The 144,179-nt window shown below is 40.1% G+C and overlaps 5 protein-coding genes and 2 long non-coding RNA genes across 27 annotated transcripts; 6 read left to right on the plus strand and 1 right to left on the minus strand.

Moving 5' to 3' along the window:
* Positions 1-553: 553 nt before the first annotated feature.
* Positions 554-25,863, plus strand: LOC105027891 (nectin-3-like). 6 transcript variants are annotated; one of them, XM_010900245.5, is made up of 8 exons: positions 554-709; positions 14,532-14,867; positions 15,155-15,457; positions 17,915-18,011; positions 21,401-21,555; positions 25,263-25,365; positions 25,477-25,501; positions 25,635-25,863. In XM_010900245.5, the coding sequence occupies exons 1-8, from the start codon at positions 598-600 to the stop codon at positions 25,707-25,709; spliced, it is 1,206 nt and encodes a 401-aa protein (XP_010898547.2). In that variant the 5' UTR covers positions 554-597; the 3' UTR covers positions 25,710-25,863. The 6 variants fall into 6 exon arrangements, with proteins under 6 accessions (XP_010898547.2, XP_010898550.2, XP_034153536.1 ...); XM_010900246.5 differs by lacking the exon at positions 554-709 and adding an exon at positions 11,942-12,361; XM_010900248.5 differs by lacking the exon at positions 25,263-25,365.
* Positions 25,864-26,247: 384 nt separating this feature from the next.
* LOC106024696 lies at positions 26,248-33,453 on the minus strand. The gene is made up of 3 exons (XR_001198480.3): positions 33,151-33,453; positions 32,273-32,350; positions 26,248-28,810 (listed from the first exon to the last, which is right to left on the minus strand). It is a non-coding gene; the product is annotated as an uncharacterized LOC106024696 (long non-coding RNA).
* LOC105027894 (nectin-3-like) lies at positions 30,472-47,538 on the plus strand. Of its 6 annotated transcripts, none has more exons than XM_013137852.4 (8): positions 30,472-30,762; positions 35,113-35,448; positions 35,943-36,245; positions 37,900-37,993; positions 41,914-42,068; positions 47,023-47,122; positions 47,218-47,256; positions 47,376-47,538. In XM_013137852.4, coding segments are annotated over exons 1-8 (1,101 nt in total). In that variant the 5' UTR covers positions 30,472-30,689; the 3' UTR covers positions 47,377-47,538. The 6 variants fall into 6 exon arrangements, 5 of the variants coding, with proteins under 5 accessions (XP_012993306.2, XP_012993304.2, XP_012993308.2 ...); XM_013137850.4 differs by having other exon boundaries at positions 47,218-47,242; XR_004574601.1 differs by lacking the exons at positions 47,218-47,256; positions 47,376-47,538 and adding an exon at positions 42,115-42,206 and having other exon boundaries at positions 41,914-42,024; positions 47,023-47,116.
* A 7,307-nt stretch (positions 47,539-54,845) lies between these two features.
* LOC105027893 (nectin-4-like) lies at positions 54,846-75,695 on the plus strand (the record flags this gene model as incomplete). Its single annotated transcript, XM_034286954.1, has 8 exons — positions 54,846-55,604; positions 63,632-63,967; positions 64,472-64,774; positions 66,055-66,175; positions 68,848-69,002; positions 74,146-74,266; positions 74,374-74,398; positions 75,669-75,695. Coding segments are annotated over exons 1-8 (1,161 nt in total), but the record flags the coding sequence as incomplete, so codon positions are not given.
* Positions 75,696-79,505: 3,810 nt separating this feature from the next.
* LOC109616736 lies at positions 79,506-81,297 on the plus strand. The gene is made up of 3 exons (XR_002197976.3): positions 79,506-79,842; positions 79,939-80,064; positions 80,770-81,297. It is a non-coding gene; the product is annotated as an uncharacterized LOC109616736 (long non-coding RNA).
* A 7,708-nt stretch (positions 81,298-89,005) lies between these two features.
* Positions 89,006-114,239, plus strand: LOC105027889 (nectin-3-like). 10 transcript variants are annotated; one of them, XM_010900240.4, is made up of 8 exons: positions 89,006-89,226; positions 97,418-97,753; positions 98,531-98,833; positions 99,875-99,971; positions 104,433-104,587; positions 106,266-106,368; positions 106,480-106,504; positions 106,634-110,452. In XM_010900240.4, the coding sequence occupies exons 1-8, from the start codon at positions 89,154-89,156 to the stop codon at positions 106,706-106,708; spliced, it is 1,167 nt and encodes a 388-aa protein (XP_010898542.1). In that variant the 5' UTR covers positions 89,006-89,153; the 3' UTR covers positions 106,709-110,452. The 10 variants fall into 10 exon arrangements, 7 of the variants coding, with proteins under 7 accessions (XP_010898542.1, XP_010898543.1, XP_034142844.1 ...); XM_010900241.5 differs by having other exon boundaries at positions 106,351-106,368; positions 106,634-106,783; XR_002197974.2 differs by lacking the exons at positions 106,266-106,368; positions 106,480-106,504 and adding an exon at positions 102,458-102,597 and having other exon boundaries at positions 106,634-106,717.
* A 5,165-nt stretch (positions 114,240-119,404) lies between these two features.
* Positions 119,405-135,051, plus strand: LOC105027888 (nectin-3). 2 transcript variants are annotated; one of them, XR_004574603.1, is made up of 9 exons: positions 119,405-119,744; positions 121,695-122,030; positions 122,880-123,182; positions 125,602-125,698; positions 128,408-128,562; positions 131,552-131,654; positions 131,764-131,788; positions 131,894-132,049; positions 134,577-135,051. XR_004574603.1 is itself a non-coding variant. In XM_034286960.1 (8 exons), the coding sequence occupies exons 1-8, from the start codon at positions 119,672-119,674 to the stop codon at positions 131,960-131,962; spliced, it is 1,161 nt and encodes a 386-aa protein (XP_034142851.1). In that variant the 5' UTR covers positions 119,405-119,671; the 3' UTR covers positions 131,963-132,401. The 2 variants fall into 2 exon arrangements, 1 of the variants encoding a protein (XP_034142851.1); XM_034286960.1 differs by lacking the exon at positions 134,577-135,051 and having other exon boundaries at positions 131,894-132,401.
* Positions 135,052-144,179: the final 9,128 nt, after the last annotated feature.

Below are 144,179 nucleotides of genomic sequence, written 5' to 3' on the forward strand. Positions count from 1 at the left end.
CCATAATGATTCTTCAGTTGTGGTTACTATCACCTCACTCCCTCTCCTGCATGTTTTTGGTTCTTCTAATTTCTGTAAGTTATCTTTATTATGCACCAGTGGGTTTTTATCAGTTTCTTCATTAAATTGAGTAAACTTCATGAACGCTTAAGCAACGAGATTTATATTTGTATGTACATCTATGTAGGATAGATTCGCTTTCTTTGACGTCGATATCTTTCTTTGACGTCGATACGATATATATATATATATATAGCCTACTAATAGTAGAAACAAATGTCACTAATTTATTTTACGCTCCCCCTTAGTGCTTATCTCTCCTCATATTCTGCTCGCAGGTGATCAGAGATGAGCCTGCCCTCCATATACGAGACATTTGATTATGCTATATGCTCGTTGATGTTAAAATACATGTTTTAGGTTTCAAACCGATGCAGGCTCATTCATTGACCCGCTATAACTACGCTATAACAGTATTGGGCTAGTTTTTGGCTTGTTTTTGAAGGTTACTTGCTTGACTCGCTATAACACTGAATGCAAGGAAGTGAAAATTGGGGTATAATGAGATGTCGGGTGCGTAAGTGATGTGGGTTGGCTATGCTGCTGAAACTATATGGTTTACATAGACAAGACCGAATGCACCGAATTGTGGTTTCATCATGGCCCTTTTTGGTTCTACTCGCCGTTAATACGGGATTGCGCACAAACAGTAAGTTTTGCATGTGTGTTGTTGGATTTTGTTTGTTTGGAGGGGACTGGGCACTACAACATGCACCGCAAAGGTGTTCTGCGCCATCAGATTACCGAGGGTGGATGTGGAGAGGGGCATTTTATGAGGATTATGACGTGTTGTTTATTTCAATCTAGTGACATGAAGCATTTTTATTAAGAACAACAGAAATGCTCGTTTTAGGACCCAAGAAACAAATTGCTTTGGTAGCCCATATGGAAAATATATTTTTGCAATGCAAACTGTATGTAGAATATTTGATGAATATATGTCGAATCAATTTAACTTAATTCAAAATATATTTCAGGTATCAACATGTCACCTTTTACTCTTAAATGTTTTTTAAAGCCCATGTTAAAATGCATTTTTCAGATCCTGTGAAAGTAAAAACATAAAATTGAATTACTGATGTACTGATTATATCACATTTAGGTGTTTAAACACATTTTATAGATATACATTTCCAAAATACAATCTCATTGTCAACTATATTCTAATATAGTGGAGTAGTGGTTAGTGCGCCTGACTGAGGTTCGAAACATAGCCTTCCCAATGTTACATTATATTTAAAAATGTAATAAATACTTTTTTTAAATAAATATATTTAAGCTGCCAATTTCAAACATTTTGACATATATTTCCCAAATGTATTTAAACATATTTAAAATACATTTATTTTCCTTATGGGAGATCTCACTGTGAACCTCGACGGCTGGTCGTGTCTCAAAAAATTGTAAGAAACATCGTTTCCCTCGACCCCTCTCCTTTGATGAACATATAAAATATACCTCAAGAGTTGCTTATTTTCTTCTTCAAAACATTGCAAAAATCTGAAACCTTCTCTGAAAAACTGATACATAAAAAATTATCCATGCTTTTGTTACTTACCATTAATATTTCGGTTTTTTTACATCCTTTTATCCACAACAATAAGCAGTAGAAATACAGTATTTTACATTCCAAAAACCAATTACGTTTACCATTATTTTCTGGATATTTGAATTACTTGTACAAATTACATTATAAATACATATCATTACAGCTAAAATAAAGTTCCAAGGGAAGGGAACCCTGGGCACAACTCTAGTGTACATGAAGACTTGTTTGTACTTTGTTTAAACTTGTTGACTGAATTTAGAATTTGAATGTGTGAGTTGTTGGACGGAGAATTGAGAAAGTATATTATAGATGAGCAACTTTGTGATAATGTAGATGTAGTGATAGGATGTCACCACTGAACTAATACTTTTTCAAAGCACTTGTCAGCCATAGCCACTCCTGGTGTAATTATCCCACTGAAAAATAATCCCTTTTTTTTGTAGTATACTAATGTTTATTTGAATTATAGTATACACTGCTGAGCCACAACATGACCACCTGCCTAATATGCTGTTGGTAGTTCTGACCCACCAAGGCATGGACTATACAAAACCTCTGAAGGTGTCCTATGGTATCTGGCACCAATATATTAGAAGCAAATCCTTCCAGTCCTGTAAGTTGCCAGGTGGAGCCACTGTGGATTGGACTTTTTGGTCCAACACATCCCACAGATGCTCTATCGGATTGAGATCTGGGGACTTAGGAGGCCAGGGCAACACCTTGTACATTTAATCATGTTCCTCAGTTCATTCACAAATAATGTATGCAGTGTAGCATTGGTGCATTATCCTGCTGAAAGAGGCCACTGCCATCAGGGAACACCATTGCCATGAAGTGGTGTACCTGGTCTAGAATGATGTTTAGGTAAATGGCATGTGTTAATTTAAAGTTGACATGAATGCCCAGAACCAGGGTTTCCCAACAGAACGTTGCCCTCAACATCGCACCCCCTCTACTAGCTTGTCTTCTTCCCACAGTACATCCTGGTGCCATCACTTCCCCAGGTAAATGGCGCACACATACATGGCCCGTGCAGGTGATGAAAAGAAAACAGGACTCATCGGACCAGGCGACCTTCCACTGCTTCAAGGTCCAGTTCTGACACTTGCATGCCCATTGTAGGCGCTTTCAACGGTGGACATGGGTCAGCATGGGCATTCTGTCTACGCAGCAGGGTACTAGGACCTTTGTGTTGACACATTCCTCCAATATCAATCATTGGAATTTTCTTTGACTTGTGCCACAGAAGACCTGTTGATTTGGATCAGACGGGATTGCCTTCATTGCCCTTGTGACCGATCCCCCTTTCGCTAGTTTGTGGTTTGTCCCTCCTTGGACAACTGTCTGAACTCACCACTGCTGACTGGAAGCACCCCACGAGCATACAAGTTGACTAAGAGAACTGACTGTTTGCTTACCATTTAATGTCCTCAAACCTTGACATGTGCCCTTATTCATTATTCACTCTGCCTCTGAGTGGTCAATGTTTTGGCTCAAAAAATAAATGAGAGAATCTAGGTGAAGGAAGTGGTTGATTGAAGCAGTTTGGATTAAATAAAACGATGTACCTCGTCTGCATGAGAACCATAATCCACAGCTCTTCTGCTTTGTCATCTAACCATTCAAAGCAAATGTGTTGTTTTTTTTTTTTTTACATATATGTAGTTTGTGGAGCAATGGTCAAAAACCAAATATTTTGATACCAGTGTAGCTCTGCAAAAGTACTCTGCTTTCAACAATGGAATAGATTGCAAACTAGCTACAAAGTGCAGCTTTAACATGTCATTAAGCTAAGTTTCATTATGTGGTAGCAGTTCATACAACTTTGGATATGATTATATTAAAATATAGGAAAACAGAATATTTATTCTTATTCTGTTACCCTTCATTAGCAGGGGATATCTTAGGATCAAAAGAAATATGCTGTGAGCAAAGCCCATTTAAAACTCTAGCCCTACATAGCTTTTTTTCATGTCCTTTGGACAGTTACACACATTAAAAGATTAACCAGAATGACTCAGGCTCAAATAATCATTAAAGACATTAAATATTGCTGTCCAACAATGATTCCTGACCAAATTTAATAAGCCAGAGCAATTATAAAAACAATCGATTGATGTTGCCTTAAGAATTTACCAAAATGCCCCCACTAAGTATTTACATGGGGTGTGAATACATGCTTGTTTATTAATTTGGAAAATGTTCTGTAACTTTCACTGTAGGGGAACATTTAATTGAATGCCTTTTATTTTAAAATTCAAACCTGAATGGCTATGATTGTGAATAATGAGATTGTAACCTGACTTTCTCTGAAGCTGTTATGGCTGTCAGAAATTTGAAGGGAAGCATGGAATATGGGCCTACAGTTGGTGACACGGATGCTCTTTAACTTGGAAACTTTGAAGTGGATGGAAAGTTTGCTATAGAATAATTCTTGCATGGGTGCAAAGTATTTACATGTGACATTTTCTGTCAGCTTCTAATTCTGGGCGTAACACGAGAACAGTGTTTTAAATCATTAGTGAATAATAATCTGCTTGTGTTTTAATGATGTGAGAACCATTATTGAAGTTTTATTTTGTCTTGCCTGACCTTTTACCATATTTTTACCGGATTTTAAGTGCATAATTTTACAGAAAAATAAACATGAATTAATCTTTATCCTTTATAAATCAGTGGCTAACACGCTCATTTTAGCGGTGATTTGCCATATACTAAGGTGTTTCATTCATGTTTTAACAGGACAATTCACTGTTTTTGCTAAATTTCCTAAATAAAAGATATACAGTTTCCCGGTGTTGTCCTACAATTTTTTTTTGTTATTTGACAGTTTAAGTACATTAATTTAAAGTAAATAAACATTGATGAAACATTTTCCTTCGTAAATTCATTGCAAATATCTGCCCCCTGATAGGACTGTTCCCAGACATGAGAGAAAACCAGCTTGTTGTAGCACAACTGTTCCAAAATGTTGTTCATCAGCAGTGCTTGTTCTATTTGATATTTAGATTGTTGGCTTACAATCACGCTAATAAACTCTCTCATGAAGAAAGTTGAGTCTGATTTAGTTTCAAAACAGCTAAACAAAATCCCCAATCTCCAAATGAAATCAATTTTGAGATCTATTTTATGTGTAGTAATTGTACCAACCACTAGAAGACACTAATCTAATTTTTAGATCTTTGAGAAAAATAATATATTAAACAAATTAAATATAAAAATTAAAATATAAAATATATTTTTTCCACAGTCTGCCCCTTCAAAATCCCATTTACTGTTAATAGCAAATGTATGATTGAAGTTTCCTGTCATTATTTATGCAGAGAGGCACATCTTATTCCTTACACTTCCATGTGTTGTGTTTTCAGTTCCCATCGATTTTACACTTCTTACATCTCCAAGTTGTAACTGTGATTTTCAGTCAATGGATCATCACTGGCTGCATTGGACACTGGGGATTTCCAGGCCTTCTCTGAGTGGCCCTAGGGGTGCTGGGTTGAGAAGGAGCTCTGGTTGTGCTGGGTTGATCAGCTGCTGATGGGTGCTCTGGCTCATTCTGTAGACAAAAAAACAACAGATTCAGACATTCGTTTTACCTTAAAATAGCACCAGGGGGCCTTTTTTTCTTGGGTGGGGGGGGGGGGTGATTTTCACACTTCCACGGAACTGAGTGGAGGTTGGGGTTGTATGTATACATTGCCTGGCTAGCCAGCCTAGTTTCAATGTACGGTGGTGTAGGTGTACAGCCCCTTTACATTGGAACTAGGCTAGCTAGCCAGGTAATAATGTTTGCTACTGGAATAAAGCTCCAACTCAGTTCTCTACACTTTGTGTAGTTGTGAAATAATCTTCCCTTCTCAGGTATTCTAGGCTAAATCATGATACCCTTATTATCCATTTCCCACTACCTATTTCCTTTAAAGAAATACAACACACCCAATGTAGGCAACTGTATATTATCAACTTCACAAAGATAACCAAATAGAACAACATGTGTACTTGACATAACATCACCAGTATATGAACAAAATATAATCAGTATAATATTAAATCATCAATATAATATCAGTATATTGATATATTATCAGTATGTCGATATGCTATCATCGGTAAATCGATATATCATCAGCATATCCATGTGACTGGGGCCTCATTTGTCACTTATCTATGTTACGCACGCCAACAGCAGAACCTAGGGGAATGCCAAGACATAACAGACACCCCAACAATAATGATTAGATAAAGACAAGCAACGGAATAACAACCACAATCTGCGGAACTGCAGTGCAATCAATATGTTTCATCCACAAGAAAGGTGGTGCACTGAATAAAATACAAACAGGAAAACTTGGGCGACACCACCTACCACTGTAACGTAAAATAATCCCCTTAACCTAGTCTAACTTCAAACAAAAGAACCCTTCCCTAACTTTTATAGATAAGTGGCCCAAACCTAATTACACTACCTGACCTCTCTAAAACCTGACTAATACAGGGAAGTCTGGTGTGACTATACAAAGGTGCATACTACATGCAGGTATGTATACTCATGGGCATCTCACCTCACCCTATTTCCCCTGCTGCACCCAACTCTGTGGACGCATGAAGACAAAAGACACACACCCACAGAAATGAAAAGACAGCTCTTAAATGTCAGTCTTAAATATCCAACAAAAAATAAACAAAACCAAAGGCAGGAAAACCCACATCCAATCCCCCTCCTGCACATGTAGGCAATTAACTGACAGACACATGGGCAGGGCATCTATCAGGGCACGTAACATCTGTAAATAGACTAAGCAGGAAGGGGGAAAAACACCAAAGGCCCCAGAACAGCACACTTATCTGGGTCCAAATCAGAAACCGGTTCAGTTTGTGGTAAACCAAGATAGTTTCAACACAGCCTTTTCTGTTTTCAACTTCACCATTTCTTCCTAATTTCTGATTAAATAAATTCTGGCCTCAAAGCTGCTTCCTGGGTAGAAACAATTGTGTAACAAGAACGGTTAACAGTTAAACAGTGGTCCAAACATCATCCAACCAATATTTCTTTCCCTCACAATGGTTCAACTGAATACAATCCATCATCACTTGGTCAAAGGGGCCATCAGGGGGAGGATGGTTGGACTGGGTTACAGCTTGTCCTCGCCCTACATTAAACTAGGCAATTTGAACAGAAATGTAGAGCATAATTTGTAAAGCCAAGTGTATACAAGTACTTATTGACCATATTTACAATTCTCCCTTTTGAAGTGCGATCTTTCCAAGGAAAACAACATCTGGATGTAGTATGGGCCTCACATTCACATATAGCCATCTATCTAGGTAACAAGACAGCTTCTAACTAGTTGCAAAAAGTTTTGAATAAGCTGGCCATATTGGATCTGTGTAAGTATTGAACCCATGCACTTTCCACAATGTACCAAAGTCATGTACAACAACAAAGACATATCTGCTGTCGGTTTAAATAGTAACATACAGTAAGAGTACCGCCTGAAAAAACTACCAAAGTAAGAGTAAAAGAGTACTTGATCAAAAAAGTATGTGAGTACTAGTTACATATTTTGTTCAATACATTATAACGCCATAGTTACAAGGAAAAATTATTTAAGAAAGTACAAACGCAAACTGAATTTTTAATGTTTGAATAGGCAATAGGCATTCTATGCCTATATAGAAAAACAATAAATTGCAAAAGTAAATAATACTGTATTCTAAATTATATTATTATTATTTGTGTTGCAAATAAGATTCTTGCAAATTAAGGTAATCATACACGTTACTGGTAAAAAATATATATATATTCATCTTGTGTAGTGTTAAGAATTTTCTTTTGCATGTTAATTATTGGGTTTTAATCCTGTCTCTCTAAGCAAGACAGGAGAAAAGTCTGAGTGAGTGTGAGACAAAAGGCGGTCTTGACCTATTCTTCCCAGAGATAAGGTGTGCAAATTACAACAGAATGTATGGAGTTTTTAATCTTGAAAGTTATTGTATTCAATCATATTTTCCTAACCTGGCTGCAGCATACAATTTAATAAAACATAAAAATACATGGTTATTAAATCAGCATTATTTAAACTTCATTTACCTAAACAATAGTAATGCTCAGTACATCTTGTCAATCAAATATTTGTTGTTAGTAAGTCAGGTCTTGGTGGAATTACTGACTGCATTGCAACTAAGCCGCCTGGTTAGCAGCAATTGCTTTCAACTAAAATCTAGCTAGCTAGATTGTCTGCTAACCATAGACATAATAAAGAGTAGATGCCGCAAAGACCGCTACTGCCTATTGGCGCTGACGAGCCGTCGGGCCGCCATCTTGGACCGGTCAGCCGCTCCACTCAGTGTAATCTGTTTTGGCAGGTGAAATGAGCTGTCAGTGCATTTCATTAATCATACCTCAGTGAATACCTTACTGTGTAGCTGGTTCGGCGTATTTTTATATTCATAGTGGGCTTAACAGTAATAGAATATTCTGATATATGATATAAAGTGACCAGACGTCTGAGAACAAAACTGGGAACATAATCCCCAAAAAGGAAGAAAAACAGGGACATTTCCAGTTTGACTATCATTCTGATTGAAACACCTAATGTGTAAACAGTGGGAGTAAAGTCAGATATATATATATATTTTCTCTCACTTTCATTTCACCACCCCCCTCCCAACATACACACACGGGTCCCAGTACTCTGTCTAAAATAGCAGGATGAAATGAAAAGTGACAGTTTTTATTTCAACTGCACATTTACTTTTTTGAAACTCCCTTGAAAAGTCTGCAAATTTTATGTAGCAATTTTCAAAACACAGTTACAAAGTGCTTAACAGAACCCAGAGGGAAAGAGATCAGGGTTAAGACAATCCCAAACACAAAGACATAATGTAAAGATAAACTTCACTACACACAATCTTGCAACCACAGTGTAAGGCAAAGGAGACCAACATTTTTATTCCTGGAGACACACACCATGAGGCTATTCATGAAACACAAACAGAGGTATTTACAGACCCACCAACACTTACAGCAGTATTCACATATAATGTGACAGGCCACTGTTTCCAGGAAGTTTTAAGCCATTGCTTTCAGTTTCTGTGTAAATCTTGTCAGAATGATGACAGATATGATATAAAGATACTATGTGTGGTGAGTAAGGTTAAAGTACAGATAAAGCTTAGAATTCGTTTTGGGGTGCCGGAATTTAGGATTAAAGTCTTGAATTGTCGTGGAACCACACACACGCACACGTTCTAAAACCCCAGAAAGAGGACAGTTTTGCAGAGCTTCTTCCTCGTGCTCCCTTTCTGCAGTTCAAGAGAGGTGAGTTTGGCAATGGGGTGCAGCCTTATTTTGAGAAACACAGACACAACCAATGACAACAAGTCAGAATGATGGTTGTCAATGCCAAACTGAGTCTCCTCAATGTGTTCCCCAAGCAGAAAACATCCTCCGTTCCAATCTCCTCCCGGACGATGTGTGTGATTGTTGACACCTTAGGAGCTTGCATTGGTGAAGCTTAGCGGATCACCCTCTCTGCAGCTCTCAGCACCTTATTAAAATAATAATTTTAAAAAATACATTATATTTATATAGCGCTTTACACAAACATTTCAAAAGGAGGTCAAGATTATTTTCTTCCTTCAAGTTTCTTAGAAGCTTTCTTCAAACAAAACTTTTACTTTGATGCATATCTGTTGATAATGAACCAAAGTTGCTGAAATTGTGAATAAGCTTGTTTGCAAACCATTCTACTATCAGATGTTCTGTTGCCTTTATTTTAAGTGGGGTGGGTATGAGACACGAGAGGTATCTCACTTTTGTTAGGGTGAATTACATGTGAATAATACACAGTGTTGGGCAAGCTACTTGGAAATTGTAGTGAGCTAAGCTATTATTACTCTGCCAGGAATAAAGCTTCACTACACAAAAGCTACCACCCAGTCAAATGTAGCAAGCTATGTAACAAACACAACAGTAGGCTAGTTCACTACATAGGAAGCTACTTTAGGTGGTGCTAATTTTACATGAATAGAAATGTGTAGCTTGTGTGGCCAAGCTACTTGGTAAATAAAGGAGTTACTACTACTGAAAAGTTACTTGATTCTGGAAATAGTGAAGCTACCACCAAAATACTAAGTTACTAGCTAAGCTAGTACTGTCCAACAATGATAATACCGTTTTTATATAGACTGTATCATAGATAGACTGTATCATAATAATATTTGTTTTATTCATAGTAATATTTGTTTTATTTCTACAATAGCATTCTTGTGTCAGTTGTAATGGAATATGACTTATTAAGTCTCAGTTCATAGCTGGGTGAACACCGGCTGGTGCAGTATACATAGCCTAGCTAGCTGGCTACGATTTCAGTACAGTAATATCAAAGATCCTTGCTACTTCTCAACTCTGGTAATATTCTACTCACAAAATACAGTCAATAGTACGGTAATGTTAAATCTTACTTGTAAAAAGTAATCCCCCGAGCCTTGCTTTCGATGGTTCGCTGATTTGAGCTGGAATATGCTGCACAGTGCTCTGGCATCGTTGCTTCTGCTGCTACGCAACTAGGAGTATGACCGGTCCAAGATGGCGGACGTATTTCTCGCGCCCAGCAGCCAATGCGGGGTCTACTCTTTATTATGTCTATGCTGCTAACTAAGTGCATAATAAAGTTCAAGTCAAGCCCAATGAACCACTGACACAAATATACATTGTGGTGTTATTATATATTGTAGGTTAGCTAGAATATTACATTATAATTGGGATATATTAAATGTTGTTATACTGTACTCGTTCAATGACAGAAAAGTTGAATCTAAAAAAAAAAAGATAGCGATAATAAAAGGATTAAGTAGCGCGAGCCGGTTTGGTAACCGTACCTCTATGTGCTTGCGGAGCTATGATGATGAGTATTTATACACATAGATGGCTGTATCTTTGCGAATAAAAATACAAAATTTCATGATGACTGTGTTTGCCTATTTTAAATTTAAATCGAAACATGTCGTGAGACTGTGGACAGAGATTAGAATTTCCGTCGTCAACGTCCTCCAATTGACAACTTTCCATGTCGGTGTCTATCCTTTAATTAGCTACGTCTGTGCTCGCACTCCGATGTAGATTTAAAGGAGCGGGAGGGAACCCTCAAACTCATTTCAAATGACTGAAGACAAAATTGTTACGAAATGAATGAAACGGGGTAAAGAGTACGATTTATTTAAAAATAATAATACTTGAATAAGAGTAGAGTACTGCCCCCAGAAAGTAACTAGAACAGTACTTGTTCCTCTGAAACTGTACTCATTTGCATTACTTGTTAGGCGTTACTACTGTTAAGAATTTTACGTGTATCAGAATTTCTGAAGAAGGACAAGGCTCCGGTCCAAATGGAAATTTAGCACAAAGATTTATTAATATGAATTGATAAGTCAAAATACATGAAATACACTGCAGCGGTCAAATATTTGCTCAACCCTCGAGCTTCCACAAAATATTCGCCCCGAATCAAGATCGAACATCGGTTTTGATTCTCCCGCCACAGGGGCGGTTACTTTTCACTCTCCTGAGTAAAACCCATCCTTATTGGCTCTTCATTGGCATGGTGACATGTTGGACGAATCTCTTTGTTTTCGCTGTCCAATGAAGAAGGGCATGCTGTAAACTCTTCCCATTTGGGGGTTATTCTCGGTAATAGATCAACAGGTTATTTGCATACAGGTGTGAAATCTTAACCAGGTTACAGTAATTTACATTCTATTGTCCTAACCTAGACTAGAACATCAGGGGGTTGGAGACAGAAGGTCTCTTTGTGCTGTATAGGGGGCAGTTTCATTTGTATGTTAATTGTGGGGTTTTAATCCTGTCTCTCTATCTGAGCCAGGTGTAAAGTCTGAGTGAGTGTGGCTGAGTGTAATGTATGGAGTTCTAAACTTTTTATGGTTATTGTATTCAATCATATTTCCCTAACCTGGCTGCAGCATACAATTTAATAAAACAAAAACATAAGAATACATGGTTATTAAATCAGCATTATTTAAACTTCATTCATCTCAACACTACCAATGGAATTGTATTCGAAAGAAAGTTAAGTTTTTCTTAAAGCAAAAGTTTCGCATTACAGGAAGGTTTAGTACTTGTGTGAGCGTCTCCTCCAGCGAATGCAAGGATGGGAGCAAATTATTCCTGATTAAACGCAATGTCGGTTGGCTATGCCACCTAAACTAATGTAACACCCCTATCAGCAAACACACCCTTGGCACATGGCAAACGCTCTCTCTGAGCTGTAGCTAACCCCACCCCTCTTATTGGGAAATACATGGAAACAGCACTTGACCAGAAAGCAGGGTTGTCACACTATGGAGGAAACACAGGTACACGGATCCCTGTCACACACAGGGGAGGAGCCAATAGAGGTTGATGCCTGCCTTATATAAACTATGGCCGAGGGAACCCTAGAAACACCCCTGCTCTCCAAACACCCAGAGCTGCCACCTCACCGCAGGACCTCACACCCAGATAAACAGCCCCAACCAACTGCAAGACCCAGTCCTCATAATGGGAAATGCATGAACATAAATGCCTGCAACCAGCACTTAAAGGAATGCGATTTACCAGAAAGCAGGGTTGCCACACTATGGGGGAAACACAATAACCTTTTTTTCACAGACAAGACGGAATGAACCGAGTTGTGGTTTCATCATGGCCCTTTTTTGTTCTACTCATCGTTAATACGGGAATGCGCACAAACAGTAGGTTTTTGATGTGTTCTGTGTGTTTGTTGTGTGATTTTCTTTTGTTTGTGTGAAGGAGAATGCAAGAACAAACCAATATCAAACCAATATCAAAATGTTTGTCATTTGCAATAACAAGTTATGGCAATGAAATGCTTGGTTTTCCTACTCCCGACAGTGCAGTTAAAGTTAAAAAGCTGGCACTTCCCCCACACTGCCTGAATAGCCTTTATTGTCCGTGCTGCACAATGAAATGTAATGCAGTGGTGTTCTTCCGCCATCAATTTCTTCCATGAGGGTAGTATTTCTTCCGTCTCAGTGTTCCGTCCAGCATCTATTGTGCTGCATTTCCACTGGTGCTTTCCCCTGGTACCAGGGCTACCCCAGTGGTTTATGATAATGTTGGCTCTAGACTTTCCTGTTTCAACTATAGATTTGCAGATTTGGGGAGTAACAGATCCATTACAAGCAATCCATTACATGTAACAAAAAAACAGTAACTGTAATCCGTTACATTACCAACGCAAATATTGTAATCGGATTAGATATAAATATATTAAATATTTATTAATAATAATAATTATTTTTGGATTTCTTGAATTGAAAAATTGGTGCACAAAATAATTATGACAGTTTGCATGCTTGACAGGTGTGTGTGTGTGTGTGATCATCATGTGCGCAAAAGTAGACACGCATAGCCAGAATAGTGACTGATTTAGTGAGGAACAGAAGGGTTAAAATTAAGAGACCACTGCAAATTGAATGCTTCTGTTCCTCACTCAGAACTTTTATTTTTTGCATTTTTGGAAAGGAAAGAAAAAGGTGCAGTGGTCTCTTTAATTTTTCCGGAAGCTGTATATGCTTTTAAAGAGGCAGTGTGTGACTACAGTGAAGTCCTCAGCATTCAAGGCTATGTTCTTTATGCAGGACAATGGTCCATCACATGCATCCAAGAACTCCATTGCTTGGCTAGCAAGCAGTGGCCTCAAAGATGCCCAAATAATGACCCGGCCCCCTTCCTTACCTGACTTAAATCCTTTTGAGAACTTGTGGACCCTTCTAAAACGTGAGATTTACAGTCAGGGAAGACGATACACCTCTTTGAACAGCATTTGGGAGGACTTATTTGTTGCACTTTAAAATTTTTTTATAAACAAGTGAGATGGGAGAAATAATTTTTGTAATTTCAAATACATTTTGTAATAAACAAAATCTTGACAAATACGATTTGCCTAATAATTGTGCACGCAGTGTATATGCAAATATTTTATGGCATCCAGTTTAGATATTGTCAGGTCCAGATGAAACAAAGACCAACGTGTCAAAATTTTGATTGTGAGGTAACCACCAACCAAAAAGCAAAAGCAAGCAACTGCCTCAGTTGATTTGTTGAATTTAAATGGGCTCAAGATTTTAGATTTCCACTATACTCCAACAACTTTGGTGGAGCTCTGATAATCCGATTCTGTTGACATTTTACAAATCGATGACCAACTCTGCAAGCAAATATCCTTTCATCAAACCAGGAACTATTGTTTGAATTATGAGATCCATGAAACTTCCCTAATATCCCTGTAAGTGAGCTATAATCTCATGTTTTGTCATCCATTTCATAAATGTATTGTCTTTCTAGTTTCGTGCAACTAGACAGCCAAATACATCTCTGAAATGGAACTTTGATCAGAACAGTTGTCTGGATAATGCCTCAACTCCATTAAGTGGAAAAAAGGTCAAACATGCTGAAGAAAACAATAAATGCCGTTAAAGATGCTGTAAGTGACTTATAATAATATTTATTATTATTATTATTAAGTAAAAAAATAAATCAACCTCCCATTTTGGGCTAAATGTTTAATATTTTGTTTATCTATGGTCTACAAGTATAGTCACTGTCCTACTGCACTCAGACAGAAATTCAAAATGTTAAAACATTAGTTTGAGGCTCATATCAGCACATACAGGACAGTACATTTCCCAGGTCCTGTTTTGGTTGGACAGCACCACTTTTATAATCAATGGTCAAAAACCCTTGAATACAGTTTTAAAAATCTGCGAATTTCACGTCAAACATATTGAATATGGACATTAATCTACCCCTCCTATTAGCTCCATTGCAATGTGACTAATTGCCAATCCCCTTCATTACAACCATTATACTGCCATTTTAGAATATTTTTTTTCTCTCCAGCTCTGAAGGTGATTGGAGGAAAGAGGACTGTGATCCTGGGCGAAGATGCTGACCTTTTCTGCAGATTGTCTGAGGCTGAGGAGTTTGATCAGATAACATGGCAGAAAGAGACCAGGGAAAATTCCAACAAACATAATTTCTTTGTCATTAAACCCGATGGGACTACTAGCAATGTGAATGGGTTGATAGGTAGAGTTCTGTTTATTGGGAACACATCAGATTATCTTGGATCGATTCGAATAAGAAATGTCACGCTTTTGGATGAAGGCACCTACACATGCATCTTCAGTATTTCCAGTGGACCAATCCAAACAGAGATGTCTCTGACTGTGATCGGTAAGGAATTTAATCAAGTCTACATCTGAATAGATGTTGTAGTTTAATACTCAAGTTAATCAAGAGCAGAGACTTTTTGCAGATATTTTTTAAATGGTCTTAACCAACACTAAATTTTAGTAGCAAATTGTGTCAATTTTTTTGCTTATTATTTATCAAATGACCTGGGAGCATATAGAGTACAGTGCCTTCCAAAATTATTGAGAGAGTAATACATTTATCCTGGTTCAGATCCACATAGTGGCATAATGTCGTCTGTTGTCTACTTGTTTTATTTCTTGTCCCAGTTCCTCCAGTGATGTCAGTGACAGGTCACGTCTCTCCTGTTGGGGACAATGAAGTCGTCTTGGTAACCTGCATTGCTGCAGCTGCCAAGCCAAAGGCAGAAGTCTTTTGGGACACTGGTGCTTTAAACAAATCATTGAGGTGGGTGACAAACTCCACCCAGCACGCCAACGGCACCAGTACAGTACTCAGCCAGCTTATTGGGCTCCCAACCAGAACAGCCAATCAGAAACAGGTTCAGTGTGTGGTCAACCAGTCTGCCCTGGAAGAAGAAAGAACCCTCTCCTACACCATAGACATCCACTGTAAGTATAGACTCCTGCCTTCCCAGGCTGTGGGACTAGTAGCCACTCTAACCATTCTGTCTCTATCAGACCCGGTTCTGTTCTACCCAACGCTACTCCGCTGCTTCCCACTGCTACCAAGTCAACAATTCAGTTGATAAAGGAAATGATCAATAACTGTCTGCATTCTTTGTGCGCTGCATCATGTGTTGATAAGTTACACCTCGGGGTCCAGAATTACATAATGGTCTGATCGCTACCTGAACTGCGTCATTCCGAGGCCCAGTCCTGATAAAGGATTAGCTCAGGCATTCTGAGGCTGGTGGAGCAGTTAGCCAAGCAAGCAAGTGTGTGTATATATATATATATATATATATATATATATATATATATATGTATATAGCACAATTCATACATACTGTAAAAGCAATTCAGTGTGCTTTACGAAGAAAAAGAGAAATATAAAAATGAAATAGAATAAAAACAATAATAAAACATTATAATAAAACATTGAATAAGAAAATTCTATAAAAAACAATATTAAAACATCACTAGTAGATTCCATGAGGAAGCTATGAAAGCAGTATGGCTAAACCGTGTGGTTAAGTTTAAGCGCTCAATCATAGGCGTGTGAAAACTGAAGTGTTATTAACCTGGATTTAGAAATGGATATGTTTGGGGCATGTCTAAGATCTTCTGGTCATTTATTCAAGTTCTGTGCAGCATTACCAATAAACGCAGCTTCGCCATGTTTAGGTTGGACTCTGGGCTCCACTAACTGACCCTGAGTTCATGGATCTAAGAGCCCTCCTCGATTTCTACTCTTCAAACATATCAGAAATATATTTGGGGCCTAAACCATTTAGTGAATAATAGAAAAATAGCACCGCTTTACATATGAACCTGAGTTGATGTGCTCTGATCTCTTGGTCCTGGCTAAAATTCTAGCAGCAGCATTCTGAATGAGCTGCAGTTGTTTTACGGTATTTGCGGAGTCCAGTTAAGAGGCCATTACAGTACTCAACCCTACTAGAGATAAAAGCATGGATGAGCTTCTCTTGGTCACCAAGCTCTTGATTCTATGTGTATTCTTAAGATGATAGAATGCTGTTTTGGTGACCGCTTTGATGTGACTGTTAAATGTGAGGTCTATCAGAGCACAAAGTTTACACACTTGGTCCCTGGTTTTCAGGGCTTGAGAATCCAGCTCTTTACTAATACTTGTTTTCTTAATTTTTTTGCCAAACACAATCTCTGTTTTATCCTGGTTTATTTGTAGCCAATTTTGGTTCATCCAGGTATTTATGTGCTCCATACAGGGACACAGTGAGTCTATTGAGCTGTTGTCATTTGGTTCGAGAACCATATATATTTGAGTATCATCTAACTAGCTATTGTAGTTAATGTTGTTCTGTGGAATTTGGCCCAGAAGTAGGATATAGAGATTGAACAGAAGTGTTTCGAGAACTGATCCCTGGGGAACTCTGCATGCCATAGCCACCCTATCAGATTCATGATTGCCGATGGTGACAAAGTAACCAACACTGTCTGGGTTTTTTGGGTTAGTTAGTTAGTACTCGATACTTATGTGAGGTAAATCAAGGTAGGAGTCCGGGCAATGTGTTTAATTTGGTTTAGGATTACAGTCTAGACCTCCTGGTGAAGTGAACCAGAATGACACCGGCTGTGGTTTAGAGGACACGTGTCTTTACTGTGCTTTAGCGGACATGTGTCTCTACTGTGGTTTAGAGAACATGTGTCTCTACTGTGGTTTAGAGGACACGTGTCTCTACTGTGGTTTAGAGGACACGTGTCTTTACTGTGGTTTAGAGGACACGTGTCTCTACTGTGCTTTAGAGGACACGTGTCTCTACTGTGGTTTAGAGGACACGTGTCTCTACTGTGGTTTAGAGGACACGTGTCTTTACTGTGCTTTAGAGGACACGTGTCTTTACTGTGGTTTAGAGGACACGTGTCTCTACTGTGGTTCAGAGGACACGTGTCTTTACTGTGGTTTAGAGGACACGTGTCTCTACTGTGCTTTAGAGGACACGTGTCTCTACTGTGGTTTAGAGGACACGTGTCTCTACTGTGGTTTAGAGGACACGTGTCTTTACTGTGGTTTAGAGGACACATGTCTCTACTGTGCTTTAGAGGACACGTTGTCTTTACTGTGCTTTAGAGGACACGTTGTCTTTACTGTGGTTTAGAGGACACGTTGTCTTTACTGTGGTTTAGAGGACACGTGTATTTACAATGATGGTAACGTGTCCGTTGAAGCTTGATGTGATGAAGCAGGGCCTCACCAACTGGATATAAAAAAATCACTCAGAAAAACAAGGTAAAACATAAAATGACAGCACTGCCTGCTCTTATTTGATTGCACTTTAATTATTATGCATGTCATCTGTCTTGGTATGGGTGTGTGAGTGTAAAACTATTTATATTCAGTAATTTTCTCTCTGTCCTCTCTCTTAGATCCACCTCAGATTGTAAACATTAAAGCGTCCCCCCAAGCCAAATACTTCCTGTGTGTTGTAGATGGAAATCCAAGGCCTAACTACATCTGGAGCAGGTACACGCTTCAATGTAAACCAGTTCAAACCAGATTAAGTATAACATTTTACTGACAAGATGCCCTGTAAAATCCATGTAATTCTTTGGCCGATGTTTGTATTCAGTTTTTAATTTCATACCTATATGTAAACAAACTAGGCAGTAGTGATGGGCGGTTAGTTCTGTCTTTTACAGCCACACAAGCCTGTAAATCCAAATGGGCCCTCCTCAACCACCAGACTATATGATAAAACCCGACACTAAACATGCAAATATACACTAACCTAAAGGATTATTAGGAACACCATACTAATACAGTGTTTGACTGCCTTTCATCTTCAGAACTGCCTTAATTCCACGTGGCATTGATTCAACAAGGTGCTGAAAGCATTCTTTATAGCATCTTGCAGTTGATGGAGATTTGTGGGATGCACATCCAGGGCACGAAGCTCCCGTTCCACCAGATCCCAAAGATCCTCTATTGGGTTGAGATCTGGTGACTGTGGGGGCCATTTCAGTACAGTGAACTCATTGTCATGTATAAGAAACCAATTTGAAATGATTCGAGCTTTGTGACATGGTGCATTATCCTGCTGGAAGTAGCCATCAGAGGATGGGTACATGGTGGTCATAAAGGGATGGACATGGTCAGAAACAATGCTCAGGTAAGCCGTGGCATTTAAACGATGCCCAATTGGCACTAAGGGGCCTAAAGTGTGCCAAGAAAACATCCCCCACACCATTACACCACCTCCACCAGCCTGCACAGTGGTAACAAGGCATGATGGATCCATGTTCTCATTCTGTTTACGCCAAATTCTGACTCTACCATCTGAATGTCTCAACAGAAATTGAGACTCATCAGACCAGGCAACATTTTTCCAGTCTTCAACTGTCCAATTTTGGTGAGCTTGTGCAAATTGTAGCCTCTTTTTCCTATTTGTAGTGGAGATGAGTGGTACCCGGTGGGGTCTTCTGCTGTTGTAGCCCATCCGCCTCAAGGTTGTGCGTGTTGTGGCTTCACAAATTCTTTGGTGCATACCTCAGTTGTAACGAGTGGTTATTTCAGTCAAAGTTGCTCTTCTATCAGCTTGAATCAGTCGGCCCATTCTCCTCTGACCTCTAGCATCAACAAGGCATTTTCGCCCACAAGACTGCCGCATACTGGATGTTTTTCCCTTTTCACACCATTCTTTGTAAACCCTAGAAATGGTTGTGCGTGAAAATCCCAGTAACTGAGCAGATTGTGAAATACTCAGACTGGTCCATCTGGCACCAACAACCATGCCACGCTCAAATTTGCTTAAATCACCTTTCTTTCCCATTCTGACATACAGTTTGGAGTTCAGGAGATTGTCTTGACCAGGACCACACCCTTAAATGCATTGAAGCAACTGCCATGTGATTGGTTGATTAGATAATTGCATTAATGAGAAATTGAACAGGTGTTCCTAAAAATCCTTTAGGTGAGTGTACAAAGAATAACATTTCCAATGCATTGAGTACCCCCTGATGAACAGAGAGTCCACAATTAAGAAATGGGGAAAATATGGCACAGATACTGGAATCCATATTGGACTGGGAGAGAGAGAAACTGGAATCCATTGTGGATTGGGAGAGAGGCAAATTTGGACTGGGGGACTTTTGCTAAGGCCCGAAACTGAAACTCCTACACTAAAACCAGGAGGGGAATGGAGGGTAAGATGGGGCTAACAGAGTGGTCTCTAAAATCTGGGACTTTTTTCAATTCAGAACACAATGGAATTTCTAGTGTAGTGTCTACTGTACTTAACCAAGGTACTGGAATATTCCACTCCCACATAGATCTAAACCCTGTCCCTGTGTACAAAACTACTGTTCACCTGGCTGTAGAGCTCACACACAAACACACCACACACACAAACACACCACACACACAAACACACTGTTCACTATACTATACAATACAAACTATTATTTCTATCTTCTTTCCTAAGATTCAACCCAAATCTAAAAAAGCCATTTATTAGAGTTCGGGTAAAGTTAAGCTCAGACATAAAGTTTATTGAGTTTAAAGTTTGGTTAAGATCATGTGTAGGGTTAATGTTGGGATTAGTGAAAATAAATGTTTTTGAAGGGCAATCAACCTTGGTGTGTCCGTTTAAGTAAACCTGTGTGTGTTTGTGTGTGTGTGTGTGTGCATGTGTCTAGCTTAACTATAATCATGAAGAAAAAACATCCCCGAACTATAGGTAAATCAGAAAAAGGCACTTAATTTTTTTCTCTCCATGGCTGTTCCAATCAAACCCAATCATCTGACAGCATCAACAACTGCAAATGATGGAGTTTTCTATGAAAGAAGGGTGTCAGATCCCTTCAATAGTTCCAGAAACACGCAACAACTAAGCCAAGGTGCTTTGAAGCTGAGGCAGCGCCGACCTGAATGTCAGTCAGACACAATGGAACACCATGACAGTATGAAGGACAGAGTCATGGCTTGGTTTCCACTCTCCCTACGTAACACAAACCAACACTGCAGAGAGAGAGGGGAGAGAGAGAGAGAGAGAGAGAGAGAGAGAGAGAGAGCGGTATGGAGAATAAATGAGAGCGTGAATGACCTGTGAATGCTAGAACAGACTGGCCACAAAAACTGAATATCCGGGTGAGGCATGTGACAATTCTAACAGAGTTACAGTCTTCTGTGGCTGAGCTAAGAGACACTGTGCATTCGGCAACTATAGCCTGGATGCTTCACTAAAGTCACCTTCATGGTAAAATGTCAAAAAAAACGATCTCAGCTAGAGTTTGTCAGAAGGCATGTGGGAGACTCTGAGACCAAGTGGAAGACAAAACAGAGCTTCAATGCTGAGTACTATGATTGACACAAGCCTAACACCACACATCGCCCTGACAACACCATCACTACCATGAAGCATCATTGTGTCAGCATTATTGCCATATTCTTGGCATATTCTTCTCTGTGACGTAGAAGAATATGCCAAGATGGTAATGAGACTTATCCAAAAATACTCATGGCTGTTTTTCCTGCTAAAGGTGTCTCTACCAATATTGATTAAAGGAGGTTCATTTTTATTTCATGTTGTTACACAATACATGTGGAAAAGTCCACGGAGATCAATATGTTTGAGTCATTGTATCTGCTTAGCAGGTTTCACTTATAGAGACATTTTGAAAATCATCAGATGTGAGGAGCGAACCGTATCATTAGGTATTATAGCCAACCCCCCACAAACCCTAACACCTAAATTTAAACCAAACACTTATCTTATTTCCTCAGACTATAAAAATAATTCGCTGTTAGTGAGATTGGCTGTGGTTTACAAAACCTGTCTAGTGAACTCACAGTTTTAGAAGAACAAGTCAACATGCATACATGAATGAAGTCCCTTTCATCCTCTTTCTCCCCAGAGATGTCCAGCCATGGCCTGGGTCTTCTGTCAGAGCAGATGGAGACACACTGCATCTCCTCAGTCTCAGCTCTGATCTGAATGGTCTCTATGTCTGTGAGGCCTCAAACCTGTATGGAAGTACAACTGGCTCCCTCTATATACATATAACCTCAGGTGAGAACCATCCTTACATGCCGATATAATTCAACTTGCTGCTTATACTTCAATTTCTACATGCTCACTTCTCTAACTGTGTGGCTTCATGATATCCTGACTAACTGCATCAGACCTAAGACCTCAACCACAGTTGAACAGGGAGGAAACATTTCTAACACCCTTTTCACAAATTGTAACTATGAAGTTGTGACAGTTAGCTAGCTTCTTACTTTTGTTTGACTCTTAGACGAAGGGGTTACATGCTTTATATGAATGTGACAGCCCAGTAGCATCTAGCTGCACGCCTGCAGACCCACCACCTCTCACTAAACACCACCTCTCACTAAACACTGTCCTCAACTAGCATCTTCCAAAATGCTGGCCCTTTTTTCCAATCATCCTCTGTCCAGTGTCAGTGTTCTTTTACCCATCTTTATCTTTTCTTTTTATTGGCCAGTTTGAGATATGGCTTTTTCTTTGAAACTCTGCTGAGAAGGCCAGGTCTGGCTATTTTCCTTTATAACAGGAAAAGTATTTTCATTAAAGTCAATGGTTTATTATCAAATTGTATGGTATAGGCCTGTTGCTACTGCTTTTCATCAGAACACATATCAAAGAAAACAGAAGCAGAGTGGCGCGTTTGTAATACTGAAAAACACAGTATTTTTAGCCCCTCACCAAAACCGTTTTGGGTGTCCTCACGTATGGCATCTTGGATATAACAGATTCTAACTTACTATTAGTAAATCCTTTATGTAGGACCGGCCTTGGCGTAACACACAGGGATTCGTCAATATTTTTGACAACCCTCCAAGGGGAGTAATGTGCCCCAGATTAAGGGGTTTGTGTCACACGTCTTATCCCATACAACAGGGTATAACTCTTCAGTCATTCATAAAATGTGGATCCACAGGATCCACAGGAACAACCATCATATGGTGTCATACAGTTGTGACCACAATCAGTCTATTTATTACAGTGGGTTTTTATTGCAGTTAGGCAGGTTTCTAATCAATGAACAGAATGTAATTCATTCTGAAGGTTGTTAGTGTTCATACTGCAATTAATATATAGATTTTTCGAAGAAAATAGGTATCCATCCTCAACAATTGGCACAAACAACAACATAAGCAACCATTTACTTACATTTCCATTTTGTATTAGTGATTACTGGGTCTAGTGCCGCAAAGAAAAATCCTGGATGTCTTCATGTGACCTGGGACTTGGGAGGAGACTAATCATCAAGCAGGTCAATGACACCAGAACAGCCTTAATGCATTTATGGAACTACTGGTGGGATGGAACACCTCTCTTCAAAGAGATGTCCCCTCATAGTGGTGTTTCGTTGATGGTGATTGGGTCCAAAATCGTTGGTCCAAAATCTCCCCTAGGTGTTCACTTTTGTGTTCATTCTCCTCTGTTTGAATATTGAAGCTCTGACACCAGCGATATTGTAGGATAAATTGTTTTATTATGATGAATAGCATAAATAAGAGCCACGGAAGCAGAATATTAAAGATTTACATCCTGCGTATACATTATTTTAATGCTTGAGTGTTCATCTGTATGTGTCTTGCTCTATGCATATTGAGTTGTAACTTCCATGTTCATGTCCAATTACCTTGGATGAGATTAACTCTTCTCATTGGTGGTATTTCCATGACTGGAATAACTGGTCTTGTAGTCAGGGCCGGCTCCAGGCATAAGAAACATAAGTGGTTGCGTAGGGCCCCCGACCGCTAGGGGGCCTCTGACTGCTAGGGAGCCCCCGACGATAGGTGGCTTAGGGCCCCCAAAACACTAGAGCCGGCACTGCTTATAGTAGTATATTGGGTAGTTATTATTTGTCAAACATTATTTAGAATTTAAACTTTTTCTAAAATCTCACGCCAGAAAAAGGCACCTGTGTTTGGGGTAACTCACTATCCACTGCGGTAAAAATGTACCTAGCCAGCCACATCTTGTCTATGTGTAATTTGTTGACAACAAAGCCTACATCTCAAAGCTTGCAAGCATGGGATGTATATTCTCAACATTGAGTTGTTGGGGCACAGTCTTTCCAGACAGGTAACATTTATTGTTATGTTACAGCCTTGTCGGCTTATTGGTCAAGCTTACCAGCTAGCTATTGTTTAACTTTATTTGGGTAGCTAATGGGTGTAGTAGTTCTGGCCTATAGGTAGACATGCATTATTATACACTGCTCAAAAAGGTTAAGGGAACACAGAATCATCACATTGTAATACCAAGTCCATTAAACTTCAGGGATACCAATCAGTCCAGTTAGGAAGCATAAGCGATGGTTTATCAATGTCTCATATTTTAGTGCAAATAAGTGCCAACAAGTGCACTGGAGAGGCAACTGCAAGACAACACCCAAAAGGGGGGTTTTGCAGGTGATGGCCACAGGTAATCTCTTCTTATCCTTCCTGACGGATTCTTCTGTAGTTTTGCATTTCGCTAGTGTCCTTGTCACCACTGGTAGCACGAGGCGGTACCTGCAGCCCATTCAGGTTGCACAGGCATTCCAGCTCCTCCAGGATGGCACAACCATACGTGCTGTCGCAAGAATATATACTGTGTCTCTCAGTACAATCTCAAGAGCATGGAGGAGATACCAGGAAACGGGCTGTTACATGAGGAGTGCTGGACAGGGCTGTAGAAGGGCATGAATCCAGCAGCAGGACCAGTATCTGCTACGTTGTGTGAGGAGGAACAGGAGGAGCACTGCCCGAGCATTACAAAATGACCTCCATCAGCCTCACTAGCGTTCACCAGAAAACCCCAGATTTGGCCGGTCAGCCATTGGTGCCTGTGATGGTAATTTCATCGATCAGAACTCTTAAAGGAGGAAGTACAAAGACAAAATTCTCTTGGCATAATTACGTTTATTTGCAAATAGAGAGACGCGTCAAACGCTTACAAAATAATCATCCGAGGAGTCTCTAACTTAATACATGACAATCATCAGTACTTATAGTGGAAAAAGGGGTGTGGAAAGATGCTGGCCATCTGTCTTGTGTCACATAGGTTTTATCCTTCCTGCCATAATGTTTACTGTTGTGTTTACCTAAACAGGCCAACTGACCTTACTTCCCCCCCAAGGACCAAATCCCCCCCCCCCCAAGGAACAAAGGACTGAAACCCTTCTTGGTCTAGGCAGAAGAACAGATAGTCAAAGTACCTAGTGATGCTGATCTTTATACAGACGTGTGTCACAATCAAAGAAAATGGTTACATACCAGGCAGTAGAAAGCAGACATTTCTCAAATGTACAGTGGGGAGAACAAGTATTTGATACACTGCTGATTTTGCAGGTTTTCCTACTTACAAAGCATGTGGAGGTCTGTCATTTTTATCATAGGTACACTTCAACTGTGAGAGACGTAATCGAAAATCCAGAAAATCCCATGCAATTGCAATTACAGAGATCATACGTTTCATGTAGTTCTTGACCAGGTTTGCACACACTACAGCAGGGATTTTGGCCCACTCCTCCATACAGACCTTCTCCAGATCCTTCAGTCGGTTGGGGATTTTGGGTTCCATTAACCGTTGTTGTGTCATATTGTTCTCAACAAATTACACAATGTACAGTAAAGATTTTGATCTTTAATATATTTAGTTTGAGATGTGTTATATAAGTGTTCCCTTCATTTTTTTAGGGCAGTGTAGTTCAAGGAAAACACTAATAATTGCTAACTGTATTCCTTCTCTCCTCACAGAGATCTCTCCTGCCTGTTGGGTTCTACTTTTTGTCATCTTATGTCTGATTGTTGCTGCTGCCATTTTCTTATGGTCCTGGTACAAATATGGGAAATTGCCTTGGTAATGTAATTTAGGGAAATATTGTGCACTCAATATGATAATGTTGTATTGATTTAGCTGTAATTATATGATTTAGCTGAAACGTACATTATTATTTGTGTATCTTTCTAGTTCAGTGGCCAGTTCACCAGAACAGGTAAGTTACAATTAGTGAGTAGTGTCATTGTCCACCATTGTATTGTGAGTTCCTACTTGTCTCCTGATGAAGCAAGTTTCTCATTGGCCACTGTTTACTATGTAATTTGTTAATACTGTCTGTTGACCTCCAGACAAGTCAAGACATGATTGAGGTGCCCATACGACAAACCGAGAAAACCACAGGAGACGAAGAGGCAGAATCATGATGTTGGAAACAAACCTTCTAATTGTATCATACTTTTTTTGGAATCATACAACTCATTAAACGGATTGTTTGGCCCAGATTCATGTTTCAATAAAAGTCCACTTACCTTGATTTGTTCCTGAAGGCACATTGACAAATAAAACTTCCATTATTCAGCTCTGTCCCAGTCTATAATTAGTATTTTTAGCATTGTCCACATTAATGAATGTAAACGGTGTGTCCCGAACTACAAAACCTGCATTCCAAGTGGAAGACTAATTCAAAACACTTTAAACAATGACTAGTGGTGTTCATTTCCTCAAAGAACCTGTCAGTGTTCAGAATAACGTTTTAATCTAACCCTAACCCTAAATCAAATGTTCAACTGAACTGATACTACCGCTGTTTACCGGTCAGTTTTGTTCACAACTGCATCAATCCGCGTTTTCTTTTGGGAAGAGGAAGTGTATGCATCACTTAGTGAACAGAGTTAGCATTCACTAGGTAGAAAGAACATTTCCTAATTAGTCATGGATATTCACTTTGGACAGTGAAACTAGGGACTCGGACAGCAGCTGAGGAGAGGGTCGCTGGTGAACCCGTTAGTCACTAACACTTGCCCAGAATGATTGGTGGTGTAGTTGTGGATCATGCGATCTAATGCTTACCAAAACGGAATGCTTGTTCCAACGAGTGGGAACTTTTGATTCCAATGTAAAATAAAACTAATACTTGTCAGTTTTTTCCCCCCATGAACACTGTAAATGGTCTAATATGAATTTGATTTGGCCCCTCATTTATAAAAAAATAATAATAATAATTTAATCCTGGAACAGGGCCCGCTTGTAAAACACATTCTCTAGTGGTATGTTTTAGTGTTTGCAAGTAGAGATACCCAAGAGGACTCTGATTGGCAGAGCATTGCTTTTTCTGACCAATGAACTCAGTGCATGCTGAGCATGTCATGTTTTCACATTTTAACCAATCTGAGTAGATTCTGGAACATGCAGCTTTCCTCAAGCAACTACAGTGGCGCTCAAAAGTATTCACCCCTCATGGACCAATACTTATTTTAAGATGAAACTGAAAAACAAAACAATGTCAATGTGAAAAATTAAATCTAAGAATTGTTCAATATTAATTACCAATATAATTGTTTTCACCACTGACACTGGATACAGACACCCTGAACCAATAGATGCCCTGCATGGTTTTAGACACGCCCTTCTCATTATCATTTAAGACAGTGGTTCCCAACCAGGGTTACTAGACTTAGCCTTTCCATAGGGGGTACTTGAAAACACTCATGACACCATAGGCTTACTAGTAAGATTAACATGAGGGGGTACTTCAGGGGTCCTCCAAGCAGAGAAATATTCTGTCGGTGGTACAATAACTGAAAAAGGTTGGGAGACATGGATTTAAGCTATGACGACATTGGGAAATAGTAAAATCTGGGTAATTGCTGCCAAATTTTCCTTTGCCAAATATTAACTATAGGATGGGAATACTTATGAAATCAATGATTTTAGTCAATTTTGATAACATGTTGTTACAATAAAATAAAAAAGGCCTTGAGGGGTGAATACTTTTGAGAACCACTGTACCACCTGCATTTGAAATATGAATGTGAACACAATGTAGGCTAATGCTTGAACACAATGCACCAATGTCATTGGATAAAGTAACCTACTAGCCATGTATTGTAGTAGTGTGAGAGATCAGGGGGGTCAAGCAGTCCTACTGCGCCCTCTCGTGGAGGTTAGGGCTCATTACAAGCAGTGCCAGAGCGCTCGGCTGATACCAGTCAGCTAATCACTGTGTTTAGGTCCAGACTGAGTGTGTTGAAGGCAGAGAGGTACAGAGATGGAACTCACCCTGGAGTGGAATACCTACCTGTTGGATTTACCTGTGCAAGAAGGACCGAGCAGCCAGGTGTAGCTTGTGACCCCTCTGCTGTGTAGGACATTGGCAGTCTGGACACATGAATCAGAAAGAGTTTTATTGCCAAGTACGTTTCACAAGCAACAAGGAATTTGTTCTGGCTGTTGGTCCAACATTTAATACAAAAAGGAATAAGGGAAGTAAAAACAAATAAGAACAGCGGAATGAGCATAAAAAAAGTTGACCTGTGTATTAATGAATTACTAAAATGTAAGGGGCAAGTTTTTGTCCAGTTGAGGGTTATTTATGTATGTATGTGGGAAGGGGTAATAGATTGTCCCGTTTAGCGTTGTGTGTGTATGTGGGAGAGGGTTCTACATTTATCCGTTGTGGGTTGTAAGTTGGGAAGTGGGCTATAGTCAATTTGGTTCCAAGGGCATATTCATGAAGCCTACTGCTGAGGAAAGAAACTGTTCTTGTGGCGGGAGGTTTTGGACCTGATTGACCTCAGCCTTCTTCCAGACAGGAGATCACTAAATATTCAATTTCCAGGGTGAGTGTGATCAGCCCAATCTTTGTCACTCGCCTGTCCGGCAATGCAGGCCAACTGCCTCTAATTGGGGACACCTGAACAAAACCACAGAGATGCCTAGAGGCATCTATTCTGCCATGTCCTGACTATGCCCCCAGACCAGCACAGAGAAGGGTAGGGTGCCTCATAGTACCTCATAGTTATTTTTATTTACCCAAAATGATTTAGCAAAATCTAATTTGCAGTGACAATTCCAAATTAAAAATCAGTTACCCATAAAAACAATAAAAAAGTAACTACTTGTAGTAATTGTAACAACCACAAGAGGACACTGTAATTACATTATTAGATCTTTGAGAAAAATTATATCTAAAAAAAATTAAATATAAAAATGTAAATATTAAATATATTTCTTCCACAGTCTGCCCCTTCAATGTCCCATTTACTGTTAATAGCAAATGTATAATTGAAGTTTCCTGTCATTATTTATGCAGAGAGGCACATCTTGTTCCTTACACTTCCATGTGTTGTATTTTCTGTTTCCATCTTACATCTTACATCTCCAAGTTCTACCTATGATTTGGATCATCACTGGCTGCATTGGACACTGGGGATTTCCAGGCCTTCTCTGAGTGGCCCTAGGGGTGCTGGGTTGAGAAGGAGCTCTGGATGATCAGCTGCTGATGGGTGCTCTGGCTCATTCTGATCTAAAAAACACAGATTCAGACATTCGTTTTACCTTAAAATAGCACAAGGGGACCTTGTTTTCTTGGGTGGAGGGGTTGTATGTATACATTGCCTGGCTAGCTAGCCTGGTTTCAATGTACGGTGGTGTAGGTGTACAGCCCCTTTACTACATTGGAACTAGGCAAGCTAGCCAGGTAATAATGCTTGCTAACGGAATAAAGCTGCAACTCAGTTCTCTACACTTTGTGTAGTTGTGAAATAATCTTGCCTTCTCAGGTATTCTAGGCTAAATCATGATATCCTTATTATCCATTTCCCACTACCTATTTCCTCTAAAGAAATACAACACACCCAACGTATATCCATATATCTAGGGCCCTCATTTGTCACTTATCTAAGACACACCTCCAGAGAAATAAAAAGACAGCTCTTAAGTATCAGACAAAAAGTAAACAAAAACCACAGGCAGGAAAACCAACATTCAATCCCCCTCCCGCACCCTTAGACAATTAACTGACAGACACACGGGCAGACCTATCAGGGCATGTAACAACTAGTTATGCCCACTTATCGGGGTCCCAATCAGAAACCGCTTCAGTTTGTGGTCAACCATGATAGTTTCAACACTGCCTTTTCTGTCTTCAACTTTTCAACTTTTTCCTAATTTCTTTGCCATTTTTTTCTGGCCTCAAAAGTTGCTTCCTGGGCAGAAACAATTGTGTAAAAAGAATAGTTAACAGTTAAACAGTGGTCCAACAAATATTTATTTCTCTCGCAGGGGTTCATCGGAATAAAATGCATCATCACATGGTTAATGGGCCATCATCACATGGTTAATGGGTCATCAGGGGGAGGATGGCTGGACTGGGTTACTGCTTGCTTGCCTTACATTAAACCTCAAACAAACTAGGCAATTTGAACAGAAATCTTAAGCATAATTCGTAAAGCCCTGTGTAAGCCAGTATCTATTGACCTTATTTGCAATTCCCTCTTTTGCAGTGCGATCTTTCCCATGCAAGAACACAACATTGAAATTAAACAGACATTTTGGTAAACTGGGGCCTATCAAGTTAGGGCCTATCTAAACCATATTTACAAAGGACGCCTCTGCCTTTTTCCAAGGGGGTTTTCTCTTTAGGTGAAAACCGAGATTGAACTTCAACAATGTCAGAGAGGGAGACCAGAAGGATCAAATGGCTCATCTGCAGAGCGGAATGAGGTGGGGCCTGAGCAGCAAATAACATCTGCCTGTAGTTTGGGCCCCACATATAGCCACCTCCTTAGGTAACAAGACCGCTTCTAACTAGTTGTAACAAGTTTTGAATAAGCTGGCCGTGTTGGATCTGTGTACCAGAACAAATATTGAACCCATGCACTTTCCACAATGTACCAAAGTCATGTACAACACCAAAGACCTATCTGCTGTTGGTTTACATGGTAACATACACAGCTCGAATAAACTTATTTTTAGTATCTGGAAGCCCCCAATGTAACAGCCCGGGCCTGTTTCAAAGGAGGTATCACCCTAGGACCCACCTCGTTTTCAAATGGAATTATATGCGGAAGCAGGCTCACCAGGTATCTCACAGGTACACGGATCCCTGTCACACACAGGGGTGGAGTCAATAGAGGTTGATGCCTGCCTTATATAAACTATGGCCGAGGGAACCCTAGACACACCCCTGCTCTCCAAACAGCCCCCCAGAGCTGCCACCTCACCGCAGGACCTCCCACCCAGATAAACAGCCCCAACCAACTGGAAGACTCCAGTCCTCATAATTGGAAATGCATGAACATATATGCCTGCAACCAGCACTTAAAGGAATGCGATTTACCAGAAAGCAGGGTTGCCACACTATGGGGGAAACACAATAACCTTTTTAACACAGACCAGACGGAATGAACCGAATTGTGGTTTCATCATGGCCCTTTTTTGTTCTGCTCGTCATTAATATGGGACTGCGCGCAAACAGTAGGTTTTGCATGTGTTCTGTGTGTTAGTTATGTGCTTCTCTTTTTGTATGTGTGAATGGGGATGCACTATGAAATGTAATGCAGGGGTGTTCTTACGCCATCAATTTCTTCCATGAGGGTAGTATTTCTTCTGGTTCAGTGGTCCCTCCAACACCTATTATGCCGCATTTCCACTGGTGCTTTACCCTGGTACCTGGGCTACACTGGTGATTCATGCTATTGTTGGCTCTAGACTTTCCTGTTTCCACTAGGTATACATTTGCAGAGTTGGGGAGTAACAGATTACAAGAAATCCTGGAGTAACTGATTTGTTACTAGAAATCTGAAATGTAACAAAACATGTAACAAAAAACTGTAACTATAATCCATTACGTTACCAACTAAAATATTGTAATCGGATTACAGATACTTTTGAAATAAATAATGATTACTTTTGGATTACTTAAATTGAAAAAGAATAGTTGTACGAAATAATTATGACACATTGCATGCTTGATTTTTTTTATGTAATGTTTTAAAAATATAGTTATTTGAACGAAAATAACAATGGAGCGCCTCAGTTGTTTTGTATGAACATCATGTGGCGCATAACCAGTTTAGTTACTGATTTAGTGAGGAACTGAGGGGTTAAAATTAGGAGACCACTGCAAATTGAATGACTATATTGAAAAGGAAAGAAAAAGGTACATTGGTCTCTTAATTTTTTCTGGAGCTGTATATGCTTTTAAAGATGCAGTGTGTGACTACAGTGAAGTCCTCAGCATTCAAGGCCATGTTCTTTATGCAGGACAATGCTCCATCACATGCATCCAAGTACTCCACTGCTTGGCTAGCAAGCAAGAGCCTCAAATATGCCAGAATAATGAGCTGGCCCCTTTCCTTACCTGACTTAAATCCTTTTGAGCAAAGGTGTAGGAGTGACTCTGATATTGGGGGGGACACATTTAACTACAGTGTGAATGTTAATATATTCACACTGAATGTTATATATATATTCACCAAAATGTCTATTTAATATATTAGTTCTACATGTTTTTCCACTTCTAGAATCCACTTCTAGTTCGATTCTCTTTGTCCATGACTACGTTAAATATAGACATGCTCTGGTTAAAAAAGGCGTTGAATAGGACCAGTGCGACCGACACAGTTTCGCTCAGAGGGAGTCTGGTTGAAAATACTGGGGATGATAATTGTTTCAACAACAATGGCTTGCAATACTCATTATGTCTGGATGAGTGTAGCAAGTAGATAGTTACCCAAAATAATGTTGTCTTTCTGAACCGATGCCTTGCTGGTCTTGAAAGGACTCAAGCGTTCAGTATGATAATTCCAGTTTGACTTTAAGAAAGTAGTGATTTCTGAACATACCATAGTCCTAACTAGCACTGGTAAATTATACTGTCACTTCAGATAGATGATAATGTTACCAGAGTGCATCTTTTAAAATAAATAATACTACAATGTTGGTAACAAAATTAATAATACATTAATACTTCTCACTATCTTACCTGTTGGTTTGAGGCCTCTCTCTCTCCCATGCTCTGGCTACCTTTCTGACCAGTGTTATTGGTATGACAGCCTCCCTTCTGCATAAAGTAAACACATACAGTACAATCCTAAATTCAGCTGCTGTCCTTTTATCAGAGATCCTATTCAATGACTGATTAACATGATAACTGATCAACAGTCTGTCTTGGCGTGGCACTTATCAATGATTTACCTGTTGGTTTGAGCCAAGGCCTGTCCCTGTCGTGCCAAATATTTGATTGAACTCACAATTTTCCCCAGACAGTGCCTGTTGTCTGCTTGTTGATTTGCCAAAGCACTGGACAACAGTGCATTTACAGGATGATTTTCTTGTGCAGTCACAGAGACAGCGTGGCGGTGTGTATGACTACTTTCATGTGCTTTACATTTTTCATTAGCTTTTTTCCAATTTTTGAATCCAGAAGTGATAAAGGCGGGCTCTGATTTTACAGCAAATGGGGTGAGTTTTTCCTGGTAATTTCTCGTGCAATAAAAACACAAAACCCCCTTCTTCACTGCATTATAATGTAGCCAGGGAAAGTCCTTGTACCAGCACTCATGGAAGGAGAGAGTTCTGTTAGACAGAACTTGAGTGTCAACTTGAGTGTCAATACAAGTTACATAGGTTAAGTTAATAGAAAAATCCTGTTCTTTTACAATCATCTTCAATACAATTATTTGTGTCAAATCGATTTTATCCATTACGTTACTGGAAAGTCCGCCTTATTTTCACCAGCCAACGTTGGCTAGTAATGTTAATAGTAACAACGTTAACCTAGCAAGAGTGTATAGGCTACTAGTTGAATCACAACATCAGCTTAAAATCAACAACTTAGACACAAAATTATTACCAACTCACATTCCCTTTCTTTTCTTCCCCATGAGAAAGAAATCTCTAAAAATGAGCTGCTGCTGTCTTTTCATCTTAACCTCTGACCACACGCTGCTCAACAGCTACAGACTCCCGCTTCCCAAGCACTCTGAGCCGAGCCGTTGAGGGGCGGGCCGGAGGCAAGACGCTGTGTTGCGCTTTCAAAATAAAAGCAAGCGAGTTACAGATGTCAAAATAAAATATTGTTCTCCTCCGCGGTATAATGTCTGGGTGGGACAATTTGTTACTGTCTCCAATATTGGAGGGGACACGTCCACCCCGTCCCCCCGGTTCCTACGCACTTGCTTTTGAGAACTTGTGGACCCTTCTAAAACGTGAGATTTACAGTCAGGGAAGACAATATGTGAGGTCCTCGCATCGTTCCTGCTCCAGCTCCTTCTCGCGCCATCTACAAGCCACCACTGCGCACTCAAAACGAAGTGTACCTGAACGCAGCTCACAATCCAGAGCTCAATCACCGGAATATTAAACACCTGTGCTCCATTGTCTCTCCCTATATTAGCCCGATCGCCACCACCACTCAGGTGTGAGGTATTGTTGGTGGTGGACCTGCGAAGCCTGCGTAGCGCTCTTTAGCTAGTCGTTGAGTCCCAGCCCCTTGTCCTGTCCCCGTCTGTCTGTGTATAGAAGCCTGCCTCTTGACCTACCTACCTACCTACCTACCTACCTACCTGCCTGTCTGCCTGCCCCGTGGACTATCCTGATCACCGGTTACCGTGCCTGCCTGCCTCTCTCGTTTTGTTCGTTCCTCACCCCTTTGCCAATAAACCGACAGTTGTGTTTCGCAATTGGAAGCTCAAACCCCGGGTCCCGGTGTTCATTATCACCTCTTTGAACAGCATTTGCGAGGCTGTGGTTGCTGCTTCCGCGAAAGTTGATCGTGAACAGATCAAGAAACTGACAGATTGCATGGATGGAAGGCTCTTGGCAGTTATTGAAACCAAGGGTGGCTATATCGGTCACTGAATATTTTTGAACGGCAATTTTTTTTATTTAATTTTAATTTTGTGCTACGTTTTTGTTTCACTCACTCTAAAAGTTGAGTATTGGGATAAAGTATTTTTGTAATTTAGTTGCCTAATTATTCGGCACACTAATTGTTGCCTAATAATTGTGCAGGGTATTTTAGCCACGGTTTTGCAAAAAATATTGCAAAACAACCTTAAAGAACATTTCAAACACCTTTCTCCACTACATTCCAACAACTTTGGTGGAGCTCTGAAAATCCAATTCTGCTGACATTTTACAAATCAATGACCAACTCTGCATGCAAATATCCTGTCATCAAACCAGGAACTATTGTTCGAATTATGAGATCCATACAACTTTCATAAGTAAGTGAGCTATAATCATATGTTTTGTCATCCATTTCTCAAATGTATTGTCTTTCTAGTTTTGTCCAACTAGACAGCCAAATACATCTCTGAAATGGAACTTTGATCAGAACAATTGTCTGGATAATGCCTCAACTCCATTAAGTGGAAAAAAGGTCAAACATGCTAAAGAAAACAATGTATCCGTTTAGATGCTGTGAGTGACGTTTTAAGAAAAGTACAAAAAAAAAATTTAATCTCCCATTTTGGGCTGAATGTTTAATATTTTGTTAATCTATGGTCTACAAGTATAATCACTGTCCTACTGCACTCAGACAAGAAATTAAAAATGTTAAAACATTAGTTTGAGGCTCATATCAGCACATACAGGACAGTACATTTCCCAGGTCCTGTTTTGGTTGGACAGCACCACTTTTATAATCAATGGTCAAAAACCCTTGAATACAGATTTAAAAATCTGTGGATTTCAGGTCAAACATATTGAATATGGACATTAATCTACCCCTCCTATTAGCTCCATTGCAATGTGACTAATTACCAATGCTGTTTATTACAACCATTATGCTCCCATTTTAGAATTGTTTTTTCTCTCCAGCTCTGAAGGTGATTGGAGGAAAGAGGGCTGTGATCCTGGGTGAAGATGCTGACCTTTTCTGCAGATTGTCTGAGGCTGAGGAATTTGATCAGATAACATGGCAGAAAGAGACCAGGGAAAATTCCAACAAACATAATTTCTTTGTCATTAAACCCGATGGGATTACTAGCAACGTGAATGGATTGAAAGGAAGAGTTCTGTTCATTGGGAACACATCAGATTATCTTGGATCGATTCGAATAAGAAATGTCACGCTGTTGGATGAAGGCACCTACACATGCATCTTCAGTGTTTCCAGTGGACCAATCCAAACAGAGATGTCTCTGACTGTGATCGGTAAGGAATTTAATCAAGTCTACATCTGAAGATGTGCAGTAGTTCAGTACTCAAATTAATCAAGAGCAGAGACTCGATCAACTCATTCATTTTGCAGTGTTTTTTTTAAATATGGTCTTAACCAACACTAAATTTGAAACAAGATTAGCAAATTGTGTACATTGCCTATTATTTATCAAATGACCTGGGAGGATATACATTACAGTGCCTTCCAAAATTATTGAGAGAGTAATACATTTTTCCTCGTTCAGCTCTGAACTCTTGGGTCCAGTTTCGCAAATACAGATTAAGCCTACTAGGACAAAAAAAGCTCAATGGAGTTTTCTATTAAACCTTTTTTAGTCCTAGACTTGGTATAATGTCTTCGAATCTGTCTCTAAAGTGTGATTTTTAAATAACATGGTTATTATTGGTGTTTTTTTGTTAGATTACATATTGATCCACATAGTGGCATAATGTCTTCTGTTGTCTCCTTGTTTTATTTCTTGTCCCAGTTCCTCCAGTGATGTCAGTGACAGGTCACGTCTCTCCTGTTGGGGACAATGAAGTCGTCTTGGTAACCTGCATTGCTGCAGCTGCCAAGCCAAAGGCAGAAGTCATTTGGAACACTGGTGCTTTAAACAAATCATTGAGGTGGGTGACAAACTCCACCCAGCACGCCAACGGCACCAGTACAGTACTCAGCCAGCTTATTGGGCTCCCAACCAGAACAGCCAATCAGAAACAGGTTCACTGTGTGGTCAACCATTGTGCCCTGGAAGAAGAAAGAACCCTCTCCTACACCATAGACATCCACTGTAAGTATAGACTCCTGCATTCCCAGGCTGTGGGATCAATAACTGTCTGCATTCTTTGTGCGCTGCATCATGTGTTGATAAGTTACGCCTCGGGGTCCTGAATGACAGAGTGGTCTGGTCGCTGCCTGAACTGCGTCATTCCAAGTCCCAATCCTGATAAAAGATTAGCGGAGGCGTTCAGTGGTTGGTGGTGCAGTTAGCCAAGCAAACAAGTTTCATACATAGTGTAGAAGCAATTCAATGTGCTTTACAAAGAAAAAAAGAAATATAAAAATGAAATAGAATAAATACAAATTATAGAATGAAAGCAATAAACAACAATAAAAAAGAATAATTATAAAACATTGAATAAGAAAATAGAATAAAAAACAAAATAGAAACATAACTAGTAGATTCCGTAATAGATTCCATGAGGACACTATGAAAGCAGTAAGGCTAAACCGTGTGGTTAAGCACTCATTCATAGGCGTGTAAAAAGAGAAGTTTTATTAACCTGGATTTAAAAATGTATACTTTTGGGGCATGTCCAAGATCTTCCAGTAGTTTATTCAAGTTGTGTGCAGCATAACCGCTAAACGCGGCATCTCCATGTTTAGTTTGGACTCCACTAGCTGACCTGAGTTCATGGATCTAAGAGCCCTCCTTGATTTATACTCTTCAAACATATCAGAAATATATTTGGGGCCTAAACCATATAGACAACAAGCACCACTTTAAAATCTCTTCTGTAACTAACTGCAAAGGTTTAAGAACCGGAGTGATGTGCTCTGTTCTCTTGGTCCTGGTTAACATTCTAGCAGCAGCATTCTGAATGAGCTGCAGCTGTTTTACAGTCTTTTTGGGGAGTCCAGTTAAGAGGCCATTACAGTAGTCAAGCCTACTAGAGATAAACCATGGATGAGCTTCTCTTGGTCTTTTTGGGACACAAAGCCCTAGATTCTGGCTATATTTTTAAGATGATAGAATGCTGTTTTGGTGACCGCTTTGATATGACTGTTGAATGTGACATCTGAACACCAAGATTACGCACTTCGTCCCGAGAATCCAGCTCTATGTTAACACTAATTCTCTTATTTTTGCTGCCAAGCAAAATCTCTGTTTTTATCCTGGTTTAATTGTAGAAAATGTTGGTTCATCCAGGTATTTTGTGCTCTTTACAGGGACACAGTCTATTGAGCTGTTGTCATAATGTTTGAAAGCCATATATATTTGAGTATCATCTACATAGCTATTGTAGTTAATGTTGTTGTTCAGTGGAATTTGTCCCAGAGGTAGCATATAGAGATTGAACAGAAGCGGTCTAAGAACTAATCCCTGGGGAAATCCGCATGCAATAGCCACCCTATCAGATTCATGATTGCCAATGGTCACAAAGTAACCAACACTGTCTGGGTTTTATGGGTTAGTAAGTTAGTACTCGATACACATGTGAGCTCAATCAACGTAGGAGACCGGGCAATGTGTTTGCTTTGGTTTAGAATTACAGTCTAGACCTCCTGGTGAAGTTAAATCTTTATTGTGGTTTAGAGGACACGTTCTCATGAAATGACAGCACTTTAATTATTATGCATGTTATCTGTCTTGGTATGGGTGTGTGAGTGTAAACCGTTTTACATTATGCAACTTCAGTAATTTTCTCTCTGTCCTCTGTTAGATCCACCTCAGATAGTAAATATTACGTCCTCCCAAGCCAAATACTTCCTGTGTATTGTAGATGGCAACCCAAGGCCAAACTACATCTGGAGCAGGTACGCCCTTCTATGTAAACCAGTTCAAACCATTCTTTTTACAGTTTTAATATCACACCTACATGTAAACACACTAGGCAGTAGTGATGGGCAGTTAGTTCTTTCTTTTACAGCCACACAAGCCTGTAAATCCAAATGGGCCCTCCTCAACCACCCGACTATATGATAAAGTGAACTTCTGAAGCCTAAACCTGACACTAAATCCGCAAATATACAAAATGCTGCTGTAAAATCCAGATTGCAAAGTGTGGTTTAGATAAAGCGCTTCACACTAACACAGAGGCACAGGCTGGGAGCTGAAATGTGGCGTACTTTGAGAGTCAGACTATGGCCTAGTTCTCTAATTCTCATAGATTATTTCAATCAGTGTCCTTCTAGATTCACTGTACTTTTAGAGTAGGGATAATGTGGTGACAATTATTATTAATATTGTAGGACAATATTAGAATTATACAGGTGCTGGTCATATAATTAGAATATAATCTATAAATTTATTTATTTCAGTAATTCCATTCAAAAAGTGTAACAGACTGATATATTTCAAGTGTTTATTTCTTTTAATTTTGATGATTATAACTGACAACTTATGAAAACCCCAACTTCAGTATCTCAGAAAATTAAAATATTACTTAAGACCAATACAAAAAAAGGATTTTTAGAAATGTTGGCCAACTGAAAAGTATGAACATGAAAAGTATGAGCATGTACAGCACTCAATACTTAGTTGGGGCTCCTTTTGCCTGAATTACTGCAGCAATGCGGCATGGCATGGAGTCGATCAGTCTGTGGCACTGCTCAGGTGTTATGAGAGCCCAGGTTGCTCTGATAGTGGCCTTCAGCTCTTCTGCATTGTTGGGTCTGGCGTATCGCATCTTTCTCTTCACAATACCCCATATATTTTCTATAGGGTTAAGGTCAGGCGAGTTTGCTGGTGTCACAAAAGGTGGTGTAGTGATGTGTTGCGAGAGCAAGGAACCAGGTGCAGGCAGGTGGGACCTCGGACCGAGTGTTAGGCACCTCGCCCTCTTCTTCTTCCGGCCTCGCCTGCGTCCTGTCCTTCCTGCCTCCTGCATGTCCTGCAGGAGACCCTTCACCAGCTCCCCTTGTTCTTTGGTGAGGGGCTTGGCCACTCCGTACTGGTCCATGCCCCACAGCGGCTCCCCAAACCCGTCTTGGGGCAACCCCCAGCCTTGCTCCTCAAGGGGATCCTCCTCCACTCTCGTAGACGGCTTCGTCGTCATCCGAGGAGAGGGAGTCAGACCCCCAATCGCCCCTCCAGGTATACACCCTCTCTGGAGGGACTGCCTGCTGGTTCCAGTTGTGGTGGCTCATCCTGTCACAAAAGGTGGTGTAGTGATGTGTTGCGAGACCAAGGAGCCAGGTGCAGGCAGGTGTAGTCGGTGTTGAGTCTTTAATAGACAAGAAATAAACATACACCGAGCACAAAACACACAAAAGCAAAGGGCTGCAGCAAAAACTACAATATACAATGGAACACGTATTTACGAACAACGGCAACACACACGACAAGAACAATGAGCCACAGTGTGGGGAGCAGAGGGGAAACATACACATACAAATTAGCTAGATTGGGACCTGGTGTGGAAGATTGGAAACATGTGACAGTCCGGGATGTGTTCGTGAGATATGGAAACTGAGAAACTATGGCACGGTGGCGCTGCTGCTCACCGCACCATGACAGCTGGCCAATTAATAACAGGGATACCATGGTCATTAAACCAGGTACTGGTAGCTTTGGCACTGTGTGCAGGTGCCAAGTCCTGTTGGAAATAAATCTGCATCTCCATAAAGTTGGTCAGCAGCAGGAAGCATGGAGTGCTCTAAAACTTCCTGGTAGACGGCTGCGTTGACCTGGGACCTCAGAAAACACAGTGGACCAACACCAGCAGATGACATGGCACCCCAAACCATCACTGACTGTGGAAACTTTACACTTGACTTCAAGCAACGTGGATTCTGTGCCTCTCCTCTCTTCCTCCAGAGTCTGGGACCTTGATTTCCAAAGGAAATGCAAAATTTACTCTAATCAGAGAACATAACTTTTGACCACTCCGCAGCAGTCCAGTCCTTTTTGTCTTAAGCCCAGGCGAAACGCTTCTGACGCTGTGTCTTGTTCAAGAGTGGCTTGACACAAGGAATGCGACAGCTGAAACCCATGTCTTGCATACGTCTGTGCGTGGTGGTTCTTGAAGCACTGACTCCAGCTGCAGTCCACTCTTTGTGAATCTCCCTGTCACGGCTTCGGGGGGTGGAACAAGGAGGAGGCGTACACAGCTCTTTCATCATGCATTTCACAGGTGAAATGCATGATGAGATGGACAGTGGTGTCAGAAGGCCGGTGACGTCGAACGCTGGAGCCCGTCCGCTGCAGGGGGAGGTGAAGCAGAGGGCGCAGTTGTCACACTCCCCCACATTTTTGAATGGGTTTTGTTTCACAATCCTCTCCAGGGTGCGGTTATCCCTATTGCTTGTACACTTTTTTCTACCACATCTTTTCCTTCCCTTCGCTATTAATGTGCTTGGACACAGAGCTCTGTTAACAGCCAGCCTCTTTAGCTATGACCTTTTGTGTCTTGCCCTCCTTGTGCAAGGTGTCAATGGTCGTCTTTGGGACAGCTGTCTAGTCAGCAGTCTTCCCCAAGATTGTTTAGCCTTCAGAACTAGACTGAGACCATTAAAGGCCTTTGCAGGTGTTTTGAGTTAATTAGCTGATTAGAGTGTGGCACCAGGTGTCTTCAGTATTGAATCTTTTCACAATATTCACATTTTCTGAGATACTGAATTTGGGGTTTTCATTAGTTGTCAGTTATAATCATCAGAATTAAAAGAAATGAACACTTGAAATATATCAGTCTGTGTGTAATGAATATATATATTATACAAGTTTCCCTTTTTGAATGGAATTACTGAAATAAATCAACTTTTTGATGATATTCTAATTATATGACCAGCACCTGTATTTTCATTTAAAAGCCAGTTCAGAATAAGGTTCTTCAAAACCACTAATCAGGGGTAGGATATAAAACATTTCCAATGCAATGAGTATCCCCTGAACAGGGAGTCCACTATTAAGAAATGGGGAGAATATGGCACAGCTATGAATACGCTAGAACAGGCCAGCCACAAAAACGGAATATCCGGGTGAGGAGGAAACTGGTCTGGCAACCCACCAAGAGGCATGTGACAATTCTAAAGGAGTTTGTCTTATGTGGCTGAGCTTCATGGTAAAACAACTCACATCAAAACTCAGCTAGAGTTTGCAAGAAGGCATCTGGGAGACTCTGAGACCAAGTGGAAGACTCTATGGTCTGATGAGATCAAAACAGAGCTTCAATGCTGAGCACTATGATTGACACAAGCCTAACACCACACATCGCCCTGACAACACCATCACTACCATGAAGCATCATTGTGGCAGCATCATGCTATGAGGATGCTTCTCTGTGACATAGAAGAATATCCCAAGATGGTAGAGACTTATCCAAAAAGACTCATGGCTGTTTTTCCTGCTAAAGGTGTATCTACCAAATATTGATTAAAGGAGATTCATTTTTATTTGATGTTGTTACACAATACATGTGGAAATGTCCAAGGAGGTGAATATGTTTATGAGTCACTGTATCGCTTTTACTCATAGAGAATTTTTTAAATCATCAAATGGGAGAAGCAAACCGTATCAGTAGGCATGAAATAAGATAAGTGTTTGGTTTAATTTTAGGGTTAGGGTGTCTAACCCTAAATTTCAACCAAAGACCTATCATATTTCCTCAGACTATTAATATCATTCTCTGTTATTGAGGACTTGCTGTGGTTTACAAAACTTGTCTTGTCAACTGTTTTCACAGGTTTAGAAAAACAAGTAAACATGCATAAGTCCTTTTTATCCTCTTTCTCCCCAGAGATGTCCAGCCATGGCCTGTGTCTTCAGTCAGAATAGACGGAGACTCACTGCATCTCCTCAGTCTCAGTTCTGACCTGAATGGTCTCTATGTCTGTGAGGCCTCAAACCTGTACGGAAGTACAACTGGTTTCCTCTATGTTCATACAACTTCTGGTGAGACCTCCAGTACGCTCATATAATTCAACTTGCTGTTTTTCAGTTCAATTTCTACACGTCTCTAACAGTGTGGCTTCATGATATGCTGAGTACCTGCATCAGACTTCAGACCACATTTCATAGTTTGACTGGAAGGTAAAACCACTAAGAGCCTTTTCACAAATTGAGAAATTACTTAGAACATAGAGGACATATTTTGGATTGGTACCATTCTATCAATTTCACCAGAGTGGTGGGGTACCTATTTTCCTGAGTGGATGGGGGGAGGGAGTTGCACGCTGACATCAACAACACGTGAGGCTGGATAAAACAGTAACAAAAATCGCCCAGGAGAGTGTGTGTAAGTCAAAAATATAATGTCCAATCATGGGGCACTGTAATATAGTGTACTTGGATAAGTATTTTTTTGTTGTTATTCTGTCTCTCACTGTTCAAATAAACCTACCATTAAAATTATAGATTGATAATTTCTTTGTCAGCGGGCAAACAGAAAAAATCCGCAGGGGATCAAATATTTTTTTCCCATCACTGTGTAAATGTGATTCACGAATGACAGAAAAAAGTATGTTGTTTTGCCATGGAAGAAAAACATACGTTCTTATGCCATGAAATGAAATAGCTTTGGCAGACTCGCTAACAATTGCTCAATTCTTATGACTATTCCAGTAAGTTAGTAAATACCGGTAAAGCTTATTACTGGCTAATATGCTGTTAAAACGTCCAGTGGCAAACGCAATACATAAACGCCATAGCAGTTAGGCAGGTTTCTAATCAATGAACAGAATATAATTCATACAGAAGCTTGTTAGTGTTCATACTGCAATTAATTCATGGATACCTGTTTTCTTAGAAAAATCTATCCTCAACAACTGGCACAAACAACAACATAAGCAACCATTTACTTGTATAAATAATGTTTTGGTTTACATGTCAATTTTTTATTAGTGATTACTGTAGGACTTGTGCCTGGATGTCTTCAAAAGACCTGGGGCTTGGGAGAAGACTAATATTCAAGCAGGTCAATGACACCAGAACAGCCTTAACGCATCTCTGGAACTCTACTGGAGGGATGGAACACCAATCTTCAAAGAGATGTTCCCTCATAGTGGTGTTTCGATGATGGTGATGGGGTCCAAAATCTCTCCTAGGGGTTCAATTGTGTTTTCAGTCTCCTTTGTGTGAATGTGAAGGCTCTGACACCAGGGGCATGGTGTGCACAGAAGTTTTACTTATTCAAACATGTTCTGAGGGCAGAAAGAAATTGATTGGTTCAGGCGTACACCCAAACGAAATGGAGAGGACGCGGTGCTCAACATTTCAGGCTGGATCAAAAAAGCAAGTGAATGTTATCCCAACCTCTTTCACAGACGTCAGCAGAATTGTACGCTTCCTGATGTACAGTGAATATAAAAAGTAAAACACCCCTGTTAAAATGCCATGTTTTTGTGATGAAACAAAGATAAATCATGACTGGAGATGTGGCTGTGTTCAGAATTAACCAATCACATTCAAACTCATGTTTAATAGAAGTCATTATACACCTGCTATCATTTAAAGTTACTTTGATTAATCACAAATAAAGTTCAGCTGTTTTAGTAGGTTTTTCCTGACATTTTCTTAGTTGCATCTCAGAGCAAAAGCCATGGTGCACAAAGAGCTTCCAAAGCATCAGAGGGATCTCATTGTTGAAAGATATCAGTCAGGAGAAGGGTACAAAATAATTTCCAAAGATATACCATGGAACACAGTGAAGACAGTCATCATCAAGTGGAGAAAATATGGCAGAGAGACATTACCAAGAACTGGACATCCCTCCAAAATTGATGAAAAGATGAGAAGAAAACTGGTCAGGGAGGCTTCAAAGAGGCCTACAGCAACATTAAAGGAACTGCAGGAATTGCAGAAAAGAGTACTGGCTGTGTGCTTCATCTGACAACAATCTCCCGTTTTCTTCATATGAATGGGCTATGGGGTAGGGTGGCAAGACGGAAGCCTTTTCTTACAAAGAAAACCTCCAAGCCTGGCTGAAGTTTGCAAAAACAAACATCAAGTCCCCCAAAAGCACTTGGGAAAATGTGTTATGGTCTAATGAAACAATGGTTGAACTTAATTCCAAAAGGTATGTTTGGCGCAAAAACAACACTGCACATCACCCAAAGAACACCATACCCACAGTGAAGCATGGTGGTGGCAGCATCATGCTTTGGGGCTGTTTTTCTTCAGCTGGAACCAGGGCCTTAGTCAGGATGGAGGGAATTATGAACAGTTCCAAATACCAGGCAATTTTGGCACAAAACCTTCAGGTGTCTGTTAGAAAGCTGAAGATGAAGTTCACCTTTCAGCACGACAATGACCCAAAGCACACATCCAAATCCACAAAAGCATGGCTTTACCAAAAAAAGATTAACGTTTTGGAATGGCCCAGGCAGAGCCCAGACCTGTATCCAATTGAACATCTGATTGGGGCTGTGCACAGGAGATGTCCTCACAATCTGACAGATTTGGAGCACTTTTGCAAAGAAGAGGGGGCAAATATTGCCACATCAAGATGTGCCATGCTAATAGACTCTTCCCCAAAAAGACTGAGTGCTGTAAAAAAATCAAAAGGTGCTTCAACAAAGTATTAATTTAAGGGTGTGCACACTTATGCAACCAGGGTATTGTGAGATTTATTTGATTTGTTTCTCAAAGATTTCAGTTTGTTTTTCAATTGAATTGGTCACATTATTGGTCACATTAAAGGTGGAAAAGGTTCTGAACAGGATTTATCTTTGTGTCATTCTTTTACATCACTAGAACCTGGCATTTTAACAGGGGTGTGTAGACTTTTTATATCCACTGTAATTAGAAGTGTTCATGAGCACCGCCTCCTCTTCATTTCGATTGGGTGTTTGCCTGTCCCAATCACATTTCTTTCTAAACTTAGAACATGTTTGAGTAAGTAAAACTGGTATGTGCCATATGAGCCCGATAAGTAGTTTTGTTATGATGAATAGCATAAATAAAATGTGCGGAAAGCAGAAAATTAAAGATGTTCATCCTGCGTTTACATTATTTTAATGCTTGAGTTTTCAGTCTCCTCTGAGTGAAGCACATCCATATACATCCATATGTCTCTTGCTCTGTGCACATTGAGTTGTAACTTCCATGTGCATGTCTAATTAACTTTAATGAAATTAACTTCTCTTTGGCGGTATTTGCATGACAGGAATAACTGGTCTTATAGTAGTATTCTTGGGTAATTATTATTTGTCCAACAATAGATAGAATTAAAACGTTTTCTAACATCTCACTCCAGAAGAAGGCATTGGGTTTGGTGTATTTTGTAACTCATTTTCCACTGAGGTAAAAAGATACTACTATACTATACCTACTGTAGCCAGCCACATGCTTTCTTGAGCTTTGAAATGTGGGCTTTGTGGTCAACAAAATACATGTTGGTTGCTAACTTTTGGGGGGACAACCCTTATAACCTAATTAGCTATGCAAGCATGAGGTATACACTCACCTAAAGGATTAATAGGAACACCTGTTCAATTTCTCATTAATGCAATTATCTAATCAACCAATCACATGGCAGTTGCTTCAATACATTTAGGGGTGTGGTCCTGGTCAAGACAATCTCCTGAACTCCAAACTGAATGTCAGAATGGGAAAGAAAGGTGATTTAAGCAAATTTGAGCGTGGCATGGTTGTTGGTGCCAGACGGGCCAGTCTGAGTATTTCACAATCTGCTCAGTTACTGGGATTTTCACGCACAACCATTTCTAGGGTTTACAAAGAATGGTGTGAAAAGGGAAAAACATCCAGTATGCGGCAGTCTTGTGGGCGAAAATGCCTTGTTGATGCTAGAGGTCAGAGGAGAATGGGCCGACTGATTCAAGCTGATAGAAGAGCAACTTTGACTGAAATAACCACTCGTTACAACCGAGGTATGCAGCAAAGCATTTGTGAAGCCACAACACGCACAATCTTGAGGCGGATGGGCTACAACAGCAGAAGACCCCACCGGGTACCCCTCATCTCCACTACAAATAGAAAAAAGAGGCTACAATTTGCACAAGCTCACCAAAATTGGACAGTTGAAGACTGGAAAAATGTTGCCTGGTCTGATGAGTCTCGATTTCTGTTGAGACATTCAGATGGTAGAGTCAATATATGGGGTAAACAGAATGAGAACATGGATCCATCATGCCTTGTTACCACTGTGCAGGCTGGTGGTGGTGGTGTAATGGTGTGGGGGATGTTTTCTTGGCACACTTTAGGCCCCTTAGTGCCAATTGGGCATCGTTTAAATGTCACGGCCTACCTGAGCATTGTTTCTGAACATGTCCATCCCCTACGACCACCATGTACCCATCCTCTGATGGCTACTTCCAGCAGGATAATGCACCATGTCACAAAGCTCGAATCATTTCATATTGGTTTCTTGAACATGACAATGAGTTCACTGTACTGAAATGGCCCCCACAGTCACCAGATCTCAACCCAATAGAGCATCTTTGGGATGTGGTGGAACGGGAGCTTCGTGCCCTGGATGTGCATCCCACAAATCTCCATCAACTGCAAGATGCTATCCTATCAATATGGGCCAACATTTCTAAAGAATGCTTTCAGCACCTTGTTGAATCAATGCCACATAGAATTAAGGCAGTTCCGAAGGCGAAAGGGGGTTAAACACAGTATTAGTATGGTGTTCCTAATAATCCTTTAGGTGAGTGTGTATTCCCAACATTGAGTTGTCAGGGCACAGTCTTTCCACACAGGTAACATTTAACATCATGTTAGAGTCTGGTTGGCCTACTGGTCACCATTACCAGATAGCTATTGGTTAACTGTAATTGCCTTGCTAATGGGTGTGGTAGTTATGGCCTTTAATTTGGTATGCGTTATTATTATTTATTAAGGAAAACACTAATAATTGCTAACTGTATTCCCTCTCTCCATACAGAGATCTCTCCTGCTTGCTGGGTTCTACTTTGTCTGATTGTTGTTGCTTCTGCTGCTGCCATTTTCTTATGTTCCTGGTACAAAAATGGGAAATTGCCTTGGTAATGTAATTAATTGAAATATAATGCACTCAATATGATCATATTGTATATATATACATATTTGAATTTATATAATTATTTATGTATCTTTCTAGTTCAAAGGTCAAAGCACCAGAACAGGTACGTTACAATTAGTGAGTAGTGTCATTGTCCACCATTGTATTGTGAGTTCCTGCTTGTCTACTGATGAAGCAAGTTTCTCATTGGCCACTTTTTACTATGTAATACTTTAATACTGTCTGTTGACTTCCAGACAGATCAAGACGATGGTGACGTGCCCATACGACAACGTGTGACAGAAGACGAAGAGGAAACATGATGTTGGAGACAGACCTTATGCGATTTGTTTGTTGTGTTGTTTTGCTTCTAATGTGCGTAATCTTGGTGTTCTGATAGACTCAGACCTTCCGTTCAACAGTCACATCAAGGCGATCACCAAAACAGCATTCTATTTTTTTCTTTTTCTTTTTTCCGGAGCTGTATAAGCGGGTAGACATTTGTCTTTTGTCAACTATAGTCTAGAGTAAATGAACATCTATGCTTTGTTTCTACATTCGATTTTGTGGAATAACTTCAAAACAGTCATTGTTTATCTCTGAATAAAGTCATAAGAAAGCAGAAAGTGAGAAAGTGGCCTTGTTGCAGCATATGACATAACATAATGAAACAGTCTTCTTTCCAACAAAGAAATGTTTATCTTAGCCCCGACCTAGACAAAAGACAGGAAGGCAGGTAACTAAGTCCCAACCCATCCTCTCACATCAAAGTGTAATATAATTACTGTGGAAACATACCATGCAATTTAATACAGACTGCAATTTAATACAGAATACATACCATGCAATTTAATACAGACTTGTGGCTGTGATGGAAAGTCCCAAAAAGCCCCCTTTTAAAACTGGAGATCATTGTAAAATGGCATTGCTCACCCAAACAGCTTTATAAGGCAGTCAGCCAAATTCACCTCTGCTTAGTCCTATTTTTTTTAAGTACTAATTATAGTAATATTTTATTAACGGAAGTTTTAATACTGTAAATGATGATAACAATGTCTGTAATGAAATGTGATATTTTTACCAAGCGCATGACCGCTGGTCTCAGGATGTCCTGCCCTCATCAAGAACTGCTTCTCACAACAGGCTGACCTGCCAAAAGAACTACATTCTGGCTATAGTGGACAGTTGTTTGTCTTTTGTTGACATGCTCAGACAATAATGTGCTTCAATTAACCCTCGAAGGGTAGGTTCTAATAAGAGCCTCCACTGGCCTCAATTGTGCAACGATGCAGCCTCCATGAGCGAAATAGAATCCCATAATGCACCATGTTATGTTTAAGACTGTGCAGTTTCACACAAAGGAGTGAATGTAAATTTATAATTACATGACACGTGCATTTGTTTGATTTTCAGATTTGATGTACAAACAGAACAAAATACCCCAAAAAAATCTAATTCCCTACTGTTGGTTTATTTATTCTAACGATGGATTTGTACGTTTAAATGTAATGCGTGTTTTATTAATAATAAGTGGACGATGAATTGCATCATTGAAGTCCCAAGTGTGTCCCACAGTTGATCCATTTACTAAACCCCCACAGCCACTCTATTGAAGTCATCCTCAACCCCCAAGGCCACACTATCAAAGTCATCCTCAACCCCCACAACCAATCTATTGAGGTCATCCTCAACCCCCACAACCACTCTATCGTAGTCATCCTCAACCCCCACAACCACACTATCGAAATCATCCTCAACCCCCACAGCCACTCCATCGACATCATCCTCAACCCCCAAGGCCACACTATCAAAGTCATCCTCAACCCCCACAACCAATCTATCGTAGTCATCCTCAACCCCCACAACCACACTATCGAAATCATCCTCAACCCCCACAGCCACTCCATCGACATCATCCTCAACCCCCACAACCACACTATCGAAATCATCCTCAACCCAGGGCACTCTGAGCAACTGCATAGGGCATATGGCCTGGAGTTTACAGACTGGCAACAGCTAGGATATAGGATTTTATTGGGATATCCCTTAGTTGATGCAGACACATCAGCTACTCTAACTGGGGTCCACACATAACAAACAATTATTAACCTAAGAAAACTTACAGGATTGTACACATTTACAGAATCATATTTCTATGAACTCTTACAGAATTGTCACATTTCTTTCATTTCAATACACAAATACATAGGTCAGTTAAACAGAATACTAGGAATCAAGACAACTTTTCATGTCGCTTTAATAGTTTTTTGAAAATGTTCTGTGTTTTTTAAATATGTACTGGGGATGAGGGCTCACCTGCCCCCTGGAGTTTACAGACTGGCAAAAAAATTAATTTTCCCCCCACAAAGATATCAATTGAATTGTCCACATTATAGGTCACATTAAAAGTGGAAAACATTCTGACATGATTTATCTTTGTCTCATCCTTTTATATCGCAAAAACCTGGCAGGGGTATGTAGACTTTTTATATCCACTGTATCTTTATTTTTTACCATGTCAGTCATGGAGCATTGGTGTGATGCTGATCCTGGTTGTGTGTCAAGTGATGAAGAAACTTTGACATACAGAAAAATAAACATATATCTCTGTGTATAGTGTATATAAAACTCTGTGTATATAAAACTTTACAGTTGCGGTAAGTCCATGAAGCATAGACGCCCTTGAGCCAATGGCAGTACCTTGTGTTGACATTGCTAACGGTTCCCATAATCCAACAGTCTATTTCCCCCCCTTTTGCTAGTAACTGCCAAGTTGTTTGTTTCAAGTTGATAATCACACAGAGGACCTAGGATCTGAACAGTTACTGTTGAAATATAATGAGATGTCACATTTGAGTGGTATTAAACAACACCAAGCATTTCTTCTCACGTGCACACACAAATATTGTACATATTAAAACATTTGTTGGGACTCCTACTTATGATGTCTAGCAAAATGACCCCACAAGGTGTGGTGGAAATTCACAGCGAGAGAACTATTACAGGCATGCAAGACAGACACAAAATATTGTGTATATATATATATATATAACACACAATATAGTTTAATACACCTGCAAGCAGAGAAATGTATTTCAGTTCCAAAACAATACAACTCTGAGGCTCAGCCCAGCAACTTCCCATTATATGGATAAGAGCTGGGTGTAATCGATTATTTGCATAATAACAGGTCTGTTGGTTCTCTTATCCCTTATCTCAATTTGCACTTCAATTTGCACTACCCCCTCAGCACTTCTCCACTCTGCCAGGTGTTCATTGTGGCAACAGTTTATTAACAGTTTATTATTTCAAGTTTATTTATGTGGCACCACGGTAACAACCGTCACATTGAGAGAGAATGAGTACAGCGACTAGCGAAATAATGTCATGACAGATTGTTCTGTTTATGCATTTCAAGTTTCAAGCTTATATTCTCTTCCAATGGTACAGATGACGGAATTTTGCATTTGCAGAATGTCCATACAAGTAATAGTAGCCACTATGAGGTAGTCTAAAGATACAAGGTTGCACTCCGATAGCTCTAAGAGGCACAGACAATCATAGAATGTCGGTTGACCAGACAACGCGGTCAAAGACTGAGATATATCAATCTGGACAGTAACTATATGGGGACTTGTTAACTATGCTCTTCACAATAAGGAATAGAGCTCAGTTCACCTGTAGGATGTAAGTAATATTAACCCCCTGCTGTTCAAGAGCTTCCTCCTAGAGAACAGTTTCTTATGGCGGTTTTATGGCACAGGCAGAGGCCTGTTTCTCTTACTACTAAAAGGAGCCAAGGCCCTGCTCAGCCGACTTTCCATTCATCACTGCCCCTGAACACAAGACACTGGCCTTATAAGTTGGAGACAGAGAGAGAGACAACTCTTTCAGTATATGTAATTGATCAAGCATGCAGAGTACAAAACCCTTCTAATAAGATAATGAATAAATAAGGATAATAATAAATAAATGTTCTACATCATCATAATCCCAGCAAACAACCTTGAATATCCCTTTATTCAAGACAATACACAGAAACAGATGAACCTAGTAAATTTCTACAACAAAGTTGAATTGATGTTTTACTATGCTGGCTGCGATTTCTGGTTCCAACCAACATATCGATGTGGAAATTATCACCAAATTAAGAGGAAAACACCCAAAGTGAACATTTCTTAATTCAGCACATATATGGGATGCAAACATCCCAATCAATGCTATAGGTCACTTGCACACTAGAAGTCCTACCCTTGGTTTAATGGGATCCTGGGGAGCCGACCCTCGTTTCCAGGGGGCCACCATCTTTCCCAGGACACTAAATGTCCTTTGTCAATTATTCTCTGAACAAAGATACAGCTGCATAATTTCCTTCTTAAAACCACAGATATAAAGCCATTACCCAGCTGAACCCAACATCTCTTTCACAGATTGTGACCCAGTTACATAAACAGAGGCCTGTTAATTATTTGCTAAAATGTTCTCCTCCACAATAGGAAAACCTTTACACACACACACACACACACACACACAAACCCGGAGCAAAGGCTGATAAAAGCCTTATCGATGTGCGATGGCAACAAAGGCTATCCTGTCTGGTCTGAAGCGACAGAAAGTCTATTGTGGTCACAGAAAATGTTAATGATGGTCACAGGAGGAATGAGTCACAACAGGCAATGCATCACACCCTGCTGTATATGGGCCTGTGTAGCCACAGACTGGTCAGAGTGCCCATGATGTCCCCTGTGACCATCATCGAAAGCACTTCCATTGGGCACAGGAGCGAACTGGACCTTGGAGCAGTGGAAGGTCATCTGGTCCGTGACTCCTGTTTTCTTGATGAAGAGTTCAAGGTGTTGCCCCTGGCCTCCAAATTCCCCAGATTTCAATCCAACTGAACATCTGCGGGATGAGCTGGACCAAAAAGTTTGAACAATGGCTGCTCCACCTCTTGAAGGATCTGCTGCAAATGTCTTGGTGCCAGATACCACAGGACACCTTCAGGGGTCTTGTAGAGTCCATGCCTCAACAACTTATTGGCCACCATATTGGCCACCATATTAGGCTGGTGGTCACAATGTTTTGGCTCATCAGTAAATATAGAAATGATCTACCAGGTAGAATAGGGAAGGTTAATAACACTATTCAGTGGCTTTATTGAATCTATTCAATATGATGTACTACAGGAGTACTTGGATAAAAATATATATAACTGGGTGTTCCAAAATAATCATTGGATTAGCCAACTTTTCTTTTCCCTGAACTCATATTGTATACTGTTTGTGATGCTAATTCCCCTGACATGTCCGCTCCTTCTGGTTACCCAGCTTGCTTAATAATGTGACTTAGGGGCCCCCAAGTGGCTTTGTGGTGTCACTGCGTTACAATGTTACAGCTTCTTCATTAAAGTCAGAAGTTCAGATCCTGTTTGCGCCACAATTATCTCAGGAGACCATCCTGAGATAATTGTGTGTTGGACAGGCCCTCATACTACTCTAGTTTTCTTCACATCTGATCTACTAATTCCTTCATCCTCACTCAATCAATCAATCAAATGTATTTATAAAGCCCCTTTTACAACAGCAGTCGTCACAAAGTGCTTTTACAGAAACACCCGGCCTTAAACCCCAAGGAGCAAACAACAGTAGTGTTGAATTTCACCAGGACATTGGTTTCATCATACATTTCCCCCTTTTTCAATCACATTATCAGTTGTATACCCCCCCCCCCCCGCCCCCCATATATTTTACCATGTTGTAACTTTTACTTGTATTCCATGTTGTGTTTAAGGACCCATTCTGTTTGTTTTGCTTGAATTTCTGGCCAACTCTATGTTGGAGCTGTATTTGTTTGTTTGAAGTCTTGGCTTGTATGGGCTTTTTTTGTTTTAAAATCTTGTTTTAAGATTTTTGTATTGTACTACTAGCATAAATGACCAAACGTCTGCAGGGAATCTTTTAAGTTATTGTTTTAAATATTTCTCTCTTTTCTTTTTAATTGTTTCTAATGCCTGAGATATTCCCCACAAAAATGTTCTTGCCAGTCTGTCTCCTCATACTTGCTTTAGACATTCACAGTGCAGATCCTAATGCTATCCCAGCCTTGTTTGGTAAATGAAAGAGAGGAGGCGACAATTTGCGTTATAATTTAAGATTCAGAAACATTTGAGACAGGAATCTACATAGTGACCCTTTTTTTCCCAGAGTGCCTCTTTAGACTAGCCAACAAGGTGTGACATTTTCATCATCTGATCAGCATGACACGCTGTGGGATGGGATGTGCTTCTTTATGGTCTAGGATTTGCTTGTCTAACAACACCAGTAACTGCCATGAGACGTCAGCTTAAGTTGGTTGCATTTACACACAGACAAATCTGGTTATTTTTCTGAAATGTTGCTTTTTCAATGCCAGTCGACACAAAGATAATCAATCATGCCTTGCAAGTAAGGAGGTGTTAGAAGAGAATGACAATATAAGCACATTGCCATATTGTGATTGGGAACTCATGCTCCTCTGTCTCTAGCGAAGGGAAGTGGTGGTCAAAGTCATGATATCCATTTAGCACAATTACTTGATGTACAAATTTTACAAACGATACATTTGTGTCATAAAAACAACATCCCCAAAATGCAATCAAGAACAAGCAAGTTCGAATTTTGGGGTAGAATCTATTTCCTCTGTATTGATCTGTTCATATTATACCACAACTTCCAGAATTTGTAGCAAACATGTAGACTGCCTCCCTTAAAAAAGGCCAATCTGAATACAATAATAATTTATAGAAGATAGATTTTTAAAACACCAACTTTGATCATGCCCATGTGGTGTTCTGTGCCTTGCTGTAATAATTACAAGCCAATGCAGAAAAGTGTTGAAAGACATCCAATGGCTCTATCAAGGACAGCCCAAAATATATTTAAAATGTACTTGTAGTATGATCGGTATTACATGGAGGCGTGGCGAAATTAGAAAGAAATTACTGTTTTTAAGGTCTTGCCATTCCACACAGTGTCGTGAAACTGTAGGATTTTGGTGTGCAAAAAAACAACTTTGATTCAATCCACCCAAGGTGAAGTATCCCTAATAAGACAGGACAAATAAAGGTAGATGAACGTACATGAATGTAGGACTTAAATACTCTTCTCTGATAGAGGTAAACTTGTAGTTTGGAGCTTTCACTCAGTCTTGCGTTGATTCTTGAAATACCTCATTTAATATTGGAAAGAAATAGCAACTTACTCACTGCCTAATCTAAGCCTATGAGACATTGGAACAGTGTTTGCAGATTTTCTTTATCGTATTTTGTATTGCTTTGTTTGATGTGAAACCTGCCAGGGAGAAGAATAAATAGGACTCTTTCACACTTCCTCATCATCAGAAAATGTAATGTACACAATCACATCTATAATGTTTCAACACCTAAATATGATATAATCAATACGTTGGTAATTACATTTCATCTTTAAACTTTCACATATTGTGTGTCGCCCTGTGGAAAGTCATTAGTGGCTTTCTATTCTGACCAGATTTGTTAGGAATGTTTAAGTTGGCAACAGTTAATAAGAGACGTGACATTTTGGAAGGTGTGCCTTTGCCACTGAATCGTATGTGACAGGAAGCAGGCGCAGGACACTAGAAGTCCCAACAATAGATAATTTAACTCGTAGCAAGGGGTACACATGAAGACTCCTCACCAAGAGGGAAGCACTAGATAGAACAAAAATTAAACAATTATAGAAGACTGTTAACTGAGATTGTAAGCCGCAGCCAGGCAAAACGCGTTTCCACCAAAAAATACCCGGCTTGGTCAATATTGGCTTGGTCAATATTCGTTTGAAATCGGAAATCAAATATTGGAAGTCAAATATCAAAACGAACCGTTTTCTGTTGATCTGTTATCCTATTTTAAGACATAATCCATAATCCAATGACCGAAAGTTCCACGGACCCACAACATTCTCTCTGCTTCATATTGAAAATGTGTAAATGTAGGTGGGGAAAGACGGGGTAGTGCAGAATAGGGTCCGCGGAAAACGAAGTACTCTGTTGGTTCTCTGTCACTCTGTTTTCTGTGGGATAAGTAATGAACGAATCGGTTACAAATTACCATACACAGATCATCGTACACGGACCAACGACACTTGGGGAAATCTGTCAATGTTTCCCTTACCGAAAACGGATAACGAGCAAGTAAATCAAAACAAATATTAGTTTGCCTGTTTAGTTAATAACGATTGGCCACTCCATAGACACACGGTCAAGCGTTTGTTGTGTCTGCTTGTTTCGTTTTTGACGCTACAATGATTTGTACTCATGTACACGGATCCCAGCGAATGCAGGCGGATGTCAAGCCTATGTCCGAGGAAACTGGAGGAAACGCCTAACATACCTTTTTAAACATAAACAAGACGGAATGAACGGAATTGTTGGTTCATCATGCCCCCGTTTTGTTCTACTCGTCGTTTATTCGGGATTTCTCACTAACGGTAGGTTTTGAATGTGTTGTGCGTTTGTGTGGAGGGGGTACAACCCTGTTCTGGAGATCTACAGTCCGGTAGGTTCTCGCCAGAAGACTACTCAATTTGAGAACCGGACGCAAATGCCTAACGACGCTACTGGTTATCCCCAACTCTAATTTAGCACCCCTGATTCTAATAATTACCTGGAAGAAAAGTTTAATCAGGTTGGTTACAAATGGGGTCGAAGAGAACTTGCAGGACAGTAGGTCTCCTGGGACCCCATGTGCCTAAACTAATGGTGTGCGTAAACCATTGATGAATGCCAACTTTTGCATAAAAACTGGATTATACATGTTGAATTTGTAGCAAATATGTAGACTGCCTCCCTTAAAAAAGGCCAATCTGAATACAATAATAATTTATAGAAGATACATTTTTGAAACACCAACTTTGATCAAGAATATATGTTTTTCTTATAAAGATGTTTTTTTTTTTACCTAGCATTCAGACTTTTGTAGATACAACGTTGCAACTTATATCACCTAAAGTAGCCGTTTCTCTATTTAAATTTGATGCTCTGCATTCATACTAACTTAAGACCTACATACCTTAAATAATTAGAAATGTAATGGCCGGTTGTTGTGGGGATGGTTGTAACAGTTTTCAACCATCCCCTTATGATGTTTTTTGTACTTTTATTTCTAGCGTTCCTAGGCAGTGAAAATGTAAGACAGACGGGGGTGTCCCTGCAGACATTCTGAAAAAGCCTGCAGTTGAAGTCAGGCAGGAAAAATCTGTGAGAACAGTCTGCAAGACCCATTCCATCGATCACATCACATTGTACAGATATTGTAAAGACACACAGAAGCTAAGAGATGAGGGTTCAATTGAGAAGCCCCATGAAGGCTACCATAGTAGTCAGAAAGTCTTCAGTGAGGCACAGGAAGAGCTCTTGACAGAGAATTTGACTGAAGCAGCTGATCTGTTCTATGGGTAAACCCTTGAAGAGGCATAATTGGGTTAACCCAATGAGATGGGCATAATTTTAAAAAAAATGGTGCGCTCATGTTTAAGGAAAATATTCCACTTTACAATTATTATCCACCATTATGAAGAATTCTATTACAGCTTTACAGCAACAATTGTTATGGTTTGTCTTACTTATTGCCCCAACATCCTTCATGGAGATAACGTTTACTGATCACTTGATTTTCGGTCAGGAAGTTTGCATACCAGTTGGCAGTGGACAATAACTTGTATAAATTGTATAGTGTGGATCTCATTTTTGAAAATTACTTGTCACTGTTACATCCCCCCCAGCTAGTGTTACAACTCACCCCAGTTGTGGAGTAGGTTGTAACAACGGAACTCTTCGTATTTGACACTAACTCACATAATCTGTGATTGTGTAGTAGATGTCCAAGTGAGTTATATTTGTAGAAGACAGATGAGTAGTATGTATCAAAGTTTGAGAGACCTAGCACAAACATCCACTGAGTTACTGACACTCAAACAAAAGGTGTTCATTTGATCCCTGGGTTCCCCTACGGACAAGTCATCAGTTACAACTCCGATGGGCCTCTTAAACAAATCAATGAGGTGGGTGACAAACTCCACCCAGCACGCCAACGGCACCAGTACAGTACTCAGCCTGCTTACTGCTTATCATTTCTGAGACCCATTTTCCTTCGTTCGACAGGTTCTCATGTGCGTGGTTTCAGTCAGAGGGCTCGGCCCCCCCCAAAAATAAGAAAAGTAGCTACAATGCATTTGGAAGGTATTCCGACCCATTCACCACTCCACTATTTTTCATATTAGATTTAATTGGAATTGTTTTCATATTTGTTTTGCCGTGTCAAGTTGTGCCAACTTATTTCAAATTAAATGCAGCTCATGTACATATGTATTCAGACCCTTCACCATGACATTCCATATTCAGTTCAGATGCATCCTGTGTCATAAGACCATCCTTGAGATGAGGTCACTAGAACTCAAATTGAGTTGATTAGAAAGGCAAAAATATGTATCTTAAAGGTCCCACACTTCACAGTGCATATGAAACAAACTTAGTAAGCAGGCAAGAGGGGTTTTGGTCAGGGAAGTGACCAGGAATCCAATGGTCACTATAGATAGACATCTTTAGTGATATCCTGTTAGTGATAGTTCTGTTGTGTCACTCCTGGGTATCTCCCTACTCTAATTTACTAATGCATTTAGAACAGTTCACACCCCCTCGCTAATATTCAACAGCCTCTACAACTTCAAGAAGTTGATCAAAAAAAATGATCAAATGTCAACAGCACGTATATGGAGGGCAGGCACCATCCACTCATCTCTGATCACCTGCCAGCAGAATAAGAGAGATGGAAAACGAGAGGACAGGATCACTAAGGGGGAGAGTAAAATACATTAGTACCGTGTGCGTGTGCGTGTGCGTGTGTAATGTGTATATGAATGAATGAGCAGGCCATGTTACGCTTGTTTTTTTTTTTTATAAACTGTAATAAAAGCTTCTGCTCTGCAGTATCTGCACGGAGCTTTACTGTCATCATGGACCACTTGATGTACAGTCTTGGTTGTACTGTTTGCCGTACTTGGACCACTTTGTTGGCGGCTTCGTTGGTGGAAATGTATCTAGTGATGTGCCTTCTAATGCCATCAATGATGACTCATCATCACTGCTGTACTAAGTGTCTACACTATTCAACACATCTACCAATTCTAACTTCATTTTATGGGGATTATGACATGTTGAATATTTCAGTCTATAGTGACATTCATTTTTATTATTTTTTATATGGGGATTCACGTGTTGAGTGTTTCATCCATAACATTCGCTATTGCATTTATTTCTTATGCACCACTAGAGTTTATTGGTAGTGTGGCTCTAAATGTAGTTGGGATACTGGGTTGAGTGAGGGTTTTCTTTCCACTTGATAATTTATTTGTGATGCACTCTTAACCATTATCAAAAACTGTTCATGAATCACCTACCAGACTCTGAATGAAAGCCACTAGCTATAAACTAATAAGGCAATATGAATTCCATGTACAGTATAGAGTATTGCGTTGGGTGTTACAGAGTGGGTAGAAAATATAGTTTTGCTGGATGTAACGTGCAGTGCACCATGCTTTACTGCGGCAAAGTTGGTTTTAGATTGGACATTCGGCTCTTCAAATCTCAATAGCTCTTTAACGAAGTATTCATGTTATCCAATATTGGATGCACAGTGGAGAACCAACCGCTGTGCATTAGACCCAAAACCGAAAATATCTGGGCTGGTGGTAGCTGTGGGAGCGTTCAAACGGTATACAAATGCAGCCATCTTCACAATAACTATGAAAAGTATATCATCTTGATCAGGGGATGGTCGGGAACATTGCACACCCTTTGTTTATTTCAATATGTCACCTCTTCATTTCAATAGCCCCAACAGTAGCAATGCCATGACTGTACAAATGGTATATTCTTGATCAGGGGAGGGTGAGTAACAATGCACTTTATTTTGTCATTATAAAGGGTGTGCATTACCATCCCTGCAGCACTGAAAAGCTTTTCCCGCTAAATCAATACCTTGTACATTACTGTTGGGGGATGGAAAATATAGTGTGCTTGGATTTATATATACAGTCAAAGCACTATGCCTTAGGATCTGTTCAGGATAGACAAAAACTTTGCTAGCTTCTGTAACTGTTACAGGTAGGCTAAAATACAACATTTCTGGTGGATATTAGGATCTGTTTAGGATAAACAAAAACTTCGCTGGCTACACGATTCTCGTCTTTTCACTCCACGATCCGTGGAGATATTGTGGATGGTAAATGCGGACAGACAGGTTATAAAAGTTTGAACTCGTTTAATAAATGTTTTATTCTAATTAGATAAGATTAACATTAAAAACACGTATTTCAAGTGCACAACAGTTCCAACAAAACAAGACATGAAATAAATCACAAGGAGGTCAAGAACAGGAACATAAGCAACAGGAAACAAGCAGATAGGGACAGTCAAAAGTATTATTATTATTTTTTTTTTTTTCAATAGCTCAAGTCATACTGCCAGGTCACTTCTTCCCGATGGAGAAGGGAAGTGTGTGCTGAAGGTGTCTCTGACATGTTTGTGCCCATACACTGTAGAGGCTCCATCTGTACAGCTGTTGTTGGTTCACTGTTGTCCTCTGTATCACGTGAGGGTGAGGCCATTGCTTGCAGGACATCAGGGCGGAAAAGGTTGTGGAGGATGGGTGCAGCCTTTAGTCTCAGCTGTGTCAGGGCTCACTCCTAGTACACACTGGTATATCCGCTCACTGTGTAGCCAGGAATTCCAAAGGCATTGTCCAGAATCCGTTGTGCCCTGGAAGGGTGGCGGTTGAATATCCGCTTCTGGGGTGTGAACTCACTTCCAGGGTAGGGATGCATGAGGTACCTGCGGAGAGGAAATGCTGCTTCCCCAACACAGGCGAATGGTAGGGGTCCAAGTTGGGGTGCTTGGGGGAGTATTACATCGTCTGGCAATTGCATTTGCTCTTCTTTTAATGCCTCCCCAAATGCAGAGTTTGCCAGGGTTCCACCATCACTGTTCCGTCCATAAGCCCCTGAATTTGTAATCGGCATCGACAACTGCAAGGAGCACAATGGAGAAGCTTCCTTTATAGTTGAGATACTGAGACCCAGAAGATGGTGGGGCTTGGATGACCCCATGCTTTCCATCCATTGCTCCTATACAGTGAGGGAAGTTCCATTGTTTCTTAAATCCCTCTGCAGTCTCCTTCCAGTCTGCCTTGATGGGGGGTGGCGTGTAGACATTCACCAACGTGTCCCAGATAGCCTTTGAAACCTCGGCTACAATGGAGGCCACTTACAAAACATGTTGCTATCCCAACACGGTAGCAGTACGCTACTGTAGTGAATGAATCACCCGGGGCAAGAAACCTGAAATGATAAAACAATAACTAACCTTTTTTTAGAATGTTTTTCTGTTAACATACAGAGGCAGATGCGAAGAAGTGGAAGAACTTAAGAGACTGGTTCCGCAAAGTGTGTGGGGAAACTAAAATAAATAGAAGTGGTTCTGCAGCCAGCGGTCAGGCAAAGTGGAAGTACTTCCACATAGTCTTTCCCATGCCATACATACAAGACAAGCCAACTAGTAGCTACATAGAGATGAGGATGAGCTGGAGGAGCAAGAAGAGGAAGATACAGACAGCAACATGAGTCAGGTGCAATCACCCTGTTTGAGGAAAGCTTGCTATAATCATTAGATCAAGCCAATGGAGAGGGATGAGGATGAGCTAAATGCCATGAGTATAATATCTACATTAAGGAGACTTACCGCCAATAAGAAAGCTCATGCAAAGCTTTAGTGTTTGATTGTATATATATTTGCCGGACCGCGTAAACTTAGCCGGCCAAGAAGAGCGAATGTCACTGACTGACTGACTCTTGTTAAATAGCTTAGTGGTTAGAGAAGCGGACATGTAAGCTGTACGTCCCGCGTTCGTATCTCCTCACAAGCAAAGCAAAGTACGCATTATGAATTGTTCCATATACACAAATATCGCTGGCTAAAAACTTCTGTGTCTACATTATTGTAAGCCTGAAATTAAACAATGAAACATTGTGACCTGTTTCATCCATGCATGCGTTTTGGGTCAGGATAGACAAACACATTTGCTGGCTACAACATACAGTAGTTATGTTATAGTAAGCTGTAAAACTGTATACGGTTATATTGCGACTGTTTCTGAAATTGAAAAGTTAATCTGCTGTCTTGCAAGCAATTGCTAAATTTTTATTATTATTTTTACTATTCCAGCAAGTTAAAGCCTAATACTGTCTAATACGCTGTTAAAACAGCCAGTGGCAAACACGATACAGTTCATAGATGCTATTTGTGGTGGAGGTAAACTTAGTGAGAAACGTTAGTCAGTTTAACTGTATATCATTCAAGAATGGCCAATTAGCTGTTAAAACGGTTTAGGCACAGGTACCACTACGGTTAGGTTTAGGCACAGGTGTCTTTGAGGTTAGGGTTAGGTCAAAAGGTGGGGAGCAGGGGAATATTCTCTCTTTGGATTTGGGTAACTAACTACAGGTCAGGTGCAAGGATGATCCTGGAGCAACATTATGATGTTGTAGGAACAACACCAACACTGTGATATCAGATTGTGTGAATATGGATGGTTAAGTGTCTTTTGTCTTATGTTTTACAGACCTCCGGCTGACAGCCTTGCCTAATACACCGTTTGACCCAAGTTTTTGTCTGCATAACGCAGCATGCTGTTCACTTCTTCAATTGTTCCATACATTCATCCAATGAATCCACATCAGGGTTTTCTTGAGCACCTTATCAATTCGGTTCTGCAGTCTTGTTGTTGCAGTCCTTACCGCTTCGCGTATCCTTTTCGCTCTTATAAGCTGGTCAGTGGACATGTTTGCTCCTGTTTATCTCCACATTCTTCAGAGTAACATTCTTGTCTTCCTGCCAAGAAATCCCGGGTTTTGGCACCAACTTTGTGGTGTACAAACAGGAGATCATGTTACTTTTTGTTGAATTTGTCCTTTTTATTCCCTATTATTATACAAGCTAAAACTGAATGAGTGGAAGATGTAATGAACAACAAAACAATCAAAACTGCCAGTGAAAGAAAAAAGCACAAACCTACGCCGTTCAAGAAAAAGAAACCGCCCCCCCAGGTGTGTCCCATCCCTATGATAACAGCCTGATTGCAATTAATCAGCCCAGTCGCTGTCCACAACCGAGTGGCGCTGAAAGGGAAACACCTCGTTTTGGTCTACACATCACCATTAGAACCTCAACCCATATAGTTGCAACAACAGAGGTGAATGAGTCTGGAGATGCCGTAGTGAACATAATGCTGCCTGCAACATCATCCAGCATGACCAGTTTGGTGGTGGGTCAGTGATGGTTTGGGGAGGCATATCCTTGGAGAGTCGCACAGATCTCCACATGCTAGCCAATGGTACCCTGACTGCTGTTAGGTACTGGGATGAAATCAGACCTTATGCTGATGCAGAGGGTTCCTCCAGGTGTAGGACAATGCCCGACCTCATGTGGCCAGAGTGTGTAGGCAATTCTTGGATGACGAAGGCATTGATGCCATTGACTGGCCATCACCTTCCCCAGATGTGAATCCTATTGACAACCTCTGGTATGTTATGTATCGGTATATCTGATGCCACCAAGTAGCGCCACAGGCTGTCTAGGAGCTCACTGATGCCCTGATCCAGGTCTGGGAGGAGATCCCCCATGACACCATCTGCCATCTCATCCAGAGCATGCCCAGACATTGTCGGGAGTACATACAGGTACGTGGGGGCCATACCCACGAATATTCACGGAAGTTGGAACAGTTTGTGATTTTAGTTGATTTTCGAGTTCAGCCCTAAATTGGTGGGTGATTTTGGTTTCCATTGACCATTGTTATGAATTATGCAATGTACAGTAAAGATTTTGATCTTTAATATATTTCGTTCATCGAGACCCGATGTGTGATTTATGTCTTAAATTATGAGGAGTGTACTTCCATTATATCCCTTTAAGTGAGCTTTAGTCTCATGTTTCTCATCCATTTCTACAATGTTTTTGTCTTTCTAGTTTAGTGCACCCTTATCTTTTTGTCTAAATGTTTAATATATTGTTTACATGTGCATGGTCAAGAACTATACTCACTATCATACCTCACTCACCCATGATATTCAAAGTTTGAATAGGGCCTACAAATTGTTTTCAGACTCATATTAGCACATACATGATGTACTACAACATTTCATGGTACCCGTTTTGACCTGGACAGCACCAAATGGGTACCAAGAAATCTATATTCAATGGTCAAAAATCCCTGAATGCAATTTAAAAAATCTGTGGAGTTCATGACAAATTGTATTTTTAGAGACAGGCTGACCCCATTCAAACATATTGAATATGGACATTAATATGCCCCTCCTATTAGCTCCATTGCATTGCGACTAATTATCAATGCTGTTCATTACAGCCATTTTACTGCCATCTTTCAATAGTTTTTTCTCTCCAGCTCTGAAGGTGATTGGAGGAAAGAGGACTGTGATCCTGGGCGAAGATACTGACCTTTTCTGCAGATTGTCTGAGGCTGGGGAATTTGATCAGATAACATGGCAGAAAGAGACCAGGGGAAATCCCAACAAACATAATTTCTTTCTCATTCAACCCAATGGGATTACTAAAGACGTGAATGGATTGAAAGGAAGAGTTCTGTTTATTGGGAACACATCAGATTATCTTGGATCGATTCGAATAAGAAATGTCACGCTGTTGGATGAAGGCACCTACACATGCATCTTCAGTGTTTCCAGTGGACCAATCCAAACAGAGATGTCTCTGACTGTGATTGGTAATGAATTTAATCAAGTCTACATCTGAAGATGTGCAGTACTTCAGTACTCAAATTAATCAAGAGCAGAGAATTCATCTACTCATTCAGGTTGCAATATTTTGCCTATTATTTATCAAATGACCTGGAAGCATATACAGTACAGTGCCTTCCATAATTATTGAGGCAGTCATTTTTCCTTGTTCGGCTCTGAACTCCACGGGCCGGTTTCACGGACACAGATTAAGCCCAGCCTAAAAAAAAAGTCCTAGACTTTTTCCCAAAACCGTCCCTAAAAGTTTGGTTTTTAAATGAATGTTAAAACATGGTAGGAAGTTTTAACTTTTAATTTAGAGACTGTTTACATATTACAGCTTGCTAGTACTACCTAGACTGTACATCAAGGTTTATCACCAATTTATATTTAATAATAGTTTTTATGATTATGTATTTGTTAGATTATGTATTGATCCACATAGTGGCATAATGTCTTCTGTTGTCTACTTGTTTTATTTCTTGTCCCAGTTCCTCCAGTGATGTCAGTGACCGGTCACGTCTCTCCTGTTGGGGACAATGAAGTCGTCTTGGTAACCTGCATTGCTGCAGCTGCCAAGCCAAAGGCAGAAGTCTTTTGGGACACTGGTGCTTTAAACAAATCATTGAGGTGGGTGACAAACTCCACCCAGCACGCCAACGGCACCAGTACAGTACTCAGCCAGCTTATTGGGCTCCCAACCAGAACAGCCAATCAGAAACAGGTTCAGTGTGTGGTCAACCAGTCTGCCCTGGAAGAAGAAAGAACCCTCTCCTACACCATAGATATCCACTGTAAGTATAGACTCCTGCCTTCCCAGGCTGTGGGACTAGTAGCCACTCTAACCATTCTGTCTCTGTCAGAGCCGGTTCTGTTCTACCCAATGCTACTCCGCTACCCTCTGTTCTGGCCTGTAACACCTGCTGTGATGTTTTGCTAGAGCACAGGTCTATGACAGTGTTATGACCTCACCAAGGTTTTTTCATTGTGCTGCTTCCCACTGCTACCAAGTAAACAATTCAGTTGATAACAATTCATTAACTGACTCTGTTGTTTGTGCGCTGCATCATGTGGTGATTTGTTACATCTCGTGGTGCTGAAGGACACAGCGGTCTGGTCGCTGCCTAACCTGAGTCATTCTGAGGCCCAATCCTGATAAAGGATTGGCCCAGGAGTCCTGTGGTTGGTGGTGCAGGTAGCCAAAGCAGGCTGGGTTTTTGGGTCATTTAGATAGTACTTATGTGAGGTAAATCAAGGTAGGAGTCCGGGCAATGTGTTTGCTTTGGTTTAGGATTACAGTCTAGACCTCCTGGTGAAGTGAACCAGAATGACACCGGCTGTGGTTTAGAGGACACATGTCTCTACTGTGGTTTAGAGGACACATGTCTCTACTGTGGTTTAGAGGACACGTGTCTCTACTGTGGTTTAGAGGACACGTGTCTCTACAGTTGTTTAGAGGACACGTGTCTTTACTGTGGTTTAGAGGACACGTGTCTCTACTGTGGTTTAGAGGACACGTGTCTCTACTGTGGTTTAGAGGACACGTGTCTCTACTGTGGTTTAGAGGACACGTGTCTCTACTGTGGTTTAGAGGACACGTGTCTCTACTGTGGTTTAGAGGACACGTGTCTCTACTGTGGTTTAGAGGACACGTGTCTCTACTGTGGTTTAGAGGACACGTGTCTCTACTGTGGTTTAGAGGACACGTCTTTACTGTGGTTTAGAGGACATGTATCTTTACTGTGGTTTAGAGGACACATGTCTTTACTGTGGTTAAAGGACATGTATCTTTACTGTGGTTTTGAGGACACGTCTCTACTGTGGTTTAGAGGACACATGTCTCTACTGTGGTTTTGAGGACACAGGTCTTTACAAAGATGGTAACGTATCTGTTGGGGATTGATGCAATGAAGCAGGGCCTCACCAATTATATCATAAAATCGTACAAAAAAACAGGGTAAAACATAAAATTACAGCACTGCCTGCTCTTAGTTGATTGTAATTTTATTATGTGTCATTTGTCTTGGTATGGGTGTGTAAGTGTTAAACGATTTACTTCATGCAACCTCAGTAGTTCTCTCTGTCTTCTCTCTCTCAGATCCACCTCAAACAGTAAATATTAAAGCATCCTCCAAGGCCACATACTTCCTGTGTGTTGCTGATGGCAACCCAAGGCCAAACTACACCTGGAGGAGGTACGCGCTTCAATGTAAACCATTTCAAACCAGGTTAAATATAAAATGGTCCAACTACACCTGAAGCAGGTACACGCTTCTGTGTAAACCAGAAAAAACGTGGTTAAATAGAAAATGTTAGTGACACGACGCACTATAACATCCATTGTATTCTTTGGCCGATTCTTTGTATTTTTATTCTGTTTTTAATCTCACACCTACATGTAAACAGAGTAGAGGTGGGGGTTAGTTTTCATTTTTAGCCACACAAGCCTGTAAGTCCAAATGAGCCCCCCTCAACCCCCAAATATACAAAATGCTGCTGTAAGGTCCAGCTTGCATAGTGTGGTTTAGATCAAGTGCTTCACACTAACACAGAGGCACAGGCTGGGAGCTGAAATGTGGCGTACTTTGAGAGTCAGACTATAGCCTAGTTCTCTAATTCTCATAGATTATTGCAATCAATGTCCTTCTAGATTCACTGTACTTTTCGAGTAGGGATAATGTGGTGGCAATTATTAATATTGTAGGACAATATTAGAATTTAACTTTCATTTAAAAGCCAGTTCAGAATGAGGTTCTTCAAAACCACCAATCAGGGGTAGGATATAAGAACATTTCCAATGCATTGAGTACCTGCTGAGGAACCGCTTTGAATCTGCTAGAACAGGCCGACCACAAAAACGGAATATCCAGACGAAAAGGGAAGAGGTCAGGCAGCCCACCAAGAGGCATATTGAAACTCTGTTACAATGTTCTACATCTGAGCTAAGAGACACTGTGCATACTGTAACAATAGCCTGTATTCTTCCTGTTATAGGAATATGGAAAGTGCTGGTAGAGACTCATTGATCTATTTCCTGCCAAACATTTATTATAGAATGTGAACACTTATTTCACATGAATATGTTGAGAGTCACTGTATCTGCTTAGCAGGTTTCACTTTTTGATCATCAGATCATTTCATTCATAATTTTAAAACAAACACATTATAATTTATCCTCAGACTATACATAGCCTTCTGTTTGTGAGGACGGGCTGGGATTTACAATGATGGTCTATCTTACAGGTTCATAAAAACAAGTAAACTCACATTGAGTTGAAGTCAGTAGTTTTACATTTACCTTAGCCAAATACATTAAACAAGTTTTTTTTACTATTCCTGACATTTAATCCTAGTAACAATTCCCTCTCTTGGGTAATTTATGATCACCCCATATTTTAAGAATGTGAAACGTCAGAACAATAGTAGAGAGAATGATTGATTGATTTCAGCTTTTATTTTTTTCATCACATTCCCAGTGGATCAGATGTTTTCATACACTCAATTAGTATTTGGTAGTAATGGCTTTACATTTCTTAACTTGGGTAAAATGTTTCAGGTAGCCTTGAACAAGCTTCCCACAATAAGTTCTCCTGGCAGAACTGGTGTTACTGAATCAGGTTTGTAGGCCTCCTTGCTCGCGCACCCTTTTAGTTATACCCTCACATTTTCTATAAGATTGAGGTCAAGGCTTTGTGACTCCAGTACCTTGACTTTGTTGTCCTTAAGCCATTTTGCCACAACTTTGGAAGTTTGCTTGGGGTCATTATTCATTGGAAAGTCCCATTTTTAACCAAGCCTTCATTTCCTGACCGATGTCTTGAGATGTTGTTTTGATATATGCATGTGTCCTTCTTCATGATGCCACCTATTTTGTGAAGTGCCCCAGTCCCTCTTGCAGCATAGTACCCCCACAACATAATGCTGCCACCCCCGTGCCCCACGGTTGGGATGGAGATCTTTGGCTTGCAAGCCTCCCTCTTTTTCCTCCAAACATACCGATGGTCATTATGGCCATGCATTACATTTTTTGTTTCATCAGTCCAGAGGACATTTCCCCAAAATGTACGATCTTTGTCCCTATGTGCAAACCATAGTCTGGCCTTTTATGGCAGTTTTGGAGCAGTGGCTTCTTCCTTACTGAGTAGCCTTTCAGGTTATGTCAATATAGGACTTGTTTTACTGTGGATATAGATACTTTTGTACCAGTTTCCTCTTGCATCTTCACAAGGTCCTTTGCTGTTGTTCTGGGATTGATTTGCACTTTTCACACCAATGTACGTTCATCTCTAGGAAACAGAATGCGTCTGCTTCCTGGGCGTTAAAACGGCTGCGTGGTCTCATGGTGTTTATACCTGCATACGATTGATTGTACAGATGAACGAGGTATCTTCAGGCGTTTGGAAATTGCTCCCGAGGGTGAACCAGACTTCTGGAGGTCTACAATCTATTTTCAAAGGTCTTGGCTGATATACTGCTGAGTTTCCTTTGATGTCAAGCAAATAGGCTTGACATCAAAAATACATCCACAGGTACATCTCCAGTTCATTCAAATGATGTCAATTAGCCAATCAGAAGCTTCTAAACCATGACAATTTTCAGGAATTTTCTAGGCTGTTTAACTGCACATTTAACTTCTGACCCACTGGAATTGTGATATAGTTAATTATAAGTTAAATAATCTCTCTGTAAATAATTGTTTTAAAAATGACTTCTACTGCACAAAGTAGATGTCCTAAACGAGTTGCCAGAACTTTAGTTTAGTTTGACATGTGTGGATTGGTTGAACATTTCGATTTGACTTCAACCTAAGTGTATGTAAACTTCAACTGTATATGAATGAAGTCCCTTTCATCCTCTTTCTCCCCAGAGATGTCCAGCCATGGCCTGGGTCTTCTGTCAGAATAGATGGAGACACACTGCATCTCCTCAGTCTCAGCTCTGATCTGAATGGTCTCTATGTCTGTGAGGCCTCAAACCTGCATGGAAGTACAACTGGCTCCATTTATGTACATACAACCTCTGGTGAGAACCATCCTTACATGCAAATATAATTCACCTTGCTGCTTATACTTCAATTTCTACATGCTCACTTCTCTAATAGTCACCCATGATAAAGATGAGAAAAAATTGCTTTTTAGAATGGTTAATGAGCTAAATTGCAATTTCCCAAAATGTGGAATATATTTTACTTTATTTTTTAAAGATATAAAATGTTTCAGTTCCTTGATCATTTGGTCAATGCTTATGAATTCAAACTACAGGTTTTCATAGGAATTTAAGTCAAGACACTGAGATGGACTTTGCAACAAACTATTTCTTTTCATGCACAGTGAATTGAAGTATGGTGATATGGAAGCATAATTATCGTAAGACATGGGACAATGGTTTGAGTAGTAACAGGAAGACACGTTCTACCGGTAGCTAAAAATTGTGATGGACATTCATTCATGGCTCCAAGCACCTAAAAAGTTTGTTGATTTTGCTTCCAAAAGGTTTTTCTTACCAACTGCTAAACAAGAAACCAGGCAAGCCTAGTTCAGCCGGCCTGCAATAGAAAATGTTGCCATCTCGAGATTTGAACCCGGGTCACCCACGTGAAAGGCTGTCGTTAACCACTACACCACAGAGCTGTACGCTTGCTGGGTGTCAGTATAGCCTCTTGTCTCTATCCTGAACAAATCCTCTTTTGCCACTGGCCGTTTTAATAGTTAATTGGACATTCGTGAATGACATTGATAGAGTTAAACTGACTAATGTTTCTCACTAGGTTTACCTCCACCACAAATAGCGTCTATGTATGGCATTTGCCACTGGCCATTTTAACAGCGTATTAGCCAGTAATAAGCTTTACCGGTATCTAGTAACTTACAGGAATAGTCATAAGAATTTAGCAATTGCTAGCGAGTCTGGCAAAGCTATTTCATTTCATGGCATAAGAACATATTTTTTTTCTTTCATTCGTGAATCACATTTATACAATAACTATCAATAAAGGTGACGATAACTAATTTTTTCATCATGTGAAAAGATGAGAATCTTGGAATCTACCAGAAATAAATGTTGTGCGCTCAATAGATTCAAGCTCAGGTCTTCCACATGAGAAGCACTGTCTTTAACCACTACGCCATGGCATTACACGTTTCAGCAGTCGCTAGACTCCACTGAGGATTGTGTTTATCTTCCTAAGAAATGTTAGTCAGTTTATCTCCACCATAGCGTCTATGAACTATATTGCTTTTGCACTGGCCATTTTAACAGCTTATTAGACGGTAATACGCTTTCTAGTATCTACTAACTTCCTAGGAATAATAATAAGAATTGAGCAGTTGCTAGCGAGACTGAAGATTAACTTTTCCATGCCAGAAACAGTCGCAATATAACTGTATAGTTTCAGTTACGGCTTACTATAACGTAACTACTTAATGTTAAGCCAGCAAATGTGTTTGTGTCTATCCTGTCCCAAAACGCATGCACAGATGCGTACTTCGAAAATCCACCACATTAAGCCGTTAGGCCTGGGTGTCCGGAGCTATAGCCCCGGATCTTTTATGAATAGCCCCGGATCTCAAATTGACCAAAAAAGAAATAAATAGCCCCTGATCTCTCCATCTATAATTCCCATCGTGCATTATGACATTGTAAACGTGTAGGCCGCTAGCAAGTACATCAAAATTTTCCGCTTGTTCATTCAGAACCCTGTACTTTCTGTCCAGTGGGGGGGGCTAAGCCCCGAATGTATTGTGATCCTAGCGATGCCTTTGCGCAATAAAACCATAAAATGTTTTATTTCAGGCTTACTATAATGTAGATACTAACGGTTTTAGCCAGCAAAGTTTTCGTCTATACGGAATACTTCAGAATGCATACATCGCTTTGCCTGCGAGGAGACAAACTCGGGACTTATAGTTCACAAGTCAGCTTCTCTAACCACTATGCTATTTAACAAGGGGTAGTCCATCAGTCAGTCACTGGTGGTTTTCTGCGCACCCTTTGAAATTGTCCATCAAAAAAAAAAAACTATTTTACTATGCCAAATTAATGAGGGTGATTGGGGTGGCAGAAAGAGTATAAGTAGCTTACTGTTTTTATTCTGCTTTGTGAAGCTAGGTACAGTGAGGGGAAAAAAGTATTTGATACCCTGCTGATTTTGTACATTTGCCCACTGACAAAGAAATGATCAGTCTATAATTTTAATGGTAGGTTTATTTGAACAGTGCGAGACAAAATAACAACAAAGAATTCCAGAAAAACGCATTTCAAAAATGTTATGAATTGATTTGCATTTTAATGAGTGAAATAAATATTTGATCCCCTCTCAATCAGAAAGATTTCTGGCTCCCAGGTGTCTTTTATACTGGTAACGAGCTGAGATTAGGGGCACGCACTTTAAGGGAGTGCTCCTAATTTCAGTTTGTTTCCTGTATAAAAGACACCTGTCCACAGAAACAATCAATCAGATTCCAAACTCTCCATATGGCCAAGACCAAAGAGCTGTCCAAGGATGTCAGGGACAAGATTGTAGACCTACACAAGGCTGGAATGGGCTACAAGACCATCGCCAAGCAGCTTGGTGAGAAGGTGACAACAGTTGGTACGATTATTCGCAAATGGAAGAAACACTAAAGAACTGTCAATCTCCCTCGGTCTGGGGCTCCATGGAAGATCTCACCTCGTGGAGTTGCAATGATCATGAACGGTGAGGGATCAGCCCAGAACTACACGGGAGGTACTTGTCAATGATCTCAAGGTAGCTGGGTCCATAGTCACAAAGAAAACCATTTATAACAAACTACGCCATGACGGACTGAAATCTTGCAGCACCTGTAAGGTTCCCCTGCTCAAGAAAGCACATGTATAGGCCTGTCAGAAGTCGAGCTCTTTGGCATCAACTCAAATCACCGTGTTTGGAGGAGGAGGAATGCTGCCAATGACCCCAAGAACACCATCCCCACCATAAAACATGGAGGTGGAAACAATATGCTTTGGGGGTGTTTTTCTGCTAAGGGGACAGGACAACTTCACTGCATCAAAGGGACAAAGGACGGGGCCATGCACCGTCAAATCTTGGGTGAGAACCTCCTTCCCTCAGCCAGGGCATTTAAAAATGAGTCGTGGATGGGTAATCAACAGTGACAATAACCCAAAACACTTAGCCAAGGCCACAAAGGAGTGGCTCAAGAAGAAGCATATTAAGGTTCTGGAGTGGCCTAGCCAGTCTCCAGACCTTCATCCCAGAGAACATCTGTGGAGGGAGCTGAAGGTTTGAGTTGCCAAACGTCAGCCTCGAAACCTTAATGACTTGGAGGAGATATGCATAGAGGAGTGTGACAAAATCCCTCCTGAGTTGTGTGCAAACCTGGTGGCCAACTACAAGAAACGCCTGACCTCTGTGATTGCCAACAAGTGTTTGCCACCAAGTACTAAGTCATGTTTTGCAGAGGGGTCGAATACTTATTTCACTCATTAAAATGCAAATCAATTAATAAAATTTTTTTATAATTTTTTTACGTTTTTCTGTATTTTGTTGTTATTTGGTCTCTCACTGTTCAAATAAACCTACCATTAAATATCAAATACTTTTTAAACAGAGTTGTTTCTGTTGTTCTCATTATCTAGGCTAGTGATGGCCATTCAAGGTTTCATTACCGTTCTACTAGCAGCAGGATATTATGCTAGCAGTGCTAACTCAAATTTTATTTTTCAATATAAAAGCCATCATTGAAATATAACAGGTAAGAGTCTGTACATCTAGTCTGTACATTTTATCTTTAATGTCCGTTCTAATGTTATTATTGTCTGTTCTTTTTCATAGACTAGATTAAATATATTGCCTAATACATTTCAATTATGGTTTTTATTGTGATAAAGAAAATCTGAGTGCTGCCAGCATAATATCCTGCTGCTAAAATAATGCTAATGAAGCCTCGAATGGCCATCACTAATCTAGGCACATTCACATCCAATGAAACGTTCATTAATATTGTTATTATTAATGCTCCGATTCCACAGTGATTAGAGACTCAGACCGGGTATTGAATTCAGCCAGGGACAAAACAAATTAGTTGAGGTTAAACTGAAACTTCACTGGCTACAACAGCTACATGTAGTAATCCAAATGTAAAACAGTTCATGGTTATTTTGCGATGGGCAAACTGCAACTGACATGTCAAACATCATAAATTGCTTGAAGTGTTGGACTGTGTGTGTTGAAAAGCAGCTCTCTCCCTCAGGAAGAGCAGGTTAGAATGAGGGCAACGAAACATATTGCTTTTTCCTAAGAAATGTGCTTGATTGAACTAACAACCAAACATACTCTGTTGACTGACAAACAAGTACTATACTTATTTTTCCCACCACCCATGAATTATATACAAACAAATAGGCTTCGTTTCTGTTCCTCTTCTGTTTATTTTTAGGTTAAACTGTTGTAATAGAATAAGTGAATACATTTACCTGAAACCAAATCATTATGAAAATTCAAAACAACTATTTAACGGTCATTGTTTTCACTATATGTAGGCTACTGTTTAGCTATTATCTAGCCATCTACAGTAATCGGCTTTTAATTTAATGCGCTAAATGTACATTTTTGTTTTGCAAATGACGTTTCATAGATTTAGGTTTCAGATAAGCACAGCAAAGGGCCTGACCGCAGAGGTGCTTCTAGGCATCTTTGCGCTACTGTTTTGATTGTCCCCAAGTAGATGTAGCTGCCCTGAGTTGCCTCTTATTGGGGACCCTATTTAAGTTAGTACACCCCCGGTGTGGATCATTGTTTCTGTTTGCACTCAGTTTGCAGGTTGCCTCTCCTTTTGTAATTTTTTTGCGATATAAGAAAAGGATGTTTCCCTTTACTCGCTCTGCACCTTGTGTCCTAACTATCTGCGACTGTGAAAATAACCCCTATAATCTAATAAGCTATGCAAGCATGGGGTTTATATTCTCAACATTGAGTTGTCGGGGCACAGTCTTTTCATGCAGGTAAAATGTAACGCTATGTTACAGTGTGGTTGGCTTACTGGTCAACATTATCAACTAGCTATTGGTTAACTTTATTGGCTATCAAATGGGTGTGGTAGTTCTGGCCTTAAATTAGACATGCGTTATTATAGTTTTTAGGACAACACTATTAATTGCTATAACTATATTCCTTCTCTCCACACAGAGATCTGTCAAGACTGTTGGAATCCACTTTTTGTCATCTTATGTCTGATTGTTGCTGCTGCCATTCTTATGGGCCAGGTGCCATTCCTATGGTCCATGAACAAATATAGGAAATTGCCTTGGTAATGTAATTGAAATATTATGCACTCAGTATGATCATACTGCATTGTTTTAGCTGTAATTATATGATTTAGCTGAAACTTACATCATTATTTGTGTATCTTTCTAGTTCAGTGGCCAGTGCACCAGAACAGGTACAGTGGGGAGAGTTTTCCTACTTACAAAGCATGAAGAGGTCTCTCATTTTTTATCATTGGTACATTTCAACTGCAAGAGGTGGAATCTAAAACAAAAATACAGAACATCACATTGTATGATTTTTTTATAATTAATTTGCATTTTATTGCATGACATAAGTATTTAATCACCTACCAACCAATAAGAATTTCGGCTCTCACAGACCTGTTAGTTTTTCTTTAAGAAGCCCTCCTGTTCTCTACTCATTACCTGTATTAACTGCACCTGTTTGAACTTGTTACCTGTATAGAAGACACCTGTCCACACACTCAATCAAACAGACTCCAACCTCTCCACAATGGCCAAGACCAGAGAGCTGTGTAAGGACATCAGGAATAAAATTGTAGACCTGCACAAGGCTGGGATGGGCTACAGGACAATAGGCAAGCAGCTTTGTGAGAAGGGAACAACTGTTGCCGCAATTATTAGAAAATGGAAGAAGTTCAAGATGACGGTCAATCTCCCTCGGTCTGGGGCTCCATGCAAGATCTCACCTCGTGGGGCATCGATGATTTTGAGGAAGGTGAGGGATCAGCCCAGAACTACATGGCAGGACCTGGTCAATGACCTGAAGAGAGCTGGGACCACAGTCTCAAAGAATACCATTAGTAACACTATGCCGTCATGGATTAAAATCCTGCAGCGCACGCAAGATCCCCCTGCTCAAGCCAGCACATGTCCAGGCCCGTCTGAAGTTTGCCAATGACCATCTGGATGATCCAGAGGAGGAATGGGAGAAGGTAATGTGGTCTGATGAGACAATAATAGAGCTTTTTGGTCTAAACTCCACTCGCTGTGTTTGGAGGAAGAAGGATGAGTACAATCCCAAGAACACCATCCCAACCGTGAAGCATGGAGGTGGAAACATCATTCTTCGGGGATGCTTTTCTGCAAAGGGGACAGGACGACTGCACCGTATTGAGGGGAGAATGGATGGGGCCATGTATCGCGAGATCTTGGCCAACAACCTCCTTCCCTCAGTAAGAGCATTGAAGATGGGTCGTGGCTGGGTCTTCCAGCATGACAACGACCCGAAACACACAGCCAGGGCAACTAAGCAGTGGCTCCATAAGAAGCATCTCAAGGTCCTGGAGTGGCCTAGCCTGTCATGCAATAAAATGTTAATAAATTACTTAAAAATCATACAATGTGATTTTCTGGATTTTTGTTGTAATAATTAGTGAGTAGTGTCTTTGTCAACCATTGTATTCTGGATTTTTGTTTTAGATTCCATCTCTCACAGTTGAAGAGTACCTATGATCAAAATGACAGACTTCTACATGCTTTGTAAGTAGGAAAACCTGCAAAATCGGCAGTGTATCAAATACTTATTCTCCCCACTGTTTGTGATAATTAGTGAGTAGTGTCATTGTCCACCATTGTATTGTGAGGTTCTGCTTTTCTCCTGATGAAGCAAATTTCTCATTGCCCACTGTTTACTATGTAATACCTTAATACTGTCTGTTGACTTCCAGACAAGTCAAGACGTTGAGCAAGTTGAGGTGCCCATAAAACGAACTGAGAAAGTGGCAGGAGACGAAGAGGAAGAGGCGAAAACATGATGTTGGAATCAAACCTTCTAATTTACCCATTTGAATATGCAATATATTTTATGGCTATGAAAGTAAAAGTGACATAAGTTTTGTAAGCATAAAAAATATCAATTATAAAATCTCAGAATTGTTAAAAATGAATTACCAATATATTTTTTTTCACCATTGACATTAGATACAGACACCCTGGACCAATGGATGCCCTGCATGGTTTTAGACACGCCCTTCTAATTATCATTTAAGCCAGTGGTTCTCAACCAGGGTTACTAGACTTAGCCTTTCCATAGGGGGTACTTGAAAACACTCATGACACCCTAGGCTTGCTAGAGAAATTAACATGAGGGGGTACTTCAGGAGTACTCCGAGCAGAGCAATAATCTGTTGGTGGTACAATAACTGAAAAGAGTTCGGAAGCACTGTTTTAAGCTATGAGTACGCCCCTCACAGGTTTGTAAATATTTGATTATATCTTTTCATGTGACAACACTGAAGAAATGACACTTTGCTACAATGTAAAGTAGTGAGTGTACAGCTTGTATAACTGTAAATTTGCTGCAATAACACACTACGCCGTGTGTCACATTCTTCCAAAACTCAGGTGAACCTACATCTGCCCCTTTGTATTCATGCCAACATCCTGACTGGTGGCTGATTAATTATGCTTGTTACATTGTATTAAAATGCCTGTTTCAGAAAGTGTCCATGCAAGTATCTTTGTAATGATGAGATGTCGCCATATAAATTGATTTTAACCAGATTAGCTCTGCAAATTAGCTCTAAACACTTGTTTTTTGTTCTCATTCTAATTTCAACAGTTACACTCAGCAAGCAACTTAAAGTGAAAAAGCAGTTTACTTAGTGTGTTATTTTGGAACCACATTTGTTGTACTTTAGAACACCAAATAGTATTGAAATAGTTCAGTGAGTTAAAATGGACCCACTTATTTAAAGGGATTGGGTACTTATAACACATATGTATATAATCCTGTACTAAAGTGTACTAAAATTCTATTTCCTATCATGTAATTTAATTATACTTAATTATGAAATAATGTACACCGTTTAACACACTGACATATATTTAGTAAAATACATTGTTTTAAAATAATACACTTTAGGTATGCCACTTTGTTTACGTGAGCAAACAGCAATTTTGTAGGCTTATCCATCTTTGAGTTCCTTCAAAAGAAGAAAGAGAAAGCAAGAATTACAGATCATAGTTAAGACTAAATGTTGTTTATGTCAGTTTGAATAGGGTGATCATGTGACTGTTGTTGCAGTTTAAGTATGAGGTGATTGATTACGACATGCAATGAAAATTATGAATTGTGTTGACCACATTTGACTCTATATATGACTTATGTAATTTAATGTCATACAGCTCCGGAAAAAATAAGATACCACGGCAACTTTTTCTTTCCTTTCCAAAAGGTTGAAAAGGAAGGTTTTGAGTGAAGAACCGAAGGCTTAACATAAGAGACCACTGCAAATTCGACACTTTTGGTCCTCACTCAAAACTTTCCTTTTCAAAATTTTTGGAAAGGAAAGAAAAGTTGCAGTGGTCATGTAACTATAATGTAACATGTAACTATAATGAGATTTCATATGACAACCTGATGGGAAACAACCAGAATCTTTATCATGGATTGAGATTAGGGATTGCAACAGTTAGCCCACGGTTCAATACATACCTCGGTTTTTTAACCACGGTTTTCGGTTCGGATGGTTTGACACGTAAGTGTTTTTTTGTTAGTCTATGCTTAGGCAATAGGAACATTAATAAGGTTAAGGGGAAAAAAATTGAACAATTTATTGCAATACTCCTTTATTTTACTTCAAAGCAAAGAAAAGTCCACTAGTTCCTACATAGTGTATTGTATAATATAAAATAAAATTTCACAGCTGCTTGTAGCCCATGGCATGTACAAGCTGGGGAACACATACATTCCATACATTTTTATGTGTCTCTCGGAACCAGTTGGGTATGTATGCTGGAAGGATTCACCGAGGGACTGTTGTTTTTTGGATTTTATTACCTGCTCTGCTATCGTGCCTTCAGACAGTGATATTGCTGGGTGATGGCGCCGCATATGTGCAGTCATGTTAGAAGTGTTTCCGTTTGAGTAGGCTAGACGTGTAAAACAATGCTTGCACACAGTCATTTTTTTTCACAGTTTTTTCTTCCTCGGCATTATACTGAACGGCAAAACCGAAATGTATCCACACCACGGATTTGAAAGATACTGGCGCTTCCTCGTACTGTAGCTTCCCTTCACCGCCGCTCGCCATGTTAAAGTGTGTAATGATGGTTCAACCGCAGCGCCCCCTAAATATTTACTCGCGGGGAGGAGTTTCCTTATTTCAGCTCGTAGACTTAAAGGCACACACAAACAGTCAATTCGGAGAGGAATAAAACGCACATAAAGTATTTTAACTTAAAACCGAAAAAACCGCAATTCACAAGCGCGTATTGAACCGTGGATGTCGTACCGAACGGTTCAATATTGTATTGAGAATTGTGGCATCCCTAATTGAGATAATCATATTTTCTTTTACTTCAATTTGGGTTTGAATCATCAAGATATACTTGCAAGTATAGCTTTACATGGTTTTATTTTAAGCCAAAGACATCTTAATATATTTCTGAAAACTCATGGACATTTTCAGGGCCAATATTCGGAGTATAGACTTCATTACAGCTCAATTAAGAGGCTCTGAGAGTCTGCATGGTTGTAGGTGGATGTATGTGAAGTGTCTGGAACATGGCATTCAAGTTAGAAAAGAGGATGTGCCGTTGATGCTGGCAAAGCAAGACCCTGTGAGTTGTATTGCCCATCAGAGATGACAGGGGGCAGTATTTTTCAGAAGGACCACACTATGTTTGGCATATAGAATCCTATGATTAACTTCAACCTTATGTTATTTGTATTAATGGATGCAACAATGGGCTTTCTAGAAGAATAATCTGGTTGAGAGCAGCCCTTACAAGCAGTGATCCACATATAATTCGAGACTACTTTACAGAAGTTTTGGAAAAATTGGTGGTTGCCCCAAAGCTTGCCTGCTCAGACTTCGGAACAGAGAATGTGGTTGTTCGGGATATTCAAATATTTCTGCGTCGTGAGGACAACAGATGAGGGGAGCGAAGCTAAATAGCAGGAGCAAGCACAGCTAATCAAAGGATTTAAAGTTGTTGGGGTGTTATGCAAAGAGAAGGTATTGCGTATTGGATACAGCTACGGGGAGAGCTAAAAGATGAAGACTTGTTTGCTGTGGATCTCCTGGACGAAGCACTTTTGAAACTTTGTTTCACGAACATCATCCAGGTATGTTGTGTAATAGTTGTGAACATGATGGACATGAGTAATACATGGGGCAATGCATTTGCATAAAATTACATTTGCATCCAATACAAGGAAACAAGTAAGCTAATGTTGAACTTGTCTTTTTACGAGCAGTTAAATGAGATCAAAAATGTCTGGGACGCACATTGAATCTGCCCTGTGGAATATACCCAAAGTGACGTTTTTAGCAGCTCATTTGTGTGGGGAAGACCACATTGCCCGACACAATGACATGATGACATGCGAGCAGGCCTGCAAGTTCTTGAATACCATCCCATGCTATGCAGACGTTTTTGATCTATGCACGGTTACCATGGAAGAATCAGGTTTAGGCTTTCCAAACTGGAGATCAGAAGCACTTGAATTAAACAGCTTAATAGGGACATTCTTCATCCCCAATTGTTAAAGTTGTGTGTGTGTGTGTCTGTGTCTGTGTGTGTGTGTACCTATTTGAAGGAAAGATCCAGAAGGGCCCCCTCACCATCTGCAACCATGAGCACTCAGGTTACTGCTGTCAAATATCAATCATTCAACATGAATTTACCAGCTAATACACAACAGCTTATGATGGACAGATAACTCTCACTCTCTTTTGTCCAGGTGCGGAAGAGAAGATTGTAGCAGAGCTGCGAGAAGGTGTATGACCCCCTGGCCCCAGACTTCCACTTGCAGGCCCTGATTCGCACAGCTGGCAAGTTGGTATGCCTCAAAGACGCCGGCCACAAGGTGCTCATCTTCTCACTATTCTACAGTGTCCTTAAGGAGGTCAGAGAAAACCCTTAGAGTTGCTGCCTAAGAGTGCAATAGGCAGAGCACCAACCAGTCTGCTTCTTGCTCATATGACTCTTCCTTCTGAAGTTTGTACACAGGTCCGGAAAGTAGTGTACTGTATGTAAATGTATAGCAAATAATTCTGAGCATTTCCTGGCCTTTTTTTAAGTATGGAATAAAATTAATTGTTATTCCTTATTTTACTATTTTGGGACAACTGTCGCCCAGGTGTAAAAAGAATTGAAACAATGAGGGATAAATCAGCAGTATCTAAACAGAGAGGTCTGGAAAAGTATGGACATGGAATCTTATTAAATATGGAATGTCTAACCTCTTCTGTTGTCCACGCCCAGGTGCAATGCCACTGTAATGGCTTGTCCAAAGTTGTAAAACTGTACCATTTGAACTCCTATGAGAGGGCAATTCTGGACATGGCCAGCCTAAAGCTGTCCCTGAACCATGCCGTGCTACAGAACATTAGTGGCAACAAGGAGAGCAACATCAGTGGGGTAAAATAGCCTACAGGTTATTAAATGGTTGACTCCCAGATTGTTTTAGTTGAGTTTGTTTGTGCCATATTGGAGTCTGTGTGTACTTCAATTTTTCAGCTGACTTTTGTCTCAAAATATATATTTTTGGTTAATTCACTATGTTCACCAGATCCAGCAGTTCTCCAAGAAAGTGTCTATCCCACCATCATGGACGATGAAACGATCAGGGCAGCTGCTTCTGGGAGGAAGATACTCGACCAGATCCTGCAGCGCCGTGCCACCTCTTTCACCACCAAGAGAGGACAAGGGCTCCACTTTCTCTAAGGCCAGTTTATGTTGCCTCTGAGAATCGCAATGACATCACACTGGATGAGCCAGAGGACAAACATCCAACAGGCCTCTGCTGTCTGTTTCCAGAGCACCTTCTGAGACTGATAGACACAATGACACACATGCTCAAAACAGGCCTCTTAAGGCATGGGTGAAATTGTTACTCTATTGCCTACATACACTCATTCAGACACGCACTCACCATCAATGCGTGTGTATTGATCTGAGCGTCCTGAGAAGGGCCAGCAATGGAATGAGCTGTCTGAGTACTGAACACTTAAGATGATTTCCAGGACTGATGCAGCACTAATTGGGGGACGATGGATTGGGGGACAATGGAGCAGGAGATTGGCCGGAGAATCGGAGCAGCGGGGGCGGTATTGCGTTCGCTTTACCGCACCATTGTGAAGGCAAAGCTCTCGATATACTGGTCAATTTTCGTTCCTACCCTCACCTATGGTCATGAAGGTTGGGTCATGACCGAAAGAACTAGATCACGAGTACAAGCGGCTGAAATGGGTTTTCTCAGAAGGGTGGCTGGCTTCTCCCTTAGAGATAGGGTGAGAAGCTCAGTCATCCATGAGGAACTCGGAGTAGAGCCGCTGCTCTTTTGCATCAAAAGGAGCCAGCTGAGGTGGTTAGGGCATCTGGTAAGGATGCCCCCAGGACGTCTCCCTAGGGAGGTGTTCCAGGCACGTCCAGCTGGGAGGAGACCTCGGGGTAGGCCCAGGACTAGGTGGAGAGATTATATTTCGACACTGGCCTGGGAACGGCTCAGGATCCCCAAGTCTGAGCTGGCAAATGTAGCTCAGGAGAGGGAAGTTTGGGATCCCCTGCTGGAGCTGCTGCCCGATACACATGAAACAGGAAACACATTCTAAGGTTGATAATGTTGTATTTTGGTCTAAACAATGGGGAGACGAAGCCATGGCACTTCAAGGTCAGCAGGTGTCGCCATCCTCCTAAATAATTTTAAAGGTCATGTTGTGTCCCGTATGGCAGATGAATTTGGTCATTGGCTGTTTCTTATTATAAACATAGATGGTCTGAAATTCATCTTGGTCAACATTTATGGTTATAATATCAGTAGAGAAAACCGAAACCTACTTGAACAAATTGATTTACATTTAGACAATCTCAAATTGACACACTCAACTGATAACATCATCATTGGTGGAGACCTAAACCTAGTTCATGATGATTTTTTTGATAAATACCCTTGCAGATACTCTGCAAGTCATCCAAACACCATATTCACAAGCTTTTGCGAAAAACTACATTTGGTTGATATTTGGAGACACTTAAATCCAGAAATATATAAATACTCCTGGTTTAGCTCAAGCCACAATTATAAATCCAGAATTGATCACTGGTTAATTCCGAATCATTTGCTAGTTTATAATATTAGCTCTGATATGTCTGCTGCACCACTAACATATCATAGTGTTATTTTACTACAGATCAAACCCAATGACAAAAATGTTCACTCACACACATACTGGAAGTAACTCCAGCCTGCTCAAAAATAATGACTACTGCCAAAAAATCTAATTATTAATTAAAGAATATGCCAATTCTGAGGAGTTAACAACTGCTACCAAAAAGTGGGAATTCCTAAAATATAAAATACGCCAATTTACCGTCTCATTCAGTAAAATAATTTTAAAAGATAGTGAAAAAAAAGAACTAGACATTATTAATCAGTTGAATATGTACTGCAATAGGCCAAACCCAACTGAAGACGATAGACAGATGATATTAAACCTCCAACCTAAACTAGATGACATTTATAGTCGTAAGGCCCATGGGGCCTTTGTGAGATCCAGAGCTAAATGGATAGAGGAGGGGGAAAAAATTCTGCGTATTTCTGTGGTTTTGAAAAAAGAAGACAGGAAAAAAATAGCGTCAGATCCCTGATAGTTGATGATAATGAAGTCACAGATGAAAAATGTATCTCTTCAGAAATCTGGAAATTCTATAGCCAGCTCTATAGCTCCAAATCTTCTAGCGTGGAGTGTCAGAATTTTTTTAAGGTTATAGCAAAACATATTCCAAAAATAGAGGATGGCCTCGAACAAACATGTGATAGTCAAATAACAATTACAGAACTTGATGCAGTAATTGGTCGTCTTTCTCTTAACAAAGCCCCCGGGTCCGACGGTCTCACAGGTGATTTTTACAGACATTTTTGGGTAGATTTAAGAGACCTGCTGCTACAAGTCTTTACCGAAATATTTGAAACATGTGTGCTTCCACCAACAATGAGACATGGAGTTATCATCTCAATTCCAAAACCTGGGAAAGATCCCAGAATTATAGAAAACAGAAGACCCATTACACTCAGAAATTCAGACTACAAACTCCTAACTTACATCTTTGCTTCTCGTCTTCAAACCGGGATTTCAGATCTTATTTCAGATACACAATCAGGGTTCTTAAAAGGAAGATCAATCCATAACAATATAAGGTTGGTAATGGACATCATCGAATATAGAAGCCAAATAGAGGATGATGGTTTCCTTCTTTTTCTACACTTTGTATTTGGAATCAAATTTAGGGAATGGGTTGGTGGATTATACCGAGATATTAGTAGTTGTGTCCTATTACCTAGCGGTACCACCCCAAGCTTCCAGATTAATGTGGGTATTCCTCAAGGTTGTCCCATCTCACCATACCTGTTCATCTTAGCCACAGAAATGCTAGCAATCTATATTAAAAACTGCAATGATATTAAAAAACGTAATGTGTTTGGCACAGACATAATAATTAGCCAACTAGCAGATGATACAACAATATTCTTAAAAGATAAATACCAAATCTCAACGACTATTGCCAAAATTGAAAAATTCTCAAAAGCCTCAGGTCTAACATTAAACTTAAAAAAGTGTGAATTGCTGGCTGTTCATGACACTTCACTGGAAAATATCTGTAATATCCCTATTAAATCAGAAATCAAATACCTGGGGATCTACCTCACTAAGATGGAATGTTTGTCAAGATGTATTTACCCACCCTACTCCAATGCCATTCCAAACAAATTGATTAAATCTATCAACCAATCAACCTAAATTTTATTTGGAGGAACAGACCACATTATATGAAGAAAAGCAATATGGTTAAAGACACAAAAGATGGAGGTCTAAAAGTTATTGATTTTGACTGGCTTAATGTCAGAGTTTCACAAACAAATACTCTTGTATTGGAAAATGTTATACGTGCATAGCTTCTCACCCCACACATCAATACTCTGGAACAACAGATATATTTTGCACCGCAACAGATCTGTTCTTTGAAGATTGGTATGGGAAAAACATATGGTCCATGGCCGACTTAATGGATACCGATGGAATTTTTTGTAATTTTGAACAATTTTGCCACAAACATAATTTCAAACCCTTAAAATCAGACTTTTCTAAATTACATAGAGCACTACCCCAAGGTTTTGTTTCTCTAACAAGAAAAAATTTGGAATATTATCCGATTCATCCACAATTAGCCCCACTTCAAGGAATCTCTGTTTTGGATAAAAAATGCACTAACCACTTTATTAGGAATTGTTTTATTGAATATCAGCCAAAATAAAAATAACATCTTACAAAAATTTGATAAAGTTTCAGTCACTGAACTAAGAACAAAGTGAAAGAAACACATATCAAGGTAATGAACAACATTTACCCCCCTAAAGAATTACTGAGACTTCGCTTTGGTATAGATGTTAATACATGTACATTCTGTGAAAATTATGTCGAAACTACGGACCATGTGTTTTTCTCATGTAATGTGATACAGACATTTTGGTGTGATATATATAAATGGATTAAGCAACAGCTATCTTCATTCCCAACCACTATTTCCTGTGACGACTTAACATTCGGATTAGTGTTGCAAAATAAGGGTGATGAGCTCTGTTCTAATACAATTGTATGTCTAGCAAATTTTTTTATTCATAAATGTAGAACTGTGAAATCATCTCCCAAATTTATTGTTTTTAAAAAAAAAATGAATTTAAACTGTATATAGTCCTTAAAAAGTCTGAAAGGTCCTAAAGCACAAAACATATATGATACCCTAAAACACTTCCCAACGGAGGTAAATAGTTGAACAATGAATGTATTCTCCCCTTGTGTTATGGTATTATTATTATTATTATTATTTATTTATATATATATATATATATATATTTAATTTTTTTATTTTTTTTCTGTCTCACTTGCCTTTTATAAACCATCTCTATTTTTGTTACTAAGACAACTATATATTTACTGTTTGTATTAAGAGCTGTTCCCTATGGCTATATCTTCTCTGTATCCTATTCTGAAGAACCGAATTTATGCAGCCATGTTTGTTTGTGAATTTTGATATTTTCAATAAAAAATTTTTTTATAATAAATAAATAAATAACTCCCTCAAATTTTTTTAAATAAATAAAGAATACATATAAATGAAATGCTTTGGTAAAGTCACACAAATTAAACATTGAAGTCCATGTTGCACAAAAATAAACACTGAAGTTTGTAATTATTATGTTGTTGTTTTTTTTACAGTGGGTCATAATATATCATATATTTTAGTTTGTCAGTGCGTTAGGATTTTTTTTTCTGTGCATTTCCGCACTAACTCAAAACGTGCGTACACCACCTCCTGAGCTGGCGTAGGATTTGAGAGTGCCGTACACCAACGTCCATATTGATAAATCTCAAAGTCACCGTGGTTTTGGGTGTACGCCTGGTGTATGCTGGAAATTTGGTAAATGAGGGCCAATGTCCCTATTGGGGAACTGCCAAAAGACTTTGTATCAACCAATTTGTCAGGCTTTACTATCTTTGTCAGGACCCTAATTGTACACATAGACCTGGATCAAACAACAACATACGCAAACATACACACACTCAGGGCCGGCCCTAGGCATAAGCGACATAAGCGGCTGTTTAGGGCCCTCAACTGCCAGGAGGCCCTGGACTGCTAGTGAGTCCCAGACCACTAGGGGAGAGGGGACCCCCAAATAAAATTTGACTTAAGGCTTCCAGAAGGCTAGGGCTGGCACTGCACACACTAACACCACAAACTCAAGCAAATGTAGTTTTTCTCCTCTTATCTCCTACAGAGATGTCCAGCTATTGCCTGGATCTTCAGTCAGAACCAATGGAGACATCCTGCAACTCCTCAGTTTCAGGTCTGAACTGAATGGTTTGTTTTGTCGGTTTCTTGATCTGTTCACGATCAACTTTCACAGAAGCAGCAACAACAGCCTCCCTAATGCTGTTCAAAGAGTTGTATTGTCTTCCCTGATTGTAAATCTCAGGTTTGAGAAGGGTCCACAAGTTCTCAATAGGATTTAAGTCAGGTAAGGAAGGGGTTCAGGTCATTATTTGGGCATCTTTGAGGCCCTTGTTTGGTAGCCAAGCAGTGGAGTACTTGGATGCATGTGATGGAGCATTTTCCTGCATAAAGAACACGGCCTTCTTGAATGCTGAGGACTTCTTCCTGTACCACTGCTTGAAGAAAGTATCTTCCAGATACTGGCAGTAGGTATGGGAGTTTTGTTTCAGTCCATCTTCAACACAAAAAGGTCCAACTACCTCATCCTTAATGATAGCAGCCCATACCAGTACTCCTCCTCCACCTTGCTGGCACCTGACACGAAGTGGCGCCGTGTCCATTAGTAATGGCCACAGGCCCATCCATCTGGTCCTTCCAGAGTCACTCTCATTTCATTTGTCCATTAAACCTTTGAAAAATCTATCTTTCTTTGCCCAATCTATACGCTTCAATGTGTGAATCTTATTCAGTGGTGGTCTTTTTTCAGCCTTCTTGACCTTGGCCATATCTCTGAACACTTGACACCTTGTACTTCTGGACACTCCAGGTAGGTTGCGGTTCTGAAATATGGTGGCACTGGAGGATTACGGGTTCCTGGTAGCTTTACGTTTAATTCTACTCAAGTCTTTTGCAGTTAATTTGCATCTTTTCTTCTCCATGCATTTTTTGCACCCCAGTTGACTATTCGCAAATGTCCGGTGGTCACGCCTCAATAGTTTAGCTATTTCAAGAGTGTTTCAATCCGTCAGAAAGGCACTTTACAATTTATGACTTTTCAGTGTCAGTTAAATCTCTTTTTTGGCCCATTTTACCTGAGGTCATGAAGCTGCCTAATAATGCACACCTTGATATAAGGTGTTATTCACTGGTGCCACACCCTCCCTCATTACTCAAATACATATCACCTGAAAATGATTCAATCCAATGAGCATTCAAGTTTATATAGTTTGGAGTTGGAAAATGTGCATAGAAATAATAATACGATCAGAATACGCACTTGCCTAATAATTGTGCAGGCAGTGTACATTTTGTTCTATAATGTGTTGTACAGTATAACAGCAAAAGGCTAACATTTCTAACTGCAGATGTTAGTAACAGACTTACAGAGCCTCTCAGAAGCATTCACCACCATTTGACTATTCTACATGTTGCATTCCACTATCCGGGATAAAAGAACAAGGCATCCAATATTCCTTTGGGGACAGTAAATTATTAAGAAACAGAGAGAGAAGGAGAAGCCATATGAGACTCTGAGATCAAGTGGAAGAAGATTATATGGTCTGATAAGAAAATAAATAGAACTTTTATAAGAGCTAGTTTTGGCACATGCCTAAAGCAGTCCATCATCCTGAGGACACCCCGAGAACATCCCATGAAGCATGGTGGCGGCAGCATCATGCTATGGTGATGCTTCTCAATGGCAGGGACTGAGAGACTGATCAGGATTTAGGAAAGGATGAAAGGAGCAAAATACTGAGAGCAATTGAAGAAAACCTAAACCAGAGATATGAAAATGCAATTTAATTATGGACTGTGGTAGGTTTCAGTAAAATATATATACAGTATGAAGCATTCACGTTTTGGCAACATTTCAAGATTTAACACAACTTAGTACATCTTTGTGAGTTGTGTAGAACTAAAAATGAAATCGACTATGCGAAGAATGCCTTGATAAATGTATAAGGTATATATATAAAAAAGCTCAACAGACTTTGCGCAAGTAACCGCTTTTGGAGCTCATTAGCTGCAGGGAGTATTGGTCAGAAAGGTGTCCCACATTACCTAGGAAGGTGATGTGCGGCAATTGCCATTTTCATCCACTTACATTAAAAAACAATCCGGTTCTTCCTGATTAGAAAACACTTGTCAGCCAAATGTCCCAGTACCTATGCTCCCATTTAATAAGGGGATGGAAATCTGATTGTGCTGTTAGTCTTAGTTGGATAAAACAAGAGTGTTGAAAAGGACAGAAAAAAATACTAATCTTTTAATTATATTGTCATATGCCTTGAGGGTAAAATTATTTATTTATATTTATATAAAATACTGTGTAGTGCCCCTTGATTTATTTGCATATAATCAATCTATAGACTCTCCTGAACATTTCCTACAATACATTCACTGCGGCTTATAGAATAGTTTTTTCTGTATGAGTCAATATGTATTTCATATCCATTCAGTTACACTGTAGCCAATGGGATGGGTGGAGTAAAATGAAAGCAACAATTGCAAATACACAGTGCCCCATCAAATTTTTTTTGCATATAATCACTGTATAGAGTCCCCTGAACATTTCCTACAATACATTCACTGCGGTGTATAGAATAGTTTTTTCTGTACAGGGCAATATGCATTTCATATCCATTGAGTTACATTGTGGCCAATGGTATGAGCGCAGTAAAATGCCAGCAACAATTGCAAATACACAGTGCGCCTTGATTTCTTTGCATACAATCACTGTATAGACTCTCTTGAACATTTCCTACAATACATTCACTGCGGCGTATATAATCGTTTTTTTTTGTATAGGGAGTTACATTGTGGCCAATGGGATGGGTGGAGTAAAATGCCAGCAACAATTGCAAATACACAGTGCCCCTTCATTTCTTTTCCTATAATTATTCTATCCACTCTCCTGAACATTTCCTACAATCCATGTTAACAATATACAATAAGCAAAGTGTCAAAATCGATACATTTAATATTATTAAAATCTTCTATTTTGAAGGCAAAATCCGAAAACCGGAAGTCTTATTGTTGCAAGCATGAGAAAAAAAAAAAGAAAATTGTCGTTACTAGCGAATACAAGGATATGCGGGTATAAAAGCTGATTTAAATGCTATGTCGGTTGGCTACATGCCAATTCAACTATGGAGTAAATACCAAACCTTTTAGCAAGACGGAATGAACCGAATTGTGGTTTCATCATGGCCCTTTTTTGTTCTACTCGTCGTGAATACGGGATTGCGCACCAACAGTAGGTTTTGGATATGTTTTGTATGTTTTTTTTTGTTTGTGTGTAGTGGGGTGCACTATGAAATTTAATACAGCAGTATTCTTAAACCATCATTTTTTCAGTATTTCTTTCAGCTTAGCGTTCCGTCCAACATATGTTTGTTTTATCTTTGTCTTAGTGATGGCCATTCGAAGCATCATTACCGTTATTTTAGCCGTAAATCGAATGAAACTCAGTCTTACGTGGTCATCGATTGCTGACTTGATGTATACACTTAAATTAAAGCTTTTTGCAACGAAGATCAGTGAAATATGTAGCTTAAACTGTCCTCTCAACACGGAAACAAGTGACCGCAATGAGAATCGATTTTCTTCGGCAGGGGTGATGATTTCAGCACAACACCTCAGACTGCGGTGATTGTTAGATTGGACATTGTACAGACATTCGGTTCTTCAAATCTCCAATATTGGTCTCATTGTAATTACAAAGTTTATACGGTGTTGCACAGGCCTTACTTACACAAATTAACCAAGCATTAAATTAACGAGCCACGGAGAACTAAAAGCTGTGAATCAGAGACGGAAGCGTTCTCCGGACTGGTGCTGGTGGTGGGTGCGTTCAAACGGTATGGAAATGTAGCCTTCTTTTAAAAATAAAGTTTAAATAGCTCTAACAAAGAGTTTACAATGACAATGAAAAGTATATATTATTTTATTTCAAAATCTGAAGTTTCAAAATTTGATGGAACATTGTCATTTCAATAGCTCCATCAGTAGGTGTGCCATGACTGTAGAAATAGTATATTCTTAATCTGGGGAGAGTGGCGAACAGGCTAGAATTACCTTTGAGCGTGAAATGCATGTTAAAATGTGTCAGGCTACATCTTACCTGTTCTGATTAGGGGTGTAATGATTCTGCAAGTCCTCGATTCGATTTGACTTTTTATTGTTAGGACACGATTCGACTTGATTTTGGATGATCTACTTTTTGAAGCGGAGCCGGCCAAAAAGAGTGAATGTCTCTTTCTGAGTGCCTGACTGACTGTCTGACTACCCATGGTTAACTATCTATAGTTATGACATGTTTCATTTGTACTCGGTGGTTGGAATTTCCGAGTTCCAAGTCGGAAGTGTCAACTGGAACGCCCCCTCAAGTCAGAATTCCATCTCGGGAGCAACCCCGCTTGCCCGACTTCGTAATCCAAAATGACAGCAACTTATGCCATTTAGCAGACTAATGTTATAAATTATTTAGGAAAATGACGTTTATAATTACATTACAATATTCTGAAGAACACTCGCCTGTCCAGGTTACTGGTTAGGTTACCGGTTACGGAATGGCCGATTTTAAAAAGTGGTCACATTTTTTTTCTACACAATGAAAAACATTGTATATATTCTGAAAGGGCAAGCACAACAAAGGCTTTAATGGGGCGTCCATCTTGTTTTCCGACTCGGACACTGGAACGTGATCAACCTGGGTTAACTCGGGTGTGAGGTCATTCCCAGTTCCATGTTCTGACTTCCGAGGTAATTGGAATGCGTCATTAGAGACTCGGTTTGTCACGCAGTGGACTGGGGTTCGATTCTTGCCTCTGATCAAACAAAGTAGTCATTAGGATTTATCCAGGATAGACAAAAACCTTGCTGGCATCAAGCTACAGTAGCTACATAGTAAATCTAAATTAAAACTGTTTAAGGTTATATTGTGACTATTTCTGGTGGACTTTCGAAGTATGCATCCGTGCATGCTTTTTGGGGTGATGTAGATCACAACCCCATGCGCAGTAAAAGAGGGTGGGTTTCTACGATTCTCTTGTTTTTTCACTTGATGAAAAAGTCAGTTATCTTCATCTATATTGATAGTTATTGAATCAATGTCATTCACGAATTAAAGAACTAACGTTGTGGTGCCAAGAAATTAAATGGCTTAGGCAGTGTAATGTTCTTCTTCACCAGGTTGTTTTTGGGCTACGGTCTCCATTCAGTGCCCTGCAGAGACCTCTTTTTGACATGAGGTTGTTGTTACATTAGACCCCCCCCCCCCCCAGAATTTATCTTATGATAATGGACTTTCTATATAGAAATAGGTCATGCCTTATGTTATCTATCAGGAAGCAAATTGTTCAGTTGACTTTCGTATTTCAGGTGATTGTTTCAGCACACATCATTGTTCTCTATATAAGAAAGTATAGGTTGGCCCTCATTGAAGTCATGTAGATGAATGCATTTGACATGTTTTTAAGGCCCTCCTGCAGAAATGATCACAATATATTATCAGGTGCTGATATAGAAATACAAGCTGTCAGAGGGTCTCAGGGATGGTTAACTGTCCTAATCTCCACCGAGTTAGGTAGAACCGTTTTATATTTCCTCTACCTCACATTTTGAATAGATTCCAAGATAATGTTCAACTGAATTAATTGGTGCCTCTAGGGCAATTCTAAAGGGTGAAAGAGGAATATGTCCCTGAAGAATGTATTTTTGCCTTGTTTTTCAATACGCCAGCTGTATAGTAAATATCCTCATTCATTCAGGACAAAGAGGCTTTCTGTTTGTTGGTTGAGAGCTCAGATGTTCTTTTGCTCTATAAACCTACAGTACAAGCATTTGGTGTCCATGATCCCTGTCTTGAAGTCTTTTTTTTCACTTAAGAGTTTTTTCCACAATGGCTAACCTTTTAAACTGCCTCCCTACATATTGTCCTGACTTTACATTGTTGTTGAAGTAACTAAATCAAATATAAATATAGCTGCAGAGGTCACATTAGGTTGGTTGCATATTAGCAGTACATGTGTCAGCTACAAAAAAGGAAGACGTGTTCGTACTTGGATATTTGAGTTTTCAATTCAACACGAGGCAACTATGAGTTCAAAGAGACCAAAGTGAAAAAACACATTTTAGGAATTTGTGCCAAATTATTTAAAGCCTGCTGCAATCTGGTCTCAGGAATACACAGTTGTATGAATTAATTTATTGTATATAAATCTGTGAGAGCTGAATTTCTATATGTTACGTTAGGGTACATTACAACTACTAAAATGGTACATACTTGTCACACTAGAACATTCCAAGTGGTCTGATGTCTTTCCGTGTATATTCAATGTATGTAGAATATTCTTTTTTTATTTACCATTCATTGACATTTTTCACCTATAATTTTCAATACTTCTACCCGATATAGTTCATATTCCCCATCCTACTCTTTTTTTTTAAATTGCTAATTGTTTACATTATGTAAAACTGGTATTTTCTCTCTCAGCATCGATTACACCGTTGTTTCTCCATCCCCCCACGCATGTAACCTTGGTGTCATTCTAGACTCTACACTCTCCTTTGATCAGCACATTAAACAGACTGAAAAATTTCCATCTGCCAACATTGCCCAACTCATGCCTTTCCAGTCCTGCTGCTGAAACCCTAATACATGCATTCATAACCTCCCGTCTTGACTACTGCAACTCCCTACTTTCCGGCATCAACTCTAGATCCATCCGTAATCTCCAAATGTTTCAAAACCCTGCGGCCAGAGTACTCATTCACACCAAGTCCCGGCAGCATATCACCCCTATCCTCTGTGTTACACTGTCTTCCTATCTCCCAACGCATTGACTAAAAGATCCTCCTACTGGCATATAAAGCCTTAAACAATGTCGCCCCTGCCTACCTCTCCAACATCCTTCTTCCATATCAACCTACACACTCACTCCGGTACTGCCGGCCACCTCATGATCCCCAAGTCGAAGCTCAAAGGCTTTAGTGACAGAGCATTCTCAAGGGTTGCTCCTAGGCTCTGGAACTCTCTCCCCAAAACCATCCGTGACTCTGAGACTATCCCCATCTTCCAGCAACGCCTCAAGATTCATCTGTTCAAAATCTCCTACCCCTAGCCATGCCCAGTCACATTCTCTCAATTTTCTTTGTTTTCTCCTGGTATTTTTTGGTTTGTTTCTGTTCCATGTTCATTTTGTAAAGCGTCTTTGGGTCCCTGAAAAGCACTATATAAATATAATGCATTATTATTACAGTGGGGAGAACTAGTATTTGATTCACTGCAGATTTTGCAGGTTTCCCTACTTACAATGTAGAGGTCTGTAATATTTATCATAGGTACACTTCAACTGTGAGAGACGGAATCTAAAACAAAAATCCAGAAAATCACATTCTATGATTTTTAAATAATTAATTTGCATTTTATTGCATGACATAAGTATTTGATCACCTACCAACCAGTAAGAATTCTGGCTCTCACAGACCTGTTAGTTTTTCTTTAAGAAGCCCTCCTGTTCTCCACTCATTACCTGTATTAACTGAACCTGTTTGAACTTGTTACCTGTATAAAAGACACCTGTCCACACACTCAATCAAACAGACTCCAACCTCTCCACAATGGCCATGACCAGAGCGCTGTGTAAGGACATCAGGGATAAAATGGTAGACCTACACAAGGCTGGGATGGGCTACAGGACAAAAGGCAAGCAGCTTGGTGAGAAGGCAACAACTGTTGGCGCAATTATTAGAAAATAGAAGTTCAAGATGACGTTCAATCTCCCTCTGTCTGGGGCTCTATGCAAGATCTCACCTCATGGGGCCTCAATGATCATGAAGAAGGTGAGGGATCAGTCCAGAACTACACAGCAGGACCTGGTCAATGACCTGAAGAGAGCTGGGACCACAGTCTCAAAGAAAACCATTAGTAACACACTACTCCGTCATGGATTAAAATCAAGGTCCCCCTGCTCAAGCCAGCACATGTCCAGGCCCATCTGAAGTATGCCAATGACCATCTGGATGATCCAGAGGAGGAATGGGTGAAGGTCATGTGGTCTGATGAGACAAAAATAGAGCTTTTTGGTCTAAACTCCACTCGCTGTGTTTGAAGGAAGAAGAAGGATGAGTACAACCCCAAGAACACCATCCCAACCGTGAAGCATGGAGGTGGAAACATCATTATTTGGGGATGCTTTTCTGCAAAGGGGACAGGACAACTGCACCGTATTGAGGGGGGGATGGATGGGGCCAAGTATCGCGAGATCTTGGCCAACAACCTCCTTCCCTCAGTAAGAGCATTGAAGATGTGTCCTGGCTGGATCTTCCAGCATGACAACGACCCGAAACACACAGCCAGGGCAACTAAGGAGTGGCTCCGTAAGAAGCATCTCAAGGTCCTTGAGTGACCTAGCCAGTCTCCAGACCTGAACCCAATAGAAAATCTTTGGAGGGAGCTGAAAGTCTGTATTGCCCAGCGACAGCCCCGAAACCTGAAGAATCTGGAGATGGTCTGTATGGAGGAGTGTGCCAAAATCCCTGCTGCAGTGTGTGCAAACGTGGTCAAGAACTACAGGAAAAGTATGATCTCTGTAATTGCAAACAAAGGTTTCTGTACCAAATATTAAGTTCTGCTTTCTGATTTATCAAATACTTATGTCATGCAATAAAATGCAAATTAATTACTTAGAAATCATACAATGTGATTCTCTGGATTTTTGTTTTAGTTTCCGTCACTCACAGTTGAAGAGTACCTATGATAAAAATGACAGACTTCTACATGCTTTGTAAGTGGGAAAATCTGCAAAATCAGCAGTGTATCAAATACTTGTACTCCCCACTGTATTATATTGCTATACTTGCCATATCTATAATATTCAGTACATCTACCCATATTGTTCATATTCCCCATATTTTCCCTCTTTAAATTGCTGCTTGTTTACATTTAGCATATTATTGCTATATTTTTGTTAAATTCTTAAATTCTATATTTCTTCATTCTTACTTGGTAGTTGTCGGGTGCCATGTCACAAGAATGTCATTGTGCAGGATGACACTGTGTCATTAGGTGAATTTGATAAATAAACTTTGAACTTGAATTATATGTCACAAATGCTACTGAAAAGTATTAATCTTACGAAATTACTAAAAAGTAAACTTAGCCTCAGCCTCTTGGTCTGTTTGTAGCATAAAATATCCTGTATAACAATTTGACTGTCAAACATTTACCCATACTGTTACTTGTCTCCCTAAAGCCAGCCTGCTCTTACTACGTAAATAATGTCTTATAACATCCTAGTATTATCAATATTGATTTATGCTGGAAACTGTCTGTATCAGAGCTATGAAAATTGCTAGGGTAACCGTTCCTAGTACTGTACCTTCAATATTTTTTTCTTGTTAAACACAAACAAACTAAAATAATAATAAAGTATGGATTGGTCTGTACCCTAAAAAGAAAGGAAATTAACATAAGCACCAGAATCAAACTCTTCACCCCCATGCTTCATCAGTTTGCAGCACTTAACTTTGACTAACAAAAGTAGCTACAATATATTTGGAAAGTATTCAGACCCATTCACTTTTGCCACACTTTTCCACATTAGATTTAATTTAATTGTTTTCATAGTTGTCTTGCCAAGAAAGTTGTGACAAATGTTTTGTGACAACATTTTTAAATGAAATACATCCGATGTACAAATGTATTCAGAGCCTTTTCCATGACATTCAATATTCACTTCAGACGCATCCTGTGCCATAAGATCATCCTTGAGATGCGGTCACTAGAACTCAAATTCAATTGATTAGAAAGGCAAAAACATTTATCAGTGCCTGTGAAACAAACTTATTAAGCAGGCAACGGTGACCAAGAATCCAATTATCACTTAACAGAGCTTCAGATTTCAGGGTCAACCATCTCTACAGCCCTCCATCAATCAGGCATTTATGGTTGAAGCCACTCCTAAAATAAAGTAAAATGCAAGTGACCACTTTGGGTCGGGACCCAAATTTGAAGAAACCCTGCCCTAGAGTAAAATAAGTTAAATCTGCAATGTCATTACAGCTTGACATCTTTAATGATATCCTGTTAGTGATTGTTCTGTTGTGTCACTCATAGGTATCTCCCTACTCTAATTTAATGTAATGCATTCAGTACAGTTCACACACCCTTGCTAATATTCAACAGCCTCTGCAACTTTAATGGTTAAGGACACCCAAGTCCTCAGGCAATTCCTAATCTGGGTCAAAATTATATCAAGTAATTGTAGTTGATGGGATATTGGCATGAGAAACTTAACACAACACAGATGTGCTGACTAACTCTGAAAGAAGGACCATAGACAGGACATGTTGCCTGTTACTGATGGGCCCCTCACATCCTGTCCATACATTCTGTCCATTCCTCCTGCTAGGAGTTGCCCATGTGACTGACATAGGCTATATGGATAGGTCCATTGACCATAGGTTGGAATATACCATACAAGGGTCTGTTGTAGGATAAACCTTTCTTATTGGAGGGTATTGGAATGTGTAATGGTTGGTTATGACCACTGGCCACCTCCTATGTATCCTTGCATAAAAGACTGTGTTGCCTCTGTAATTATGGAGGAGAGAGAAATGAGAAATGGAAGGACAACATCATAGACTCATGCTGAATAAAGATAGCTCTCCCCTTACTTCTGGTTGCATTTATTTTGTTCATGGATCAATCTTGGACAGAATCTAACAGAGTCGACTTGGTCTGCAAAAGTTCTAAGCAAATATTTTATAGAATGAAAGATGAAGCAAAGACCAGCATGTCAAAAGTTTGATTGTGAGGTAACCACCAACCAAAAAGCAAAAGCAAGCATCCTCCTCAGTTAATTTGTTGAATTTAAATGGGCTTAACATTTTAGCCACAGTCTTGCAAATGTAACATTTCTACACTACACTCCAACAACTTTCTAGTTTCATGCAACTAGACAGCCCAATACATCTCTGAAAGGGAACTCTGGATAATGCCTCAATACCATTAATTAAGAAGAAAAAAAGGTAAAAAATACTAAAGAAAACAATATATCCCCTTAAAGATGCTGTGTGTGACTTTTTAACATAATAATGTACAATAAATGTTTTTCCACCTTCCATTTTGGGCTAAATGTTTAATATATTCTTAATATGTGCTTGATGTAGAACTATAATCCCTATCCTACCGCAAAACAAATTAGTTTGAGGCTTGTAGCAGCACATTTCCCAGGTCCTGTTTTGGTTGGACAGCAGCACTTTTATAATAAATGGTCAAAAAACCCTGAGTGCAGTTTTCTAAAATCTGTGGAGTTCACGTAAAAAACATGTTGAACCAATTCAAACGTATTGAATATGGAAATTAAGTTACCCCTCCTATAGCGCCATTGCAATGTGATTAATTACCAATGCTATTAATAATAAATGTTTTTTCTCTCCAGCTCTGAAGGTGATTGGAGGAAAGAGGACTGTGATCCTGGGTGAAGATGCTGACCTTTTCTGCAGATTGTCTGAGGCTGAGGAGTTTGATCAGATAACATGGCAGAAAGAGACCAGGGAAAATCCCAACAAACATAATTTCTTTGTCATTCAACCCAATGGGATTACTAAAGACGTGGATGGGTTGATAGGTAGAGTTCTGTTTATTGGGAACACATCAGATTATCTTGGATCGATTCGAATAAGAAATGTCATGCTGTTGGATGAAGGCACCTACACATGCATCTTCAGTGTTTCCAGTGGACCAATCCAAACAGAGATGTCTCTGACTGTGATTGGTAAGGAATTTAATCAAGTCTACATCTGAAGATGTGTAGTTGTTCAATACTCAAATTAATCAAGAGCAGAGACTCAATCTATGTATTCAGTTTGCAGATATTTTTTAAATATGGTCTTAACCCACACTTAATTTGAAACAAGAATGGCAGATGGTGTCAATATTTTGCCTATTATTTATCAAATGACCTGGGAGCATATACAGTGACTTCCATAATTATTGAGACAGCAATTAATGTTTCCACGTTCAAGTCTGAATTCTTGGTTTTTAAATGAAAATTAAGAGACCACCGCACCTTTTTCGTTCCTTTCCAAAAAAGTTGAAAATGATAGTTTCGAGTGAGGAATAGAAGTGTTCAATTTACAGTGGTCTCTTAATTTTAACCCTTCTGTTCCTCACTCAAAACCTTTCCTTCCAACTTTTTTGGAAAGGAAAGAAATGGCAGTGGTCTCTTAATTTTTTCCAGAGCTGTATTTTACGGCTCGTTAGGCCAAGAAAGATCCCTGCCGTGAATCACCAAAACCGGCTCACCAAAATGCAGAAATCACCCCAAACTTATTTTGGACATATTTCAACAGGGGGTAGGTGTGGATATTTCAATCACCACCAGTTGCTGATGAATTCACCAGTAGAACAACATAGGCTATACATCAAGGGGTAGCACTGATTGATATCTAAAAAATGTTTTTTATGATTGGTGTTTTTTGTTAGATTATGTATTGATCCACATAGTGGCATAATGTCTTCTGTTGTCTACTTGTTTTATTTCTTGTCCCAGTTCCTCCAGTGATGTCAGTGACAGGTCACGTCTCTCCTGTTGGGGACAATGAAGTCGTCTTGGTAACCTGCATTGCTGCAGCTGCCAAGCCAAAGGCAGAAGTAATTTGGGACACTGGTGCTTTAAACAAATCATTGAGGTGGGTGACAAACTCCACCCAGCACGCCAACGGCACCAGTACAGTACTCAGCCAGCTTATTGGGCTCCCAACCAGAACAGCCAATCAGAAACAGGTTCAGTGTGTGGTCAACCAGTCTGCCCTGGAAGAAGAAAGAACCCTCTCCTACACCATAGACATCCACTGTAAGTATAGACTCCTGCCTTCCCAGGCTGTGGGACCAGTAGCCACTCTAACCATTCTGTCTCTATTAGACCCGGTTCTGTCCTACCCAACGCTACTCCGCTACCCTCTGTTCTGGTCTGTAACACATGATGGTTATGTTTTGCTAGAGCACAGCTGTGTGACAGTGTTATGACCTCACCAAGGTTTCTTCATTGTGCTGCTTCCCACTGCTACCAAGTAAACAATTCAGTTGATAAAGGACAAGGTCATAAACTGACTCCATTGTTCATGCGCTGCATCATGTGTTGATACGTTACAATTCGGGGTCCTGAATGACACAGTGGTCTGGTCGCTGCCTGAACTGTGTCCTTCTGGGGCCCAATCCTGATAAAGGATTAGCCCAGATGTCCTGTGGTTTGTGGTGCAGTTAGTCAACACCATCTGAGTTATTTGGGTTACAAAGTTAGTACTTAGTAGTACTGTGAGCTCAATCAATGTAGAAGACCAGGAAATGTGTTTGCATTGGTTTAGGATTACAGTCTAGACCTCCTGGTGAAGTGAACCAGAATGACACCGGCTGTGGTTTAGAGGACACGTGTCTCTACTGTGGTTTAGAGGACACGTGTCTCTTCTGTGGTTTAGAGGACATGTGTCTCTACTGTGATTTAGAGGACACGTGTCTCTTCTGTGGTTTAGAGGACACGTGTCTCTACTGTGGTTTAGAGGACACGTGTCTCTTCTGTGGTTTAGAGGATACGTGTCTCTTCTGTGGTTTAGAGGACACGTGTCTCTACTGTGGTTTACAGGACACGTGTCTCTACTGTGGTTTAGAGGACACGTGTCTCTACTGTGGGTTGATGCGACAAAGCAGGGCATCACCGATTGGATATCAGAAAATCACTCTAAAAAAACTGGGTAAAACATCGAATTGCAGCACTGCCTCTAGTTGACAGTAATTTAATCATAGTGCATGTCATCTCTATTGGTATGAGTGTGTGAGTGTAAAACTCTTTACTACATACAACTTCAGTAGTTGTCTCTCTGTCCTCTCTTTTTCTCAGATCCACCTCAGACAGTAAACATTAACGCATCCTCCCAAGACAAATACTTCCTGTGTGTTGGAGATGGCAACCCAAAGCCCAACTACATCTGGAGCAGGTATGCGCTTCTATGTAAACCAGTTCATGGTTAAATGCCCTTTAAAATCTATTTTGTTCTTTGGCCAAATCTTTTTATTTTTATCATATATCACATCTACATGTAAACACACTAGGCAGGAGTGGTGGCGGGTTCTTTTTTTCAGCCACACAAGCCTGTAAATCCACTTGGCCTTCAACCACCACCAGACTACAGTGAGGGAAAAAACGATTTCATCCCCTGCTGATTTTGTACGTTTGCCCACTGACAAAGAAATGATCAGTCTTTAATTTTAATGGTAGGTTTATTTGAACTGTGAGGGACAATATAACAACAACAAAAATCCAGAAAAACACATGTTAAAATTTTTATTAATTGATTTGCATTTTAATGAGTGAAAGGAACTCGGCCTTAGAGTTACCTAAAGGGGTCCTTCAGGGTTCAATAATTGGCCCAGTATTGTTTTCATTTTATATAAATTACATTGGTGATGTCAACATTTTTATTTTCCGTTTGTATGCAGATGACACAGGGATGTACTCTATTGCTCCAACAGCTGACGTTAATGTAGTTAGTCTGATTGTAAAATACTACAGGGAACTCTTATACAGCTTGTTTGTTATTACAACTTGTTTTAAAATCTAAGTGTTTTTTTTTCTAGCTCCAAACTGTCAATTAGAAATACAATTGTAGCTTAATTACTATCTTGAAATGTACTCAAAATTAACAGGTCTCTGTATATACAGTTAGGGAAAATTATTTGATCCCCTGCTGATTTTGTACGTTTGCCCACTGACAAAGAAACGATCATTGTATAATTTTAATGGTTGGTTTATTTGTACAGTGAGAGACAGAATAACAAAAAAAAAATCCAGCAAAACGCATCTTATGTTTTAAATTGATTTGCATTTTAATGAGTGAAATAAATATTTCATCCCCTCTCATTCAGAAAGATTTCTGGCTCCCAAGTGTCTTTTATACTGGTAACGAGCTGAGATTAGAAGCACACTCTTAAAGGGAGTCCTCCTAATCTCAGTTTGTTTCCTGTATAAAAAACACCTGTCCACAGAAGCAATCAATCAGATTCCAAACTCTCCACCATGGCCAAGACCAAAGAGCTGTCCAAGGATGTCAGGGACAAGATTGTAGACCTACACAAGGCTGGAATGGGCTACAAGACCATCGCCAAGCAGCTTGGTGAGAAGGTGACAACAGTTGGTGCGATTATTCGCAAATGGAAGAAACACAAAAGAACTGTCAATCTCCATGCAAGATCTCACCTCGTGGAGTTGCAATGATCATGAGAACGGTGAGGAATCAGCCCAGAACTACACGCGAGGATCTTGTCAATGATCTCAACGCAGCTGGGACCATAGTCACTAAGAAAACAATTGGTAACACACTACGCCATGAAGGACTGAAATCCTACAGCGCCAGCAAGGTCCCCCTGCTCAAGAAAACACATGTACAGGTCTGTCTGAAGTTTGCCAGTGAACATCTGAATGATTCAGAGGAGAACTGGTTGAAAGTGTTGTGGTTAGATGAGAGCAAAATCGAGTTATTTGGCATCAACTCAACTCGCCGTGTTTAGAGAAGGAGGAATGCTGCCTATGACACCAAGAACACCATCCCCACCATCAAACATGGAGGTGGTAACATGCTTTGGGGGTGTCTTTCTGCTAAGGGGACAGGACAACTTCACTGCATCAAAGGGACGATGGACGGGGCCATGTATCGTCAAATCTTGGGTGAGAACCTCCTTCCTTCAGCCAGGGCCATGTCATCCTCGAAACCTTAATGACTTGGAGAAGATCTGCAAAGAGGAGTGGGATAAAATCCCTCCTGAGATGTGTGCCAACCTGGTGGCCAACTACAAGAAATGTCTGACCTCTGTGATTGCCAACAAGGGTTTTTCCACCAAGTACTAAGTCATGTTTTGCAGAGGGGTTGAATACTTATTTCGCTCATTAAAATGCAAATCAATTTATAAAATGTTGTGTTTTTCTGGATTTTGTTGTTATTCTGTCTCTCGCTGTTCAAATAAACCATTAAAATTATAGACTGATAATTTCTTTGTCAGTGAGCAAACATACAAAATCAGCAGGGGATGATTATTTTTTTTCCCTCAATGTAAACTGTTAGTGGTACGGTTAGATAGTTTTAAAAAACATGCTACTGAATTGAGGAAAGAAGTGAAAATTCAAGGCAGGGTTGCTTTATAGAAACAGGGCTTGTCTGTCCTCTGTAAATAGAAGACTAATTGTGCAAGCTACTTTTATGTTTTAGATATTATGGTGATATTATCTATATGCATGATATGGAATCTACATTAAAACCACTGTATGCTATTTTGCACTCAGGTTTATCACGGGTGATAATTACAGAACTCATCACTGTATTCTGTATAAACATGTGGGTTGGGCCTCTCATTCTGGGAGGTTGTAGAACATGCTCTTTTTTCTTTTTCACAAAGTGAGTGATATCTTGGTCAAATATTTTATCTTTAGATTTCAACTCCTGGAGAAGTCCTCAATTGATAACAAGGCCAAGGCAGAAAGGCGGGCCTGTCCCGTGCTATTCCTGCTGTATTTTTATCCTCTTGAGCGCAGAGAATGTCCTTTCAACGGAGGCTGTGGACACAGGGACGGTTAGTGGCAAACAATTGAGAAGGTAGAACTGGTGCATCGTCTCAGTCAGTCCCTTCTGCTGTAGAAAGTGCAAGAGGTCAGCTGGGCTCCGTCCTTCAAAATCAGACAGTGTGCATTACTGACAGTGCATTGCTGATTGAGAAGGCTGTCAATTATCCTGCAGTGCAGCTCCTAAGAGGACGCATGCTTTTGGGTGCATGTTTCCTCTTATGCTCTGAGCCGGCGCTCTGTCGGTACACCGGCCTCCCGGGTGACACAAAACTCTTCCTCTCCCGGGTGACACAAAACTCTTCCTCTCCCGGGTGACACAAAACTCAAAAAATTTAAATTGAACATCCATTCTTTAATCTGCAAAATGTCAAAACAAGAAGACATCAGAGTGACCAGAAAGAAGTCAAAGTTGGAAAAAAGATTGACGTCCATCTGCACAATGCCATCATGAACACTTGTTGTAGCTAATTTCTCCTCTCAAATACGTTGTTGACCAGCAGAGAATAATATTTCCACCGCGTAGGAGCGACACTGGGAAGTCGTCCAAACGTTGTGTGCATTTTGGCGATCTAGAAAAGAATGCTACCAGGCCATTGAGGTGGCATACCGCAATACATCCGCAGTAGCATTGATGATGTCGTTCTGTATCTTAGTTGATGTTGAGTAGTCCAGGGGTATTCGCGAATGCCCGGGAAGTTATGAAATATTGACAGAAACCTCCAGCCTTTGTCAAAATATGATCGGCTAATTGAACTGACACATCAAATACGTCCCCCCATTCAGTTGAACGTGGAAAGTACTGGCAACCGTTACTGTAGGCCCTGTGTGTGAATATATGGTCACAGGGAGTCACTGTTGAGAACTATGGTGGAATCACTGGGGCCAAATACAACAACTTCTGTTTTTGAGTTAGTTAACATCAGTTTTTTAGTCATTTAATTGGAGAAAGTCTTTAGTTAGTCAGCATTTTATGTCTCTAAGACAATCGACGAGTGATTTCAGGGATTTGTTGTCACAAATTTTCCTTCAGGTACCTCACAAGTGATTGATACATTCTTGATGTTTACAGAAAATGTCCTACCTCTCAAATATGATGTGATGTTTGTTCCCATGTGCAGTTGCGAAGCGTAGTCTCTCTTTTTTATGGTTGTTATGGAGCAGTGGCTTCTTTGCTGAGCAGCCTTTCAGGTTGTGTTTATATAGGACCTGTTTTACTGTGGATATAGATACTTTTGCACCTGTTTCCTCCAGCATCTTCACAAGGTCCTTTGCTGTTGTTCTGTGATTGATTTACACTTGCACCAAAGTATGTTAATCTCTATGAGACAGAATGAGTCTCCTTACTGAGCGGTTTGACGGCTGCATGGTTCCATGGTGTTAATACTTATTGATTGTACAGATAAATATGGTATCTTCAGGCTTTTGGAAATTGCTCTTAAGGATGAACCAGAAAAAAAGAGGCACTTAGTGTGAAGGTAGGCATTGAAATACATCCACAGGAACACCTCCAATTGACTCATATGATGTCAATTAGCCGATCAGAAGTTTCTATTGTCATTACACCATTTTCTATAATTTTCCAAGCTGTTTAACGGCACAGTTATCTTACTGTATGTAATCTTCTGAACCAGAACTGGGATATAGTGAATTATTGAAAATAAACTGTCTGTAAAGAATTGTTGGAATAATTACTTGCCAAAACTAGACTTTGTTATAATATGAAATCTGTGGAGTGGTTGAAATAGTAGTTTTATTGACTAAGTGTATGTACGACCTAAGCATATGTAAACTTCCGACTTCAACTGGGTTTGAATGAAGTCCTTTTCATCCTCTTTCTCCCCAGAGATGTCCAGCCATGGCCTGGGTCTTCAGTCAGAACAGATGGAGACACGCTGCATCTCCTCAGTCTCAGCTCTGATCTGAATGGTCTCTATGTCTGTGAGGCTTCAAACCTGTATGGTAGTACAACTGGATCCCTCTATATACATATAACCTCAGGTGAGAACCATCCTTACATGCACATATAATTCAACTTGTTACTCATTCTTCAATTTCTACATGCTCACTGTGTGGCTTCATGATATACTGACTACCAGATGATCAAGTATTGGCCTCTTCTCACAACAAAGTTGTCATTGGCCCATGAAAGCTGCCCTTCAAACCAGGTTTTTTTGTTGTTGTTCACAATCACTTCAACTCTACGCTTGCCTAGTTCTTCTTTCTTGTTTTTTTGTAAAATGGCCCTATGATTATCATGATGAATGCATAACTATAATTACATATTTATGTCTTCTTTGTTTTAATCTCATTTGTCTTTCAGGTAGGATTTTCGGGAATTTCTGAAGCATATTTTTTGAAAATAATGGGAATGTTTATGGTGACCTATTACATGCATTTAGTACAAATATTTCCTCCAAGCTTGGCAGCACGCAGAGGCCGGGAATTCTTCAATATTGTTTTTCATGTTGCCTGCTCAGTGACGTAACAATGCATTTGGCTAGTGAATGTTTTAAGCTAATAGGCACAGAAAACAACATGTGCTACCATTTACTTGTTTTGGTTTACATTTCCATATTTTTTTTGTAATTATGACTTGTCCTGCGAAGTAGCAGAAAAATCCTGAATGTCTTCAAGAGACCTGGGACTGATGAGTTTTCTCCAAGCAGGACAGTGACATACAGGAAAAGCTACACTGGAGTGGCTTCAAAAAGAAAAGTGCACTGTCCTAGAGTGGCCCAGTTACAGCCCTGACCTCAGTCCCATCCAACTCTATGGAGCTTGAGCAATGTAGTAAAGAAGAATGGGAATAATACAAAGTGTCTCATTAAGGTTTTGGGCCAGCATGAGGCACCAGAACAGCCTTAACGTGTCTCTGGAACTCTGCTGGAGGGATGGAACACCAATCTTCAAAGAGACGTTCCCTCATAGTGGTGTTTCATTGGTGATGGGGTCCAAGATCATTGGACCAAAATCTCCCCTAGGTGTTCAATTGTGTGTTGTCTCCTCTGTTTGAATATAAAGGCTCTGATACATACATGTTAGGATAAGTGATTGTTCTAAAGAATAGCATAAATAAGAGGCACAGAAGCAGAAAATGAAATCTGTACCTCCAGTGTTTACATTATTTTAATGCTTGAGTTTTCAGTCTCCTCTGAGTGAAGCACATAGAGCACATGTCTCTTGCTCTGTGCACATTGAGTTGTAACTTCCATGTGCATGTCTAATTAACTTGCATGAACTTAACTCTTCTCTTTGGTGGTATTTCTGTGACAGGAAAGACTGGTCTTTTAGTAGTATCCTTGGGTAGTTATTATTTGTTGAACAATAGACAGTCATATCCTGTCTAGAGGAGAATATTGAAATGTGGATTTTGTAGTCAACAAATTACACGTTTGTTGCACATTTTTGAGGGGATAACCCCTATAATTTAACAAGCTATGCAAGGATGGGGTATATATTCTCAACAATGAGTTGTCGGGGCATAGTCTTTCCATACAGGTAACATTTAACGTTATGTAACAGACTGGTTGGCTTTCTGGTCAACATTAAAAGCTCGTATTGGTTAACTTTAATTCGCTAGCTAATGGGGGTGGTAGTTTTAGCCTTTAATTAGACATACGTTATTACAGCTTAAGGAAAATACTGAATTGCTAACTGTACTCCTTTTCTTCACAAGAGATCTCTCCTGCCTGCTGGGTTCTACTTTTTGTCATCTTATGTCTGATTGTTGCTGCCGCCATTTTCTTATGGTCCTGGTACAGAAATGGGAAATTGCCTTGGTAATGTAATTAACTGAAATATTATGCACTCAGTATGATCATATTGCATTGATTTAGCTGTAATTCTATGATTTAGCTGAAACATACATTATTATTTTCGTATCCTTCTAGTTCAGTGGCCAGTGCACCAGCACAGGTACGTTACAATTAGGGAGTAGTGTCATTGTCCACCATTGTTTTGTGAGTTCCTGCTTGTCTCCTGAGCAAGTTTCTCATTGGGCACTGTTTACTATGTAATACTTTAATACTGTCTGTTGACTTCCAGACAGATCAAGACTATGGTGGCGTGCCCATACGACAACGTGTGACAGAAGACGAAGAGGAAGAGGCGGAAACATGACGTTGGAATCAAACCTTCTAATTTACCTTTTTGCCAGACCACGTAAGCCTAGAATAGTGAATGTATTTTACTGACTCACTGAGTGGTGGGGGAAAACTTATTGAAAACATCAGTCAATTTAACACAATGCTGAATGGTGTCTAGCGACTAGTAAAAAGTGTAGACTAGTAAAACATGTAGTGGTTAAACTGTGTCACGTGGGAGACCCAAGTTCCAATCCAGTGTGGATGGTGGTATTTAATCATTTTAATTGCGGGCCGCAATAAAACTGTTCACGGTTATAGTGCAACTATTTCTTGTAGATATTCCAAGCAGGCATCCTGGCGTGCTTTTTACCTTGGGAGATGGATGTGTATACGTCGCTTAGTAAACAAAGAGTTAGCATTCGCTAGCTAGAAACAACATGTCCTATTTAGTCATGGATATTTACCTAGAGACTCGGACAGCAGCTGAGATGGAGTTCGATGATGAACCAATTAATCCACAACACTTGCCCAGAATGTCCGGTGTTTGGTGGTCTAGTTGTGAATCATGTGATCTAATGCTGACCGAAACGTAATGCCTGTTGCAACGAGTGGGAACTGTTAATGCCAATGTGAAATATTGTGAAAAATATTGTCCTGGTAGAATCTGTAATCACTGTAAATGGTCTAATATCAATTGGATATGACCCCTCATATTTATAAAAACATCTGTCATTTCCTCCTGGAGCCGGGGCCTGCTTGTAAATCACAATCTGTAGTGGTACGTTTTTATTGTCAGGTTTATTGTGTCACATTTTAACCAATCTGAGTAGATTCTGGAACTTGTAGCTTTCCTCAAGCAACTACAGTGGTGCTCAAAAGTATTCACCCCTCATGGACTATTTTTTATTTTAACATGAAATCAAAAAATACCATAATGTCAATGTGGAAAATAAAATCTCTTAATTGTTTTATATTAATTACCACTATAATGTTTGTCACCATTGACATTAGATACAGACCCTCTGTACCAATGTTTGCCCTGCATGGTTTTAGACACGCCCTTCTCATAATCATTTAAGCCAGTGGTTCCCAACCAGGGTTACTAAAACCCCTGGGGGTACTTGGCCTTTCCATAGTGGGTACTTAAACACGTTCATGACACCATAATCTTCCTAGTATAATTAACATGAGGGGGTACTTCAGGGGTAATCCAAGCAGAACAAAATTCTGCCGATAGTACAGAGACTGAAAAAGGTTTGGAACTACGTCTGGGAAATAGTTGAATCTGGGATTCCCAAAAGTGCCTCTACCAAAAATATAATTCTCTGGAACAACTCTGGAACACTTTATTTTTCACCTTGACATTATGGACTTGTTTTGTGTTGATTAGTGGCAAAACATCCAAATTTTTATCCATTTTGTAATGTTCCATCCTTGAATTAACTCAGACAACTTCAGACTATCTTCGTTTTGGCAACTTTATATTAGACCCGGTTTCTATACAATAACAAAAATAAAACATTCTCTCAGTAGCTAGTTAGTGTACTTCTAATATACAAAAAACAACAAACTCACTAGAAGCTCACGATCTCCACTGCACTCCAATGCATTCCACTGCACTCTACTGCACTCTGTGATGTTCCCTATGACCTGACATTCTTAAAGAGGTAGTGCTGCATTTCCCAGAATATATATCTCAACAGAAAAAAACAACACCTTCCTTTACAAGAATAAATGCCTTATATGGCTTGTCTTTTCCCCCTAAAATAATTTTTGCTCAGCTGTAAACATTTCTTGGTCTATTTTCTAGGGCGCAACAGTAACACAATAAAATAAAAAAGACTTATGGGGTCAATACTTTTGGGAGCCACTGTACCACCTGCATTTGAAATGTAGCACAATGAGAACAATGTAGGCTAATACTTGAGCATAATGAACCTTTGTCATTAGTGTAAGTTACCAACCTATAGTATCTCATTGTTATGGTACAGACATGGGAAATTGTCTTTGTAAATGTAATTTAGTGAATTAATATGCTCGAGCACAATGCACCAGGTTGAAGCTGCTAATATACTTCACGCTAAGTACATGTACACATTGTTTATCTCTGAATCAAAGCATGAAATTATGGGTTATTAAAATGCTATTTAATAACTGGAGCTCCTTGCTTCAGAACCAGATAGGTTGAAGACTAACCAAGACAAACATGTTTCTGTGTGACTGAAATAGCAAACCTGTTAACCTGCATTTCTTTCATTTTGACCAATATGTTAAACCTTCAGTTTTTGTTCTGGCAGTCGCACATTTACTTCTTTATAGACATTTTATTGGCCAGAGAAAGTAGCCTTGTTGCAGCACATGACATGGAAGTCCCAGCCCATTCTCTCACATCAAAGTGTAATATAATTACTGTGGGAACATATCATGCAATTTAATACAGAATACATACCATGCACTTTAATACAGACAGAGGTGAACTTGGCAGAAAGCGCTGATGGAAAGTCCCCAAAAGGCCCCCTTAGAACATGAGATCATTGTAAAATGGCTTTGCTCACCAAAACAGCTTTATAAGGATTTCTGCCAAGTTCAACTCTGTTTAGTGTTATTGCTGGACCGTGTAAGCAGAGCTGACCTAGAAAAGCGAATATCTCTTACTGACGAAAAGGTCTGTTATCGTCACCTATATAGATACAGTACTTATTGTATCAATGTCATTCACGAATGGCTAATAAGCTGTTAAAACAGCCAGTGATGAAAGCCATACAGTTCATAGATGTTATTTGTGGTGGAGGTAAACTTAATAAGAAACATGACTCCGTTTAACACAATGCTTAATTAACAATGCTTAATTAACAGCTAATAGGACCTGTAGTTCTCTAGTCCGCATTTCTAACCACTATGCTATTTAACAAAGGGTAGTCACTCACTCACACAGTCAGTAAGACACATTCCCTCTTCTAGGCCAGCAAAAGTACAACTCACAGGATTGTACAGTATGTGTACAGAAGCATATTTCTATGAACTCTTACAATTCATAGAGTTAAGGCAACTTAATGTCAGTTTACTTTTGAAAACTGCTATGTTCTGCATTTTTTAAATATGAACTGGGGATGAGGGTTCACCTGTCTCCTAAGAGGACTATGTTCAGACATGAGAGAAAACCAGCTTGATGTAGCACAGGGATGTTCTAAAATTTAGTTTATCAGCAGTGCTTTTTCTGTTTGTTTCTTTTTAATGTTTGTGATGTCATGCATATTCCCAGTGTTGCATATGGTTTTATTTTGCTAACAGGCTCTCATAAAGATAGATGAGTTGGTTTTAGAGACACATAATATATGCTATCTGCACACTTATATAAATAATTGTTTTGGGATTAAATTCAATTTTTGTCATCAAGAACCCATGTTCTGTGAACAAACCATGGAAAAGGAAGATAAGAGAGCACCAAACTTACTCCTGAAACCAAAACTGTCAGATTCGCTCTGTACACTTGTCACATGACTAATTACAATACAGAGAGTGGATTGTAAGCTAAAATGGCTTTATAAAACAACAGTGTGTGATGGTGCTGCTTGCTCCACCTTGCGGGAGTTCTAACCGCTCCCTGGAGCAGATGGCAGCAACACACCCATCACACACACACACACCTGTTTTGAGTTAGTTATTAGGATGTCTAAATTAGTTCCTGGTTTTTACCTGCACCTCACAAGTTATTGTGTCTGTTTGTTGGACCTTGTGGTAACAGCTTTATTAAAATAGAACTAAACGTTTTTCTCCATTTTGTCTTATACCTTTTTGCCTCGCCTTTTACACAGTGCTTCCCTCGCACCTCACACAGTGCCACTTTTCATAATTGTGTTTATGGAAAATATAGTTCTATAGACAGTAACTGTTGAAGGCGTGATGATACTGGTGACGACAAGAAACACAAGAAAATATAATGAGATGTCACATTTGAGTGGTATTAAACAACACCAAGCATTTCTTCTCACCCGTTCACACAAACATTGTAAATATTAAAACACTTGTCGGGACCCCTACTCATGGTGTCTAGCCAAATGACCCCACAAGCTGTGGTGGAGAACTATTACAAGGCAGGCTGGACAGAGACCCGGTTACACTATAGTTACACTTGCAAGCAGAGGAATATGTTTCAGTTCTAAAACAATAGCCCCCCACCCCCCCCAAGAGCTGTTCAGACCCGCCTCCCCAGCACATGGTAATAATATGAACAGACAGTAAAAGGATACAATGACATTTGCTTAAATTATGTTCATTCTCTTCTCCCTTATGTCAGTCTCAACTAGTCTGCAGATTGCACTTCACACCCTCATTTCCAGGTTACTTGCACACTACAAGTCCTACCCGTGGTTTAATGGGATCCTGGGGAGCCGACCCTCGTTTCCAGGGGGCCACCATCTTTCCCAGGACACTAAATGTCCATTGTCAATTATTCTTTGAAGAAAGATACAGCTGCGTAATTGCTTCTTAAAACCCCAGATAAAAAGCCATTACCCAGCTGAATCCAACATCTCTTTCACAGATTGTGACCCAGTTACATAAACAGAGGCCTGTTAATTATTTGCTAAAATATACTCCTCCACAATAGGAAAACCTACACACACACAAGGCTGATAAAAGCCTTGTCGATGTGCGAAGGCAACAAAGGCTATCCTGTCTGGTCTGAAGCGACAAAGTCTATTGTGGTCACAGAAAATGTTAATGATGGTTACAGGAGGAATGAGTCACAACACGCAGTGCATCACACCCTGCTGTATATGGGCCTGTGTAATCACAGACTGGTCAGAGTGCCCATGATGACCCCTGTCCACCGTCCAAAGCACCTATAATGGACATGCAAGCATCTGAGCTGGACCTTGGAGCAGTGGAAGGTCGCCTGGTCCGATGACACACATTTTCATTCATGTCACATGGAAACCTATGTATGTGTGCACCATTTACCTTGGGAAGTGATGTCATCAGGATGCACTGTGGGAAGAAGACAAGATGGTAGAGGGGGTGTGGTTGTCTGGGCAATCTTCTGCTGGGAAACCCTGGGTACCATAGCATTATTGCAGACCAGGTACAACCCTTTATGACAATTGGTATTCACAGATGGCAGTGGCCTTATTCTGAAGGATAATATGCCCTGTCACACTACAACCACTGTTCGGGAAAGGTTGGAGGTATATGATGAAGAGTTCAAGGTGTTGCCCTGCCTCCAAATTCCCCAGATCTCAATCCAACTGAACATCTGTGGAATGTGTTGGACCGACAAGTCCGATCCACGGCGGCTCCACCTTGCAACTTACAGGACTTGAAGGATCTGCTGCCAGAGGTAGAAAAAGTAGAAGTATTGGGTTCAGCTGTGTTCACTACTTTATGGAAGTGTGTTATTTTTGAAACACAAATATTGATGTGGTGTTCTGTGCCTGGCTGTAATAATTACAAGCCAATGCAGAAAACTGTTAAAAGAAATCCAATGGCTCTAGCAATCAAGAACAGCCCTAACTATATTCGAGTTGGCTCAATCATAAAACAAAACATGGTTACAAAAAATACAATAAAAAGATCCCTGTTCAAAAGTCTGCATACCCTTAGTTCTTAGTACTGTGTATTGCCCCCTTCAGCATCAATGACATGATGCAGTCTTTTGTAATAGTTGTCAATGAGGCCCCACATTCTTGCATGTGGTATAGCTGCCCATTTGTCCTGGCAAAATGCCTCCAGGTAATGCAAAGTCTTTGGTCGTCTTGCATGAACCGCCCATTTGACATCTCCCCAGAGTGGCTCCATGATATTAAGGTCAGGAGACTGTGATGGCCACTCCAGAACCTTCACCTTTTTCTGCTGTAACCACTGGAGGGTCAACTTGGCCTTGTGCTTAATGTCATTGTCGTGATGGAAAGTCCAAGAGCGTCCCATTTGCAGTTTCGTGCAGAAGAATGCAAATTGTCTGCCAGTATGCTGATAACATGCCATCAATTTCACAAGATTTCCTGTGCCTTTAGAGCTAACACCCCCCCAAAACATCATTGAGCCACCACCATGCTTCACAGTGGGGATGGTGTTCTTTTCACTATAGGCTGTGTTGACCATTCTCCAAACATAGCGCTTATGGTTGTGAAGCTCTATTTTAGTCTTCGTCACTCCAAATTACCGTGTGCCAGGAGCTTTGAAGCGTCAATTATCGTCATATTGTGCTCCTTGAAACAACCACACCTTCTTTTTCCAGAGCAGCCTGCATTTCTCCTGAGGTTACCTGTGGGTTTTTCTTTGTATCTCAAGCAATTCTTCTGGCAGTTTTGGCAGAAATCTTTCTTGGTCTACCTGACCTTGGCTTGGTATGAAGAGATCCCCTAATTGTCCACTTCATAATAAGTGATTGAACAGTACTGACTGGCATTTGCAAGGCTTTGGATATCTTTTTATATCCTTTTCCATCTTTATAAAGTTCCATTACCTTGTTACGCAGGTCTTTTGACAGTTCTTTTCTGCTCCCCATGGCTCAGTATCTATCCTGCTCAGTGCATCCACATGAGAGCTAACAAACTCATTGACTATTTATACACAGACACTAATTGCAATCTAAAAATCCACAGGTGTGGGAAATTCACCTTTAATTGCCATTTTCACCTGTGTGTGTCACCTTGTGTGTCTGTAACAAGGCCAAACATTCAAGGGTATGTAAACTTTTGCTCAGGGCTATTTGGGTGATTTCTGTTATTATTGATTTGAAAGGAGCCAAACAGCTATGTGATAATAAATGGTTTCGTATGATCATTATCCTTAAATAAAAAAGTGATAGTGATCAGTCATATTTTCTAAATCAATGCCATAATTTCACAATTTCTGCCAGAGTATGCAGACTTATGACCACAACTGTAGGCTATTGTATAGCTATTAGCTAGCCATCTAAAGTAATCAGTTTTTTATTTAACGCATTAAATGTATATTTTTGAAGACAAAAATTGCATTTCATAAATTGGGTTTCAGATTAGCACAACCGAGTAAGACATGCATTATTATAGTTTAAGGAAAATACTGATAATTGCTAACTGTACTCCTTCTCTCCACACAGAGATCTCTCCTGCCTGCTGGTTTCTACTTTTTGTCATCTTATGTCTGATTGTTGCTGCTGCCATTTACTTATGGTCCTGGTTCAAATATGGGAAAGTGAAATATTATGCACTCAGTATGATCATATTGCATTGATTTAGCTGTAATTCTATGATTTAGCTGAAACGTACATTATTATTTGTATATCTTTCTAGTTCAGTGGCCAATGCATCAGAACAGGTATGTTACAATTAGTGAGTAGTGTCATTGTCCACCATTGTATTGTTAGTTCCTGCTTGTCTCCTGATGAAGCAAGTTTCTCATTGGCCACTGTTTACTATGTAATACTTTAATACTGTCTGTTGACTTCCAGACAGATCAAGACGATGGTGAAGTGCCCATACGACAAACCGAGAAAGTGACAGGATACGACAAGGAAGATGCGGAAACATGATGTTGGAAACAAACTTATTTTACCTTTTGGAATATACAATATATTTCATGTTTTGCTTCTAATAAATGGGCTGAGTGGCTATGAAGCCACAAAAGTGTTGTAATGATTTGCAAACTTGTGAAAAATATTAGCAAATTGTAAAAAGAAATTGCATACTTGTTTGGCCCAGTCCACTTACCTTGATTTGTTCCTGAAGGCACATTGACAAATAAAACCTCCATTATCCAACTCTGTCCTTGTATGTTATTAGTATTATCAGCATTGTCCTCATTAATGAATGGAAACTGTGCGTCCCGAACTACAAAACCTGCATTGCAAGTGGAAGACTAATTCAAAACACTTTAAACAATGACTAGTGGTGTTCATTTCCTCAAAGAACCTGTCAGTGTTCAGAATAATGTTTTAATCTAACCCTAAATAAAAAATTTTGACTGAACTGATACTTCCGATGTTTACCGGTCAGTTTTGTTCACAACTGCATCAATCCGCGTTTTCTTTTGGGAAGAGGAAGTGTATGCATCACTTAGTGAACAGAGTTAGCATTCACTAGGTAGAAAGAACATTTCCTAATTAGTCGTGGATATTCACTTTGGACAGTGAAACTAGGGACTCGGACAGCAGCTGAGGAGAGGGTCGCTGGTGAACCCGTTAGTCACTAACACTTGCCCAGAATGATTGGTGGTGTAGTTGTGGATCATCTGATCTAATGCTTACCAAAACGGAATGCAGGTTGCAACGAGTGGGAACTTTTGATTCCAGCGTAAAATAAAAAATAAAAAAACGTTTTTCCCCCCCATAAACACTGCAAATGGTATATGAATTAGATATGGCCCCTCATTTATAAAAAAATGCCCCCTCAGTCATTTCATCCTGGAACCGGGTCTGCTTGTAAATCACAATCTGTAGTGGTACGTTTTACAGTGTTTGCAAGCAGATAAACCCAAGAGGACTCTTTTTATGACCAATGAGATCAGTGCATGCTTAGCATGTCATGTTTTCACATTTTAACCAATCTGAGTAACATGATTCTGGAACATGCAGCTTTCCTCAAGCAACTACAGTGGCGCTCGACAGTATTCACCCCTCATGGATTAATAATTATTTTAACATGAAATTGAAAAACATAATAATAATCATAATTACATAATAATCTCAGAATGTTAATTACCAATATAATTGTTTTCACCACTGACACTGGATACAGACACCCTGAACCAATGGATGCCCTGCATGGTTTTAGACACGCCCTTCTTATTATCATTTAAGACAGTGGTTCCCAACCAGGGTTACTAGACTAAGCCTTTCTATAGGGGGTACTTGAAAACACTCATGACCCCATAGGCTTACGAGTAAGGCCTCATTACAAGCAGTGCCAGAGCGCTCAGCTGAAACCAATCAGCTAATCACTGTGTTTAGGTCCTGACTGAGTGTGTTGAAGGCAGAGGGGTACAGGTAAACACCTAATCAGTACCTCATTAAGTAAAATGAGGTGTGCCTGTGTTGGAATTTAACAGACACTGGAAAGGAATGGCTGCCATACATGTAGAGATGCTGATTTAAGAAAAATTAGGAGTGGTCTCTTAATTTTTTCCAGAGCTCTGTAACCATTGAGTCACCTCATTAGTACTCAAATGTAAATATATTTACTGAGTTCACTCAAAGCATGATTCAACAATACATTTGATAATAAAGTAGAAGTGATATAATAAAGAACCCAGTGAGGCATTAATATTGGGGAATTTTCTTATACTTTATTCATAAAAATGGCCAGTTTTGATAACTTATGTGATCAGTTGATAGTTGGATTTCAATTAAGTTGGATTTCAGTTAATCGAGAAGGATATAACTCTATTAGTGGAAAAAGTTATTGTTTAGCCTGGTTATTGCCATTGAAGACCTGCAATTTAATTGTAGTGAACTAGGTGGGATTTCCTACTTTATCCTTCCTGTTTGTTTTGAAGTACCAAACAGTTCTGATTTAAATTTCTGTACCGTTGACCAATTTGGGAGAGTGTGAGGTGGGTGATCAATAAAAGGATTTTTTAATTACATACATTTTCTTAATTGTTTGTAAATGTTATATTATTTTCACTACATTTCATATGGGGCTCTTCTATATTATGTAATGTACTTTGTTAGGAGAAAATACCTGGACTGATGATCTAACAGCATTGACATAATTATATCTGGAAACGGGTTGATAGAATAGATGTATACATAATACCTCACATGCTCACTGTAAAACTAAAGTCTGTTTAGAGCTCTGCTGAATTGTGTTGTGCATCTTTAAGAGGGCATGGGACAGTTGGAGTGGATAAATACAAAGTTTGAGAGAAGTGTCATGTGACATATGTTGACTGGACAGAAATTAACTTTACCTATTCTAGCTGTAGGTATGAATATACTAGTGCAAATATGAAACGAAAACATAATTTTATTACGTTGTAGCAACCAAAATAGGAACTTTGATGCAACGTCAGATAGTTGCGTAACCGGTACGAAAACGGACTGTCGGATTTTTTAAAAGTGTGCATAACGTTTTACCAAATATACGGAAGAGGATTAGTGCAGGGGCGATTCTAGGGTCAGAGCTTTAGGGGTGCTAAGCACCCAATGAGCCCCACTGCCACCACCCACCCTCTTTTCACACAAAAACAAAAAATATGTCTATTGAAAAATTACTTTATCATTTTAACATTGGTTCAACTAACTCCAAAATGCTGATTTTTTTTTTCTTTTTTTTAGACCTTTTCAAAGCACCAGCTTAATTGTGAGAGTTCACACAGACAGCCCCCTGTAACAAACACAAAACCTTCTTCACTCAGCTGGTTTTCCTGACTGTTAACTCCATGTGCCTCCTTTTGTATCAACACTTAACTTTCTTTTATTGTCTAGTTTGATAGTCAGACACAACTGAAAAATAACAGATATAAATCTAGGAATGAATAACAATTCAATTAAAAAGCCACAGTGAGTATTTTCACAGATACTGGTATACAGTGATATGTTTGTTTTCACCCTGGTCCAAACGCCAGGGCTTCATGTTTCCATGACGACTGACCAGAAAAGACGCACGTCATGTCATGTTTACATGAGTATCAAATGAACGATAAACTTTAGCAACAGAGACACGAGTACGCAATACACTGGTACGCAGTTTATTTGTCACGCTACTGTTTTTGTTTCACGCTCTAGCAGTTAATAAACAGAACTGCATACATTAAAATTAATTGGCTGAATCAGTACCTAGCCAAACCATCTTCTATCTGGAATGTTATTCCTCAACTTGTTTTTTCACAACTTGGTGGCACTCATTTTCTCTTATTGTGTAATTATGATGTATCCAAACTCCCTATCAAACTCTCCAACTTTCATCATCAGGTTCTCTTAGCATGGGCACTAATTTATAAACATAACTTTTCACCACAGAGATGTTTTATTTGGAACAATAAGAACATTTTATTCAAGAATAAGTCTCTATTTTATGACACTTGGTTCAGTAATGGTTTATTTTTGGTAGAGCAGTTGTTTAATAAACAAGGTCTTTTGTTCAGATATTCAGAATTTCTTTCAGAATACCACATACCAATAACCCCAAAATAATTTCATGCTGTAATGGGTGTTATTCCTTCTGGTTTATGTTTGCTTTTTAAAAACTGGAAATACTCCTCCCCAGTATCTACTACATCCTTTCCTAAACCTTGTGATACTCCTGTGGGTCAAACTTGTTTTTCTCAGTTGAAAGCTAAAAACTATAAAATAAGATCTTTATTTCTTAAGAATGTGATATCTGTTCCTCCTGTTATTTCCTTTTGGAATAATCTGTTTGTTAACCTTAATTTGAAAGAAATCTGGTCTTTACAGCAGAAATTCTTTCTCACAGATAAAGTGAAAGAAATTTCATTTAAGCTCATACACAAGTTCTATCCTGCTAAGAAATGTATACAAAGATTTAAGTCGGATATTGAGCTAACATGCTCTTTTTGTTTGAAGTCTGATGAAACAGTGGTTCACTTATTTTGGTCATGTCACTACACTCAGAAGCTTTGGAATGATATTGATGCATTTGTTAAGTGTAAGATTTGGCCAGGCTTCTCAATACATATGAGAAACATTATATCTGGGTACTTTGACTCAGACCCCACAAAAGAAAACATGTTTTGTTATTAATGTAATTATTTTCCTAAGCAAATTTTACATTCACAAATGTGATGTATACTTTCTTCTTTGTTATGTTCCTGTTCTCAGCATCCAAAAAAATTAAATAATAATAAAATAAAAAAATTACAAAAAATAAACAGAACTGCATGCGTCTTGCGTCTATGCTATGGACGAGTCACCCAGGTAGAAAATAAACACTTATTACCCAGGTAGAAAATAAACACTTATTATAGGTGTACCGTGATTCAGGATACTGACTCCAGTACTCACCGATATGGTTTCGGTATCGGAACAACTCTAGGTAAAAGGAAAGAAGTGTGAGACACAGCTTTGGAGTTGATTCACAACACTACATAACGGGTTCTCACTCTGCGTGTGTTTCGCGCTGGATGACGGTCGTGCTGAGCGGTGCAGGTACAGAGGAGAAGAAGAAGAGAAGAGGATGACACCATTTGCTAAGCGGGGATGTTTTCATTTTCATCCTTAACACATACACTTTAAACCACAAACTACGGAGTATGTTTTGGACATTATTTAACCTTGTCAAATACGAACAAAAATGTTAGAATAACAACATTTCTTACTCCAAGTTTTAGGGGTGCGGAGCTCCTTTTTAGGGGTGCTGAAGCACCCCTCGCCCATGGATTAGTGCCAAGCAATAATTACAAAAAAGGCGAAATACAATCTTGAGAATAAACTAAAAATAAAAATAATAAAAATTATGTGACCTTGCATTTGTCCACTGGTTAAAAGACCTAGCCGCTTGCAAATTCTATTTAAAGTTCGTCTGCTAATTATAATTCTGTCATAATTATCTAAAGTTGATAGTATTTCTTTGTTACTGAAAGAAAGTCTATAATATAGCTTGACTAATTGATCCAACTCTGCCATGTCCTCTATCTGTAGGCTAGGCAAATGCACACTGATCGAATGCGTTATTCTCTACATTTAATTTCGACTTTTATTCTCGATATTTAATGAGTTTATTCTCAAGATTGTATTTCGACTTTTTTTCTCGAAATTTAACGAGTTTAATCTCGCATTATAATGACTTTATTATTGCTTGGCACTAATCCTCTTCCGTATATATGTGATTCTGCTTGCTTTGCATATCAGAAATTACGTAAACTGGTTCACTCACTGACCGATTCCTCTTCACAACACGATTGTGCAGCTGGCGGAATACTAGTAGAAGCGTTTCAGTGCTAGTGCGAGCGTCTCCTCCAGGCGAACAAAGCCTATTTTATATGCAATGTCGGTTGGCTACATGACAATTAAACTATGCAGGAAACACACTAACCTTTTTAGCATAGACAAGACGGAATGAACCGAATTGTGATCTCATCATGGCCCTTCTTTGTTCTACTCGTCGTTAATACGGGATTGCGCACCAACAGTAGGTTTTGGATGGGTTCTGTGTGTTTGTGGTGTGCATTTTTGTGTGGAAGGGGATGCCCTATTACATGTAATTTAATGTTATTACAGTATACATTTCTTGCATTTACTTTAATGCATTCAGAACCTTTCACACATCCTCGCTAATATTCAACGGCCTTTACAACGTTAAACAAATGTTAAAGGACACCCAAGTCCTCAGGAAATTCCTAATGTGGGTCAAAGTTATATGAGTAGCTAAGTAATTGGAGTCGACTTAGTCTGCAAAAGATAAGCAAATATTTTATCCCATCGAGTTTAGACATGGTCGGGTCTGGTTGAAAGAAAGTACAACGTGACAAAAGTTTGATTATGAGGTAGCCATCAACCAAAAAGCAAAAGCAATCGACCGCCTGAGTTGATTGGTGGAATTTAAATGGGCTTAACATTTTAGCCACAGTTTTGAAACAAAAAAAAATCTCCTTTTATTAAACCAATAGTTCGATTATGAGATCCATAACTTCCATAATATACCTTTAAGTGAGCTTTAATCTAATCTTTGTCATCCATCTCTGAAATGTATTGGTCTTTCCAGTTTTGTGCATGCAACTAGACAGACAAATACACCTCTGAAATGGAACTTTGATTAAAACAATTGTCTGGATAACTGTTTATCAACTCTGCTCCTGGGTGCCCCCTGCCCTGTATGTTTTAGATCTCTCCCTGCTTTGTCAAAGTTCAAAAGGTTTGTCATATGCAATAACAAGTTACTGCAATGAAATGCTTGGTTTTCCTACTCCCGACAGTGCAGTTAAAAGTTGAAAAGTAACAGTAATTATAATTAAAAAAAAAAGATATCAATCAGTAATAACACTATACAAAACCACACATCAATAATAATAATTATACAACCATAGTGCAATGTAAAAGCGACAGGGGTGCATGGACTATGGATGGAATTTGAGCAGCCTTACAGCTTGCGGTCTGTTTGTTTTGTACTGAATAATTATGTACCTTCTGCCTGACGCCAGCTTGGTAAACAGTCCATGACATGGGTGGCTGGGATCTGTAATGATCCGTTTGCTCCTCCTCTTACACCTCTCTGTGTAGAGATCCTGCAGGGATGACAGGTCAGACCTTGTGATGCGCTCTGCTGTTTTAATCACCCTCTGAAGTGCTTTGCGGTCGAGGGCGGTGCCGCAGCCATACCAGGCGGAAACACAGCCGGACAGGATACTCTCAATAGTGCATCTGTAGAAGTTGGTGAGTATCCTGGAATCCGTGCCAAATCGGCATAGGAAGAAGAGCAGTTTCCTGGCCTCCTCCTTCACCACCTGATGTCACACCTGATTCAAATTATCACCTCATAATCAAGTTCTTCATGAGCTACATCAGGTATGTTTGGGCAGGGAGAGACCTAAAACATGCAAGGCAGTGGGGCGTCCAGGAGCAGGGTTGAGAAACACTGGTCTGGATAACACCATTAAGTGGAGAAGGGTCAAAAATGCAAAAAAAAAAATATTCCTTTAAAGATGTGTCACTTTTTAAAATAATAAAATACAACAGATGTTTTTCAACCTTCCATTTTGGGCTAAATGTTTAATATATTGTTAATATGTGAATGGTCTAGAACTATAATCACTATCCTACCACACTCAGACATGAAGTTCAACATTTGAAAACAAATGAGTTTGAGGCTGGTAGCAGCACATACGTGACAGTACATTTCCCAGGTCCTGTTTTGGTTGGACAGCAGCACTTTTATAATCAATGGTCAAAAATCCCTGAGTGCAGTTTTCAAAATCTGGAGTTTGTCTAATAAAAATTTTAGAGACTGGTTGACCCCATTCAAACCTACTCAATATGGACATTAATATGCCCCTCCTATTAGCTCCATTGGAATGTGACTAATTACCAATGCTGTTTATTACAACCATTATGCTGCCATTTTAGAATTGTTTTTTCTCTCCAGCTCTGAAGGTGATTGGAGGAAAGAGGACTGTGATCCTGGGTGAAGATGCTGACCTTTTCTGCAGATTGTCTGAGGCTGAGGAGTTTGATCAGATAACATGGCAGAAAGAGACCAGGGAAAATCCCAACAAACATAATTTCCTTGTCATTAAACCCGATGGGTTTACTAAAGACGTGAATGGGTTGATAGGTAGAGTTCTGTTCATTGGGAACACATCAGATTATCTTGGATCGATTCGAATAAAAAATGTCATGCTGTTGGATGAAGGCACCTACACATGTATCTTCAGTGTTTCCAGTGGACCAATCCAAACAGAGATGTCTCTGACTGTGATCGGTAAGGAATTTAATCAAGTCTACATCTGAAGATGTGCAGTAGTTCAGTACTCAAATTAATCAAGAGCAGAGACTCAATCTATGTATTCATTTTGCAGATATTTTTTAAATATGGTCTTAACCCACACTTAATTTGAAACAAGAATGGCAGATTGTGTCAAAATTTTGCCTATTATTTATCAAATGACCTGGGAGCATATACAGTGACTTCCATAATTATTGAGACAGCAATTAATGTTTCCACGTTCAAGTCTGAATTCTTGGTTTTTAAATAAAAACTGTTACAATATGTTTATAGTATGCATTTTGAACTTTTCGCTTAGTGACTGTGTATATACAGCTGTTTAAATAATTAAGAGACCACCGCACCTTTTTCGTTCCTTTCCAAAAAAGTTGAAAATGATAGTTTCGAGTGAGGAACAGAAGTGTTCAATTTGCATTGGTTTCTTAATTTTACCCCTTCTGTTCCTCACTCAAAACCTTTCCTTCCAACTTTTTTGGAAAGGAAAGAAGTTGCAGTGGTCTCTTAATTTTTTCCAGAGCTGTATTTTATGGCTCGTTAGGCCAAGAAAGATCTCTGCCGTGAATCACCAAAACCAATCACCAAAATGCAGAAATCACCCCAAACTTATTTTGGACATATTTCAACAGGGGGTTGGGTGTGGATATTTCAATCACCACCAGTTGCTGATTAATTCACCAGTAGCACAACAGAGGCTATACATCAAGGGGTAGCACTGATTGATATCTAAAAAATGTTTTTTATGATTGGTGTTTTTTGTTAGATTATGTATTGATCCACATAGTGGCATCGTCTTCTGTTGTCTCCTTGTTTTATTTCTTGTCCCAGTTCCTCCAGTGATGTCAGTGACAGGTCACGTCTCTCCTGTTGGGGACAATGAAGTCGTCTTGGTAACCTGCATTGCTGCAGCTGCCAAGCCAAAGGCAGAAGTCATTTGGAACACTGGCGCTTTAAACAAATCATTGAGGTGGGTGACAAACTCCACCCAGCACGCCAACGGCACCAGTACAGTACTCAGCCAGCTTATTGGGCTCCCAACCAGAACAGCCAATCAGAAACAGGTTCAGTGTGTGGTCAACCAGTCTGCCCTGGAAGAAGAAAGAACCCTCTCCTACACCATAGACATCCACTGTAAGTATAGACTCCTGCATTCCCAGGCTGTGGGACTAGTAGCCACTCTAACCATTCTGTCTCTATCAGACCCGGTTCTGTTCTACCCAACGCTACTCCGCTACCCTCTGTTCTGGCCTGTAACACCTGCTGTCATGTTTTGCTAGAGCACAGGTCTATGACAGTGTTATGACCTCACCAAGGTTTCTTAATTGTGCTGCTTCCAACTCCTACCAGGTAAGCTATTCAGTTGATAAAGGAAATGGTCAATAACTGACACCATTGTTGGTGTGCTGCATCATGTGTTGATTAGTTACACCTTGTGGTCCTGAATGACACAATGGTCTGGTGGCTGCCTGAACTGTGTCCTTCTGAGGCCCAGTTCTGATAAAGTGTTAGACCTGGTGTCCCGCGGTTGGTGGTGCAGTTAGCCAACGCAGTCTGGGTTTTTTGGGTAGTACTTAGTTCTACTGTGTGCTCAATCAAGGTAGAAAACCAGGCAATTTGTTTGCTTTGGTTTAGGATTACAGTCTAGACCTCCTGGTGAATTGAACCAGAATGACACTGGCTGTGCTTTAGAGGACACGTGTCTTTACTGTGCTTTAGAGGACACGTGTCTTTACTGTGGTTTAGAGGACACGTGTCTTTACTGTGGTTTAGAGGACACGTGTCTCTACTGTGGTTTAGAGGACATGTGTCTTTACTGGGGTTTAGAGGACACGTGTCTTTACTGTGGTTTAGAGGACACGTGTCTTTACTGTGGTTTAGAGGACACGTATCTTTACTGTGGTTTAGAGGACATGTGTCTCTACTGTGGTTTAGAGGACACGTGTCTCTACTGTGGTTTAGAGGACACGTGTCTTTACTGTGGTTTAGAGGACACGTGTCTCTACTGTGGTTTAGAGGACATGTGTCTTTACTGTGGTTTAGAGGACACGTGTCTCTACTGTGGTTCAGAGGACACGTGTCTCTACTTTGGTTTAGAGGACATGTATCTTTACTGTGGTTTAGAGGACACGTGTCTTTACTGTGGTTTAGAGGACACGTATCTTTACTGTGGTTTAGAGGACACGTGTCTTTACTGTGGTTTAGAGGACACGTGTCTTTACTGTGGTTTAGAGGACACGTATATTTACTGTGGTTTAGAGGACTCGTATCTTTACTGTGGTTTAGAGGACACGTGTCTTTACTGTGGTTTAGAGGACACGTGTCTTTACTGTGGTTGCACAATATTGGAAATAACTGACATTGTGATATTTAGTTTTTCTGCAATATATATTGTGATATGAAAAAATACGGGATGTCTTCAGAAAGAGCTTTGTCTATCAACCTGACATTCTGTATCCTTCATTCTTCCCCAGCCCCATCCTCTACAATTACAATTTATGAAACTTATAAAAAATATATATATTTCAGAACAGGTTGCTATGTAATAGTATAGCAATAGCAACAGTAGTAAAATAGAATGCGCAATTGGGCACAACTTACCAACTGCAAGATGCAGTCTGTGGCCAAAGCACTGCAATCTGGTCCACTTGTTCAGGTGCAGCCTTCACCATGTTCGCACCATCGTTATACAGACTAGACGACTCTCATCTAGGCCCCAATCAGCTAAGGCTCCTCTCATCTCTGTTGTGATGTTCTCACTTGTATGATCCTCAGAGAAAAATGCAGTTTGCAAACAGCGACTTTTCAGGTGACTTTATTAAGTCCTCATTTATAAAGTGTACGGTCAGACTTATGTCCGGCTGGACCACAAGTCTGTTGTTGCTGTATAATATTCCACTTGTGACAGCTCTGTTTCAACTTGTCTTGCATTTCTCGTACAACTCTGGGATGGCAACTTGAGAAAAATAGTTGCGTGATGGCATTACATACCGCTTGTCAAGCGACCGGATGTTGTTTTTAAAACCCTCTTTGGTAACTGTGTGAATTGGTACCATGTCTTTGGCGACGTGAAATGTTTTTGAATCTGTGATTTCTCTCTGCCGTTTGGAACCTTTCTCGTATGGTGTATTATTGGCAAATGCAATACTGGCCAAAATAGATTTTTGCATTTGGATGCTTTGCACACGTCATAGGAAGATTTGTGGTGCCACATTAAATGATCGAACAAATTGGTCGTGTTTCTCAAAAAAATATATATTGTAGACTGATATGTTGACCTTCCTAAATCGCTCATTCTGCGATCTGACAACTGCGGATGCGTACATTGCAATGTCGATTCTGAAACGATATATTGTGCAGCCCTACTCAGCAATTGGATATCAGAGAATCACTGAGAAAAACAGGGTAAAACTTCTAATGACAGCACTGCCTGCTCTTAGTTGATTGTACTTTAATTGTTATGCATGTCATCTGTCTTGGTATGGGTGTGTGAGTGTAAAACTATTTACTTCATACAACTTCAGTAATTTTCTCTCTGTCCTCTCTTTCTCAGATCTACCTCAGACAGTAAACATTAAAGCGTCCTCCCAAGCCAAATACTTCCTGTGTGTTGCAGATGGCAACCCAAAGCCAAACTACATCTGGAGCAGGTATGCACTTTGATGTAAAGCAGCTCAAACCAGGTTAAATATAAAATTATACTGACACGATGCATTCAAATCTATTTTGTTCTTTGGCCAATTATTTACATTTTTATTTGCCTTAAAGCTCGCCTTTTTTTCTTTTCCTCTGGCCAAAAGTTAGTCTAGTGCCTGGTACCAGGTACTTTTTTTCAACCTGCTTCATTGAGGTTCCAAGCGAGCTGAACCTCATCAACTCTAGGAGAAGACTCACAGCACCTGGACAAACAACAGATTTACGATTAACCCTATAATCTACTGTTACCAATCAAGAATGCCCCCTTAGACAAATACCAGATCCCCCTCTAACTACATTCCTTTACTTATCTAAACATGGGGACTCAGTCCTTTAATCAGTAAGAATACATCAGTTTAAGAAATTTCCCTTACAAGGTTCCAAGCGAGCTGAGGCGATACCAAAAGGTGACGTGATTGGACAAAAGACGCCTCTTTTTCTGTAATAACATTGTTCGGCCTAGTAACTCGGCCTTAGAGTTGCCTAAAGGGGTCCTTCAGGCTTCAATAATTGGCCCAGTATTGTTTTCACTTCATATAAATTACATTGGTAAAATAACATACGAATGCCAGACAAGCATATGATATTTACGAACATTTCCCCCCTAAACGGCGCCCCTGGCTGGAAATACTTAATAGGTGCCACAACCCACTTGTCCTCATTCCTTTGTGTTCATATCTGACGAATGGTCAATGCTCCAGGCAGATAGAGTTGTGCAGAGATGGTTGTCAGCAGGAGAGTGCGCAATGTTTGAGGTCTGTCAGTTTCTTTTGTTTTAAAAGTAAATTGTTTTGTTGACAATTACCTTTCTATTTCTTCTATTTATGTGATTACATTTTTTAGTTTTTTATATCCAGGATGTATGTAATAAACAATTAAACATGTTAACAGAATAACATAACTTATAAGTCATTGGTTTTGTTGTAACACTGATAAATAACTACTTTTGGAGGGAGACAGTAACAAATTTGCCCCAAAAAAAATGCTATGAAGAATTATGAAATCACTCACAGAATGAAAATCTCTACTTGAACACAAAATTCATCCTGTGGTTGTTTTTCACCAAGTGAGTGATGGCTTGGTCAAATATTTTATCTTTAGATTTCAACTCCTGGAGAAGTCCTCAATTGATAACAAGGCCAAGGCAGAAAGGCGGGCCTGTCCCGTGCTATTCCTGCTGTATTTTTATCCTCTTGAGCACAGAGAATGTCCTTTCAACGGAGGCTGTGGACACAGGGACGGTTAGTGGCAAACAATTGAGAATGTAGAACTGGTGCATCGACTCAGTCAGTCCCTTCTGCTGAAGAAAGTGCAAGAGTTCAGCTGGGCTCCGTCCTTACAAATCAGACATAGTGTACAGTACGGACAGTTATGTATTCAGACGCGACACGTCAAAGTGCTGTCCGTAAATTTCCTCCAGACTGGAGATCATGGAAGTTCTGCGTATAGTGAAGTGTGGCGGGTCGAGAAGAGCAATGTAGCATTAGTCTCTCTTTGTCCTTGAACCTCCCCCTCACCTGAGAAGGCTGTCAGTTATCCTGCAGTGCAGCTTCTGGTAATGGGTGCATGCGTCCTCTTATGATCTGACCCAGCGCTCTCTGTGACATCGTGGAATTAGAAAAATCTCTCCTTCACACCGCTGCTAGTGAGGTAGTGAAGAACAATGGACAGTTGTGCTGCATCCCCTACATTCGTCGTCTCATCCACCATTACAGATACAAATGGAGTCTCAATGAGCTCCTCATGGCATACCGCAATACATCTGCAGTTGCATTGATGAGGTCGTTCTGTATCTTGCTTGATGTACCAGTGAACACTTGTGTTGCCAGATGGCATCTTAACTCACTGTCGTATTCAGCCAAGTAGTCCAGGGGTATTCGCGAATGCTCGGAATGTTATGAAATATTGACAGAAACCTCCAGCCTTTGTCAAAATATGATCGGCTAATTGAACTGACACATCAAATACGTCCCCCCATTCAGTTGAACGTGGAAAGTACTGGCAACCGTTACTGTAGGCCCTGTGTGTAAATATATGGTCACAGGGAGTCACTGTGGAGAACTATGGTGGAATCACTGTGGCCAAATACAAAAACTTCTGTTTTTGAGTTAGTTAACATCAGTTTTTTTGTTATTTAATTGGAGAACATTTTTAGTTAGTCAGCATTTTATGTCTCTAAGACAATCAAAGAGCGATTTCAGGGATTTGTTGTCACCAATTTTCAGGGGAAGGTACAATTGTTTGTCACCAGCTTAGCAATGGTAGGATATGTTATATTTGTGAAAGATGGAGCCCAACGGAAGCATATTACAACAAGAATAAGATAGGGTCTAGGACAGAGCCTTCAGGTACCCCACAAGTGATTGATGTCAAGGAGGAGAAATTCCTTTTTAACGGCAGAGTTATCTTAGTGTCTGTAAACTTCTGACCCACAAGAACTGTGATATAGTGAATTATAATTGAAATAAAAAATTTACTTGTGTCTTGCACAAAGTAGATGTCCTAACCGACTTGCCAAAACTAGACTTTGTTATAATATGAAATCTGTGGAGTGGTTGAAAATGTTGTTTTAATGACTAAGTGTATGTACGACCTAAGCATATGTAAACTTCCGACTTCAACTGGGTTTGAATGAAGTCCCTTTCATCCTCTTTCTCCCCCAGAGATGTCCAGCCATGGCCTGGGTCTTCAGTCAGAACAGATGGAGACACACTGCATCTCCTCAGTCTCAGCTCTGATCTGAATGGTCTCTATGTCTGTGAGGCCTCAAATCTGTATGGAAGTACAAATGGCTCCCTCTATATACATATAACCTCAGGTGAGAACCATCCTTACATGAACATATAATTCAACTTGTTGCTCATTCTTAAATTTTTACATGCTCACTTCTCTAACTGTGTGGCTTCATGATATACTGACTACCTACATCAGACTTAAGACCTAATTTCACAGTTCAACAGGAAGGTACAATTCCTAACAGCCTTTTCACAATTTGAGAATTTCTTTGAGATTTTGGGTGGATAACCTTGTATATCCCAATTAATACAATGTACACATGCTTACTTCCTGCTTCTAGCATACGTCTGATACAATCAGGCGTTATGCTGCTGTGCTCAAAGCAGGAAATGGTAATAGCAGAGTCATATCTGTGAAACAGCTTAGATCTGTAGATATTCTCCTAATACACCAGAAATTGCAAAAACATACATTTTGTCATATTTATTTTGATAGTACATCATGCATGTAGGACATTTTTGATCAGGTTTTTTTATGCCCTTTATGAAATTGCCAGAGTGATGGGGTTGTTTTTCTGGACTCATAGGCTAACTTAACATAATCTGAAACCTAGTTGTAGGGTGTAACATTGCAACAAACCAGGTTTTAAGTATTGTTAATATTTATTATTTGTGTGAGAGGTCGGTTGTTGATGATTTCAACAACTCCAGTGTCCACTAGGTAATGCTTGCTCTCACAATGGGTTGGGTAGTTTTATTTTCAGTAATTTGAGAAAATGTCTGCTTTGGTACTTATCTTTAGGAAAGACTAACCTTATATTCCAGTACCAACAACAGAACATTATAGACATGCAACTCCTACCAACACTCCTCCTCTGCTCAGTGAAATCCAACCCTTCTTAAAGGGTACAAGTGCTATAGTGGATCCTTGGTGTGTCTCCATGTTGTGAATGGGTTGGAGAGTGTGATCACTGTTTTAAAACATCTTTTTTTTTAGGGGCTGGGTCATTTAAATGGTGTTATTATCTCTCCGTAGTGCACCTGAAATAACAAATACTCTGGCTGTACGTACTCATGTGTTTTTGCCAGTTGTGGACTACATATGTTTTAAAACCAGAAAAGGAATCAGGCAAACCTAGTTCACCCAGCCATGATTAGAAGTGATGAATTCTGTTGATCTCACTGGATTCAAACCTGGATCTCCCTCTCACGCCAAGTTTGAATATTTTGCTAGACACCATTAAGCATTGTGTTAAACTGACTAACCTTTATTATTAAGTTTACCTCCACCAGAAATAGCATTTATGAACTGTATGGCTTTTGCCACTGGCTGTTTTAACTCCTTATTAGCCAGTAAGTATAGTATCTACTAACTTACTAATTGGAATAGTCATAAGAATTGAAGAATTGCCAGTGTGACTGAATATTTACTTTACACTGCCAAAGTGATTTCATTTCATGGCACAACAACATAATTTTTTTTTTCATTCGTGAATGAATTGATACAATAACTATCAATATAGGTGACAACAACAGATTTTTGTCAAGTGAGAAGATGAGAGAATCATGGAAACCCCTACAGTGACAGCTTGCAGTCTTTTGTAATAGTTGTCTATGAGGCCCTAAGTTCATGCAGGTGTTATAGCTGCCCATTTGTCTTGGCAAAATGCCTCCAGGTCATGCAAAGTCTTTGGTCGTCTTGCATGAACCGCCCATTTGACATCTCCCCAGAGTGGCTCCATGATATTAAGGTCAGGAGACTGTGATGGCCACTCCAGAACTTTCACCTTTTTCTGCTGTAACCACTGGAGGGTCAACTTGGCCTTGTGCTTAATGTCATTGTCGTGATGGAAAGTCCAAGAGCGTCCCATTAGCAGTTTCGTGCAGAAGAATGCAAATTGTCTGCCAGTATGCTGATAACATGCCATCAATTTCACAAGATTTCCCATGCCTTTAGAGCTAACACACCCCCAAAACATCAGTGAGCCACCACCATGCTTCACAGTGGGGATGGTGTTCTTTTCACTATAGGCCTTGTTGACCCTTCTCCAAACATAGCGCTTATGGTTGTGACCATAAAGCTCTATTTTGGTCTCGTCACTCCAAATTACTGTGTGCCAGAAGCTGTTAAGCATGTCAAGGAGTTGTCAGGCATATTGTAACCAGGCTTTTTTGTGGCATTGGTGCAGTAAAGGCTTCTTTGGCAACTCGACAATGCAGCTCATTTTTGTTCAAGTATCGTCATATTGTGGTCTTTGAAACAACCACACCTTCTTTTTCCAGAGCAGCCTGCATTTCTCCTGAGGTTACCTGTGGGTTTTTCTTTGTATCCCAAACAATTCTTCTGGCAGTTTTGGCAGAAATCTTTGTTGGTCTACCTGACCTTGGCTTTGTTTCAAGAGATCCCCAAATGTTGCACTTCTTAATAAGTGATTGAAAAGTACTGACTGGCATTTGCAAGGCTTTGGATATCTTTTTATATCCTTTATTAAGTTCCATTACCTTGTTACGCAGGTCTTTTGACAGTTCTTTTCTGGTCCCCATGGCTCAGTATCTATCCTGCACAGTGCATCCACATGAGAGCTAACAAACTCATTGACTACTTATACACAGACACTAATTGCAATCTAAAAATCCACAGGTGTGGGAAATTCACCTTTAATTGCCATTTTCACCTGTGTGTGTCACCTTGTGTGTCTGTAACAAGGCCAAACATTCAAGGTTATGTAAACTTTTGCTCAGGGCCATTTGGGTGATTTCTGTTATTAATTATTTAAAAAGGAGCCAAACTACTATGTGATAATAAATGGTTTTGTATGATCACTATCCTTTAAAAAAAAAGGATAGTGATCAGTCATATTTTTTAAATCAATGCCATAATTTCACAATTTCTGCCAGAGTATGCAAACTTATGAGCACAACTGTAGGCTACTGTATAGCTATTAGCTAGCCGTCTAAAGTAATCCGTTTTTTATTTAACGCATTAAATGTATATTTTTGAAGACAAAAATTGCATTTCATAAATTGGGTTTCAGATTATAATTGCTAACTATATTCATTTTCTCCACACAGAGATCTCTCCTGCCTGCTGGGTTCTACTTTTTGTCATCTTATGTCTGATTGTTGCTGCTTCCATTTTCTTATGGTCCTGGTACAGATATGGGAAATTGCCTTGGTAATATAATTTAGTGAAATATTATGCACTCAATATGATCATTTTACATTGATTTAGCTGAATTTGTGATTTTGCTGCAACTTATATAATAATTTGTGTATCTTTTTAGTTCAGTGGCCAGTTCACCAGAACAGGTACGTTACAATTAGTGAGTAGTGTCATTGTCCACCATTGTATTGTGAGTTCCTGCTTGCCACTCTTTACTATGTAATACCTTAATACTGTCTGTTGACTTCCAGACAGGTCAAGAGGATGTTGAGATGCCCATACGACGACGTGTGACAGAAGACGAAGAGGCGGAGACATGATATTGGACTCAAACCTTCTAATTTATTTTTTTGCCGGACCACAGAAGTGGAGCCAGCCTAGAAGAGCGAATGTCTCTTACAGACTGAGTGAGTAAGCGAGCGAGTGACCAACCTTGTTAAATAGTGTAGTGTTCAGAGACGCGGACCTGCAAGCTATAGGTTCCCGCGATCGAATCTCCTCACATTAAAAACAAACATGCATTTAGATTTGTTCCGGATAGACAAAAAATGTGATGACTAAATCCTTCAGTATCTACATTGTAAAATAAAACTGTTTACGGTAATATTGCGACTGTTTCTATACATATCCGTGGATGCTTTTTAGGTCAGGATTGACTAACTTAGCTGGCTACTTCAGTAGCTACCTTATAGAATTTGAAATTCAACACTACTGTTGTTTGCTCCTTGGGGTTTAAGGCCGGGTGTCTCTGTAAAGCACTTTGTGACAACTGCTGTTGTAAAAAGCGCTTTATAAATAAATTTTGATTGATTGATTGATTATAGTTAGCCTAAACAAAAATTGTTTACGGTTATACAGTATTGCGACAATTTCTTAGAGATTTTCGAAGTACGCATCCATGCATGCATTTTGGGTCCGGATAGACATTTTGCTGGCTACGTACAGCATTCAGTAGCTACATTATATTAAGCCAATACTTAAACTGTTGATATTGATAGTTATTGTATCAATGTAATTCACGAATGAAAGAAAAACAAATGTTTTTGTGCCATGAAGTGAAATTGCTTTGGCAGGGAAAAGTTAATCTTCAGTCTCGCTAGCATTGCTCAATTCTTATGACTATTCCTAGAAAGTTAGTAGATATTAGAAAGCCTATTACTGGCTAATAAGCTGTTAAAATGGCCAGTGCCATTTGTGTTGGATTGAAAACATCAGTAAGTTAAACACAATGTTGAATGGTGTCTAGTGACTAGTAAAACATGTAGCGCTTTGGTGTAATGGTTAAACAGTGCCACTCACGTGGGAGACCGAAGTTCGAATCCATTGAGGATGGTGGTATTTAATCATTTTAATTGCAGGCTGCAATAAAACTGTTCACGGTTATAATGCAACTATTTCTTGTAGATTTTCCAAGTACGCATCCGGGCATGCTTTTTATTTTGGGAGAATGTAGGAGAGTTAGCATTCGCTAGCTAGAAAGAAAATGTCCTATTTAGTCATGAATATTCGCCTTGGGCAGTGAAACTAGAGACTCGGACAGCAGCTGAGAATGAGTTTGATGGCAAACCAATTAATCCACAACACTTGCCCAGAATGTCCGGTGATTGGTGGTCTAGTTGTGAATCATGCGATCTAATGCTGACCGAAACGTAATGCCTGTTGCAACAAGTGGGAACTGTTACTGCCAATGTGAAATATACACGGATGAGTTGTGTCTCTAATTTTGTTAGACCTGTGACAAAACGTGGGGCAAAGCTGAGCATCGCCTGTCCAGATAGAATCTATGCCCTCTCAGTTTTGTTTCCCAATAAACACTGTAAATTGTCTAATAGGAATTAGATATGGCCCCTCATTTATAAAAAAAAGCCCCCTCAGTCATTTCATCTTGCCTGTAAATCACAATCTGTAGTGGTACGTTTTACAGTGTTTGCAAGCAGAGCACTGTAAAACGTACCACTACATGAGGACTCTGATTGGGACAGCATAGCTTTTAAGAATTGAGTGCATGCTGAGCATTTCAGGTTTTCCCATTTTAACCAATCTGAGGTGATTCTGGAACATGCAGCTTTCCTCAAGCAACTACAGTGGCGCTCAAAAGTATTCACCCCTCATGGATTATTCTTTATTTTAACATGAAATCACAAAAAAAGACCATAATGTCAATGTGGAAAATAAAATCTCTGAATTTTTTTATATTAATTACCACTATAATGTTTTTCACCATTGACATTTGATGTAGACACCCTGTACCAATGTTTGCCCTGCATGGTTTTGGACACACCCTTCTCATTATAATTTAAGTCAGTGGTTCCCAACCAGGGTTACTAGACTTAGGGGGTGTTTGCAACTCTGGAACAACTTTGGGAAATTGCCTTTGTAAATGTGATTTAGTGAATTATTATGCTCTAGTACATTATACCAGGGTGAAGCTGCTAATATACTTCACGCTAAGTACATGTATGCATACATAGGATGGCTGCCACATGTATCCTGCATACTTTTGGTCTGTCCTACGTGCACATCTGCTAAAGCCTTGAGTGTGGAAATAACCAAGGTGCAATACCAACAGAAATCGTGGGGCAGTATACCTAAGATCCTCTGAGGCTCTGTGAGACGGATACGTTGAGTAGTAGTTGTAGTAGTATTGAGTAGTACTACACAATGGATACGTTTAATCGTCTAATGTAGGCTACCATCTTTGTTGGCGTCACTGCCGCTTTTCTGTCGTTCCTTTAAGACAGACATTAATAACACAATGCCAGACTTACTTGCTGACCCCTGGTTTAGTGTTTTCTTCAAAAACAATTACTTTCTGTCCGCTTTCTCTCATTGTCGTATCGCGTACAAGAACTTGGTCAAGTACATTGTCCCACATGTCTTTAGGGATCTTGGTTCCTCTTACGCTCCCTTGACTACCTCTTTTTCTACCTTTAGGCCTCTCTCTGATGTTGAAATTCATTTGACAAAACACAGGTGAACCTACATCTACCCCTACATCCTGACTGCTGGCTGAGTCATTATGCTTTTTAGTCCTGTTAGAATTGTAGAACACATTTTCAACTTCTCATGTTAGGAACTTTCTATGTTATCACGCATGAAGGTACTGTAAGCACAATACATCTAAAATGAAAATGCTAATGTATAACTACTGATGGTACCAGGCTGGCCTTCCATTACATTGGTTGTCTACTGCTCTCAGAGTTGTTACAGAGTAAGAAAACAGAAGATGCATAACAGAGCAGCAGCCTTCTATCAATAGCTCTGGTTTGGAGCTCTGGTACTTTACCTCCTTCTTGTACTTATGTTTAGAAATGTGTTGACGTGTAGAATGAGTTTATATACTTGGCACTGACCTTTTTCAATTGTCTCTATTTTTGTATGCGTGATAATAAAGACTCGCTGGGCTCTTTCCCATTTAAGGTTTTTGCTTTTGCTTTTACTTGGTCTCATTGTGCTTCAATCGATTCAGTTTGATAATAGGCAACTTACCAGTCTTTATGCTTTACTTCTCAAATATAGTATTTTTTTTAGAATAGTGATTGTTTGGGTTAATTATTTTTCTTCAGAAACTATTAAAAATTGTTTTGTGTGTATTGTTCATAGAACCTGTTTTTGTGTATTAGTGATTGTGAGAAACAAATCTCTGGAGGCACCACTAACTGTTGAATAAAATCATTCTCAACTACATTTCCTTGACCCTATTAAAAGTTATTGGTGTAAACAAGATAAAGTTATTGGTGTAAACAGGATTAAGTGCCTCCTCAATGTCTTCACTGCTGCATATTGAGGGAGACAAGCTTAAGCAGTATAAATATCTCCTGCCGTACAAGCATGTATTTTCTAAATAACCTTCAATGAGTTTCTGCAAATGTTCATACTAGCCTATTGTAGCTGACATATTCTTGGGTCATTTGCCTTGACATGGCATATATAGGGGTTAATGGTGCATAAACAATGTTCAATACAATATATAAATGGGTAGACATTTGTCTTTTGTCAACTATAGTCTATATTAAATTAACATCTATCCATGTTCTGTTTCTAAACTGGATTGTTCTGAATATCTAAACAGTAGTCCTCACCTCACACAGTGCCACTTTTCATCATCGTGTTTATGGAAAATATATTTTATTTTTGGTAGTTGGCATTTTGCTATCCAAATTGTACCCCCCTAAATGTTATTAACACAAACACTCATGCATGAACAAATGTTTCCAACATACACATTTCAACAAAATGAAAACACATACATTAAAATTCTAGCGAGGCCCATATGTCTTTTGACAGCCCAGAGTCCTTGTCAAACTAATAATATATTTGAAACTGGCTATGCATGTTAGACATGCCCTTCACATCATATACACAAAAAATGGGAAATAGATAAATGATTGAGTAGCGACGGTGGCTCTTCCATTGGTGGCTGATGACAATATAATTATATAAATATTTTCCACTTTCATATGTCTATTTTTTACTGTGTCAGTCATGGAGCATTGGTGTGATGCTGATCCTGGACAAGGTGTGGTTGTGTGACAAGTAATGAAGATAATTTGACTAACAGAAAAATACACATATCTCTGTGTATAGTCAAAACTCTACCGTTGTGATAAGTCACTGCAGCATTGACAACCTTGAGCAAAAGTCAATGCAGTGTGTTGATAGATAAACAGATTCCATGACCCCACAGTCTATTCTCCCCTTCAGTAAACTCAAAGTTAGCCTGAAGGCAGAAACCTCTCCTGTTCTCAATGGTTTTTCAGACCCCAGCTGAAGGGAGAAAAGGAACCAACCACTGAATTTGACCCCCCCACCCCAAGAGCTGTTTATTTGCATATACAGTCCCAAAGATACAGTGGGTGGTCTGCTCAGTTCGAACTATTGATTTTAGACAAAGTTTTCATACGGGTTGTGTATGCCCAATGGCGACTTGCTAAAAAAAATGAACTTTGCCAGTGACACAGGGACAAACAAAAACACACAGGTTGAACGAGGACTAAACAGCAAACAGTTGACGAGACAACACCAAACAAAACACCACAGCTCACATACTCACATGAAACAGGACAAAGTGAGATGTATGTGCTAAACGAAATGATGTAAGAATGAACAAAGTGTCTGTCTATCAAAAAGGGTATGTATCGCAGAAAGTATCTTTGTCCATGTGGGGTACAGCAAAAGTGTCTCTAGGAGAACCAACTGACTGGGTTTTTAAACCAGGGATATATGATGCGATTGGGTAATGGAAAAAGGAACAGGTGGGGTGTCCACTGATTGGTCCACCTCAGCAGTCAGGCGATGCACTCATGACTGCCAGGTGGGAAACACCAACAAGCACAATCAGGAACATAAGGGACACCTGTGGAAATGGCAGGAGGGGAAAAACACAAACCCACATACAGGGTACCTGCATGCGTAACACTCCCACCCTTAAAACAGCAAACCCACTATGCTTTGCGACACAAGACATAAAAAGTATACAGAACACTATTCAACGTGCAAAGGCATCCACACAGGATAGAAAATAAATCATACATCTCTAAACACGAGACAAAGTATCTGCCAGTACATTATCAGAACTCTTTTTGTGACAGATCTCCAAATTATAGTTTTGCACAAGTGCCCAACGCATAAGGCGTTGGTTCTGGTTGTACATACAGTGGAGAAAAACTAAGGGGTTATGGTCCATATACACTATCACTGGCAATGCACCCGAACCAACATAGACTTGTAAGTACTGCAGAGCAAACAACAAAGCAAGAGCTTCTTATTCAGTGGTTGAATAGTAAGTCTGACACTTAGTCACACACATTTTCGAGAAATATAACAGACAGCATGGTCCACTCCACTTTGGTCTGCCTGCAGCAGGACAGCATCAGCACCTCTGGCACTAGCATCTACCTCTAGTTTAAAGGGTTGCTCGAAATCCAAAGCAGCAAGAACAGGGGTACCACACAGGAGTGCTTCAGCAGTGTTGAAAGTAGCTTGACAATCTGTAGACCATACATATGTTCTCGCCGGATTGAGCAAATCCGTGAGCGGAGCGACTACTGCACATAAGTTCTTACAGAAACTACGGTAGTAGCCAACCATTCCTAAAAAATGGAGTAGCTCTCGTCTGGTAGTAGGTGCGGGGAAGGTAGTAATAGCTGAGACCTTGGCATCAACAGGGCGCACCTGACCCTGGCCAATTTCAGGGAAAGAGAAGCAGCTGCTAGATGTTCACACACTATCCTTAGTGTACGGACATGATCTGTCCTCTCTGTTGAACAGACCACCAGGTCATCAATGTATGCACTACAGTTAGGAACTCCAGCTTACACTGTGTTAACCAGCTGTTGGAAGGTGGCTGGTGAATTTCGCATCCCAAAAGCCATGACAGAGTATTGCAGGAAGTTGTCTGGGGTCACAAAGGCTGAGATGTCAGAGGCACGTGGGGTTAACGGCACCTGCCAGTAACCTTTTAGGAGATCTAGCTTGGTTACATGAGTAGCAGCATCAATAGTGTCAATACAGTCATCTAGTCTGGGTAACGGGTACAAGTCAGGCACTGTGACAGCATTGACCTTTTGATAATCCGTACATAACCTGGATGTGCCATTGAACTTGAACTTGGCATAGCCAGTTCATTTTCCAGCAAGTAATTTACTTCGTCCTTCATTATCTTCCGTTTGGAAGCATGCCTGCCGGCTTCTCTGGACTGTCTATTTGGGTGATGGGTCTTGTGTGGTACGTCTTTAACATGTTAATATGGCACACACAGGATTGGCATTTTCTATCAGGAGTTTGTATCACATAATCAGTTTCATTTAGGTTCTTTTCAATCACATAAGGACCCAAGAAACGTGCTGACAATGATGCTCCTGGTACAGTTCAACAACACAAGAACTAGGTCACCCGGCTGCAGAGGACGAGAAACAGCATCCATCCATCCATCATCTTCCGCTTATCCGGGGCCGGGTCGCGGGGGAAACAGAAACAGCATGTTTATCATAATGATGTTTCATATGTCTCTGCGAGGAAAACAGGGCTTCCTTTGCCAGCGCACAGGCGCCATGTAGGAGCTTACAAAAGCGACTCACGTAGTCTAATACATTGTCCTTTGCACATAATCCTTCTGATACAAACGGATCCTTAAGGACTTTCATAGGTCCTCTGACTGTGTCCCCAAACACCAGTTCAGCCAGGCTGAACCCTAGGGATTCCTGTACCGTCTCACGGATAGCAAACAAAACCAGAGGAACTCCCTCATCCCAATCGGATTCCAAACAATATTTACGGAGCAGAGACTACAGTGTCTGATGCCATAGTTCAAGTGCACCCTGAGACTCTGGGTGATATGCGCTTGACACACGAAGCGTTATTGACAAGGTCTTCAACACATGTTTGCAAAGCTTAGAAAGGAAATTTGTACCTTGATCAGTTTGTACCAAATTAGGTAACCCAAATGTTGAAAATAATTTAATCAATGCTTTGCTCACCACTGGAGCAGTAATCCTTCACAGAGGAATGTCCTCTGGGTATCGTGTGGCCACACACATAATCGTCAACAGAAACTAGTTACCAGCTTTTGTTTTCGGTAATGGTTCAACACAATCAACTACCACCTGTTCGAACGGTTCGCTTATGGCGGGTACGGGACAAAGAGTAGCGGGAGGAATAACCTGGTTTGGTTTTCCAGTTACCTGACAGGTGTGGCATGTCCAACAGTACTGATCTAGATTCTGTTTTAAACCAGGCTAAAAGAAATGTTGCAGCACCCTGATCATAAGTCTTGGTGACTCCCAAGACCACTGGTGATCATGAGCAAGGGATAAAACAGTTTGTCGAAAGGCTGTAGGAACCACTATTTGGTAAATAGCATTCCAATCTCCAACGGCGTCCCAATCTACTAATTCTTTCATCCTCACCAGGCTTACAGAAAACTAGACATATCTTACATTTCTGTGTATAGTCAAAACATAACAGTTGCGATAAGTCACTGAAGCATTGACGACCTTGAGCCAAAGTCAACACAGTGTGTTTATATTTCCAACAGTGACTATGTTTGTTTTCCGCTTCAGTTGACTCAATTTTGGCCTGAAGGCATAAAACCTCTCCTGTGTTCTCAATGGTTTCTCAGGCCGAATCTAAAGGCAGAAAAGGAACATACTTCTTACCACTGAATTTGACCATAATTGGGATGACAGATAGTCAAGCAGGCTATCTGCTAGAAACTGCCAAATTGTTTGTTTCAAGTTTATTATCACACAGAGGACCTTGGACTGGAAAGTTACTGTTGAAGGCGTGATGATACCGGTGACGACAAGAAACACAAGAAAATATAATGAGATGTCACATTTGAGTGGTATAATACAACAACAAGCATTTCTTCTCACGCGCACACACAAATATGGTACATTTAAAACACTTGTCGGGACCCCTACTTATGATGTCTAGCAAACCATTGGTTTCATCATACTTGTGACATTATCAGCATCAGATCAGCATGACACATTGTGCGATGGGATGTGATATTTTCTGGTCTAGGCAGAAAGAATACCTCTTTTATGCCTCCAATAACTGCTATGAGAAGGCAGCTTAATTTTGTTGCATTTACACACAGACAAATCTGCATTTACACACAAAGAGAATGACTCAGGGACATAAGCACATTGCCAGTGTCTTGTGATTGGGAACTCATGCTCCTCTGTCTCTAGTGAAGGGAAGTGGTGGTCAAAGTCATGATATCCATTTAGCAGAAATACTTGCTGTACAAATTACAAATGCTACAAACGATACATTTGTGTCATAAAAACAACATCCCCAAAATGCAATCAAGAACAAGCAACTATTCTGTTCATAGAATAGTTCCAGAATTTGTAGCAAACACAGGTACTGCCTCCCTTACAAAATGCCAAACTGAGAATAGAAGAACAATTTGTAGAAGATGAATGAGACACTTTTTGAAACACAAATGTTGATCATGCCCATGTGGTGTTCTGTGCCTGGCTGTAATAATTACAAGCCAATGCAGAAAGCTTTTAAAAGACATCCAATGGCTCTATCAATCAAGGACAGCCCTAACAGTTGTAAGGGATCAGCCAGGGTGGTTTGACTCTGCCCTCTTCTGGGGGCGGACCTCATTACGGCCATGCAGCTGATTATAATTTTTTTCTCTCTCAAGGACCGGGAGAAAGGTGCTATACTGGCTATAACGGACCAATCGATTGCCAGGATTACAACAGATGTGCTGTGGTAGTTGTATGTTTGCCTTTCTCATTGGTGGAGGGTACAGGCAGCTTAGCCTAGACGGATTCCCTCCCCAGCAGAGACAAGGACGAAGCGTGGAGGATGAGCACAACATTCTGGCACAACTGGCGGCATGCGCTGTACAACAGGACCTGGCGCGGGAGAGACCTGTCGCCAGGAGAGTCCCGGCGAGTGTGAATAGTCTGATCCCATGGATGAGCAAGGAGGATGACATTGAGGCTTACTTCATGGCCTTCGAACAGACAGCCAGGTGAGAGGGATGGTCTGAAGGCGACTGGGCAGGGCTGATCTCGCTCCTGCTGTCAGAGTGGCATATTACATCCTGGGCGAGGAAACGGAGCTAGCCTATGGCAAATTGAAGGCAGAGGTGTTGGCCCGGTATAACCTGAACCCTTGCGACAGGGCACAGAGGTTCCACGGGTGGACCCATAGGTAGGACGAATAACCCAGAGGGCAGGTGTTTCAATTGGTCCGGCTCGTGAGAGGGTAGCTGGGGGCTACCAGGACCGTAGTGGAACTATTGGAGACAATTTCAGTAGAAAAGTGCTGCCAATCAGTCTACTGAGAACGGTGAGCCTGAGCAACCCCCAGAGACAATGGATGCCCTGGTTGTGGCTATTAAGCTATTTGGGCTACTGAGTCCCTTAGGCGGAATGGAAACAGTCGCATTCCTGGACTCCGGCAGCCTGGCCTCCCTCTGCCAAAAGGATATACAGGGTGAGTGGACAGGACTTGAGGGAAAGTAAAGGTATCATGCATACATGGCGATGTCCGCGGCCCAGAGTACAGATGACCACACCTGTGGGAAGGGTCACTATGGTCGACGAGGCTGTCACCGAACTTGTCAGTTCCCGTCCTCCTTGGCCGAGACTGCCTGCTCTTCAACCAGTTGTGGGCCAATGTGGAGAAGCATGAAAGGGACCGACATGTGAAAAGGAGCTCACAGCGGCTCATGGGCTTTGCACATAACCCTGGTTGCCCGCCATAAGCCCCGGGGAAAGACGACAAGCTTCGCCAGACGGCCTGCTAGGGGAACGAGAGAGGCCGGAGGAGCCCACCAGATGGCTACAGCGGGTCTTTGAGGAGACTTCCAGCAATGAGACTGGCCATGGATTCTGGAGCCTCGGGGGAGAGTTTTAGCCAGTCAGACGAGGACAGGTGTCAATCAATCAATCACATTTATTTATAAAGCCCTTATTACATCAGCAGTTGTCACAAAGTGCTTTTACAAAACACCTGGCCTTAAACCCCAAGGAGCAAACAACAGTAGTGTTGAATTTCATTGGCTAGGAACAACTCCCTAAGAATGCCAAAACTTAGGAAGAAACCTAGAGAGGACCCAGGCTCCGAGGGGTGACCAGTCCTCTTCTGGCTGTGCCAGGTGAACATATTAAGATTATAATTGTAATAATGAATAAATGCGTGTGGGCTGAGTCTAGAGTCTATTTAAACTTAGTCCAGGTCAGAAGCATGACCTGATGGACAAGGAAAGGGACAACACGGGGGAGGGGGAGGTTTCAGCACAGTGGCAGCTGAAATCATCAGGCATCGCCTCGATCTGCAACACAACCAGGAGGACTCTGGACAGAGACAGCAACGGGTCCCCCAAGCCAGGAATTCTGCAGAAGTGGGCCAGGAAGTTCAAAATGGGAGGAGACTGGGAAAATTCTAAAAATGCATTCCTAGTAGAGGAGTTATAGTAGAGAAAGAGAACTTAGTGGAGAAGGAGAACTGACCCTACTCCCTCAGCATAGTAATATAGCAGCGTAAGACCTTGGGACTAAGACAGGGGGGTCTGGCGACACTGTGGCCCTATCTGGACGAGGCACCGGACAGGGCCCAACAGGAAGGAAATCAATCCACCCACGTTGCCAAGCATCCACCAAAGGAACACCCACCAATCAACCAACCGTCAGGAGGAACGAGCGCGTCTGCAACAGATCTTTGCTGAGTCCACACCCGAGGAGTTCTGGCCCGGGTTTTGACACAGGGTCTAGCGACGACGACATAGACCACCCCGTCCGAAAGCCACGGATGTTACCCTTTCCGAGGACCTTATGGGACCGCTCGGCATGGCCGGAGGGATCCGGAGGTGCTTAAGCTTATGGCTAAAGTGCCGGTCATTGATGGGAAGAGGCTACAAGATGAGGATGAGTTACGCTTCCCATATTTTGCTGTACGGAAAGGCCTATTGTATTGGGTATGCAAGAGACGGGAGTTGAGTTCAAAAGGACGGGAAGAATTGGGACATATTGTTACCTCACCTCATGTTTCCCTGCGGGTACTCCGCTTTTGAATTGTTGTACAGTTGACCATGAGGAGGCATTTTGGATTTGGCAAAAGAAGCCTGGGAGGCTCAACCGTGTCCCTACCGCTCATTCATTGACCACGTGGTCCTTATTCGGGATAGGATGGCTGCTATCTGGCCGGTGGTGAGCAAACACATGGGTCGGCCCCAAGCTGCGCAGGCGCCGTCCTACAATCGGACAGCCCAACCACGTACTTTCAAGACAGGTTACAAGGTCCTCCTGTTGGTGCCAACACCTCAACATAAACTCTTGGCCCAATGGCAGGGTCCGTACGAGGTGTTAGAGCAGGTGTCCCCGGTGACATTATAGGGTGAGGCTGCCCGGGCGACGCCGAGCCGTGCAAATCTATCACGTCAACCTGTTGAAGTTGTACCTTTATCACCCAGGACACAAGCAGCCAGAGGCTTCAGCGGGCCTGCTACCATTAACAGAGTCACAAAACCTTTGAATGTTAAATTGTCAGGCCAATCTATTGAACAGGAATTCCTATACTGCCCAAAGATACTATTCAATTTGATGGGTAGGGATCTCTTATGCAAACTAAATGCTACAATTCACTGCTCTTCACAGGAAGAAGAGGATCCACACTTAGTATAAATTGAACAATGATTTTGGTAAACAAAACAACTGTCTTGATTGTCAGTGTTTGATTCCGCTATAACCTATTTACAAATAACGGTAACCTCCTGATCCTTAAGAGCAGGAAGTTTTGACAATAAACAATGTATTTTATACTGGAATGAATTAATTTGTTTTACTGTCCCTTTGGGGACAAAATTCATTAATCATCCTTCTTTATTCATTATTTTATTAGAAGGATTTTGTACTCTGTATGCTTGATCAATTAACTGAAAGACTTGTCTCTCTCTCTCTCTGTCTCCAACTTATAAGGCCAGTGTCTTGTGTTCAGGGGCAGTGATGAATGGAAAGTCGGCTGAGCAGGGCCTGAGCTCTATTCCTTATTGTGAAGAGCATAGTT

This window comes from Esox lucius, chromosome 16 (genome assembly GCF_011004845.1).
Source record: "Esox lucius isolate fEsoLuc1 chromosome 16, fEsoLuc1.pri, whole genome shotgun sequence".
NCBI classification, from domain to species: domain Eukaryota; kingdom Metazoa; phylum Chordata; class Actinopteri; order Esociformes; family Esocidae; genus Esox; species Esox lucius.

Coding starts and splice junctions, on each gene's coding strand:
- LOC105027891 (XM_010900245.5), top strand. CDS start 598: ATGCTGCTGAAACTATATGGTTTACATAGACAAGACCGAATGCACCGA. Junction 18,012..21,400: donor CCTAACTACATCTGGAGCAG/GTACACGCTTCA, acceptor CTTTCTCCCCAG/AGATGTCCAGCCATGGCCTG. Junction 25,502..25,634: donor TGGCCAGTTCACCAGAACAG/GTAAGTTACAAT, acceptor GTTGACCTCCAG/ACAAGTCAAGACATGATTGA.
- LOC105027894 (XM_013137850.4), top strand. CDS start 30,690: ATGAACCGAATTGTGGTTTCATCATGGCCCTTTTTTGTTCTGCTCGTC. Junction 30,763..35,112: donor TATGGGACTGCGCGCAAACA/GTAGGTTTTGCA, acceptor TTTTCTCTCCAG/CTCTGAAGGTGATTGGAGGA. Junction 36,246..37,899: donor CTACACCATAGACATCCACT/GTAAGTATAGAC, acceptor GTCCTCTGTTAG/ATCCACCTCAGATAGTAAAT.
- LOC105027889 (XM_010900240.4), top strand. CDS start 89,154: ATGAACCGAATTGTGGTTTCATCATGGCCCTTTTTTGTTCTACTCGTC. Junction 98,834..99,874: donor CTACACCATAGACATCCACT/GTAAGTATAGAC, acceptor TCTTTTTCTCAG/ATCCACCTCAGACAGTAAAC. Junction 104,588..106,265: donor CTATATACATATAACCTCAG/GTGAGAACCATC, acceptor TTTCTTCACAAG/AGATCTCTCCTGCCTGCTGG.
- LOC105027888 (XM_034286960.1), top strand. CDS start 119,672: ATGAACCGAATTGTGATCTCATCATGGCCCTTCTTTGTTCTACTCGTC. Junction 119,745..121,694: donor TACGGGATTGCGCACCAACA/GTAGGTTTTGGA, acceptor TTTTCTCTCCAG/CTCTGAAGGTGATTGGAGGA. Junction 131,655..131,763: donor AGATATGGGAAATTGCCTTG/GTAATATAATTT, acceptor GTATCTTTTTAG/TTCAGTGGCCAGTTCACCAG.